Source organism: Nelumbo nucifera, chromosome 8, assembly GCF_055504915.1.
Source record: "Nelumbo nucifera cultivar China Antique chromosome 8, China Antique-T2T, whole genome shotgun sequence".
Classification (NCBI taxonomy): Eukaryota; Viridiplantae; Streptophyta; class Magnoliopsida; order Proteales; family Nelumbonaceae; genus Nelumbo; species Nelumbo nucifera.
The window spans coordinates 39,789,234-39,933,412 of NC_142656.1; the positions used below are offsets into that span (position 1 = coordinate 39,789,234).

A 144,179-nucleotide genomic window follows, 5' to 3' on the forward strand; every position below is an offset into this window, starting at 1 on the left:
CACCTAGTGTAGTACCATAATCGGGTCTAGGGGTTAGGTGTAACTTTCCAATTTTTCCCATCAATCTCCAAGGTCCAGGGCAATACTGGAAATCTGGTCCAGTTCAAGGGTTCAAGTAATCCTACACTACGTGTGCCTTGGGTCTCACCCTGACGGCTGAGACAAGCCACCCCAACAGTTGGCAGCACACCAGTGTCAGCCTTTGCAGGATAAATCTCCCCAGACTTATCCAATGGCTGTGAACATTTAAAACCATCACAAGTCTCATTAAGTGTCCAATTTTAGGGTCTTACACAGAAGCATACCACACAACATGAATCAAACATGTATTTTATTTATTTAAATTAAATATCAAAAGTACATCAAAACTGATTGAAGCTAAGGGCATACAAAACTGTCTAACAAGAAGATGTGGAGGTCCCACTTATCCAAGGGAGACCCTTCCTGGCTACTGGGAAAGCGATGATTGATGTCCAACAAGGACAACTCAGCTTTAGGATACAAGATGAGGAGATAATTTTTAAAATGTCTGATGCTATGAAACATGCACCCTCTAGTGATGATTCTTCTTATATGATTGATGCCATTGATATGACAATTGATGAATGCTTCCAGGTAAGTAAGATGGTTGATCCTCTTGAACTCTGCCTCCAGCAGGGAGAACTTGAAAAAGGAGAAAATGAAGAAATAAACCTCATGATAGCATATCTAAATGATAAGCCTCAATTCAAGGGAAAGGGGTTTCTCAAATTAGAGAACTTAGGCAAATTTCCTGGATCATCAGGTAAGCCATCATCCCAATAACCCCCCACCCTTGAACTGAAGCAATTACCTTCCCATTTAGGGTATGCTTTCCTTGAGGAACCATCAACTCTCCCCGTAACAATTTCCACGTCACTGAATCCATTACAAAAAGAAAAATTATTAAGAATGCTGCGGGAACACAAAAATGCTATAGCCTGGAAGGTAGAGGATATCAAAGGCATTAATCCATCAATCTGCACTCACAAAATTTTGATGGAAAAGGACAACAAGCCTTCCGTTCAACCCCAAAGACACCCGAACCCCAACATGAAAGAAGTGGTAAAGGCTGAAATAATTAAGCTATTAGATGTTGGGATCATTTATCCTATTTCTGACAGTTCTTGGGTAAACCCCGTGCAAGTCGTGCCCAAGAAAGGGGGTATGACCATTTTTCCAAATGAGAAAAATGAACTCATCTCGACTAGAATTGTCACCGGATGGTGTGTATGTATTGACTATAGAAAGTTAAATGAAGCCACCCGGAAGGACCATTTCCCTCTCCCATTTATGGACCAAATGTTAGAGAGGCTAGCCGAACATGAGTATTATTGTTTCTTTGATGGAAATTCGGGGTATAACTAGATCCCAATTGCACCAGAAGACCAAGAAAAGACCACTTTTACTTGCCCATATGGTACCTTTGCATACTGAAGGATGCCCTTTGGATTATGCAATGCCCCAACAACCTTTCAGCGATGCATGATGTCCATATTTTCTGATATGGTTGAAAAATTTATTGAGAACTTTATTGATGATTTTTTAGTTTTCATCTCTTCGTTTGATGCATGCTTGAATAATCTGGAACAGGTGCTTACTAGATGCGAAGAAACACATCTTGTGTTGAATTGGGAGAAATGTCATTTTATGGTGCAAGAAGGCATAGTGCTTGGACACAAGATCTCTCACAAAGGTATAGAAGTCGACAAGGCCAAGGTGGAGGCAATTGAAAAATTGCCACCCCCATCATCTATCCGTTCTGTGAGAAGTTTCTTAGGGCATGTCGACTTCTATAGGAGGTTTATTAAGGATTTCTCAAAAATTGCCAAGCCACTATCTACCTTGCTTCAGAAAGAAGTGCCTTTTGAATTTTCAAATGAATGCCTTCATGCTTTCAACACTTTGAAAAACATATTGATCCATGCACCTATCATGGTAGCACCAGATTGGAGCCTCCCATTTGAATTAATGTGTGATGCGAGTGCTTCTGTTGTAGGGGCTGTTTTGGGACAAAGAGTGAACAAACATTTTCAGCCAATTTACTATCCTAGCAGAACCTTGAATGGACCCCAACTCAATTACACCACCACAGAAAAGGAGCTGCTAGCAGTAATCTTTGTACTTGACAAATTTCGTTCATATTTGATAGTGTCCAAAATTTGTTGTATACACAGATCACTTGGCATTACGACACTTGCTTACCAAGAAAAATTCAAAACCAATACTGATCAGGTGGATCCTTCTTCTACAAGAATTTGATATTGAGATTAGAGACATGAAGGATGCTGCAAACCTAGCTGTTGATCATCTCTCCCGGTTAGACAAGGTAAGCTCAGAAGAGGAGATAACCAGCAACATCCGAGAAGAATTTCCAGATGAACAACTGTACTCAGTTCAAGAATATGCATCTCCTTGGTATGCTGATTTTGCAAATTATCTAGCTGCACAAGTCATTCCTCCTAACCTATCATATCAATAAAAGAAGAAATTCCTTTCTGATGTAAAATACTATCTGTGGGAGGAACCCTTTTTATATAAATTATGTGCAGATCAGATCATAAGGAGATGTGTCCCTGAGGAGGAGATGGAGTCGGTACTCCAATTTTGCCATGATAAAGAAGCAGGAGGGCATTTTGGAGCTAGTCGCACCGCAGCCAAGGTTTTGCAATCAGGTTTTTATTGGCCTACATTATTCAAGGATGCCCACAGGTATGTGTCCACATGTGACAAATGTCAAAGGTCAGGAAACATTTCCCGACAGAATGAAATGCCCCTTTCCAATATTTTAATCTGCGAAATCTTTGATGTTTGGGGTATAGACTTAATGGGACCCTTCCCGAATTCTTTTGGGAATAAGTACATCCTCGTTGCTGTTGATTATGTATCTAAATGGGTAGAAGCCATGGCTTTGCCCACAAATGACTCAAGGAGGGTGGTACATTTCCTGAAAAAGCTATTTTCCCGTTTTGGCACTCTGCGAGCTATAATTAGTGATAGGGGAACTCACTTCTGCAATAGCCAATTTGAGCGGTTAATGCAAAAATATGGAATTACACATAAATTGGCTACCAGTTATCACCCTCAAACTAGTGGTCAAGTGGAGTTGGCTAACAGGGAACTCAAAAGAATTCTGAAAAAGACTATAGCATCTGCTAGAAAAGATGATGCATTGTGGGCATACAGAACTGCATATAAGACACCCATTGGCATGTCCCCCTACAAGTTGGTCTTTGGTAAAGCATGCCATTTACTAGTAGAATTAGAGCACAAGGCCTATTGGGCTCTTAAATTCTTGAATTTTGACATTGAGGCCACAGGGGCTAAAAGGAGGTTGCAATTGAATTTGATGGATGAATTCAGACTTGCCGCCTACGAAAATGCCAAAGTCTATAAAGAAAGAATTAAAAGATGGCATGATAAGAACTTGCTGAGGCGGGACTTTTATGTTGGGCAGCAAGTATTGTTATATAATTCCTGTCTCCGCCTGTTCCCAGGCAAGCTGAGATCTAGGTGGTCTGGACCCTTCACCATCACTTAGATTTTACCCCATGGGGCTATAGAAATCACCCACTTGGTTCAGGGCACATTTAAAGTAAATGACCAGCGCCTGAAACCATATTTAGTGGGTGGTACTGTACCCCCTCCATCCACTGTTTATCTTGACAACCAATGATCTTCTTGTTCATGAACAGGTTAAGGCATCTTTTCTTCATTTTTTTAGGATATTAGTTAGTAAAATAAAGATCTCTTTTTCAAAATTTCAATTCATTTTTAGCAGAAGAGGCTTCCCACCAAAGTGCCCATTTTATTATCCAGGGATTCCTCTATTCACCCTTCTCTTTACATGTTATTGCTTTTGTTGATTTCATTGTCATTCCCTATCACTAGGAACATTGCGGACAATGTTCATCTTAAGTGTGGGGGAGTGAGCCTGAGGCTAGGGTGTGGGGGCTGAAACCATGCACCTCATTCACCCCAACACACATATGCAGGCAATGACATAACCAAGAAGACTAGTACCCCTCAAGATTCATTGCTATTTATTTGGTGATTTTTAAGGAGGAATTCAATGAGTTGAGGGAGACCGATGTATTTGTTAAGTTCTTATTCTTGTGAATGACCCTATTTAATATATGCATGAGAAAAGGGGAGCTGAATATGCCTTTCAGCATGACTAGCCCTAGCTATCTTCATGTGTATGGAAGCCCTTGATTTCATGGTTAATGGTAAGAGAGCTAGTGCACATCTAAAGTGTTGATTCATGAGGTTCAATAATTGCAAAGAAGGACAAAAGCCCAAATTGACTCCACTATTTTGAGCTGAATAGTAAAACTAGCAGCTCAGAACATGAGTCTTGTCACCTACCTCAAGCATGTGACCAGTGTGAGATGGAGCATAAAATGCACTCACACCAAAAAAAAAAAGAGAGAGAGAAGAAAAAAAGTGGGTGAGATGGAGCAAAAAATGCACTCACACTAGAAAGAGAAGAAAAGGGTGAGATGGAGCATAAGATGCACTCACCCCTAGAATTAAGTAATTGTGGTGATAGCTAAGGTTCAAAGGGGCACACTAAAGTTGAACTCTCATTAAGATATAGTTACAGATGTGAAACTTAGTGAAATTTGATTATTAACCTTGACAATTAAGGAGTTTATTTATATATGGATTAGGAGTGAAGGCTAGACTTTGATGAAATTCATATTTTCCTTTCCCTGGATCTTATACATGTGTTAAAATGGTAATTTATAAGAATAGGAGTTGAACACTTACAAAAGTTCCCCGACCACTCAATGCATTTCTATCTTAAAAAAAAATCATCAGGTAAATGGTGCGAATAGAAGGGGGGAATGTTTAGTTTATGGCTGATGTCTTTGCATGAGGACAAGAAAAAGCTTAAGTGTGGGGGTATTTGATGAACATACCATTTATCTATAATTTATGAGGTTTTTGCATGGATTATTATGCTAGTTTTATTTAATTTTTCCCTAATTTAGCTTAATGCTAAGAAAAGATTTCAGGGGTAATTAATCCAAGAAAAAGAAGGCAAAAGGTAAGAAAAGAAGGTCCAAAAAGACCAAATTCAGCCCAGCCCGGTTATGGAAGCAAAAGAGCACACTTCGGCCCAAGAAGAGCAAGTTGATTCTTTGAAAAAACCCAAGAAAAGAAAGACTAGCAAAGAGTAAAATTCGGCCCAGTAGAGAAAGCCCATTCTCAGCCCAAAAGAGCAGCCTAGATTGTAGCTATCATGTGCTAAGAGGGAGCCTAAGTGCAGCCCAAAGAGCTAGGGGCAGGAACCCTTAGAAGGCTTTCAAGAGAGAACTCTAGAAAGTTCAAGAAGGGGGTGTAATACACCCCATTCTAGAGGCTTCAAGAAGGGGCAAGAGCCCCCTTGAAAATCTATATAAGGAGGCCTCTAGAAGGGGGGAAAGGTGTTCAATTGCTTGAGAGAAATGCTCTCCCACTCCTAGAGGTTCCAACACCTTGAAGAGAAGAAAGAGAAGAAGGGCTAGGCACAAGGAAGAGAAGAAGAAGGGCTGAAGGAGTTCAAGTGAAGTTAGCAAGAAGAGAAGGTGAGTTCGAAATTGAGGATTTTTGATTCAGAGATTTATTGTAATAATTCCATTCTAGTTTCATTTTCCTTTGATTTGAATTCAGTTTCCTTATTGAAATTTTCTTTTCTTTCTCCTTCTTCCATTCTTTCTTGATGTAATTAAGTTTGTAAAATTTCAGTTCAGAAATCAATTTCTTTTTTATTCATTCGAATGGGTGTGAATTGTTCTTGAAGTTTCTTGATTAGGGGTTAATTGTAGATCAATTCAGCCAATTAAACTTTCAAAACTCAGATCCGAATTCTCATATCTGATATTGCAAGATCTGAATTGCTTGAAAGAGAATTCAGTTCTGCAAATTTTCAGATTGGCCGAATTGATCTAAGCTTGGAATTCTTAGAGTGCTTGAGAAAGACTCTAGAAATTCAGATCTACTATTCAAGAACTGAATTGGATGCAAGGTTAAAGATAGCTTGCACAATTCAATTGGTGATCAATTCAGATTTGAATTGATGCTTTAGAAGTGTTTGAAGAAATGCATGCATTGGATTAGATCCTTGATAGAGATATGGGGATCATCACTAATGCATAGGATGAACATGCACTCGAAAGAGGCTGTTTAATGACCTTAGGGTTTCACCAAACCAAGGCTTAATCACAATCTATTTGAGTGATTGAACTTGATTGATTGCTGAATTCTGAGTTGACATTAACTGCTTACTCTTGTAATCTGAATTGAAGGCAATTGGGCCAATAATTTAGATAGATTTTAGTTTAGAATTTTTAGCTCTTGAATAAAGTTCTAATTTATTGTTGATCAGATAAGAAGTGCCCAATTTAGTATTGGTAATTGTTTCTTAAATTCTCATGGGAACGATACTTTATTCATTACTTTACTACTTGAACAACTAGTGCACTTGCTAGTGTCACAATGAGCCACATCACCCACCACCTTCTATGAAGGATCTTATCCACTCATCTTATGAGTTTTCCCTTTGGCCTCTGTCAGACAAGGTTCATAGCCATTTTAGGTTAAACCTTTCTGTCCAGTAAGTGTTCACCCATCATGTTCATGAACACCAAGGTACCATGAGAGAGTCTTCAATTTTAGGATAGGCCCCTCCCACATCGGTCTATGACACCCCTATCATCTCATGAAGCAATCCAGTCAACTGCATTAGTAGATGAATAGCCCAATTTTATGGTGCATCCCCACCCACTAATACAATCAACCTTCATACTAATGATGGAAGGCCTTTAGAGAATTCATCATATGAATTTCTCTATAACATGCACTTATATTTTCAGGAGGGAATGAATAATTACGCCTTGCTTTAATTTACATCAAACCAAAGTGGTTCCCACTGACTTTCATAAAGCCTGATTTAGATGGACCCTTAACGGCTAGGGTTCCGCACGGTTCCTCTTGGGGAGGAAGCTGGTGTGGGGCCCACCATGTTGGGAGATCATCCAATGATCTTAAGGACACCATGGCAATGATGTGCATTCAGCCATGGTGTGCACAAGAGCCACTATTGAATCAGCATGGGCCAAGTACTTTATGGCCCATGAACGTAGCACATCACCATGGGCTAATGCTTAGTCCATCTCAGGCATAGGCCCAAATCTAAGGCCACACAGCTTCCATCTACATCTGAACGTTAAGCAAAACTCCCCTTGTTCAAGCATGAAGCAGTCTGACCAAGGACCCGTTATTGACTTCGGCCCATGTCTGGAGCCTTCACACATTTTGCAGGATGAGAACACTACCAGTCAAAGAAAACATCATGATCCAACTAGATCACTGTCACCCAATACATCAACACTCTCAATCAAGCAAAATACTAAGTCATGCATGATCCCCTTTTTTTGGTGGTTGTTTCCCATATTTACTATCATCCCTTTATGTGGCCTAGTCAACAACTTTCATATTCAAATTCTTTTTGCATTTCTTCACTATTTTTCCCCATCCCCTATGCACTTAATTTAACCAGGATCCTCCATTAGATATAATGAGTCAACTATTCCTCCAAGTACATTCATCTTCAACCTTAGAGACTCATTTTTGGATTTAAAGTGCACGAATTTCCTCAAGCATCCCTCTTTGGGGTTCTTTATCTTAATCTTTGATCCAGGTGGTTACCATCTTTCGAAAGGGGATAGCTTTTCTTATCATCATCTTTCAAAAACAAAACAAAAAAATCAAATATTTTCTTAAAAACCAAAAAATAAAAAAGTTACATAATACAAAAAATCAAAATCCAAAAAAATAAAAGAAATTCTCAAAAGCAAAAAAATCAAAAACGTCAAAAATCCAAAAGAGTTTTCATTCATCTATTTCCAAAAAAGAAGTTGGGATTTTATCATCTCTAGAATCATGGTTTCAGCAAAGGAATTCATCTGCGTTGAAGCACATTGAGAAGGATTTGACCAATTGACATGCAAACCTAAACTGCTGATAGCTATAAATATATAACCCTAGCAAGTGCACTAGTTATCAAGTAGTATAATAATATCGTTCCCACAGGGATTTAACAAAATAAGTATTAGAACCACAGTCTTCCCTAATTATTTAGACAATCGAAATTCAGATTTAAACAAGAGCTATTGAAAATAAAAACTAGAAAAAGAAAATAAAAACAAGGGTGATCACTAATCAAATATGCAAATGATGAAATCGCTAGGACTTTTGGTCCACCTAACCAATATAATGAATATTGATGGGTGCGATTATCCAAGACTAATTGTCATTCCCATAAGCTGAGATTTTCCCAAATTTATTTAATATTCTCTCTCGAGATATACTAAACCTACGCCTATCAGGTAGCCCTTCGATCTCTCGAGTAGAGCTCTCAAGATAGGAGTGCATTAAGTCCAAGAAAACCATTAAATTCAGATGAATCATGTATATATATCTCTAAATACCATTCAATTCACACTATGATTTATTCAGTCGATTATGTGAATTCCTCTCTCGATTCATTCACATAACTCAAATCAATTAAGAGGTGGCCAAGCTCTTAATTGCATTAAGCACAATAATTCATAGACTATATGAAAATCACAATCTTGAATAAATCATAAAGATAAAAATATATTCATTAACATGATTAGGCTTTCCTCAGCCCTAGCAAGAAACAAATCAGTTCATGATGGAAGAATTAAAGCAAACAAAGGGGAAGAAAGAACTCTTGAATTTGCCCATGGTGCTGAGATCTCCTCTTCTTGCTGCCACCTTCTTCTTGAAGTTTCTTGAATTCTTGAACCTTTCTTGAACCCTTCTTGACTGATTGCTCCTTGCTTATTGATCCAAATTAGAAATTGAGTGATTCAGTGATTGTGTGATGCCCTTAGCTGGTCCGCCCCCTCCTTTATATAGCTTAAAGGGGAGGGGGTGGTCTCCTACTTCCTCTTGAAGTTGATCTTACAAAAATAGAAAGTCCTATCCTAATTCTAATCTTATCTCTTTATCTAATAAACTCAATCCCTTTATCTCTCTAAGATTACATCAAGAATTTAGATCTGGAAGGACTCTTCTCAGTTTCTTGTTCTTGGATTCGTATTAGACCTCCTCTGCGAATTGGGCTGCTGCCAGGCTTTTCTACAAGTTGGGCCTGGATTAAACTTTGATGCAGGCCGAATCAGCGAAAGCCCAAAATACGAAAGTTGTGGCTTTTTCTCTTAGTTTTCCAGTGGGTCTTGAATCAGCCCATTCGGAGTTCGGAGACGCGAGTTAGGCCCAGATCACTGAACGATGTCAAAACTGTGAAAAATCATCCGATTTGTCTTTCTTTGCTCTTGATGCCTTTCTTTCATGCCCTGAATAGAAATATGAGTCCAATTAGGTGCTAATTTAGTATAAAAGATAGAGTAATTGGGGATAAAAATATGATAAATTCTCAAATGGATCCAAGAAATTTTGAAGTCTATGACTCTCTATCATGGAAAGTTAGCCAAGTGTTGGAATCATAGCAAGAACAAAAGTGCAACATCATCGATCATCGTCAACACACTCATCATCAGCACACTCATCAACACTTGGCATATCATCAATCATCAGTCTAGTCCACAACATGTCGAGTCACTAACATGATAGGGCACCATGACTCGCATCATGTCAAGACATCTGATCAAAATGATAGATCAACATCATGAGAACCTTAACATGACAAGTCAACCTATCAACTCTCAATGCAACTCCTTAGCATGGAATTTCAAGATAGTCATATCCGACAAGTGCTAGGTGTGTCATCAATTCAGGTATGATTGGACTTCCAAAGCTCAAAGTGCCTAGAAAAATGAAGAGGAAGAGAAAAAAAGCAAAAAAAATGAAAATGAAAAAGAGCAAAAAAAGAAAAAATGGAAGACGTCCTTTCCATCCCTTCCTGACTCTTCTGAGGCTAGGGGCAAAGTAGTTGATTAAGGTTCGCTAAAAGAGAAGCCACATTTGGCTGATTTTCACCCCACTGAGCCACTTACGTTCACATATTCACCATTTCCAACCCATGATTAGACCTTAGCCCTTCTTTGATGAACCATAAAATTTGACCCCTAAACCCTTTACTAAAGTGAATAGATCACCTTCTTAATCTCTTTAAGCAACATGGAAAAAAAGAAAAAAAATTTAATTGAGACAAGGATTTTTTGAGTTAACCTCTTATATCTTAGGCAAGGGGCAATGAAAGCCCTAAGGGATCCATAAAAGAGGAGGCCATCTTTGGCCCAACACTTACCTTGAGCTACCCATGATCATATCTTAATCCTTTTCAAACCACTTTGGACCTAGCCTTTCCTTTCTAAAACCTCAACTAAAAAACAAAGAAAAGAAAAGGAGAAACCCAAAAATATTTCCCTTTTTACACTCTTTCAGGTTCCCTAAGATCCTTTTGAGGAATATTCGCCACCTTCATCGAAACTTGGGGCAACATGGTCATGAGAACAAAAGTTTAGTTTTGACAAAAATTCCATGAAGAAAGCAAAAATAAAAAAATAATCAAAGAAAGAGAAGAGAAATCCTAAGACAAATTAAGTCAAAGATGTAATCTATCATGTCCCCAACTATCTAGTTGTTAGACAATTTTGTATGCCCTTAGCTTCAATCAGAATGATGTACATTATGAGTTTATTGTAAATGAATAAAAGTACATATTTGATTCATGTTCCCTTGGTATGTTTCTGTGTAATACCCTTAAACTGGACACTTAATGAGACTCGAGTTAGTTTAGAATGTTCATAGCCAGTGGGTCGGTCTAGGGAGACCTATCCTGATAAGGCTGACACTATTGTGCCACCAAGTCGGTTGGAGAGGCCTGTCTCAGCTGCCAGGGTGAGACCCTAGGCACATACAGTGTAGGATTAATTGAATCTTTGAACTGGACCAGATTTCCAATATTGCCCTAGACCTTGGAGACTAATGGGCAAATACTTATGGTTTCTAAAATGTTTGCAAAAGGTTTCAATTCCCGGGATCCATATAAGCAGAGAGTGCAACACTATTCCTTGCAGCCGAGAGAGAGGTCCTCTCTTGTTGGGCAGTGTTTGATCATTATGGGCTGAGAGGTTAAGTGTAAGACCATTGAGGGTAATACCTGATGGGCTAATCTTGAATCTGCCCATAGTCCCTGGGTGTTACAAGGTGGCTTGGCCCAGGGACCACTTAGGGTAAGTGATGGGCCCATAGAGCCCATTTGATGGGTTTAAGGGGGTGCACTATACATAACAGTGTATTTGGCCAGGCCTTGTAACAAAGGTTGGGCCGAACCCATGTGGCTGACGTGTAGATCAATGCTTGGGTCCCATGCCATACAAGGAAGCCCAACTAGGTAGCAGATAGGAAGACTAAGTGAGCACAGAAGCTTAATGCGCCTAAAGCCCATTTCAAACTGGACTAATTTAATAAGTTAAATATGGGCGAATTCTGAGATGGATCAGCAGATAGGATAGGGTCTTAACCTTATCCACTCAGAGAGTCCAGATCTGAATGTGATTCAGATCAGGAAACCTCCTAATGAGATTAGGAGAAGGCTGATCTAATCTGCAGATAAGATAAGGGTTTATCCTTATCACCTAAAAGGATGTCTGATCCAAATATGATTTGGATCAGCAGCCCTTAATTGGATTAGGAGCTGATCTTTTAGGGTTACAAAAGAAGGAGGGGGCGGCAGGCTTTAGAAGACACATGCTCACATTCTCTTCAGAGCTGAAATCCCAGAAGAAAGATTTATGCAATCCCTGTGAAAATCTTTCTTGCCGCCTCCTTCCTGCAGCCGCCAGACATCCAGTTCGATCTCCAACTCTATGGGAGATAGCAAGATTCGATCTTGTCATCAGTTCTTTGTGAAAGAATTGATAGGAAGCTGTGCTCACGTGCCATCCTGTTGTTTCTTACGAAGGATAGAGTTCTAGGAGAAGAACACTGCTGATTCTTCTCCATCCCACACTGCGCCATCTTCAGCGGGAGCAGTCTTTGAATCCTTCCTTGGGCGTGAACACCTTCATTGAGAGATAATATTTCTCTGTATCAGGTATACCTCCCTCCTACTCCTTTTGGTTCAGATCTGGTTCAGTTTATGGTTCAAGATTGATCCTTGAAAATATGATTTTCTAAATAGGGAATTCGATTCCCAGTGGAAAGGGAGAGAATTTTTTTTTGAAATTCGCCCACCTTATTCCGCAAGATTTGGGTGTCCCTTCAGTGGGATCAGATCCAGGTTCAAATCTTGAACCAATTTGTTTTTAGATCTGAACCTGCGCAAATGGGCAGAAGGCGTTCTACCCAATTTGCGCAGATATGGGTTTTGGGAAATTTGTTCCCAAATTTATGGGCGAATAATCTGAAATTATTTTTTATATAAATCTGATTATTGTTTAGAATTGTTCTTTATGATTTTCTTGATTTATGGGCTTGTTCGTACAAGAGGAGATCGAAATCTTGATTTGCGTAGGGAACCTGCAATTTTGCAGATTATGGATTATTTTGTTACATTTGGTCTGTAAAATTTTTTTTTTTATTTTTTAGACTGAATGTATAGGTATTCGATCTGATGTAATTATTAATAGAAATTAGGATTTCTATTTATGTTATTTTGGATCGAAGATGGCGGCGCAGAAAAGGAGATCTCGTAGAGAAGGAAACTGCAACCAGTGATCTAACCTCTGTTTTGCAGGATGGAGTGTGCGAACAGCCCTATGAGACTGATTATTTCTTTTCTTTTATCAGCATTTAATTTCAGATTATTTTCTTGAATTAAAGATTTAATTAAAGTTCAAACCCTAGACCCATTCGAACCAAGATTGGTTCAAATTGTTTGGACCGAATCTAGGGTTCAATCAAGGCTGAAAGTCAGCCCTAATTTTCCCACTAATGGGTCTGAGGATTGGTATTTAATTAAATGGTTAATTCGGCCCAACCTGTAAAGGCCCAGTTTTAAATGGTTAAAACTGCTAAAAGCCCACTCTGCGGATAAAGCTATATGGGCCGAACCCATCAACCCTAATTCGGCCCATATACCTGGATAATATTAATGGTTAATATTATGGATTTAAAATGGGCATCAAATGGGCTTTACAGATAATAAATTGATTGGATCAATTTATCCTTGCATGTGATGTATGGATGTCTGATGTGCTACATACATGGGCCATAAGTGCTTGGCCCATACTCGATCGACAGTGGCTCTTGCGCACACCATGGCTGAATGCACATCATTGCCATGGTGTCCCTTTTGGTCATTGGATGACCTCCCTTAGTGGTGGGCCCCACACCTCATGGAGAGGTTACGTGCGAAACCCTAGCCGAATTAGGCCCACCGAAATCTGGCTTTAAGAAAGTCTGTGGGAGCCACTTTGGTTTGACCTAGATTAAACTAGGGCGTAATTAACTGTTCCCTCCAGCTAATATGAGTGCATGTGATAGGGAGATTCATATGATGAACTCTCTAAAGGCCTTCCATCTTTAGCATGAGGATGGGTCCTTCAGTAATGAGGAAACGCACCAAAAAATGGGCTATCCATTTGCTGTTGGACTTGCTAGAGTGTTCCATAAGATGATAGGGGCATCATAGACCGATGTGGGAGGGGCTTCACCAGAAAATGGGAACTCTCTCACGGCACCTTGGCGTTCACGAATATGATGGGTAAGCACTCACTGGACAGAAAGGTTTACCTGAAAATGGCTCTAAACCTTGTCTGATAGAGGCCAAAGGGAAAACTCATATGATGAGTGGATATGATCATTCACAGACAGGTGGTGGGGTTATGCAGCTGAAACAGTTGGCTCCATGCACCCTATGTGATTTCCCACTTTTCCAGAGACAATTCGTAGTCTCCGTCACTGAGAAAGGAGGAAAATCTCAAAGATGAATAAATGGAAATGAAACATAGATTAAAATCCATATCTATATAATGAACATGAATCAAATTAGGTTGTGAACTAATGTTTGCTCTCTTATCAGAAAATGGCAAACGGACAATTTGCAAAGCTGCTTGATGACAACAAGCTGAAGGGCCCAAACTATGCCGACTGGTACAGGAACCTTATATTGGTCTTAACCTCTGAGAAATTGGATAAGGTAGCCAAGAATCCTGCTCCGGATCGTCCGGGAGATAGGGCTTCCAAGGCCCGGAGAAGAGAATACCAAGAATGGGAGGAGAAAAACTCCCTTGCCCGCTGCTATATCATTTCCTCCTTGGACAACCTAATTCAGAGGCAGTTCGATCAGTTCGAACTTGCTAAGGATGTATTGGACAGTCTCAAGACAATGTATGAAGAGCAGAATCATTTTACTCGGCAGAAGGTCTTGAAACAGTTCATGACCGCGCAGATGTCCAAGGGCTAACAGGTTCACGACCATTGTCTCCGGATGATGGGTTATATCAATGAACTGGAGGCTCTTGGATCTGGGCTGGATCTGGTAACACAGATCGATGCTATTCTCAACTCTCTGCCTCCATCCTTTAATCCATTCATCATGAATTACAACCTGAACAAGCTGAATGTCAGCTTGCAGGAACTCAGCTATATTTTGCAGAGGGCCGAAGAATTGATTAAAATGTATGAGCCCATTGCCATGCTTGTTGAAACTGGAAAATCGGGTAAGAAAAGGAAGGCAAAGAGAAAACCCCAAAAGAAGGCTGCCAAACCCAAGAAGCAGAGGAAGGACAAGGCATCGGTTGCTTGTCACTTCTGCAAGAAGACCGGCAACTGGAAAAAGAACTGTCATGCCTACCTGGAGAATCCAAGAAAGGTAATCTCGAAACTTGTGTTATAGAAACCAACTTATTGGTAGCTTCTGTGTCCTGGTGAATTGATTCCGGGGCTTCAACTCATGCGTGTAACTCACTGCAGGGGTTCAAGGTAAGCAGAAGGCTGAGTGAAGGAGAAGTCACGCTCTACTTGGGATAGTATCACAGTCAGCTCCTCCTGCTACACCACAACTTAACGGTGTTTCAGAGAGGAGGAATAGGACCTTATAGGATATGGTCCAGTCACTTCTCATACACTTAGAGTTACCCTCATCCTTTTGGGGTTACGCATTAGAGATTGTGATTTACGTGCTGAATCGGGTTCCAACCAAATCGGTTCCGAACACTCCATATGAACTTTGGATCGGAAAGAAACCAAGTGTCAGACACTTGAAGATTTGGGGTTGTCCAACACACGTTAAAAGAACGAGTGCAGACAAGTTGGAATATAAAACCAGTCGTTACCTATTTGTAGGCTACCCAAAAGGCTCTGTGGGTTACCTATTCTATGACCCTGGTGAGCAGAAGGTGTTTTGCAGCCGAAATGCACAATTCTTGGAAACCGATTATATCCTGGACACCCATCGTCAGGAAGTAGTTCTTGATGAGGAGAGCTCAGGAGCAGTGGGAGATGTCCCACAAGTTCCAGGTATTGACTAACCTAGAAGATCCACTCAGGTATCCAGGCCACCAGTCCATCATGGTTATGACCAGGATAGTTACCTGGTGGAAACCTTGACTAGTGAGGAGGATCCCGTGACTTACGCGGAAGCTATGTTGGACATAGATTCCCAGAAGTGGGTGAAGGCCATGAGGGCAGAGATGGACTCAATGGAGACCAAAGGAGTCTGGAATCTAGTAGATCCGGCCTCCGGGGTAAAAGCAATCGGTTGCAAATGGATTTACAAGAGGAAGAAGGGCCCCAATGGTAGGGTTGAAACCTTCAAAGCTCGTCTGGTGGCGAAAGGGTACACTCAAAAAGAGGGCATCGATTATGAGGAAACCTTTTCGCCTGTGGCCAGGCTTAAATCCATTAGGATCCTGCTAGCTGTAGCAGCATACCATGATTATGAGATTTGGAAAATGGATGTCAAAACTGCATTCCTAAATGGAGATCTTACTAAAGATATCTATATGCAATAGCCGCAAGGCTTCATTGCTGCGGGTCAGGAAAACATGGTATGTAAACTTAATTGATCCATTTATGGACTTAAGCAAGCTTCTAGAAGTTGGAACATCCGTTTTGACTCTGCTGTCAAATCGTTTGACTTCGAGCAGAATCCAGATGAACGTTTACAGGAAGTACAGTGGAGATAAGGTTACCTTCTTGGTTCTGTATGTAGATGACATTCTACTCATTGGGAATGATGTAGGAATGTTAACTACGGTGAAAGTATGGCTTTCACAGCAATTCTCTATGAAAGATCTTGGAGAAGCCTCCTATATAATGGGTTTTCGACTCTATAGAGATAGATAGAAGTGGATAATAGGATTATCCCAATCTGCTTACATTGACAAAATAGTCAAACGATATAGCATGGAGAACTCCAAGAAAGGAAATGTTCCCTTCAAGCACGGAGTCACTCTCTCCAAGAAGATGTCTCCTAAGACCTCTGAGGAGATTGAGGGCATGAAAGACGTTCCCTATGCCTCTGCTGTAGGGAGCATCTTGTATGCCATGTTGTGCACTCATCCTGACATTGCTCAGGCAGTGAGTGTGGTAAGCAGATTCCAAGCAAACCCAGGGCAGGAGCACTGGACAGCTATGAAAAACGTACTTAAGTACCTTCGAAGGACAAAAGAGTTTTGTCTAGTATTCGACGGTAGCTCACTACAGATCCAAGGGTATACAGATGCCAATTTCCATTCGGATCCAGATGATAGAAAGTCTACATCTGGATATGTTTTCACGATAGGACCGTGTGCTGTTTGCTGGAAAAGCAGCAAACTGGGGTCCACTACAGACTCCACGACCGAGGCCGAGTACATTGCCACAATTGAGGCTGCCAAAGAAGCCGTGTGGATGAAGAAGTTCATTCACGAGTTGGGAGTAGTTCCGTCCAGCACATCACCCATCCCGTTGTTGTGTGACAACAATGGAGCCATTGCTCAGTCTAAGGAGGCACGAGCCCACTCGAAGTCGAAGCACATCGAGAGGAAGTACTACGTACTGCGGGAGATTGTTGGTAGAGGGGACGTCTTGATTCAGAAGGTAACATCAGCGGAAAATGTAGCAGACCCATTGACGAAGCCACTATCACAGAAAGTGTTTGAGAAACACGTGGAAAGCATGGGACTCCGGCTTGTACCTGATTGGACCTAAGTGCAAGTGGGAGCTGTTAGACAGTTTTGTATGCCCTTAGCTTCAATCAGAATGATGTACATTATGAGTTTATTGTAAATGAATAAAAGTACTTTTTTGATTCATGTTCCCTTGGTATGTTTCTGTGTAATACCCTTAAACTGGACACTTAATGAGACTCGTGTTAGTTTAGAATGTTCACAGCCAGTGGGTCGGTCTGGGGAGACCTATCCTGATAAAGCTGACACTGTTGTGCCACCAAGTCGGTTGGGGTGGCCTGTCTCAGCTGCCAAGGTAAGACCCTAGGCACATAAAGTGTTGGATTAATTGAATCTTTGAACTGGACCAGATTTCCAGTATTGCCCTGGACCTTGGAGATTGATAGGCAAAACTGGAAAGTTACACACACCCCTAGACTCGATTATGATATTGCACTAGGTGTCGGATTGGGCTGTCTTTGATTTACCAATTAGAGAGATCTTTAGCGGGGGTCAAAACCTGGGTATGTTGGGACAGTCTGAGAATTCATTTGACTGGGTGATCATAGTGACAAGATCAGCCCCTTTGTCGGACAAAGGTAATGATCGGGGATGCACTCTCACTGATGGAAACCAAGACGGCCGGCAGCCAATTTCAATCGTTGAGATTTGTTTTGCAAAGTATATTCTATATGAGATATAAATGTATATATATTATGGTTTCTAAAATGTTTTCAAGAAGGTTTTAATTCCCGGGATCCATATAATAGAGAGTGCAACACTGTTCCTTGCAGCCGAGGGAGAGGTCCTCTCTTGTCGGCCTGTGTTTGATCATTTTGGGCTGAGAGGTTAAGTGTAAGACCATTGAGGGTAATACCTGATGGGTTAATCTTGCATCTGCCCACAGTCCCTGGGTGTTACAAGGTGTCTTGGCCCAGGGACCACTTAGGGTAAGTGAAGGGCCCATAGAGCCCATTTGATGGGTTTCAGGGGGTGCACTGTACATAACAGTGTATTTGGCCAGGCCTTGTAACAAAGGCTGGGCCGAACCCATGTGGCTAACGTGTAGATCAATGCTTGGGTCCCATGCCATACAAGGAAGCCCAACTAGGCAGCAGATAGGAAGACTAAGTGAGCACATAAGCTTAATGGGCCTAAAGCCCATTTCGAATTGGACTAATTTAATAAGTTAAATATGGGTGAATTCTGAGATGGATCAACAGATAGGATAGGGTCTTAACCTTATCCACACAGAGAGTCCAGATCTGAATGTGATTCAGATCTGAAAACCTCCTAATGAGATTAGTAGAAGGCTGATCTAATCTACAAATAAGATAAGGGTTTATCCTTATCACCTAAAAGGATGTCTGATCCAAATCATATTTGTATCAGCAGCCCCTAATTGGATTAGGAGCTGATCTTTTAGGGTTACTAAAGAAGGAGGGGGCGGCAGCCTTTAGAAGACACATACTCACATTCTCTTCAGAGCTGAAATCACAGAAGAAAGATTTCTGGAATCCCTGTGAAAATCTTTCTTGCCGCCTCCTTCCTGCAACCCCCAGACATCCAGTTCGATCGCCAACTCTATGGGAGAAAGCAAGATTCGATCTTGTCATTAGTTCTTTGAGAAAGAATTGATAGGAAGTTGTCCTCACATGCCATCCTGCTGTTTCTTGTGAAGGACAGAGTTCTTGGTGAAGAACACTGCTGATTTTGGTCCATCCTACACTGCGCCATTTTCAATGGGAGCAGTCTTTGGATTCTTCCTTGGGCGTGAACACCTTCATTGAGAGATAATATTTCTCTGTATCAGGTATACCTCCCTCCTACTCCTTTTGGTTCAGATCTGGTTCAGTTTATGGTTCAAGATTGATCCTTGAAAATATGATTTTCTAAATAGGGAATTCGATTCCCAGTGGAAAGGGTGAGAAATTTTTTTTGAAATTTTCCCACCTTATTCCGCAAGATTTGGGCATCCATACGATGGATCTCTCATCCCTTCCCTAGTTATTCAAGAGAGGTGTTACAGTGCACTCATAACTCCTCAATAGGCCCCTAGGTGCCACTTTCAGTTTAAGCCTTTTATCACTTCTTTTCATCACCCAAGCCCTAACCCACATTTTGTCCTAAGGAAACGTCCTCCTTGGTCCCCTGGGCAATGAAAGCCTCGAGCCAAAGGAGGTGGTACAACTTTGATATACTCCCTTGCTAAAAAAAATTGCCCTACAACTCTCAGCAAGAATGTGACCCTTGAACACTGACACCCCATTGTCCTTTTCACCGGCCTACAAACCATCGAAGCAACCTTATATCCTCCATCTTTGAGCCTTTTTATCACTCCCTTTGCTAACCTAAATGCAAAACCAAATTATGTCCCAAACAAAGTCCTCTTTGAATGTTAAGAAGCTGCCAAGCACCTATTATCATAATTAACTTTCCTAGAACTACGTTGGTTTAATTCCACGTCGGGTACATAAGCTGTCTAGACACTTGTTCTAGCTGCAGCCATTCCAAAGGAAGGACATCTACCTAGCCTGCTGAGTTGAAAACCCAGAAGGGCAACTCAGGAAAAATATAGGGCACAAAATGAAAGGAATGGAAGGATCAATGGTATGGACGCCAAGACTATTGCAGAATGGGTGGGCGAATTTCAAAAAAATTTCCTACCTTCCTTCCAACTGGGAATCGCATTCCCTGATTTTAGAATCAAAATTCAAGGATCCTTCTTGAACCAAACCAGACCAGATTTGAACTACAAGAAAAAGGGAGTAATTATACTAGATCCAGAGTAGTATCTCCCAAACAAGATCCCAAGATTAGCTCCCACTAAAGATGACACAGTGATGATAGAGCCGAACCAGCAGTGTTTGTCCCACAAACCAAGTTCTTGTGAAGAACTCGAAGGAAGACTGTGAGCACCACATGAACAATCAAGAACCTTTTTTGTTCCTCTCTAACTGAGAACTCGAACTGGCATAAAAGGTGGCGGCGGGTGCTGGAGAAGAATGCTAGAGAAGAAGATGGCAAACTGCTATTTTCTTCTCTAGAGTTATCTAAGATTCTATCTCAAGAATGCAGGGTGGTCTGCTGAAAACACCTAGGGTTCGAATTCAAGTATTTCGAATTGGGGTTTTCCTCCTCTTTCTTAATGACTAAGAAAACCTCCTAATCATATCAGGAGTTGCCCTTATCCAAATCTATATTTGGATTAGGACTCCTCTTAATCTTATCTGCAGATTATATCAGCTTTTGGGCTTAACCTAATCTTAGATCCGCCCCTTTAAGTGACTGATCAAATCAGCCCAGATCGAAATGGCCTTTAGGCCCAATATGTATTAAGTGCTCAATAATCTTCCAAACTGCTGCCCAGTTGGGCTTCTTGGTATGGCGTGGGACCCAAGCATTGATCTACACACCAGCCACATGGGTTCGGCCCAGCCTTTGTTACAAGCCCTAGCCGAATTCACTGGAATTCCCAGTGAACCCCTTGAGCCCATCACATGGACCCCATTAGCCCAACACTTACACTAAGTGGTCCCTGGGTCAAGCCATCTTATAAAAACCCAGGGACTATGGGGAGATGCAAGATTAGCCCATCAGGTATTATCCTAAATGGCCTTACACTTAACCTCTCAGCCCATAATGATCAAGCACTGCTCGACAAGAGAGGACCTTTCCCTCGGCTGCAAGGAACAGTGCTGCACTCTCTATTCACATGGATCCCGGGAATTAAGACCATTTGCAAACATTTTGAAACCATATGTAAGTATATATCATATATATAATTTTTGCAAAACAAAATTCCAATGATTGAAATCAACTATCAGCAGTTTGCTTTCCATCAGAGAGAGTGCATCCCCGATCATTACCTTTGTTCGACAAAGGGGCTCATCCCGTCACTATGATCACCCACACAAATGAATTCTCAAACTGTCCCAACATACCCAGGCTTTGACCCCTGCTAAGGATCTCACTAAAATGCATATCAAAGACAGCCTAATCCGACACCTAGTGTAGTACCATAATCGGGTCTAGGGGTTAGGTGTAACTTTCTAGTTTTGCCCATCAATCCCCAAGGTCCAGGGCAATACTGGAAATCTGGTCCGGTTCTAGGGTTCAAGTAATCCTACACTACGAGTGCCTTAGGTCACACCCTGGCGGTTGTTCACGCCCAAAGAAGATCCCAAGATCAGCTCCCACTGAAGATGACATAGTGATAATGGAGCCGAACCAGTAGTGTTCGTTCTACAAACCAGGTTCTTCTGAAGAACTCGATGGAAGACTGTGAGCACCACATCAACAATCAAGAACCTTTTTTGTTCTTCTCTAACTAAGAACTCGAACTGGCATAAAAGGTGACAGCGGGTGCTGGAGGAGAATGCTAGAGAAGAAGATGGCGAACTGCTATTTTCTTCTCTAGAGTTATCTAAGATCCTATCTCAAGAAAGCAAGGTGGTCTGCTGAAAACACCTAGGGTTCAAATTCAAGTAATTCAAATTGGGGTTTTCCTCCTCTTTCTTAATGATTAAGAAGACCTCCTAATCATATCAGGAGTTGCCCTTATCCAAATCTATATTTGGATTAGGACTCCTCTTAATCTTATCTGCAGATTAGATCAGTTTTTGGGCTTAACCTAATCTTAGATCCACCCCTTTAAGTGACTGATCAAATCAGCCCAGATCGAAATGGCCTTTAGGCCCAATATGTATTAAGTGCTCAATAGTCTTCCAAACTGCTACCCAGTTGGGCTTCTTTGTATGGCATGGGACCCAAGCATTGATCTACACACCAGCCACATAGGTTTGGCCCAGCCTCTGTTACAAGGCCTAGCCAAATTCACTAGAAAACCCAATGAACCCCTTGAGCCCATCACATGGACCCCATGAACCCAACGCTTACACTCAGTGGTCCCTGGGCCAAGCCATCTTATAAAAACCCAGGGACTGTGGGCAGATGCAAGATTAGCCCATCAGGTATTATCCTAAATTGCCTTACACTTAAGCTCTTAGCCCATAATGATCAAGCACTGCCCGACAAGAGAGGACCTCTCCCTTGGCTGCAAGTAACAGTGCTGCTCTCTCTACTCACATGGATCCCAGGAATTAAAACCATTTGCAAACATTTTGAAACCATATGTAAGTATATATCATATATATAATTTTTGCAAAACAAAATTCCAACGATTGAAATCAACTACCGGCAGTTTGGTTTGCCTCAGAGAGAGTGCATCCCTGATCATTACCTTTGTCTGACAAAGGGGTTGATCCCGTCACTATGATCACCCACTCAAGTGAATTCTCAGATTGTCCCAACATATCCAGGTTTTGACCCCCGCTAAGGATCTCACTAATTGGCATATCAAAGACAGCCCAATCCGACACCTAGTGTAGTACCATAATCGGGTCTAAAGGTTAGGTGTAACTTTCCAGTTCTGCCCATTAATCTCTTAGGTCCAGGGCAATACTGGAAATCTGGTCCGATTCAAGGGTTCAAGTAATCCTACTATGGCTTGGGTCACACCCTGGTGGTTGAGACAAGCCACCCCAACAGTTGGCAGCACATTAGTGTTAGCCTTGGCAGGAAAAATATCCCCAGACTTATCCAACGACTATGAACATTTAAAACCAACACAAGTCTCATTAAGTGTCCAGTTTTAGGGTCTTACACAGAAGCATACCACTTAACATGAATCAAACATGTACTTTATTTATTTACATTAAATATCAAAAGTACATCAAAACTGATTAAAGCTAAGGGCATACAAAACTGTCTAATAGCTCCCACTTGCACTTAGGTTCAATCTGGTACAAGCCGGAGTCCCATACTTTCCACGTGTTTCTCAAAAACCTTCTGTGTGAGTGGCTTAGTTAATGGGTCTGCCACATTATCCGCTGATGCTACCTTCTGAATCAAGACGTCCCCTCTACCAACGGTCTCCTGCAATACATGGTACTTCCTCTTGGTGTGCTTTGACTTCGAGTGGGCCCAAGGGTCCTTAGCCTGGGCGATCGCTCCATTTTTGTCACTCAACAACGGGATGGGTGATGTGCTGGATGGAACCACTCCTAATTCGTGACCGAACTTCTTCATCCACACAGCTTCCTTGGCAGCTTCACTTGCGGCAATGTACTCCGCTTCGGTTGTGGAGTCTGTCATGGACCCCTGTTTGCTGCTTTTCCAGCAAACAACACATGATCCTATCATTAAAACATAACCAGATGTAGACTTTCTATCATCTGGATCCGACTGGAAATCGGCATTAGTATACCCCAGAATTTGCAGTGAACTACCATCGAATATTAGACAAAACTCTTTTGTCCTTTGAAGGTATTTGAGTATGTTTTTCACAGCAGTCCAATGCTCCTGCCCTGGGTTGGCCTGGAACCTGCTTACGATACTCGCCACCGGAGCAATGTCTGGGCGAGTGCACAGCATGGCATAAATGATGCTCCCTACGGCTGAGGCATAGGGAACGTCTTTCATGCCCTCAATCTCCTTAGAAGTCTTGGGAGACATCTTCTTGGACAGAGTGACTCCATGCCTGAAAGGAACGTTTCCTTTCTTGGAGTTCTCCATGTTGTACCTTTTGACAATTTTGTTAATGTATGCAGCCTGGGATAATCCAATTATCCGCTTCGATCTATCTCTATAGAGTCAAAGACCTAGTATACAGGAAGCCTCTCCAAGATCTTTCATGGAGAATTGCTGCGAAAGCCATACCTTGACCGAAGTCAATATTCCTACATCATTCTCAATGAGAAGGATATCGTCCACATACAACACGAAGATTGCTGGATAGTTTTGTATGCCCTTAGCTTCAATAAGAATCATGTACATTATGAGTTTATTGTAAATGAATAAAAGTACATATTTGATTCATGTTCTCTTGGTATGTTTCAGTGTAATACCCTTAAACTAGACACTTAATGAGACTCGTGTTAGTTTAGAATGTTCACAGCCAGTGGGTCGGTCTGGGGAGACCTATCTTGATAAGGCTGACACTGATATGCCACCAAGTCGGTTGGGGTGGCTTGTCTCGGCTACCAGGGTGAGACCCTAGGCACATGCAGTGTAGGATCAATTGAACCTTTGAACCGGACCAGATTTCCAGTATTGCCCTGCACCTTAGAGATTAATGGGCAAAACTGGAAAGTTACACCCGACCCCTAGACTCAATTATGATACTGCACTAGGTGTCGGATTGGGCTGTCTTTGATGTACCAATCAGTGAGATCATTAACGGGGGTTAGAACCTGGGTATGTTGGGACAGTCTGAGAATTCATCTGAGTGGGTGATCATAGTGATAAGATCATCCCCTTTGTCGGACAAAGGTAAGGATCGGGCATGCACTCTCTCTGATGGAAACCAAGACTGCTGGTAGCCGATTTCAATCATTGAGATTTGTTTTGCAAAATATATTTTATATAAGATATAAAAGTATATATATTATGGTTTCTAAAATGTTTGCAAAAGGTTTTAATTCCCGAGATCCATATAAGTAGAGAGTGCAACACTGTTCCTTGCAGTCGAGGAAGAGGTCCTCTCTTGTCAGGCAGTGTATGATCATTATGGGCTAATCTTGCATCTGTCCACAGTCCCTGGGTGTTACAAGGTGGCTTGGCCCAGGGACCACTTAGGGTATGTGTTGGGCACATTGAGCCCATTTGATGGGTTTCAGGGGGTGCACTGTCCATAACAGTGTATTCGAACAGGCCTTGTAACAAAGGCTGGGCTGAACACATATGGCTGATGTGTAGATCAATGCTTGGGTCCCATGTGGCTGAACACATGTGGCAGCAGTTAGGAAGGCTAAGTGTGCATTGGACCTTAATGGGCCTAAAGCCCATTTCGAACCGGGCTATTTGATTAGTTAAATATGGGGCGAATTCTGAGATGGATTAGCAGATAGGATAGGGACTTAACCCTTTCCACTCAGAGAGTCCAGATCTAAAGGGCTTATCCTTATCACCTAAAGGGATGTCTGATCCAAATATGATTTGGATCAACAACTCCTAATGGGATTAGGAGCTGATCCTTTAGGGTTACAAAAGAAGGAAGGGGTGGCAGCCTTTAAAAGACACATATTCACATCCTCTTTAGTGCTGAAATCACAGTAAAAAGAATTAAGCAACCCTGCAGAATTCTTTCTTGCTGCTTTCTTCTTCCTGCCACCTACCTTGCCAGTTCGATCTGCAGTTCAGTGGGAGAAGTCAAGATTTGATCTTGATATCAGTTCTTTGTGAAAGGACTGATAGGAAGCTATGCTCACGTGCCGTCCTGCTATTTCCTACGAAGGACTAGGTTCTTGGAGAAGAACTCTGTTGATTCTGCTTCATCCTGCACTGCGCCATCTTCAGTGGGAGTAGTCTTTGGATCCTTCATTGGGCATGAACACCTCCATTGGGAGATATTACTTCTTCGTATCAGGTATAATTCTCTCCTACTGCTTTTGTTCAGATCTGGTTCAGTTTATGGTTCAAGATTGATCATTGAAAATATGATTTTCTAAATAGGGAATTCGATTCCCAATTGAAAGGGAGAGAATTTTTTTTTTGAAATTCGCCCACCTTATTCCGCAAGATTTGGGTATCCATACGATGGATCTCTCATCCCTTCAGTGGTATCAGAGCCAGGATGGGAGAATCGCAATCTGTGATTTGCAGTTTATGAAACCGCAAACTGTGATCTAACCTCTGTTTTGCAGGATGGATTGTGCGAACAGCCCTATTTGACGGATTCTTGTTTATCTTTTATCAGTATTTAATTTCATATTATTTTCTTGAATTAAAGATTTAATTAAAGATCAAACCCTAGACCCATTCGAACCAAGATTGGTTCAAATTGTTTGGACCAAATCTAGGGTTCGACCAAGGCTGAACATCAGCCCTAATTTCTTTCCCAAAATGGGCCTGAGGATTGATGATTAATTAAATGCTTAATTCGGCCCAACCTGTAAAGGCCTAGTTTTAAGTTGTTAAAATTGTTAAAAGCCCACTCTGCGGATAAAGCTATATGGGCCAAACCCATCAACCCTAATTCGGCCCATATACCTAGATAATATTAATGGTTAATATTATGGATTGAAAATGGGCTTTACAGATAATTAATTGATTGGATCAATTTATCCTTGCATGTGATGTATGGATGTGTGATGTGCTACGTACATGGGCCATAAGTGCTTGGCCCATGCTGAATCGATAGTGGCTCTTGCGCACACCATGGCTGAATGCACATCATTGCCATGGTGTCCCTTTTGGTCATTGGATGACCTCCCTCAGTGGTGGGCCCCACACCTCATGGAGAGCTTACGTGCGGGACCCTAACCAATTTGGGCCCACCGAAATCTGGCATTATGAAAGTTAGTGGGAGCCACTTTGGTTTGACCTAGATCAAACTAGGGCGTAATTTATTGTTCCCTCCAGCTAATATGAGTGCATGTGATAGGGAGATTCATATGATGAAATCTGTAAAGGCCTTCCATCATTAGCATGAGGATGGGTCCTTTAGTAATGAGGAAACACACCAGAAAAATGGGCTATCCATTTGCTGTTGGGCTTGTCTGAGTGTTTCATAAGATGATAGGGGCATCATAGACCGATGTGGGAGTGGCTTCACCAGAAAATGGGAACTCTCTAACGGTACCTTGGCGTTCACGAATATAATGGGTAAGCACTCACTGGACAGAAAGGTTTACCTGAAAATGGCTCTGAACCTTGTCTGACAGAGGCCAAAGGGAAAATTCATATGATGAGTGGATATGATCATTCACAGAAAGGTGATAGGGTTATGCAGCTGAAACACTTGGCTCCATGCACCCTATTTGATTTCCCACATTTCTAGAGACAACCCGTAGTCTTCGTCACTAAGAAAGGAGGGAAATCTCAGAGATGAATAAATGGAAATGGAATGTAGATTAAAATCCATATCTATGTAATGAACATGAATCAAATTAGGTTGTGGACTGATGTTTGCTCTTTTATCAGAAAATGGCAAACAGACAATTTGCAAAGTTGCTTGATGACAACAAGCTGAAGGGCCCAAACTATGCCGACTGGTACAGGAACCTTATGTTGGTCCTAACCTCTGAAAAATTGGATAAGGTAGCCAAGAATCTTGCCCCGGATCGTCCGGGAGATAGGGCTTCTGAGGCCCGGAGAAGAGAATACCAAGAATGGGAGGAGAAAAACTCCCTTGCCCACTACTATATCATTGCCTCCTTGGACAAACCAATACAGAGGCAGTTCGATTAGATCAAACTTGCCAAGGACGTATTGGATAGTCTCAAGACAATGTATGAAGAGCAGAATCATTCTATTCGGCAGAAGGTCTTGAAACAGTTCATCACCGCACAGATGTCCAAGGCCAACAAGTTCATGACCATTGTCTTCGGATGATGAGTTATATCAATGAACTGGAGGAGGCTCTTGGATCCGGGCTAGATCTGGTAACACAGATCGATGCTATTCTCAACTCTTTGCCTCCATCCTTTAATCCATTCATCATGAATTACAACATGAATAAATTGAACATCAGCTTGCTGGAACTCAACAATATGTTGCAAAGGGCTGAAGAATTGATTAAAAAGGATGAGCCCATTGCCATGCTTGTTGAAGCTGGGAAACCGGGCAAGAAAAGGAAGGCAAAGAGAAAACCTAGAAGAAGGCTGCTAAACCCAAGAAGCAGAAGAAAGACAAAGAATCGGATGCCTGTCACTTCTGCAAGAAGACCAGCCAATGGAAAATGAACTGTCCTGACTACCTGGAATCCAAGGAAGGTAATTTCGAAACTTGTGTTATAGAAACCAATTTAATGGCTTCTGCGTCCTGGTGTATTAACTCTGGGGCTTCAACTCATTCGTGTAACTCACTGCAGGGGTTCAAGGTAAGAGAAGGTTGAGTGAAGGTGAAGGTACGCTCTACTTGGAGACTAGTGCAATTGTTGCAACCCCGGCCATAGGAACCATGGAGTTAATTTTTAGAGAAAGAATTATTGTACTGAAAGATTGTCCCTATGTACAAAATTTAAGGAAAATTTTGATTTCTGTCTTAAAACTGTGTGCAGATGGTTATTCTGTCTTCTTTAGTAATACGATTACTATTAAAAGAAATAACAGATCCATCGCATACGGGGAACTGGAGAACGGTCTCTATGTTCTACATCCTTCTCTAGAAACTAACATAACCGAAACTACGTCCGCTAAAATCCCCAAAAAAAGAGTCCGTGATACAGTTAATCCCACGTGCCTATGACATTACCGACTTGGCCACATTGGTGTTGACCAAATAACAAGGTTGGTAAAGGATGGTCCTTTGGATTTTCTAACGGTAGAAGATCTTCCCACCTGTGAACCTTGCCTACAAGGTAAGATGACCAAACGGCCATTTAACGGTAAGCCTAAAAGATGTACAGGTACACTTGACCTTATACATACTGATTTATGTGGTTCCTTGAGTGTTAGGACACGGAATCAACACGTGTATTTCATCACTTTTACAAATGATTTTTCACGATATGGTTACGTGTACCTATTGAGACACAAATCTGAATCCTTTGAAAAGTTCAAAGAGTTTAGACAGGAGGTCGAGAAATAGATAGGGAGAGAAATTAAAACTCTTCGATGAGAGCGAGGTGGCGAGTATCTCTCTGACGAATTCAGGGACTACTTAAAGGACAACGGGATAGTATCATAATTGGCTCCTCCTGCTACACCACAACTTAACGGTGTTTCAGAGAGGAGGAATAGGACCTTATTAGATATGGTCCAGTCACTTCTCATACACTCAGAGTTACCCACATCCTTTTGGGGCTACGCATTAGAGACTGCGATTTACGTGCTAAATCGGGTTCCAACCAAATTGGTTCCGAACACTTCATATGAACTTTGGACCGTAAAGAAACCAAGTGTCAGACACTTGAAGATTTGGGGTTGTCTAGCACATGTTAAAAGAATGAGTGCAGACAAGTTGGAATCCAAGACCAGCCGTTGCCTATTTGAAGGCTACCCAAAAGGCTCTGTGGGTTACCTATTCTATGGCCCAAGTGAGCAGAAGGTGTTCTGCAACCGAAATGCACAACTCTTGGAAACAGATTACATCCTGGACACCCATCGTTAGGAAGTAGTTCTTGATGAGGAGAGCTCAGGAGCAGTGAGAGATGTTCCACAAGTTCCAGGTAGTGACCAACCTAGAAGATCCACTCGGGTATCCAGGCCACCAGTCCGTTATGGTTATGACAAGGATAGTTACCTGGTGGAAACCTTGACTAGTGAGGAGGATCCCGTGACTTATGCAGAAGCTATGTTGGACATAGATTCCCAGAAGTGGGTGGCGGCCATGAGAGGAAAGGGGGCCCCGATTGTAGAATTGAGACCTTCATAGCTCGTTTGGTGGCGAAAGGGTACACTCAGAAAGAGGGCATCGATTATGAGGAAACCTTTTCGCCTGTGGCCATGCTTAAATCCATTAGGATCCTGCAAACTGTAGCAGCATACCATGATTATGAGATTTGGCAAATGGAAGTGAAAACTTTATTCCTGAATGAAGATCTTACTAAAGATATCTATATGTAGCAGCCACAAGGCTTCATTGCTGCTGGTCAGGAACACATGGTATGTAAACTCAATAGATCCATTTATGGACTTAAGCGAGCTTCTAGAAGTTGGAACATCCATTTTGACTCTCCTATCAAATCGTTTGACTAAAAGCAGAATCCGGATGAACCCTATGTCTGCAGGAAGTGTTAGACAGTTTTGTATGCCCTTAGCTTCAATCAGAATGATGTACTTTATGAGTTTATTGTAAATGAATAAAGATACATATTTGATTCATGTTCCCCTAGTATGTTTCTGTGTAATACCCTTAAACTGGACACTTAATGAGACTCGTGTTAGTTTAGAATGTTCACAGCCAGTGGGTCGGTCTGGGGAGACCTATCCTGACAAGGCTGACACTGTAGTGCCACCAAGTCGGTTGGGGTGACTTGTCTCAGCTGCCCGGGTGAGACCCTAGGCACATACAGTGTAGGATTAATTGAATCTTTGAACTGGACCAGATTTCCAGTATTGCCCTGGACCTTGGAGATTGATGGGCAAAACTGGAAAGTTACACCCGACCCCTAGACTCGATTATGATACTGCACTAGGTGTCGGATTGGGCTATCTTTGATGTACCAATCAGTGAGATCCTTAGCGGGGGTCAAAACCTGGGTATGTTGGGACAATCCGAGAATTCATCTAAGTGGGTGATCATAGTGACAGGATCAGCCCCTTTGTCGAACAAAGGTAATGATCGGGGATGCACTCTCACTGATGGAAACCAAGACTGCCGGCAGCCAATTTCAACCGTTGAGATTTGTTTTGCAAAATATATTTTATATAAGATATAAAAGTATATATATGGTTTCTAAAATGTTTGCAAGAAGGTTTTAATTCCCGGGATCCATATGAGTGGAGAGTGCAACACTGTTCCTTGCAGCCGAGGGAGAGGTCCTCTCTTGTCGGCTGAGAGGTTAAGTGTAAGACCATTGAGGATAATACCTGATGGGCTAATCTTGCATCTGCCCACAGTCCCTGGGTGTTACAAGGTGGCTTGGCCCAGGGACCACTTAGTGTAAGTGTTGGGCCCATTGAGCTCATTTGATGGGTTTCAGGGGGTACACTGTCTTCAGCAGTGCATTCGGCCAGGCCTTGTAACAAAGGCTGGGCTGAACCCATGTGGCTGATGTGTAGATCAATGCTTGGGTCCCACGCCATACATGGAAGCCCAACTGGGCAGCAATTTGGAAGGTTTTTGAGTACATAACCTTAATGGGCCTTAAGCCCATTTCGAACTGGGCTGATTTGATCAATCATCTAAAGGGGGCGAATTCTGAAGTGGGTCAGCTAAAAGGATTGGGCTTAGACCCTATCCACTCAGAGAGTCTAAGATCTAAATAAGATTTAGATATGGAAACCTCCTAATTAGACTAGGAGATAGCTGATCTGATCTACAGATAAGATAAGGATTATCCCTTATCACGAAGGGACTTCTAACCCAATATGATTTGGAATTAGCAACTCCTAATCTGATGAGGAGCTGATCCCTTTAAGATTATAAAAGGGGAAGGGGGCAGCAGCCTTGAACAAAAAAAAAACACAACAACATCAAAAGCATTCTTCTCTTTAAGAAAGAGAGATTAAGAGATTTCCTCCATACTGCGAATTCTCTTCTGCCGCCACCTTCCTGCCATTGCCATTCCTTCAGTTCGATCTCCAGTTCTTGGGAGCAATCAAGATTGGATCTTGATTTCAATCTTTTGGGAAAAGATTGATTGGAGCTGTACTCACAAGCCGTCCAGTTGATTCTTGCGAAGGGTCAAGTTCTTTTGAAGAACATTGCTGATTCTGCTCCATCCTTCACTGCGCCATCTTCAGTGGGAGCAGATTTTGGATCCTTCCTTGGGCGTGAACACCTCCATTGGGAGATAGTATTTCTCCGTATCAGGTATTATCCTCTCCCACTCCTTTTGGTTCAGATCTGGTTCAGTTTATGGTTCAAGATTGATCATTGAAAATATGATTTTCTAAATAGGGAATACGAATCCCAGTTGAAGGGAGAGATAAAATTTTTGAAATTCGCCCCATATTCCGCAATCTTTGGGCATCCATAGGATGGATCTCTCATCCCTTCAGTGGTATCAGAGCCAGGTTCAAATCTTGAACCAGTTTGTTTCAGATCTGAACCTGCGCAAATGGGCAGAAGGTGTTCTACCCGATTTGCGCAGATATGGGTTTTGGGAAATTTTGTTCCCAAAATTAATGGGCGAATAATCTGAAATTAATTTTATATAAATCTGATTATTATTCAGAATCTCAGAGATGAATAAATGGAAATGGATCGTAGATTAAAATCCATATCTATGAAATGAACATGAATCAAATTAGGTTGTGGACTGATGTTTGCTCTTTTATCAGAAAATGGCAAACGGATCATTTTCAAAGCTACTTGATGACAACAAGTTGAAAGGCCCAAACTATGCTGACTGGTACAAGAACCTTATGTTGGTCTTAACCTCTAAGAAATTGGACAAGGTAGCAAAGAATCCTGCCCCGGATCGTCTGGGAGATAGGGCTTCTGAGGCCCGAAGAAGAGAATACCAAGAATGGGAGGAGAAAAACTCCCTTGCCCGCTGCTATATCATTGCCACCTTGGACAATCCAATTCAGAGGCAGTTCGATCAGATCGAACTTGCTAAGGATGTATTGGACAGTCTTAGGACAATGTACGAAGAGCAGAATCGTTCTACTCGGCAGAAGGCCTTGAAACAGTTCATGACCGCGCAGATGTCCAAGGGCCAACAAGTTCACGACCATTGTCTCCGGATGATGGGCTATATCAACGAACTATAGGCTCTTGAATCCGGGCTGGATCTGGTAACACAGATCGATGCTATTCTCAACTCTCTGCCTCCATCCTTTAATCCATTCATCCTGAACTACAACATGAACAAGCTGAACGTCAGCTTGCAGGAACTCAGCAATATGTTGGAGAGGGCCAAAGAATTGATTAAAAAGGATGAGCCCATTGCCATGCTTGTTGAAACTGGCAAATCGGGCAAGAAAAGGAAGGCAAAAAGAAAGCCACAGAAAAAGGCTGCCAAACCCAAGAAACAGAGGAAGGACAAGGCATCAGATGCCTGTCATTTTTGCAAGAAGACCGGCCACTGGAAAAGGAATTGTCCTGCCTACCTGGAATCCAAGAAAGGTAACTTCGAAACTTGTGTTATAGAAACCAATTTGTTGGTAGCTTCTGCGTCCTGGTGTCTTGACTCCGGGGCTTCAACTCATGTGTGTAACTCACTACAGGGGTTCAAGGTAAGCAGAAGGCTGAGTGAAGGAGAAGTCACACTCTACTTGGGGACTACTGCAACTGTTGCAGCCGCGGCCATAGGGACCGTGGAATTATATTTTAGAGAATGAATAATTGTACTGAAAGATTGTCTTTATGTACAAAATTAAGAAGAAATTTGATTTCTGTCTCAAAACTGTGTGCAGATGGTTATTCTGTCTTCGTTAGTAATACGATAACTATTAAAAGAAACAACAGATTCATCGCATACGGGGAACTGGAGAACGGTCTCTATGTTCTACATCCTTCTCTAGAAACTAACATAACCGAAACTACGTCGGCTGAAAACCCCAAGAAAAGAGCCTGTGATACAGTTAATCCCACATGTCTGTGGCATTACCGACTTGGCCTCATCGGTGTTGACCGAATCACAAGATTGGTAAAGGATGGTCCTTTAGATTTTCTAACTGTAGAAGATCTTGCCACTTGTGAGCCTTGCCTACAAGGCAAGATGACGAAACGGCCATTTAACGGTAAGCCTGAAAGATGTACGGGCACACTTGACCTAATACATACTAATGTATGTGGTCCCCTGAGTGTTAGGACACGAAATCAACATGTGTATTTCATCACCTTCACAGATGATTTTTTCACGATATGGTTACGTGTACCTAATGAGACACAAGTCTGAATCCTTTGAAAAGTTCAAGGAGTTTAGACAAGAGCTCGAGAAACAGTTAGGGAGAGAAATTAAAGCCCTTTGATCAGATCGAGGTGGCGAATATCTCTCTGACGAATTCAGGGACAACTTAAAGAACAATGGGATAGTATCACAATTAGCTCCTCCTGCTACACAACAACTAAATGGTGTTTCAGAGAGGAGGAATAGGACCTTATTAGATATGGTCCGGTCACTTCTCATACACTCAGAGTTACCCACATCCTTTTGGGGTTACGCATTACAGACTGCGATATACGTGCTGAATCAGGTTCCAACCAAATCGGTTCCGAATACTCCATATGAACTTTGACCGGAAAGAAACCATGTGTCAGACACTTGAAGATTTGGGGTTGTCCAGCACACGTTAAAAGAACGATTGCAGACAAGTTGGAATCTAAGACCAGCCGTTGCCTATTTGTAGGCTACCCAAAAGGCTCTGTAGTTACCTTTTCTATGACCCAAGTGAGCAGAAAGTGTTCTGCAGTTGAAATGCGCAATTCTTGGAAACCGACGATATCCTGGACACCCATCGTCAGGAAGTTGTTCTTGATGAGGAGAGCTCAGGAGCAGTGGGAGATGTCCCACAAGTTCCAGGTAGTGACCAACCTAGAAGATCCACTCGGGTATCCAGGCCACCAGTCCGTTATGGTTATGCCCAGGATAGTTACCTGGTGGAAACCTTGACTAGTGAGGATGATCCCGTGACTTATGCGGAAGCTATGTTGGACATAGAATCCCAGAAGTGGGTGGAGGCCATGAGAGCAGAGATGAACTCAATGGAGACCAATGGAGTCTGGACTCTAGTAGATCCGCCCTCCGGGGTAAAAGCAATCGATTGCAAATGGATTTACAAGAGGAAGAAGGGCCCCGATGGCAGGATTGAGACCTTCAAGGCTCGTCTTGTCGCGAAAGGGTACACTCAGAAAGAAGGCATCGATTATGAGGAAACCTTTTCGCCTGTGGCCATGCTTAAATCCAATAGGATCCTGCTAGCTGTAGCAGCATACCATGATTATGAGATTTGGCAGATGGATGTCAAAACTGCATTCCTGAATGGAGATCTTACTGAAGATATCTATACGCAGCAGCCGCAAGGCTTCATTGCTGCAGGTCAGGAAAACATGGTATGTAAACTTAATAGATCCATTTATGGACTTAAGCAAGCTTCTAGAAGTTGGAACATCCATTTCGAACTGGGCTGATTTGATCAGTCATTTAAAGGGGGCGAATTCTGAAGTGGGTCAGCTAAAAGGATTGGGCTTAGACCCTATCCACTCAGAGAGTCCAAGATCTAAATGAGATTTAGATCTGGAAACCTCCTAATTATATTAGGAGATAGTTGATCTGATCTGCAGATAAGATAAGGATTATCCCTTATCACTAAGGGACTTCTAACCCAAATATGATTTGGATTAGCAACTCCTAATCTAATTAGGAGCTGATCCCTTTGAGATTATAAAAGGGCAAGGGAGCGGCAGCCTTTTATGATAATAATCAACAACATTCTTCTCTTAAAGAAAGAGAGATTGAGAGATTTCCTGCATACTGCGAATGCTCTCCTGCCGCCACCTTCCTACCATTGCCATTCCTTCAGTTCGATCTCCAATTCTTGGGAGCAATCAAGATTTGATCTTGATCTCAATCTTTTGGGAAAAGATTGGTTGGAGCTGTACTCACAAGCTGTCCAGTTGATTCTTGCGAAGGGTCAAGTTCTTTTGAAGAACGTTGTTGATTCTCCTCCATCCTTCACTGCATCATCTTCAGTGGGAGCAGATTTTGGATCCTTCCTTAAGGGTGAACACCTCCATTGGGAGATAGTATTTCTCCGTATCAGGTATAATCCTCTCCCACTCCTTTTGGTTCAGATCTGGTTCAGTTTATGGTTTAAGATTGATCCTTGAAAATATGATTTTCTAAATAGGGAATACGATTCCCAGTTGAAGGGAGAGATAAATTTTTGAAATTCGCCCCTTATTCCGCAATCTTTGGGCGTCCATAGGATGGATCTCTCATCCCTTCATGAACACCTCCATTGGGAGATACTATTTCTCCGTATCAGGTATAATTCTCTCCTACTCCTTTTGGTTCAGATCTGATTCAGTTTAAGGTTCAAGAATGATCCTTGAAAATATGATTTTCTAAATAGGGAATGTGATTCCCAGTTGAAGGGAGAGAAAAATTTTTGAAATTCGCCTCCTTATTCCGCAATCTTTGGGCATCCATAGAATGGATCTCTCATCCCTTCAGTGGGCGAATAATCTGAAATTAATTTTACATGAATTTGATTATTATTTAGAATTGTTCTTTATGATTTTCTTGATTTATGGGACGTTCGTACAAGAGGAGATCAAATTCTTGGTTTGCGCAGGGAACCTGCGATTTATGGGCCTAAGGATTGGTGTTTAATTAAATGATTAATTCGGCCCAACCTGTAAAGGCCTAGTTTTAAAAGGTTAAAACTACTAAAAGCCCACTTAATATTTAAAGCTATATGGGCTGAACCATTCGGCCCATATACCTAGATAATATTAATGGTTATTATTATGGATTTAAAATGGGCTTCAAATGGGCCTTACAGATGGTTAATTGATAGGATCAATTTATCCCTGCATGTGATGTATGGATGTGTGATGTACTACGTACATGGGCCATAAGTATTTGGCCCATGCTCAATCGACAGTGGCTCTTGCGCACACCATGGCTGAATGCACATCATTGCCATGGTGTCCCTTTTGGTCATTGGATGACCTCCCTCAGTGGTGGGCCCCACACCTCATCAAGAGGTTACGTGTGAAACCCTAGCCGATTTAGGCCCACCAAAATCTAGCTTTATGAAAGTTAGTGGGAGCCACTTTGGTTTGACCTAAAATAAGAACTAGGGTGTAATTAACTATTCCCTCCAGCTAATATGAGTGCATGTGATAGGGAGATTCATATGTTGAACTCTCTAAAGGCCTTCCATCATTAGCATGAGGATGGGTCCTTCAGTAATGAGGAAACGCACCAGAAAATGGGTTATCCATTTGTTGTTGGGCTTGTCTGAATGTTTCATAAGATGATAAGGGCGTCATAGACCGATGTGGGAGGGGCTTCACCAGAAAATGGGAACTCTCTCACGGTACCTTGGCGTTCACGAATATGATGGGTAAGCACTCACTGGACAGAAAGGTTTACCTGAAAACGGCTTTGAACCTTGTCTAACAGAGGCCAAAGGGAAAACTCATATGATGAGTGGATATGATCCTTCATTGACTTTCATAAAGCCAGATTCCGGTGGGCCCAAATCGGCTAGGGTTCCGCACGTATCCTCTCCATGAGGAGTGGGGCCCACCACTAAGGAAGATCATCCAATGACCAAAAGGGACACCATGGCAATGATGTGCATTCAGCCATGGGTGCGCGCAAGAGCCACTATCGAAATTGCATGGACCAAGTTCTTATGGTTCATGCTCGAAGCACATCCATCACATGCAAGGATAAATTGATCCAATCAATTAAATATCTATAAAGACTATTTGAAGCCCATTTTTAATTCATAATATTAACCATTAATATTATCTAGGTATATGGGCTGAATTAGGGTTGATCAGTTTGGCCCATATAGCTTAATCCGCGAAGTGGGCTTTAGTAGTTTTAATAACTTAAAACTGGGCCTTTACAGGTTGGGCCGAATTAAACATTTAATTAATTATCAATCCTCAGGCCCATTAGTAGGAAAAAATAGGGTTGACATTAAGCCTTGATCGAACCCTAGAGTCGGTCCAACCAGTTTGGACCAATTTGGTTCAAATGGGTCTAGGGTTTGATCTTTAATTAAGGATTTAATTCAAGAATTAATCTGAAATTAATTACTGCTAAAAGAATAGGCAAGAATCAGTCAAATAGGGTTGTTCGCACAATCCATCCTGCAAAACAGAGGTTAGATCACAGGTTGCAGTTTCATAAACTGCAAATCGCAGATAGCGATTCTCCCATTTGCGTAATCTCCTTCTCTGCGCCACCATCTTCGATCCAAAATAAAATAAACAGAAAACCTAATTTCTATTTATAATTACATCAGATCGAATGCCTATACATTCAGTCTATAAATAAAAAATAAAATTATTTTACAGACCAAATGTAATAAAATAATCAAGAAACTGCAAAATCGCAGGTTCCCTGCACCAATCAAGATTTCGATCTCCATGTGTACGAACAGCCCATAAATCAAGAAAAATATAAAGAACAGTTCTAAATAATAATCAGATTTATAAAATATATGTTCAGATTAATCGCCCATTAACTGGAAACAAATTTTCTAGAAAACATCATATCTACGCAAATCGGGTAGAACACCTTCTACCCATTTGCGCAGCTTCAGGTTTGATCCAATTTGGTTCAAGACTTGAACCTGGCTCTGATACCACTGAAGGGAGTGATAGATTCATCGTACAGACGCCCAAATCTTGAGGAATAAGGTGGGTGAATTTCAAAAAATTTCTCTCCCCTCAACTGGGAATCGCATTCCCTATTTTAGAAAAATCATATTTTTCAAAGATCAATCTTGAACAACGAATCGAACCAGATCTGAACAAAAATAGTAGGAGAGGATTATACCTGACACGGAGAAATAATATCTCCCAATGATGGTTTTCACGCCCAAGGAAGGATCCAAAAACTGCTCCCACTGAATATGGCACAGTGTAGGATGGAGCAGAATAAGTAGTGTTCTCTCCAAGAACCTAATCCTTCGCAAGAAATAGCAAGATGGCACGTGAGCATAGCTTCCTATCAGTCCCATCACAAGGAACTGATGTCAAGATCGAATCTTGATTTCTCCCACTAAACTGGAGGTTGAACTGGCAGGTGAAGCGGCGGCAGGAAGGAGGCAGCAAGAAAGAATTTCGCTGGGTTGCTTAATTCTTCCTTCTGTGATTTCAGCTCTGAAGAGGATGTGATTGTGTACGTTCTAAAGGCTGCCGCCCCCTCCTCCTTTTATAACTTTCAAGGGATCAGCTCCTAATCCCATTAAGAGTTGCTGATCCAAATCATATTTGGATCAGAATTCCCTTTAAGTGATAAGGGTAAACCCTTATCTTATCTGCAGATTAGATCAGCCTTCTCCTAATCTCATTGGGAGGTTTCCAGATCTGAATCACATTTAGATATGTACTCTCTGAGTGGAAAGGGTTAAGACCCTATCCTATCTGCTAATCCAATCCCAGAATTCGCCCCTTATTTAACTTATCAAATCAGCCCAATTCAAAATGGGCTTTAGGCCCAATAAAGTTATGTGCTCACTTAGCCTTCCTAACTGCTGCCCAGTTGGGTTTCCTTGTATGGCATGGGACACAAACATTGATCTACACATCAGCCACATGGGTTCAGCCAAGCCTTTGTTACAAGGCCTGGCTGAATACAGTCTTATGGGCAGTGCACCCCTGAAACCCATCACATGGCTTCTATGGGCCCAACACTTACCCTAAGTGGTCCCTGGGCCAAGCCACCTTGTAACACCCAGGGACTGTGAGCAGATGCAAGATAAGCCCATCGCGTATCACCCTCAATGGTCTTACACTTAACCTCTCAGCCCATAATGATCAAACACTGCCCGACCAGAGAGGACCTCTCCCTCGGCTGCAAGGAACAGTGTTGCACTCTCTTCTTATATGGATCCTGGGAATTAAAACCTTTTGCAAATATTTTGGAAACCCTAATATATATACTTTTATATCTCATATAAAATATATTTTGCAAAACAAATCTCAACGATTGAAATCGGTTGTCGGCAGTCTTGGTTTCCATCAAAGAGAGTGCACCCTAATCATTACCTTTGTCCGACAAAGGGGCTGATCCTGTCACTATGATCACCCACTCAGATGAATTCTCAGACTGTCCCAACATACCCAGGTTTTGACCCCCGCTAAGGATCCCTCTGATTGGTACATCAAAAACAGCCTAATCCGACACCTAATGCAGTATCATAATCGAGTCTAGGGGTCGGGTGTAACTTTCCAGTTTTGCCCATTAATCTACAAGGTTCAGGGCAACACAGGAAATCTGGTCTAGTTCAAAGATTCAATAAATCCTACACTGCATGTGCCTTGGGTCTCACCCTGGCCGCTGAGATAGGCACCCCAACCGACTTGGTGGCACATCAGTGTCAGCCTTATCAGGATAGGTCTCCCCAGACCGACCCACTGGTTGTGAACATTCTAAATTAACACGAGTCTCATTAAGTGTTCAATTTAAGGGTATTACATAGAAACACACCAAAGGAACATGAATCAAATATGTATTTTATTCATTTACAATGAACTCATAATGTACATCATTCTAATTGAAACGATCAGAACAACTGATTAAAAATGATGTGCCTGTATGTATGCTTGTTGAAACTAGCAAGACAAGAAAGAGAAAGAGGAAGGCAAAGAAGTCTCTAAATAAAGCCACTAAGGGTAGTAGAAGAAAGACAAAGCATCATATGCTTGTCACTTCTGCAACAAGACCGGCCACTGGAAAAAAAACTGTCCTGCCTACCTGGAATCCAAGAAAGGTAATTTCGAATCTTGTGTTATAGAAACCAATTTATTAGTAGCTTCTGCATCCTGGTGTATTGACTCTGGGGCTTCAACTCATGCGTGTAACACACTGCAAGGGTTCAAGGTAAGTAGAAGACTGAGTGAAGGAGAAGTTACGCTCTACTTCGGGACTTCTGTAAGTGTTGCAGTCGCGGCCATAGGAACCGTGGAGTTAATTTTTAGCGAATGAACAATTGTACTGAAGGATTGCCTTTGTGTACAAAATTTAAGAAGAATTTTGATTTATGTCTCAAAACTGTGTGCGGATGGTTATTTTGTCTTCTTTAGTAATACAATTACTCTTAAAAGAAACAACAGATTCATCGCATATGGGGAACTAGAGAACGATATCCATCTTCTACATCCTTCTCTAGAATCTAACATAACTGAAACTACGTCGGCTGAAATCCCCAAGAACAGAGTTCGTGATACAGTTAATCCCACATGCCTGTGGCATTACCGACTTGGCCATATCGGTGTTGACCGAATCACATTGTTGGTAAAGGATGGTCCTTTGGATTTTCTAACTGTAGAAAATCTTCCCACCTGTGAGCCTTGCCTACAAGGCAAGATGACAAAACAGGCATTTAACGGTAAGCCTAAAAGATGTACGGGCACACTTAATCTTATACATACTGATGTATGTGGTCCCCTGAGTGTTAGGACACGCAATCAACACATGTATTTCATCACCTATAGAGATGATTTCTCACGATATGGTTACGCGTACCTAATGAGACAAAAGTCTAAATCCTTTGAAAAGTTCAAAGAGTACAGACAAGAGGTCGAGAAACAGTTAGGGAGAGAAATTAAAGCCCTTCGATCAGATCGAAGTGGCGAGTATCTCTCTGACGTATTCAGGGACTACTTGAAGCAAAATGGGATATTATCACAATTGGCTCCTCCTGCTACACCACAACTTAACGGTGTTTCAGAGATGACGAATAGGACCTTATTGGATATGGTCCGGTCACTTCTCATACAATCAGAGTTACCCACATCCTTTTGTGGTTACGCATTAAAGACTACGATTTACATGTTGAATCTGGTTCCAACCAAATCGGTTCCGAACACTCCTTATAAACTTTGGACCGGAAAGAAACCAAGTGTCAGACACTTGAAGATTTGGGGTTGTCCAACACATGTTAAAAGAACGAGTGCAGACAAGTTGGAATCCAAGACCAATCGTTGCCTATTCGTAGGCTACCCAAAAGGCTCTATGGGTTACCTATTCTATGACCAAAGTGAGCAGAAGGTGTTTTGCATCCGAAATGCATAATTCCTGGAAACCGATTACATCCAAGACACCCATCGTCAGGAAGTAGTTCTTGATGAAGAGAGCCCAGGAGCAGTGGGAGATGTCCCACAAGTTCCAGGTAGTGACCAACCTACAAGATCCACTCGGGTATACAGGCCACCAGTCCATTATGGTTATGACCAGGATACTTACCTGGTGGAAACCTTGATTAGTGAGGAGGATCACGTGACTTATGCGGAAGTTATGTTGGACATAGATTCCCAAAAGTGGGTAAAGGCCATGAGAGCTGAGATTGACTCAATGGAGACCAATGGAGTCTGGACTCTAGTAGATCTGCCCTCCGGGGTAAAAGCAATTGGTTGCATGTGGATTTACAAGAGGAAGAAGGGTCCCGATGGAAGAGTTGAGACCTCCAAAGCTCGTCTGGTGGCAAAAGGGTACAATCAGAAAGAAGGCATCGATTATGAGGAAACCTTTTCGCCTGTGGCCATGCTTAAATCCATTAGGATCCTACTAACTGTAGCAACATACCATGATTATGAGATTTGGCAAATGGATGTCAAAACTATATTCCTGAATGGAGATCTTAGTGAAAATATCTATCTACAGCAAGCGCAAGGCTTCATTGCTGCAGGTTAGGAACACATGGTATATAAACTTAATAGATCTATTTATGGACTCAAACAAATTTCTAGGAGTTGGAACATCCGTTTTGACTCTGCTATCAATTCGTTTAATTTCAAGCAGAATACAGATGAGCCCTGTGTTTACAGGTAAACCAGTGAGGATAAAGTTATTTTCTTGGTTCTGTATGTAGATGACATTCTACTCAATGGGAATGATGTAGGAATGTTAACAATGGTAAAAGTATGGCTTTCATAGCAATTCTCCATGAAAGATCTTGGAGAAGCCTCCTATATACTAGGTCTTCGACTCTATAGAAATAGATCGAAGCGAATAATTGGATTATCCCAATCTGCTTACATTGACAAAATAGTCAACTGATACAGTATGGAGAACTCCAAAAAAAAATTGTTCCTTTCAGGCACGGAGTCACTCTCTCCAAGAAGTTGTCTCCCAAGACCTCTGAGGAGATTGAGGGCATGTAAGACGTTCCCTATGCCTCTGCCGTAGGGAGCATCATGTATGTTATGCTGTGCACTCATCCTGACATTGCTCAGGCAGTGAGGGTGGTAAGTAGATTCCAAGCCAACCCAGGGCAGGAGCACTGGACTATTGTGAAAAACATACTTAAGTACCTTCGAAGGATAAAAGAGTTTTGTCTGGTATTCGATGGTTGCTCACTACAGATCCAGGGGTATACAGATGCCGATTTCTAGTCGGATCCAGAAGATAAAAAAGTCTACATCTGGATATATTTTCACGATAGGATCGTGCACTATTTGCTGGAAAAGCAGCAACAGGGATCCACTACAGACTCCACGACCGAAGCCAAATACATTGCCGCAAACAAGGCTGCCAAAGAAGCCGTGTGGATGAAGAAGTTCATTCACGAGTTGGGAGTAGTTCCATCCAGCACATCACCCATCCCGTTGTTTTGTGACAACAATGGAGCAATTGCTCAAGCTAAGGAGCCACGAGCCCACCCGAAGTTAAAGCACATCGAGAGAAAGTACCACGTACTGCGGGAGAGTGTTGGTAGAGGGGACGTCCTGATTCAGAAGGTAGCGTCAGCGGAAAATGTAGTAGACCCATTGACAAAGCCACTATCACAGAAGGTGTTTGAGAAACTCGTGGAAAGCATGGGACTCCGGCTTGTACCAGATTGAACCTAAGTGCAAGTGTGAGTTGTTAGACAGTTTTTGTATGCCCTTAGCTTCATTCAGAATGATGTACATTATGAGTTTATTGTAAATGAATAAAGTACATATTTGATTCATGTTCTTGAGGTGTGTTTCTGTGTAATACCCTTAAAATGGACACTTAATGAGACTCTTGTTAGTTTAGAATGTTCACAGCCAGTGGGTCGGTCTGGGGAGACCTATCCGGATAAGGCAGACACGGATTTGCCACTAAGTCGGTTGGGGTGGCCTGTCTCAGCCGCTAGGGTGAGAGCCAAGGCACATGTAGTGTAGAATTAATTGAATCTTTGAATCTTTGAACCAGACCAGATTTCCAGTGTAGAATTAATTGAATCTTTGAACCGGACCACAGTAAGATGAATCAAATATGTACTTTATTCATTTACAATAAACTCATAATGTACATCATTCTGATTGAAGCTAAGGGCATACAAAAACTGTCTAACATCAGCCGTGGGGAGCATCATGTATGCCATGCTGTGCACTCGCCCTGATATTGCTCACGCGGTGAGTGTAGTAAGCAGATTTCAGGCCAACCCAGGGCAGGATAATTGGACCGCTGTGAATTGCATACTTAAGTACCTTCGAAGGACAAAAGAGTTTTGTCTAGTATTCGAAGGTACATCACTACAGATCTAAGGGTACACCGATGCCGACTTCCAGTGAGATCCAGATGATAGAAAGTCTACATCTGGTTACGTATTGACGATAGGATCGTGTGCTATTTGCTGGAAACCAGCAAACAGGGATCCACGACGGATTCCACAACTGAAGCCGAATACATTGCCGCAATTAAGGCTACCAAGGAAGCCATGTGGATGAAGAAGTTCGTCCAAGAGTTGGGAGTAGTTCCATCCAACACATCACCCATCACGTTGTTGTGCGACAACAATGGGGCTATTGCTCAGGCTAAGGAGCCACGAGCCCACTCGAAGTCCAAGCATATCGAGAGAAAGTACCACGTACTGCGGGAAACTGTTGGTAGAGAGACGTCCTGGTTTAGAAGGTAGCTTCAGCGGAGAATGTTGCTGACCCATTGACTAAGCCACTTACACAGAAAGAGTTTGAAAAACACATGGAAAGTATGGGACTCTAGCTCATTCCAGATTGGACCTAAGTGCAAGTGGGAGCTATTAGACAGTTTTGTATGCCCTTAGCTCCAATAAGTTTGATGTACTTATGACATTTATTTTAAATGAATAAAGTGCATATTTGATGTGACCAAAAAGAACCCTATTTTTATCCTCTAATATTCACTCTTTTATATTTATTTAGCACTTAAATGGACTCATTACTCTTGTATTTCGATCCAGGGCAATAAAAAAGACAATTGGAAGAAAACAGGGCAAATCGGGTGATTTTGCACAATTTCCACGACAGTTAGTAATCTGGTCCTAACTCTCAATTCCATACACCGAATTGGACAATTCAAGAAGCATTAGAAAGATGAAAGGAAGGCCCACAACTTTTATGTTTTGGGTTTTGACAGATTCGGCCCGCATCGAGTACGAAAACGAGCCCTAAGTTGGAGCATGTTTGTAGCCAGGCCCATTTCACAACTTAAGCCCAACTCGCAGAAGTACCTTGAAGCAGCCCATGTTTTAAAGCAACCCAACTCGAATTCAAGAGTTAAGAGTCCGAATTTCGAATGTAATCTCCAAGGAGAGAGTTTTATCAGATCTAAAGTCTTGAATGTAATCCTAGAGAGATAAGAAGATTGAGATTAGAGCATTAGATAAGAGATAGGATAGGATTAGTTCAAAGAAGATCAAGACTCCCTAAAGATAAGATGATCTCCTAGAATGAGTTGGAAAACAGCCATCTCCTTTGGCTATATAAAGAGGGGGGCGAACCAACTCTAGCATCACTCATTCCAAGATCCAAGAGATCATCAAGAAGACTAAGAAGCTCAAGAAAGCAGTTCGGCTATGGAGAAGGAAGGCATGGAAATTGCGCAGATCATGAGCAGCTAAGCTTCTTTTTCTGGTTCAAGGGGGGAGGTTCGATTGTGTCATTGTGAGGTTCTGTAGTTAATTTATTTTCTGTCTTTTTAATTCAAGTATTCATTGATTCTTGAGTATATTTTTAGTGGATGTTAATGTTAATTAGTTTGACAAACTGAATTAATGTTGATTTTCCTACTGCTATCCATGATTTCGGTGATCCGTAATTGTCACGAATAATGGTACAAGTAGCAATTAGGTTGAAATTTTTTTGGGTCAATTGTTCGTGACAGCCTTTGACCATTGTTTTAACATGGTTCAACCTAAAAGGAATCGATGGAACAAGATTCAGTAATTGCAGCTATCTCAATTATTGTTATTTTGGTTTAACTATTTTCACAAATCTTAATGCTATCCCTGTTTAACATGGAACGCTATCGTACCCAGTTGAGTGGTGATAAGTGTTGATCGAATGCTGGGTTTGATCAACTGAATTAGGAAAACACAAGGTTTATTATGGCTATCCTAATAAATCTAAGGTTAAATGCTTGAATTGCAAGAATGCTGAAATGTACCTAGGATCGATGGCCAATCGATTCAACCCGAACCCTTGAACCAGAATTCGGTAAGACTGATTTTCTCTTGTTTGTTTAAGTTGCTATTTATTTTCTTTTCTTTTAATTTCAGTATTTAAATTCTCTCACTCAATTACATTACCCATTCGGCTAAGAGATTATTGATTTACTCCATGTGGGATTCGACCTAGAACCACTTTTACTACAAATATTTTATTGTGGGCTAGTATTAATTTTGAGGGCTTCGACAAACCCATCCATATTTGATTCATATTATGCGGTGTGTTTCTGTGTAATACCCTTAAAACCGAACACTTATGAGACTTGTGTTGGTTTAGAACGTTCACAACCAGTGGGTCAGTCTGGGGAGACCTAAACTGATAAGGTTGACACTGATGTGCCACCAAGTCGGTTGGGGTGGCCTGTCTCTGCCACTAAGGTGAGACCCAAGGTACATGTAGTGTGGCATCAGCTTGAGCCCTTGAACCGGACCAGAATTCCAGTATTGCCCTGGACATTGGCGATTAGTGGAAAAAACTAGAATGTTACACCTGACCCCTAAACTCGATTATGGTACTGCACTGGGTGGCGGATTGGGCCATCTTTGATATGCCAATTAGTGAGACCCTTAGAGAGGGTCAAAACCTGGGTATGTTGAGATGGTTTATGAACCCATCTGAGTGGGTGATCATAGTGACAGGATCAGCCCCTTTGTCGGACAAAGGTAATGATCGGGGAAATGCACTCTCTCTGATGGAAACCAAAACTGCCGGTAGTTGATTTCAATCGTTGAAATTTTGTTTTGCAAAATATTTTTATATAATATATGTTGTAGGTTTCCAAAATTGTTTGCAAAAGTTTTTAATCCCCGGGGTCTATGTAAGAGGAGAGTGCAGCACTGTACCTTGCAGTCAGGGGAGAGGTCCTCCCTTGTCGAGCAGTGTTTGATCATTATGGGCTGAGAGGTTAAGTGTAAGGCCTTTGAGGGTTAAACCTGATGGGCTAATCTTGCATCTGCCCATAGCCCTTGGGTGTTACAAGGTGGCTTGGCCCAAGGACCACTTAGTGTAAGTGTTGGGCCCATAGAGTCCATATGATGGGCTCAAGGAGTTCACTAGGCTTTCTAGTGAATTCGGGTAAGCCTCGTGACAAAGGCCGGGCCGAACCCTTGTTGCTGATGTGTAGAATAACGTTTGGGTCCCACGCCATACAGAGAAAGCCCAACTGGGCAGCAATTTGGAAGGCTTAAGTGAGCACATACATTTATTGGGCCAAAAGCCCAATACGAGCTGGGCTAACTAGATTGGCTTGAATGGGGCAAATCTGAGATATGGACCAGCCCTAAAGGATAAGGCAAAGTCCCTATCAACTCAGTAAGAGTCCAGATTTGAATATGATTCAAAACTGGAAACTCCTAATCAAATTAGGAGGGTTGATCATGATCTATAGATTAGATAAGGACTTTACCTTATCACTTAAGGGGATCAACATCTCCTAATAGGATTAGGATCTAATCCCTTTAGGATTAAAAAAGGAGGAGGGGGTGGCAGCCTAAAAAGACACTCACTCATCTGAGATACAAATCCAACACAGAAGAGAGAAATCAACATACAATGAGACTGTGCCAATTTGTCCCTACCGCCTCCTTCCTGCTGCCGCCGCCATTAGCAGTTCGTCTCCACTCACGTGGCAGTCATCAAGAAGCGTTCTTGATTTCAGTTCTTTGTGAAAGAATTGAAAAGAAGTTGTGCTCACCTGTCGTCCAGTGGGTTCTTGTGAAGAACGTTGTTGATTCTGCTCCGTCCTACACTGCGCCATCTTTAGTGAGAGCAGTCTTTGGTGACTTTTCTGGGCGTGTACAACTTCGTTAGGGGATACTAATTCTCTGTATTAGGTGTTTCCCTCTCCTATTGTTCTGTTCAGACCTGGTTCGATTCTTGATTCAAGATTGATCCTTAAAAATTAGTTTTCTAAAATAGGGAATGCGATTCCCAGTTGTAGGAAGGAAAGAAATTTTTTAAATTCGCCCATTCTATTCCGCATTATCCGGGCATCCATACGATGGATCTTTCCATTTCTTTACAAAAACCTTATGTTGGTCCTGACTCCAGAAAAATTAGATAAAGTGGCAAAGAATACTGCACCAGATCGTCCGGGAGACAGGGCTTCAGAAGCCCGCAGGAGGGAATACCAAGAATGGGAGGAGAAAAACTCCTTAGCCCGCTGCTATATCATAGCCTCTTTAGATAATCCGATACAAAGGAAGTTTGATCAGATCGAACTCGCCAAGGACATATTGGATAGTCTGAAAACTATGTACGAAGAGCATAACCGTTCTTCTCGACAAAAGGTCCTGAAGTAGTTCATGACCGCGCAGATGACCAAGGGGCAGCAAGTTCAAGACCATTGTCTCCGGATGATGGGTTACATCAACGAACTGGAGGCCCTTGGGTCCGGGCTAGATCTGGTCATACAGATAGATGCCATTCTTAACTCCTTGACTTCGTCCTTCAATCCGTTCATACTGAACTACAATATGAACCAGCTGAGTGTCAGTGTTCAAGAGCTCAGCAACATGTTGCAACGGGCCGAGGAACTGATTAGAAAGGATGATCCGATAGCCATGCTTGTTGAAACTGGCAAATCTGGCAAGAAGAGGAGGGCAAAGAGGAAACCCCAAAAAAAGGCCACTAAGTCTAAGAAACAAAAAAAGACAAGGTATCTGATGCCTGTCACTTCTGCAAACAGGCCGACCACTGGAAAAGGAACTGTCATGCCTACCTAAAATCTAAGAAAGGTACTTTCGAAACTTGTGTCACTGAGACTAATTTGTTAGTCACTTCTGTGTCCTAGTGTGTTGATTCCGGGGCTTCAACTCATGCGTGTAACTCACTGCAGGGGTTCAAAGTAAGTAGAAGGCTGAGTGAAGGGGAAATGACGCTTTTCTTGGGAACGACTGCAAGTGTTGCAGCTGCGGCAATTGGAACCGTAGAACAAATTTTTAGAGAAGGAATTCTTGTACTTAAAGATTGTCTTTATGTGCAGAACTTAAGGAGGAATTTGATTTCTGTTTCTAAACTGTGTGCAGATGGATATACTGTTTATTTTAGTAATACGATTAGTGTTAAACGGAATAATAAATTCATCGCAGGCGGAGAACTGCAGAACGGTCTCTATGTTCTACATCCTTCTCTAGAAGTTAACTTAACCGAAACTACGTCGATCAAAATCCCCAAGAAAAGGACTCGTGATATAGTTAGTCCCACGTGCCTGTGGCATTACCGACTTGGCCATATCGGTATTGACCGAATCACAAGACTGGTAAAGAATGGTCCTCTGGATTTTCTAACCGTAAAAGATGTTCCCACTTGTGAGCCTTGCCTCCGAGGCAAGATGAAAGAATGATCATTTTAACAATAAGCCTGAAAGATGTACAAGCACGCTTGACCTTATACGTAGTGATGTATGTGGTCCCCTGAGTGTTAGGACTCCTAACCAGCACGTGTATTTCATTACATTTACCGATGACTATTCTCGGTATGGCTACATGTACCTAATGAGACATAAGTCTGAATCGTTTGAACAGTTCAAAGAGTTAAGACAAGAGGTCGAGAAACAGTTAGGGAGATAAATTAAGGACCTTTGATCAGATCGAGGAGTTGAATATCTCTCTGACGAATTCAATTACTTGAAAGTCAATGGGATACTATCAAAGTTGGCTCCTCCTGCTACACCACAGTTTAACGGTGTTTCAGAGAAGAGGAATAGAACCTTATTGGATATGGTTCGGTCACTTCTCGTACACTCAGAGTTACCCACATCCTTTTGGGTTACGCATTAGATACTGCGATATACGTGTTGAATCGGTTTCCAACCAAATCGGTTTTGAATACTCCATACGATCTTTGGACTGGAAAAAACCAAGTGTCAGACATTTGAAGGTTTGGGGTTGTCTTGCGCACATTTAAAGAACGAGTGCGGATAAGTTGGAATCCAAGACCAGTCGTTGCTTATTCATAGGCTACCCAAAAGGCTCTGTGGGTTACCTATTCTATGACCCAAGTGAGTAGAAGGTGTTCTACATCCGAAATGCACAGTTCTTGGAGACTGATTATATCCTGGACTCACACCGTCAGGAAATAGTTCTTGATGAGGAGAGCTCAGGGTCAATGGGAGGTGTCCCACAAGTTCCAGGTATTAACCAACCTAGAAGATCTACCTGGGTGTCCAGGCCACCAGTCCGTTTTGGCTATGACCAGGATAGTTACCTGGTGGAAGCATTGACTAGTGAGGAGGATCACGTGACTTATGCGGAAGCTACGTTGGACATAGATTCCCTGAAGTGGGTAGATGTCATGATAACTGCGATGGACTCAATGGAGACCAATGGAGTCTGAACTCTAATAGATCCGCCCCCTGGGGTAAAAGCAATTGGTTGCAAATGGATTTATAAGAGGAAGAAGGGCCCCGATGGTAAGGTTGAGACCTACAAAGCTCGTCTTGTGGCGAAAGGGTAAACTCAGAAAAAGGGCATCGATTATGAGGAAACCTTTTTGTTAGACAGTTTTGTATGCCCTTAACTTCAATCAGTTTTGATGTACTTTTGATATTTAGTATAAATAAAAAAAGTACATGTTTGATTCATGTTGTGTGGTATATTTCTGTGTAAGACCCTTAAACTGAATAATTAATGAGACTCATGTTAGTTTAGAACATTCACAGCCGTTGGATAACTCTGGGGAGATTTATCCTACCAAGGCTAACATTGGTGTGCTGCCAACTATTAGGGTGCAGCCGCCAGGATGAGACCCAAGCCACATGCAGTGAGGGATTACTGGAATCCGTGAACCGGACCCGATTTCCAGTATTGCCCTGAACCATGGAGATTTGTGGGCAAAACTAGAAAGTTACACCTGACCCCTAGACCCGATTATGGTACTGCACTAGGTAGCGGATTGGGCTGTCTTTGATATGCCATTCAGTGAGATCCTTAGCGGGGGTCAAAACCAGGGTATGTTGGGACAGTCTGAGAATTCATCTGAGTGGGTAATCATAGTGACGGGATCAGCCCCTTTGTCGAATAAAGGTAATGATCGGGGATGCACTCTCTCTAATGGAAACCAAACTGCCGGCAGTTGATTTCAATCGTTGGAATTTTGTTTTGCAAAATTTATATATATGATATATACATATATATATATGGTTTCAAAATGTTTGCAAATGATTTTAATTCCCGGGATCCAAGTGAGTAGAGAGTGCAGCACTGTTCCTTGCAGCCGAGGGAGAGGTCATCTCTTGTCGGACAGTGCTTGATCATTATGGGCTGAGAGGTTTAACTGTGAGGCCATTTAGGATAATACCTGATGGACTAATTTTGCATCTACCCACAGTCCTTGGGTTTTTATAAGATGGCTGGCCCAGGGACCACTTAGTGTAAGTGTTGGGCCCATAGGGTCCATGTGATGGGCTCAGAGGGTTCACTAGGCTTTCCAGTGAATTCGGCTATGCCTTGTTAAAGAGGCTGGGCCGAACCCATGTGGCTGATGTGTAGATCAATGCTTGGGTCCCACTCCATACAAAGAAGCCCAACTGGGCAGCAAGTTGAAAGACTATTGAGCATTTAATACATATTGGGCCTAAAGCCCATTTCGATCTGGGCTGATTTGATCAGTCACTTAAAAGGGGCGGATCTGAGATTAGGATAAGCCCAAAAGCTTACCTATTCTGCAGATAGGATTAAGAGGAGTCATAATCCAAATACCGATTTGGATAAGGGCAACTTCTAATATGATTAGGAGGTTTCTTACTCACTAAGATGTTGGACAGTTTTTGTATGCCCTTAGCTTCAATCAGTTTTGATGTACTTTTGATATTTAATGTAAATAAATGAAGTACATGTTTGATTCATGTTGTATGGTATACTTCTGTGTAAGACCCTAAAACTGGACACTTAATGAGACTTGTGTTGGTTTTAAATGTTCACAGTCATTGGATATGTCTGGGGAGATTTATCCTGCCAAGGCTGACACTGGTGTGTTGTCAACTGTTGGGGTGGCTTGTTTAAGCCGCCAGGGTGAAACCTAAGGCACATGCAGTGTAGGATTATTTGAACCCTTGAACCGGACCAGATTTCCAGTGTTGCCCTGGACCTTGGAGATTGATGAGCTAAACTGGAAAGTTACACCTGACCCCTAGACTCGATTATGGTACCGCACTAGTTTTCGGATTGGGCTGTCTTTGATATGCCAATCAGTGATATCCTTAGCGGGGGTCAAAACCTAAGTATGTTGGGACAGTCTAAGAATTCATCTGAGTGGGTGATCATAGTGACGGGATCAGCCCCTTTGTTGGACAAAGGTAATGATCGGGGATGCACTCTCTCTGATGGAAACCAAACTGTCGGCAATTGATTTCAATCGAAATTTTCTTTTGCAAAATTTATATATATATGATATATACTTATATACGATTTCAAAATGTTTGCAAATGGTTTTAATTCCCGGGATTCATGTGAGTAGAGAGTGCAGCATTGTTCCATGCAGCCGAGGGAAAGGTCCTCTCTTGTCGGGTAGTGCTTGATCATTATGGGTTGAGAGGTTAAGTTTAAGGCCATTTAGGATAATACCTGATGGGCGAATCTTGCATCTGCCCACAGTCCTTGTGTTTTTATAAGATGGTGTGGCCCAAGGACCACTTAGTGTAAGTGTTGGGCCCATAGGGTCCATGTGATGGGCTCAGGAGGTTCACTGGGCTCTCTAGTGAATTAGGCCAGGCCTTGTAATAGAGGCTGAGCCGAACCCATGTGGTTGGTGTGTAGATCAATGCTTGGGTCCCACGCCATACTAAGAAGCCCAACTAGGCAGCAGTTTGGAAGACATTTAAGCACATAACCTTATTGGGCCTAAAGCCCATTTCGAACTGGGCAGATTTGATCAGTCACTTTTAATGGGTGGATCTGAGATTAGGATGAGCCCAAAAGCTTATCTAATCTGCAGATAGAATTGACAAGAGTCCTAATCCAAATACTGATTTGGATAAGGGCAACTCCTGATATGGTCAGGAAAAATCTTTTTCTTAATCATTAAGCAACTGGAAGAAACCCTATTGGAATTACGAGAATTCGAACCCTAGGGGATTTGTATAGAACACACCCTGCAGTTTTGTGAGATAGGATCTCAGAAACCCTAGAGAAAAGAAAAGCAGTTCGCCATCTATTTCTCTAGCTCCCTCTAGTTGCAGTCGTCATCCATCTGTCACAGTTCGTTTTTCTCTGTCAAAGGAAGATCAACAAAAGTTCTTGATATCAGTCTTTGTTGAAAGGCTAATTCGGTTTTGGTGCTCATTGTCATCCAAAGGATTCTTGTGAAGGATTCAGTGTGTAGGACGCACCCTGCTGGTTCTGTTCCACAGTTGTTGTGTCATGTTCAGCAGGAGCAGATCTTGGTGCCTTCTTTGAGCGTGAACACCAATTTTGGGAGATATTATTTCTCTGGATCAGGTATAATTACTCCCTTTTCTTTTTGGTTCAGATCTGATTCGGTTCTGGTTCAAATAGGATCCTTGAATCTTGATTCAAAAATTAGGGAATGCGATTCCCAGTTGAAACATCCGGTTTGACTCTACCGTCAAAAAGTTTGACTTTGAGTAGAACCCAGATGAGCCATGTGTTTACAGAAAGTCCAGTGGGGATAGGGTTACATTCATGGTGTTGTATGTAGACGACATTCTACTCATTGGGAATGACGTAAGAATGTTGACTGCGGTGAAAGTATGGCTTTCGTAGCAATTCTCCATGAAAGATCTTAGAGAAGCCTCCTATATACTGGGTCTTCGACTCTATAGAGATAGATCGAAGAGGATAATAGGATTATCCCAATCTGCTTACATTGACAAAATTGTCAAGAGATACAACATGGAGAACTCCAAGAAGGGAAATGTTCCTTTCAGGCACGGAGTCACTCTCTCCAAGAAGAAATCTCCCAAGACTACTGAGGAGATTGAGGGCATGACGGATGTTCCCTATGCCTCAGCCGTAGGGAGCATCATGTATGCCATGTTGTGCCATCGTCCTAACATTGCTCAGGCAATGAGTGTGGTAAGCAAATTTCAGGCCAACCAAGGGCACGAGCACTGGACCGCTGTGAAAAATATATTTAAGTACCTTCGAAGGACAAAAGAGTTTTGTCTGGTATTCGATAGTAGTTCACTACAAATTCTGGGGTATACCGATGCCAATTTCCAGTCGGATCCAGAAAATAGAAAGTCTACATCTGGGTATGTTTTCACAATTTCCAGTCGGCAGACTCCACGACCGAAGCCAAGTACATTGCCGCAAGTGAAGTTGCCAAGGAAGCTGTGTGGATGAAAAAGTTCATTCACGAATTGGGAAGATTTTCATCTAGCACATCACCCATCCTGTTGTTGTGTGACAACAATGGAGCCATCACTCAAGCTAAGGAGCCTCGAGCCCACTCGAAGCTCAAGCACATCGAGAGGAAGTACCACGTACTGTGGGAAATTGTTGGTAGAGGGGACGTCCTGATTCAGAGGGTAGCATCAGCGGAGAATTTAGCAGACCCGTTGACTAAGCCACTCACACAGAAAGTGTTTAAGAAACACGTGGAAAGTATGGGACTCCGGCTTATACCAGATTGGACCTAAGTGCAAGTGGGAGCTGTTAGATAATTGTATGCCCTTAGCTCCAATCAGATTGATGTACTTATGACATTTATTGAAAATGCATAAAGTGCATATTTGATTCATGTTCTTGTGGTGTGTTTCTATGTAATACCCTTAAACTGGACACTTAATGAGACCCGTGTTAGTTTAGAATGTTAACAACCATTGGATGTCTGGGGAGATTTATCCTGTTAATGCTGACACTGATGTGCCGCCAAGTGTTGGGGTGGCCTGTCTCAGCTGCTAGGGTGAGACCCAAAGCACATGCAGTGTAGGTTTACTTGAAACCCTGAACTGGACCATATTTCCAGTATTGGCCTGGACCTTGGAGATTAGTGAAAGAATGGTAGGATCCATCTGATGGACGCCATAAAGGTTGCGGAATGGGTGGGGCGAATTTCAAAAATTTCCTACCTTCTCCCAACTGGGAATCATATTCCCTGAATTTAGAATACAATATTCAAGGATCTACTTGAACCCTAATCAAACCAGATCTGTACCAAAAGTTAAATGGGAGGATTATACCGGATCCGGAGAAGCAGTATCTCCCAAAGTTGGTGTTCACGCCCAAAGAATGCTCCAAGATCTGTCCCTGCTGAAGATGACACAGCTGTGGATGGAACAGAACCAGCAGGGTGTGTCCTACACACTGGATCCTTCACAAGAATCCCCTGGATGTACTAAACACTGAATTCTTTCAGTCTTTCTTGCAAGACTGATGTCAAGAACTGGTTTCTTGACTTTCTTTTCTGCAAAGATCAAATCTTGCAATAATGCAGATGGCGGCGGCAGGAGGAGATCTCCAGAAACGAAAAGGCTGAACTGTTTTTTTTTTGGAGAGAATGAGATCTAATCTCAAATCGCAGGAACCCTTCTTGCTTACCAAAACCCTTTGGATCGAAATCTGATTTCTCTCTCTTGGTTCACTCGAAATCTCCTCCCTTTCTTCTTGATTAAGAAATCTCCTAATTAGGAGTTATCCCAATCCAAATCAGTATTTGGATAGGGGATAATCTTAATCCCTTTCCCAGATAGAGTTAGCTTACTCCTGATCTTATCAGGAGGTTACCAGATTCAAATCTGATTTGAATTTGGTCTCTAAGAGTGGATAAGGCTAAGAGCCCAATCCTTTTTGCTAACTTCAATCTCAAATTCGCCCCATTGATGGGTGATCATATCAGCCCACCTCAAAATGGGCTTTTGGCCCATTAAGTATTCAGTGTTCAATTAGTTTCCAATCTGCTGCCCAGTTGGGCTTCTTTGTATGGCGTGGGACCCAAGCATTGATCTACACACCAGCCACATGGGTTCGGCCCAGCCTTTAATACAAGGCCCAGCCGAATTCACTGAAAAACTCAATGAACCCCTTGAGTCCATCGTATGGACCCTACGGGCCCAACACTTACATTAAGTGGTCCCTGGGCCAAGCCATCTTATAAAAACCCAGGGACTGTGGGCAGGTGCAAGATTAGCCCATCAGGTATTATCCTAAATGGTCTTACACTTAACCTCTCAGCCCTTAATGATCAAGCACTGCCCGACAAGAGAGGACCTCTCCCTCGGCTGCAAGGAACAGTGCCGCACTCTCCTCTCACATGGATCCCGGGAATTAAAACCATTTGCAAACATTTTGAAACCGTACATATATATGTAAATATATTAATTTTGCAAAAACAAAATTCCAACGATTGAAATCAACTGCCGGCAGTTTGGTTTCCATCAGAGAGAGTGCATTCCCGATCATTACCCTTTGTCCGACAAAGTGGCTGATTCTGTCACTATGACCACCCACTCAGATGAATTCTCAAACTGCCCCAACATACCCAGGTTTTGATCCCCACTAAGGACCTCACTGATTGGCATATCAAAGGCAGCCTGATCCAGCACCTAGTGAAGTGTCATAATCGAGTCTAGGGGTCAGGTGTAACTATCCAGTTTTGCCCATCTATCTCCAAGGTCCAGGGCAAGACTAGAAATCTGGTCCGGTTCAAGGATTCAAGTAATCCCATGCTGTATGTGCCTCAGGTCTTACCCTGATGGCTGAGACAGGCCATCCCAACACTTGGTGGCACACCAGTATCAGCCTTGGCAGGATAAATCTCCCCAGACTTATCCAACGACTGTGAACATTTAAAACTAACATGAGTCTCTACAAATGTCCAGTTTTAGGGTTTTACACAGAATTAAACTAAACAACATGAATCAAACATGCACTTTATTTATTTCCACTAAATAACAAAAGTACATCAAAATGATTGAAGCTAAGGGCATACAAAACTGTCTAACAATTAGTGGGCAAAACTAGAAAGTTACACCTGACCCCTACACTCGATTATGATACTGCACTAGGTGTCGGATTGAGCTGTCTTTGATATGTCAATCAGTGAGATCCTCAGAAGGGGTTAAAACCTGGGTATGTTGGGACAGTCCGAGAATTCATCCGAGTGGGTGATCATAGTGACAGGATCAGTCCTCAATCGTTGAGATTTGTTTTGCAAAATATATTTTATAAAAGTATATATATGTTACGGTTTCAAATTGTTTGCAAAAGGTTTTAATTCCCGGGATCCATGTGAGTAGAGAGTGCAGCATTGTTCCTTGCACCCAAGGGAGAGGTCTTCTCTTGTCGGGCAGTGTATGATCATTAAGGGCTGAGAGGTTAAGTGTAAAACCATTGAGGGTAATACCTGATGGGCTAATCTAGCATCTGCTCACAGTCCCTAATTGTTACAAGGTGGTTTGGCCCAGGGACCACTTAGTGTTTGGGCCCATAGAATCCATGTGATGGGCTCAAGGGGTTCACTAGGCTTTCTAGTGAATTCGGCTAGGCCTTGTAACAAAGGCTGGGCCGAATCCTTATGGCTGATGTGTAGATCAATGCTTGGGTCCCACGCCATACTAGGAAGCCCAACTGGGCAGCAATTTGAAAGGCTAAGTGAGCACATTCTCTTATTGGGCCTAAAGCTCATTTCGAACTGGGCTGATTTGATCAATTAAATAAAGGTGTGAATGTGATATTAGATTAGCAGATAGGATAGGGTGACCCTATCCACTCAGAGTCCAAATCTAAATACAGATTCAGATCTGAAAACCTCCTGATAAGATTAGGAGATGGCTGATCTAATCTGCAAATAACATAAAAGCCTATCATTATCTCTTAAAGGGAATTTAAATCCAAATATGATTTGGATCAGCAACTCCTAATGGGATTAGGAGCTGATCCATTTAAGGTTATAAAAGGAGAATGGGGCGGCAGCTTTTAGGAGATCATCACATTCAAAATTCAGAGGGAGAACACAACACCCAATAATACTAAGTTGTTTTCTCCTTGTCACCTCTTTCCTATCGCCATTACTGCCAGTTCGGTTTCCTCCTTCAAGCAGGAACGATCAAGATTGGATCTTGATATCAGTCTTTGGGGAAAGGCTGATCTAATGTTGTGCTCACAACCTCCAACGAATTCTTGTGAAGGATTCAATTCGTTGAACGAACATTACTAATTCTGCTCCATCCTAAACTATGCCATATTCAGTGGGAGTAGATTTTGGTTCCTACCTTGGGCGTGAACACCTCCATTGGGAGATACTGCTTCTCCGTATCAGGTATATCCATCTCTAGTTTCTAATTTCAAATTTGGTTCGGTTTATGGTTTAAGATTGATCTTTGAAAATGCAAATTTTTTAAAATAGGGAATGTGATTGTCAGATGAAATGAGAGAAAATTTTTTAAATTTCGCCTAACCTACCTGCAGGGTTCGGCCATCCATATGATGAATCTATAATCCATTCACAAGCTTGTGATCTCCATACTTTCCTATATTAACCCTGACATGAACACACCCTGTGATGTCCTTATTGCAAAGCTAAGGTACCAAACCTTCTTTATAAGAGTGAAATTGCAACAATCTCAACACATGAATAGGCCCCATCTACACATAAAGAAAAATATAACAAATATTGTTAGGATTCACATGCAAATAATGTATACAATTGGAAAGAAATGAGAGGTAAGGAACTTATATACATGAGTGGCCCATTAACACAATAACTTAGGCTTTTGGGTTTTAAGTAATGTCCGTCTTTGGTACATAAGTCTTACGTGTGTTCATGTACGAGTCCTCCATTTTTGGCAACTACCCTTAATGCACAACAGTGATATCAAAACCAAAGGTTTGGCTGTGCATAAATTCTGACAAATACATGTGATGGCTCCCATGACTTTACGGCTTCCCCATAGTCTAAACAATTGGCATAACTGATTGATCTCCCATGATAACTCCACCCATGAGAATCTAATCTAATGTTGGGTCCCTTATGATCGTGAGCAAAAAGCTCTTAGTGCACATCGAACTTGATAATACAATAACGTTTTTTTTTCAAAGTGGAGTATGAAATTCCGATTATGAAAGAGACTCGTACATAAGAGAGATTGTTAGGATTCATATGCAAGTAATGTATGCAATGAAAAAAAAAATCCTACATTGAAAATGAACGAAAGGTGCATGGGACTAGTATACAAGAGTGGCCCATAACACAATAACTTAACTTTTGGTTTGTAACTAGTGTCATTCTCTTGTAAGTCTTACACTTGTATATGTGTACAAGCCCCCCTGGTTTTGGCTACTTCCCTCAATACACCACCATGCCCCAGCTTGCATTACAGTATTGATAGTATTATACACCCAAACATTCCGTTAGTTTCAAAAGAATAGCATGCTCGAGGAGCCAAAAGAATATGTTTTTACCGAAAGGACTTCCAATGTTTTCAATCTAAATCAACAGACAATGCTGACATGAATGGATTGTCGAATGATGAATGATCAATTTGGGTCTCCCCAAAAGAATCACTGAAATACAAACCCTTCATAGGCTTGTATATAAGAATAGTTGACCTGGAGCTGGACCCCAGTGAACAATCAATGCCACAGCTTCATGCAGAACCCAGTTGGCACTGCTAGAGGCCTCTTGGCAGATATACATTCCGAGAAGGTATCAACCAGCTGCCCCGCAAGACAAGATGGGTCATCGATCATCGTATCAACAAATACCTTTACAATCCTCCTTTCTTGTATTGTAGCTCGCAGACTATACCAAGTTAAGAATTTCTCCCTGAAGTTCTTCTCAATGTGCCCTTCACATTCCAGCCATCGTATAATCTTCACACAGTACTCATATTCCCTCTCCAAAGAGCCATCACTAGCACATCCATCATTATTCCACCTCACCCCACTTCTCTGCTTTGATGAACTTCCAGCCTGTGGCTCTTCCATCTTTCCAGACTGATTACCAACCTCCCCACTGCTGGGTTTTGGTTTACCACTTCTCCCTAGCCCATCTTTACTGATCTCCAGCTTGCAGGGAGTGATAGGTACAACAGCATCGGAGAGATGCCCATAGGGCACCACGTCCAACTCTTTCCCGACAGGGGTGTGCAATCCAGTATCAGTGCTAGTCTCCTCAACCAATCGACCTTCCTCAGGAGAGTGCTTGTTATCAGCTTTAACATCAGACATCTGGTTCTCGGTAGAGTTTGTAGAGCCTCTCTGAGAATCTGTTTGGGTTGTCGAGTTGGGCATAGGCTCCAATGCCGCTATAGCATGTTCTTCATCCAGTGCAGAAGCCACGTCTCCCTGTGTTTCTTCTTCCCCCAACCCAGTACTCATGTTCTGACAGTCACTTGCATCTTTGCTGGCATCATCTGATAATTTTAAAGAATCAGTTTTCTCGATTTTCTTGCAGTAACTGAAATAACCACCTGGGGTATTATCATTCTGTTTACCATATGTGATTATGTTATTAGATTCATCACCCTCTGAAGAAGGATTAGAGACACTGCTACTGTTGGTTGTGGGGCTTTGGCTTCTATTCACTACTGCAGATTTGGAGAGATTACTTCCAGTACTGGTGGTTGTTACCCTTACTTCTGACATCCCTAACTCTGTTTTGTCATGGAAGCAAATGGCCTTGAATACATATTCTGTAGCTGGAGCAAGATCTAATACCGAAAACCTAGTATTTGGCTTGAACAAAGTACAGGTAGGGGTTGTTGGATAGTCCAGAACATCAGCCTTCCTATGCCACAGGACGTACCTTCCAGACTCCAGCGGTGCATCTCTAGATCCCAAGACCACAGTAAGCGATGTTGGAGAAATGTCTTCAAATTTGATAAGGTTTGGAGATATCAACTTGGATTCTGCAACATTGAAACACACCCAACCAACTCATAAGATATTCATATTTTACCACCAATATCCATGTTTTCAGAATACCAAATCATAGAATCTAGGATTAATGCTACCTTGAGTCTTAGAATTGGGAAGATAATGCAAGGTACCAGATGACAGCATTGAATCCAGTGATTCGACAGCATAAGCACAGAACTTCTGGACCTCCGGGCCAGAGGAAAGCCTGTTCACAATACCTCGTCCCATCTTTACAGGTAAACCAGCTAAAGGTCCTACTTCAGCTTCAAGCTTCTTTGCTGCAGTGACCACAATCTCATACAGCTTTTGGTACTTCTCAGTTCCACTAAGAAGCTTTTGGCTGAGAGAGACACGATAACAAAGTATGTCTACTCGTCTGGTGTCCTTTGCAATTATTAGTTGTTTCCTCCAGCATCTACATTAAAACAAGAGCATTCAGTTAGCAATATGGTCTCAGGTTTCCCATCCATTTATGCATTCAAGAAAGTGATACCAAAAACTGACTGTTTGTGGTCAAGAAAACAACCCCTTGTCCTTACCTGTTCTGGATCCATGAAATGAAAAGAAAGAAAAAGAAAAGAATACAGGGCACAGAGGAGCTAGCGATTAACACATGCTGAATTTGTAATATTGTTCTTCTTCGAACCTTGTCTCCATACAACTCTAGCTAATGAAGAAGAATCCTAAACTGATCAAAAAAATAAAAGAATCCTAGGAATGTTCATATAACAACTGATGGTTGGATTTCTTGACTACTGTTAGGGGCAGACACTACAGAAAATATTCAAAGGGAACTTTGGAGCAAGTAAAGTCTCAAATAAACCTGTCACAAGGAGAACCTAAACAATTATTCAAAGGGAACTTTGGAGCAAAGAGGGAAACCAAGGAATTTCCAACTCCAAGAAATTAAAAAAGTATGACAGTGCATCTAAACCATTAATGAAGTTTGACTACAATCTCAATATGATCTTACTTAATTCCTGAAACCAGTACAGAATATGAATTGGCGTTGCTTTCAAAAAGAAAAATAACACAAGCATATTAATATTATCACAAGCATAATCCAAGAGGAATTACATTAACAATTTCAAGAGATGCCATAAGAAGTTATCCAACCAATAAAAGGAACAGAAATAATAAGACAGGAAAAGAAGCTTGTGAGACATGACTCACCTAATCTTGCCATATCATCGAAAGGGTAGCAGCCCTAAAGCATCTCCACAAAATCTTGCCTCAAGGAGGTAGATGGAGCAAAGGGGCCTTTGAAGAGGGACTCAAGATCAATAGTTTACTCAACCTACACCCAAAATAAACCAACCTCAAAATGAAAGTGCAAGTACAAGAATTTAGGTCCTATGGAGAGTGTGCTGAAGACACTCAAGCAAGTGACCACAACGCACTGTCATCGCATCCACACCCAAATTTCCATGCTCAAAGAGCAAAAGAAATGCATTGGAGAACACCGAATCACGACTAACGTAGCCTAAAAATCCCCACAATGCAGTCCCACCCATCTCAAATCTAACCGACTAACAGAAATTCCCGCTTTGGGAAAGGTCTCCTTACTCATTAAGTGACTTCCTATTTGGTTAGGAAGCTCTCTATAAATAGAGGCGGCTTGAAGCTCTCATGCATTCAAAATCATCCTATATGTAAGCTCTGCCCGATAGTGACCCCAACCTCCATTAAAGCCTTCTCGAAGTCATCTGGAACCTTTCCTCCCTTCCTCCTCTCTGAAGCCATCTACCATCTTTCAAGTGGACCTACATGCCTTACCTCCTCGCTCACACTAGAATCTTTGGTGTAAAGATTCCCCCTTCCTCCCCAACCCATATATGATAATATGGGTTTTGAGGTGGATTTGATCAAGGAGCAAGTCATGTGCATTACTCCACTACAGGGCCTAGGTGTGAACCATAATCTACAGCCATATCACACTGCATTCTAGCCCTCTATACAACATATGAAAAGTTGGTATAACGTTCACATACAATACTCAATCAATTCCCCATACAACAAAACAACGTACCTTGTCTAAACGTCAATGAGAAGCCATTTTCTTTTGCCTTCGTCCTTTGGACTATCACAGCTCCAAAAGCATCTTGTTATGCAATGCAAGTGTCATCTCTAATGTCAGATGATCAGCCTCAACACTTCTTTCCTCTTCACTAGAAGATGAAAACACTTCCACAAACCATACCTCAACCCTCTACATGGCCTCATCGCCAATTGGACCCCTTTCTGAAGCAACCTCACTAGTTAAACCTTTAGCAGGAGGCTCATCGCGCATAGCAACCTCAAAAATAAGGACCTTCCTCTTCGACAGACACCCTATATGGGAGGAAGCTGTGGCAGTCTCAAGCACCCTTTTCAACACAAGTTTTTCCTTTGTGGGTGTTTTACCTTTCGGTGCAGCGCCCTTACTTGACTCATCAACTCCACACTGCGTGGACCCTTGCCCTTGCCTTTCCTCTTCTCATGTGCTTGGGGACTCACACCTTTCTCCCCACCCCCCAGGGCTTTCCTTTATGCAAACCCTTTCCCTTTCTTCTCCACTACACTGCCTTCATGAGGAGCAAAAATGTGCTAAGGATGAGGCTCCATCACCAAAAACTCCTTCAGCCCTGTGAATTGTTGCCACAAAGGCAACACTTCCTTTAATCACATGAGCAGTTAACGATCATAGGCAGCAAGGGGAAAATTTTCGCAATCTGTGAATGCAAACTTTCGATTAAAATGGCAAAAGGAATCCTCCACCTCCAAAGTCAAAAACAAGAACCCAACGGGGTCATATCCAAACTGCCCAAGGAACCTATCAAGCCTATAGACAATAAACTTCAAAGCACCTGCATTGTCCAATATGTGCAAATACCCCAGGCCAACAGGTAACGGCAGCATTCTCAGCCTCGGAATCGTCACAGTTAGCCCAAAATTCCAAAATTCTTTCAGTCTCCTCTTCCTCAACAATCCTCCCTATGCACAAATCTTAAGCGTTATCAACCTGATACACATATGGGCAAAAAATTAAGCTTATCCTACTGAAAGCCTTCTCAATGGCTGCCTTGGTAAACTTCTTCAAAGACTTGCAATTCATCTGGTGCTTGTCACGACAAGGTAACACAGTCTTCTTCTTGTCCTTCCCCCCACCCACCCCCTTTTCTCCTTGCAAACACAAAATCGAAAGGCTGCAACTCGCAAGGAATGTTGGCTATGTTCAAACTTTTAGATAGCCACATGAACCAAAAAGGGGTGTACACATACGAATTGACCTTGGTATTGTTATCCAATAATTAACAGATAATGTTGTCCATCTAGTCAAACAAATACCCTAAAAACATGGATAACAATAGCATTGTAGTCAACAGAAGCCAACATCACAAGTGGCAATAGTGTCACTCTCATGCCACCATCTAAACTACCAAGAAAAAGGAACCATGACACGATATACAAGATAAAAAGCAACTAATTGTTTCTGCCATGTTCCCCCCTAATTTCTTACTTTTTATCGCCATTTTTAAACCAAAAATGAAGCCATGGCACAAGTGGCATCTTTCCATGAACCTTAGTCTTCCCTATCACAGTCTTGAACTCTATAGTGTCAAAACACACGAACTCTAGCAGAGGGTTTAGTGACTCCAACAAATAGTTGATGTTCACTAGACTCATCGGGGTAAAATCAACCCTAGGGCTAAGGGCCAGCAAAGAGGTCACATCCTTTGCTGATATACCAAACTCCCCGAAAGCGACTAGGAAAGTATGAATCATGGGGCACCACGTGGCATAATGGGGTTAAACCCATGTTTATAGAAAATGACTTCATAGAGCTTCTGGTTTCTATAAACCATGATTGACACAACGCCATAGTAAAGGCTAATCATGCCATTAACATTAAATACTAGTACATTCTTACACCATTTACTCCTAGACGTGCCAATAAAGACCAAAGGTCACACATCTGGTATTTAACCGTTGCAATGAACAAAAAATACAACGCATATTCCAAACATCGATCATTTCATGCATCACAATTCAAAAGTAGAATACTACAATGCAAGTCCCCCTAGTCGCATATGCTTACTAACAAAAAGACTTCTGTCAATAAGCAAAGGGGCTACTCTAAGTCATGTAACTCGCAAAATGACCAAACCCTTTTTTACTAATCACCACAAAAACAAACTTTGCTTCTAGACAAAAATACTTTTGTCAATAAGCAAGGGGGCTAATGCACGTATATGGACTTAGGTCTTATGCAGAATGCGCAAAAGACACTCAAACAAGTGATCACAACGCTCTCAATGTTAAACGGTATGCCCTTAGCTCCATTAAGATTGATGTACCTTTTGACATTTATTGTAAATGAATAAAGTACATAATCGATTCATGTCATTGTGGTGTGTTTCTATGTAATAGCCTTAATCTGGACACTTATGAGACTCGTATTAGTTCAGAATCTTCACAGCCGTTGGATAAGTCTAGGGAAATTTATCCTACCAAAGCTGACACTGATGTACCGCCAAGTTGGTTGGGGTGGCTTCTCTCAACTGCCAGGGTCAATCCTGAGGTACATGCAGTGTGGGTTTTCTTGAAGCCCTGAACCGAACTGAAATTCCAGTATTGCCCTAGACCTTGGAGATAGATGGGCAAAACGGGAATGTTACACCTGACCCCTAGACTCGATTATGGTACTGCACTATCGGATTGGGTTGTCTTTAATATGTCATTCAGTGAGATCCTTAGAGGGGGTCAAAACCTGGGTATGTTGGTACAGTTCGAGAATTCATCTGAGTGGGTGATCATAGTGACAGGATCATCCCCTTTGTCAGACAAAGTGAATGGTCGGGGATGCACTTTCTCTGATGGAAACCTAAAATTGCCGACAGTTGATTTCAACCGTTGAAATTTGTTTTTGCAAAATATATTTATATAAAGATATAATATATATATATATATTATGGTTTCAAAATGTTTGCAAAAGGTTTTAATTCCCGGGATCCATGTGAGTAGAGAGTGCAGCATTGTACCTTGCAATCGAAGGAGAGGTCCTCTCTTGTCGGGCAGTGTTTGATCATTATCGGCTGAGAGGTTAAGTGTAAGACCATTGAGGGTAATACCTAATGGGCTAATCTTGCATCTGCCCACAGTCCTTGGGTTTTCATAAGGTGGTTGGACCCAATGACCATTTAGTGTAAATGTTGGGCCCATTAAGAGCCCATGGTGATGAACTCAGGGGTTCACCGTCTCCTATAGTGAATTCGGCCAGGCCTTGTAACAAAGGCTGGGCTGAACCCATGTGGCTGATGTGTAGATCAATGTTTGGGTCCCACGCCATACAAAGAGAGCCAACTGGGCAGCAGGTTAGGAGGTTAAGTGAGCACATAAACTTAATGGGCCTAAAGCCCAATTCGAACTAGGTTAATTAGGTTAATTAAATAGGGGCGGATCTGAGTTTGGATCAACAGATAAGGATAAGAGGATAAGTCTTATCCACTTAAAGAGTCCAGATTCAAATAAAGATTTAGATCAGGAAACTCCTAAACAGATTAGGAGGTTGTCTCTTTAAGGCTATAAATAAGAGAGCAGGGCGGACATGCAAAACCACCAGACAAGACACAACAGACTACAGAGTTCTTCCCTGTTCTTGCCGCCCCTACCCACTTCGATCTCCACTTGTGGGAGTGATCAAGAATTGTTCTTGATATTGCTTCTTGGTAGAAGAAGCAATCTAACGTTGTGCTCACCAGCCCTTTGCTCCATTCTTGCTGAAGAGTCATCCTGTTGATCCTGCTTCACCACACACTGTGTCATCCTCAGTGGAAGCGGGTTTTGGTTATATCCTTGGGCGTGAACACCTTCATTGGGCGTTACTGCTACTTCGTATCAGGTATATCCGTCTCCTCCCTTTTGGTTTCAGGTCTGGTCTAGTTTGGTTCAAGATTGATCCTAGAAAATGCAGTTTTCTAAAATAGGGAATGTGATTCCCATATGGAAGAGAGATAATTTTGAAATTTTGCCCAACCTTCCTGTAGGGTTCGGCCATCCATATAATAGATCTCTCATCCCTTCAATGGTGTCAGAGCCAGGTTCAAATCTTAAACCAAATTAAACCAGATCTAAATTTGCGCAAATAGGTAGAAGGCATTCTACCCGATTTGCACAGTTAGCGTTTTTCTGGGAAATCGGTTCCCAGTTTTTGGACGAATGATCTAAAATTAAATCTTTATTAATCCAATTTATATTTAGAATTGTTCTATATATTTTTCTTGGATTTTGGGTTGTTCTTATGGTGGAGATCAAATTCTTTTATTGGCGCAAGAAATCTACGCACCTGCTGATTTGTTCTACTCATTCTTGGTCTGTAATTAATTTTATTTTTTTTAACTTTTAGACAGAATGTATAGAAATTCGAATCCAATGTAATAATAATAGAAAATTAGGTTTTCTATTTTATTTCATTCGAAGTCGAAGCAAAAAGCACAAACAGTTGGTTCCATGCACCCTATGTGGTTTCACACATTTCCAGAGACACAATTGTCTCCGTCACTAAGATTGGAGGGAATCTCAGAAATGCCCAAAATGGAAATGGAACATAGATTAAAAGCCATTTCTATGTGATGACATGAATCAATAAGGTTGTGGACTTACAAATCTGCCTTGCCTTTAACAGAAATGGCAAACGGAAACTTCACCAAATTGTTGGATGATAACAAACTCAAGGGCCCTAATTATGCTGACTGGTTCCGAAACCTTTTGCTGGTTCTGACGTTTGAGAAATTGGACAAAATTGCTAAGAACCCTGCTCCGGATCGTTCGGGTGACAGGGCTTCTAAGGCCCGAAGAAAAGACTATCAATAATGGGAAGAGAAAAACTCTCTTGCGTGGTGTTATATCATAGCCTCTTTAGACAATCCGATATAACGACAATTCGATAAGATCAAAGTGTCCAAGGATATATTGGATAGTCTAAAGACTATATATGAAGAGCAGAACCGTTCTACTCGACAAAAGGTCTTAAAATTGTTTATGACCGCACAGATGACCGAGAACCAACAAGTTCATGACCATTGTCTAAAGATGATGGGTTACATCAATGAACTGGAGACACTCAGGTCAGGGCTAGATCATGACACCAAAATTGATGTTGTCCTCAATTCCATACCTCCGTCCTTCAATCAGTTTATCATGAATTACAACATGAATAAGCTAAACGTTAGCCTTCAGGAACTCAGCAATATGTTGCAGAGGGCTGAAGAACTGATTAAGAAGGATAAGCCAATAGCCATGCTTGTTGAAGGTAACAAATCGGGCAAAAAAAGCGGAAGGCTAGGAAGGCTCAGAAGAAGGGTAGCAAAGCTAAAAAGCAGAAGAAAGATAAGGCATCGAATGCCTGTCACTTCTGCAAACAGACCGGCCACAAGAAGAGGAACTGTCCACAATTTCTAGAGACTAAGAAGCAAGGTAATTTCGAATCTTTTATCATAGAGACCAATTTGTTGGTCACTTCTGCTTCTTGGTGTATTGACTCCGGGGCTTCAACTCATGCGTGTAACTCACTGCAGGGGTTCAAGACAAGCAGAAGACTAAGTCACGGAGAAGTGACGCTTTACTTGGGGACTTCTGCAACAGTTGCAGCTACAGCCATAGGAAATGTAGAACTAGTTTTAAGAGAATGAACAATTGTACTTAAAGATTGTCTTTTCGTACCTAATTTAAGAAGAAATTTTATTTGTCTAAAAATTGTGCATGGGTGGTTATTTTATCTTATTCAGTAATGTGATTATCATTAAACGGAATAACAAATTCCTCACATACGAAGAACTTGAGAACGGTCTCTATGTTCTCCATCCTTCTCTGCAAACAAACATTACCGAAACTATATCGGAAATAATTCCCAAGAAGAGGACTCGTGATACAGTTAGTCTCACGTGCCTATGGCATTACCGACTTGGCCACATTAACATATATTGTATCACTAGGTTGGTAATGATGGTCCTTTGGATTTTCCAACCGTAGAAGATCTTCCAACCTGTGAACCTTGCCTTCGGGGTAAGATGACGAAACGACCATTTACTGAAAAGCCTGAAAGATCTACAGGTACAATTGACCTTATACATACTGATGTATGTGGTCCCCTGAAAGTTAGGGCACATAACTAGCATGTTTATTTTATAACCTTTACCGATGATTACTCACGGAATGGTTACGTGTACCTAATGAGACATTAAGTCTGGATCTTTTGAAAAGTTGAAAGAATTCAAACAATAAGTCGAGAAACACTTAGGGAGAGAAATTAAGACCCTTCGATCAGATCGAGGTGGCGAGTATCTCTCTGACAAATTCAGGGACTACTTAAAGGACAATGGAATGGTATCACAACTAGCTCCTCCTGCTACACCACAATTAAACGGTGTATCAAAAAGGAGAAATCGGACTATGTTAGATATGGTCCGATCACTTCTCGTCCACTGAGAGTTACCCACATCCTTTGGGGGTTTTGCATTAAAGACTACGATTTGGGATTGTCCAGCACATGTTAAAAGAACTAATGCTGACAAATTGGAATCTAAGACTAGCCGCTACCTATTTATAGGCTACCCCAAATGCTCTGTGGGTTACTTATTCTATGATCCAAAAGAGCAAAAAGGTGTTTGGCAGTCGAAATGCCCACTTCTTAGAAGAATATTACATCCTGGATAATCATCATCAGGAAATTATTCTTGATGAGGAGAGCCTAGGGGTAGTGGGAGATGTCCCACCAGCTCCAGAAAATAACCTAAAAGATCTACATGGGTTTCCAGACCTTCAGTTAGTTACGGCTATGACCAAGAAAGTTACCTGATGGAAGCCACGACCAATGAGAAGGATCCCACGACTTATTCGGAAGCTATGTCGGACTTAGATTCCTTGAAGTGGGTAGATGCCATGAGAGCTGAGATGGACTAAATGGAGACCAATGGAGTGTGGACTCTAGTAGATCCGCCCCCTGGGGTAAAGGCAATTGATTGCAAATGGATCTATAAGAGGAAGAACTGCCCCGGTGGTAAAGTTGAGACCTACAAGGCTCGTATTGTGGTGAAAGGGTACACTCAGAAAGAGGGAATCGATTATGATGAAACATTTTCGCCTGTGGCCATGCTTAAATCCATTAGTATCCTGCTACCTATAACAGCTTACCATGACTACGAGATTTGGCAAATAGATGTCAAAACCGCATTTGTAAATGGAGATCTTACTAAAGATATCAATATGCAGCAACCGCAAGGTTTCATAGCTGCAGGTCAGGAACACATGTTATGTAAACTCAACTGATTCATATATGGATTTGAGCAAGCTTCTAGGAGATGGAACATCCGGTTCGACTCTACCGTCAAAAATTTTGACTTTGAGCAAAACCCAGATGAGCCCTGTGTTTATAGAAAGACCAGTGGAGATAAGGTTACGTTCTTAGTTCTGTATGTAGATGGCATTCTACTCATTATGAATGATGTAGAAATGTTAACTGCGGTGAAAGTGTGGCTTTCACAGCAATTCTCCATGAAAGATCTTGGAGAAGCCTCCTACATACTAGGTCTTTGACTCTATAGAGATAGATCAAAGAGTTTAATAGGATTATCCCAGTCTGCTTACATTGACAAAATAGTCAAGAGATACAACATGGAGAACTCCAAAAAATGAAATGTTCATTTCAGGCATGGAGTCACTCTCCAAGGGTATGTCTCCCAAGACTCCCGAAGAGACTGAGGGCATGAAATAGGTTCCCTAGGCCTCAGTCGTGGGGAGCCTCATATATGCCATGTTGTACACTCGTCCTGACATTTCTCAGGCAAGAGTGTGGTAACCAGATACCAATCTAACCCAAGGCAGGAGCATTGGACCGTTGTGAAAAACATACCAAAATACCTTCAAATGACAAAAGAGTTTTGTCTAGTATTCGATGGTAGTTCACTACAGATCCAGGGGTATACTGATGCCGATTTTCAGTCAGATCCAGCAGATAGAAATTCTACATCTGGTTATATCTTCACGATAGGATCGTGTGCTATTAGCTGGAAAAGCATCAAACAGGGGTCCACCGCAGATTCCACAACCGAGGCCAAATACATTACCGCAAGTGAAGCTGCCAAGGAAGCCGTTTGGATGAAAAAGTTCATTCAGAAATTAGGAGTAGCTTCATCCAGTACATCACCCATTCCATTGTTGTGTGACAACACTTTAGCCATTGCTCAGGCTAAGGAGCCACGACCACGAGCCCACTCGAAGTCGAAGCACATCGAGAGGAACTACCATGTACTGGGGGAAATAGTTGGAAGAGGGGACGTCCTGATTCAAAAGGAAGCATTAGCAAAAAATGTAGCAGACCCATTAACTAAGCCACTAACACAAAAAGTGTTTGAGAAACACGTGGAAAGTATGGGACTCCTGCTTGTACCCGATTGAACCTAAGTGCACGTGGGAGCTGTTAGACGGTTATGCCCTTAGCTCCAATCAGATTGATGTACCTTTTGATATTTATTGTAAATGAATAAAGTACATAATTGATTCATGTCATTATGGTGTGCTTATGTGTAATACCTTTAAACAGGACACTTATGAGACTCGTGTTAGTTTAGAATCTTCACAATCGTTGGATAGATTTAGGGAGATTTATCCTGCCAAGGCTGACATTGATGTACCGCCATGTTGGTTGGGGTGGTTTCTCTCAACTGCTAGGGTGAGACCTGAGGTACATGTAGTTGTTAGACAGTTTTGTATGCCCTTAGCTCCAATCAGTTTTGATGTACTTTTGATATTTAGTGTAAATATATAAAGTACATGTTTGATTCATGTTGTGTGGTATGTTTCTGTGTAAGACCCTTAAACTGTACACTTAATGAGGCTCGTGTTAGTTTAGAACATTCACAACCGTTGGATAAGTTTGGGGAGATTTATCCTACCAAGGCCGACACTGGTGTGCTGCCAAGTGTTGGGGTGGCTTGTCTCAGCCGCCAGGGTGAAACCCAAGGCACACGCAGTGTAGGATTACTTGAATCTTTGAACCAGACCAGATTTTTAGTATTGCCCTGGACCTTGGAGATTGATGGGCAAAACTGGAAAGTTACACCTGACCCCTGGACCCGATTATGGTATTACACTAGGTGTCGGATTGGGTTGTCTTTGATATTCCAATCAGTGAGATCCTTAGCGGGGGTCAAAACTTGGGTATGTTGGGGCAGTTTGAGAATTCATTTGAATGGGTGATCATAGTGACGGGATCAACCCCTTTGTCGGACAAAGGTAATGATCGGGGATTCCTCTCTCTGATGGAAACCAAACTGCCGGCAGTTGATTTCAATCGTTGGAATTTGTTTTGCAAATTTATATATATGATATATAATTATATATGCTTTCAAAATGTTTGCAAATGGTTTTAATTCTGGGATCCATGTGAGTAGAGAGTGCAGCACTGTTCCTTGCAGCCGAGGGAGAGGTCCTCTTTTGTTGGGCAGTGCTTGATCATTATGGGCTGAGAGGTTAAGTGTAAGGCCATTTAAGGTATTACCTGATGAGAGCTGATCTTGGGATCTTCTTTGGGCATGAACACCAACGTTGGGAGATACTGCTTCTCCGGATCAGGTATAATCCCACTCTTCTCTTTTGGTTCAGATCTAGTCTGGTTTGGTTCAAGTAGGATCCTTGAGTTTTGATTCTAAAATTAGGGAATATGATTCCAGTTGGAAGAAAGGTAGGAAATTTTTGAAATTCGCCCACCCATTCCGCAACCTTTTTGGCGTCCATTCGATGGATCCTACCATTCTTTCAGCAGTGGGTTTTCTTGAAGCCCTGAACCTTGGAGATAGATGGGCAAAACTGGAATGTTACACCTAACCCCTAAACTCGATTATGGTACTGCACCAGGTATCGGATTGGGCTGTCTTTGATATGCCAATCAGTGAGATCCTTAGAGGGGGTCAAAACCTGGATATGTTGGGATAGTCCGAGAATTCATCTGAGTGGGTGATCATAGTGACAGGATCATCCCCTTTGTCAGACAAAGTGAATGGTCGGGGATGCACTCTCTCTAATGGAAACCTAAAATTGTCGATAGTTGATTTCAACCGTAGAAATTTGTTTTTACAAAATATATTTATATAAAGATATAATATATATATATTATGGTTTCAAAATGTTTGCAAAAGGTTTTAATTCCCGGGATCCATGTGAGTAGAGAGTGCAGCAATGTACCTTGCAGTTGAGGGAGAGGTCCTCTCTTGTCGGGCAATGTTTGATCTTTATGGGCTGAGAGGTTAAGTGTAAGACCATTGAGGGTAATACCTGATAGGCTAATCTTGCATCTGCCCACAATCCTTGTAACAAAGGCTAGGCTGAACCCATTTGGCTGATGTATATGTCAATGTTTGGGTCCCACGCCATACAAAGAGAGCCAATTAGGCAGCAGGTTAGGAGGTTAAGTGAACACATAAACTTAATGGGCCTAAATCCCAATTCGAACTAGGTTAATTAGTTTAATTAAATAGGGGGGATCTAGGTTTGGATCAGCAGATAAGGATAAAAGGATAAGTCTTATCCATTTAAAGAGTCCAGATCAAAATAAAGATTTAGATCAGGAAACTCCTAATTTGATTACGATTGAGTTGATCTTGAACTACAGATAATATAAGGGATTATCCTTATCCCTTAAAGAGTCCAGATCCAAATAAAGATTTGGATCAGGAAACTCCTATTCAGATTAAGAGGTTATCTCTTTAAGGCTATAAATAAGAGAGCAACTCGGACATGCAAAAACACCAGACAAGACACAGCAAACTACAGAGTTCTTCCCTGTTCTTGCTGCCCCTACCCACTTCGATCTCCACTTGTGAGAGTGATCAAGAATTGTTCTTGATATTGCTTCTTGATAGAAGAAGCAATCCGAAGTCGTGCTCACCAGCCCTCTACTCCATTCTTGCTTAAGAATTCGGTTCTTGCTGAAGAGTCGTCCTGCTGATCCTGCTGATCCACACACTGTGTCATTTTCAGTGGAAGCAGGTTTTGGTTATCTCCTTGGGCGTGAACACCTTCATTGGGAGTTACTGCTATTTCGTATCAGGTATATCCCTCTCCTCCCTTTTGGTTTCAGATCTGGTCCGGTTTGGTTCAAGATTGATCCTTGAAAATGTCGTTTTCTAAAATAGGGAATGCGATTCCCAGATGGAAGAGAGAAATTTTTGAAATTTTGCCCAACCTTCCTGTAGGGTTTGGCCATCCATATGATGGATCTCTCATCCCTTCACTCAACACATCCGGAAGCCCAAATTTCCACGCTCAATGAGCATAAGAAAAACATTGAAGAACACCAAGTCACAACTAACGTAGCCAGAAAATCCCCATGGCACAGTCCCACCCTAATCTCAAATCACAATGAACAGGAGTACTCGCAATGAATTGTACTTGATTGAGTTCCCTACGTAGAGTGTAATTAGGCTTGACCTAGACATCAATCACCTACAACTTGATACATCGAAATGGTAACCTCCTACACAGTGATACAATATCACCAAAGCGTTCACACAGTAGCATAACGCACCTAAATAAAACTATGACAACGCATCGCCTAAGCGTCACAGTGCAATAATCTAGCACACTAAGAGTACTACAATAATAAACCAGCATATCAACATTTCAACCAAATATCTAGGCATGAGAAGCTTCTAGAGGGGAAGAGGTTGGGAGCCCTGATCCCAAGATCCCCACAGTGATACATGGCAAAACCCTACTTGTGAACCCTTTGTCTCAAATCTAACCAACTAACAAACTTTCCCGCTTTGGGAAAGGTCACCTTTCTCATTATGTGACTTCCCATTCGGTTTTGAAGTTCTCTATAAATAGAGGAGTCTTCAATCTCTCGTGCATAAGCTCTACCCAACAATGCCCCCAACCTCCATTAAAGCATCCTCGAAGACACTACAACCTTTCCCCCCTTCCTCCTCTCTGAAGCCACCTACCGTCTTTCAGCTAGACCTACACTGTTAACTTACCTCCCCGCTCACAAAAAGCATTGTCAGGCCTTGGGGAAAAGGAAGGTCGAAGCCCAATTAGAGAAGATTGGATAATCTCTAGCAAAATATAGGACATATGTCGATGTCGATGGAAATGTCTCTTACCAAAATATAGGACATATGTCGAAAATGTCGGAAATGTCGAGGGGAAATATTGTAAAAATTAGAGACATTGTGGAAATAATATGAAATATGTGGAAATATGCAATGATATTTTGTAAAATGATAAAAAAAAGCATTAATACATATTTCTAGACTATTATCTTATTCCCAACCATTATATAAAGCTAAGAAACTAAGATCAATAGCAAATTAGTAAATGACAATTTACTCATTTATTATGCATTTTGATGTTTTTACAAGGTTATCCGATATTTTCTTTTCTTATTTTTAATTCTGATTTATTATAAATTCTAATATATTTATTTCACACTAGTAAATAGAAATATATTTATTCCGATTTTTTTAATATTAAATCTATAATACATTATGTTTTATTATAAATTTAATAAACTGATTCTCCTTTTTGTAGCATTATGATTATGATAAATTCTGATTTCTTATAAAACTTAATGAATTTATTATGATTTTTAATACTAAATTTATAAAAAATTATGATTTAGTATAAAATTTAATAAATTTATTCGGATCTTTTATATTAAATGTAGAATATGATTTATTATAAAATTTAATAAACATTTTCTGATTTTAATAAATATTTTAAAAATACTAACTAGTTAATATTTTATTACTTCAAAAATATTTTATGTTTTATATCATAAAGTAATTAATTTATTCTTTTGTTTTTATTTTTTGTTAATTCTTTTTTAGAAATATTTTACAAAAATACTAACTAGTTAACATTTTCTGATTTTTATTTTTGTTTTCTAATGAATATTGTAATTTTATCTCAAATATTGATTTTCATATTATTTATTCATTTTAGTGGCTTTTGTAGTGAGGGTCTACATTATTGTTGTAGACCTTCATTTACTGTAATAAGAGTGAAATAAAGATTCTATTTATAAGTTTTCATTTATGAGGTCTATAATATTACAATAGACCCTCTTGCATTGTAACATGTTTATATAAAGGTGTTTTAAAGATTCCATTTTAGGGCTTGCTATTGTGATGGTCTATAGGATTCCATAGACCATCATAGACTATAGCAAGTCTTTAAAGTTTAAATAAACTTAAGGCTGAGGTTTCAATTTCATTCGAATGAACTTCAGCTTCCTCAAATGTCGAAGAGACACAGAGTGTGTCTGCAACCAGTGAGCAGCAAACCAGCACTCAATGAAGCCCTTCAATAAAAAAATAGAAGATGGCAAAGAGCATTCTCCTTCTCGACCTTGAGTTCACACCTCTCTCTCTCTCTCTCTCTCTCTCTCTCTTCATTTTTCCTAGCTTTTTCATGGTTATTCACCGTGAGAGAGAAATAGGGTCATTGCATATCTGAATCAAGATGAAAGAAATTTCTTCAAAGTTTCATAAGCTGAACGTCCTGCTTCCAAGAAAAAGATATTTCAGCGCATGACCACTCTTGTTCTTGGTTAGATCCTGAAGTTGTACTCCAGCTCCAGGTACACAAGCTAAAACGTAAAACCCTCTTCTTTTTTTTTATCAAAAACCCCTCTTCTTTTTCCCCTTTAACGTCTCTTTTTGTTTGATATGAGATGTTTGTAGTTCAAATATATGCTGAGTTGTCGACATATACTTGGAAATATTTCGATATATTATATATTTTTTTGTTTTTGGAACGATATTGTCAACATTTACCGAAATGGTCGAAATATCAACTGACATAATGTATTTTTTTAATTCATGTAAAATTTATGTCTCTGGGTCTCAACACCGACATATGTCGGGCGACATTTCGCGACATTTTAAGCCATGGTTCCTAATAAGTCCCCAAAGATATACCCATCTTCACCCAAGAAATCAACTAAGTCAATATTCTTTTCATTAAAAGTACTTAATAGGAGGCTTTATTTTCAAAAATTCTTTTGTTCACTTCCCAAATGCACCACATTGCCACATGGACTGCTACTTTCCAAAAAATCCTACCTCTTTCACCCAAATGCCTATCTTTCCATTGCAAAATAAAATCACAAACTGAATTAAGGACCTAGAAATAGTTTCTTTCATGAATCAGACCCAGCAAAAAGTGCCATAAACTACGAGCTACCTTACAATTTAACAAGAGATGGCCAATGGATTCCCCATTCTCAAGGCACATAATGCAAACATTGGGAGAGATGCACCACTGCCCACACCTTTTCTTCTACAAAATATCACAAGTGCTTAATTGGCCACAAGATGGCACCCAAAGAAAAAAGAAGACACAGTGGGACCGAGGAAAGCCATAACCTACCAGCCGAGAAATGGGAAGAGACCCACAAACCAAGCTAAGCAAGAAGGATTTAGGGGAAAAAGAACCAATAGGGGTAACAGACTAGGTTAACTTGTCAGGATAAGAAGAGGAAAGACAAACATTAGACAAGAACAAGAGGGAAGAAGACAACTCAGCCGACTGAAAAACATTTAGACCTCTTCGAAAATTAAGGTTGAAGGAGAGACAATGCCTATCATTTGTTATGGTCAAAGAAATCAGTGTGTTTATCACACACCAAGTTAAAAAGTTTAGGAAAGGACTCACTCAAGAGGGAAGATCCCCACCAAAGATCAGTCGAAAGTTTAATTAGATTACCAATCTTGCAAAATATTGTCTTTCTCTTGGTTACATTCTGTTAGACAGATTTGTATGCCCTTAGATCCAATCAGTTTTGATGTATTTTTGATATTTAGTGTAAATAAATAAAGTACATGTTTGATTCATGTTGCGTGGTATGCTTCTATGTAAGACCCTAAAACTAGACACTTAATGAGACTCGTGTTAGTTTTGAATGTTCACAGCCGTTGGATAAGCCTGGGGAGATTTATCCTGCCAAGGCTGACACTGGTGTGTTGCCAACTGTTGGGGTGGCTTGTCTCAGCCGCCAGGGTGAAACCCAAGGCACACGCAGTGTAGGATTATTTGAACCCTTGAACCGTACCAGATTTCCAGTGTTGCCCTGGACCTTGGAGACTGATGGGCAAAACTGAAAAATTACACCTGACCCCTACACCCGATTATGGTACTGCACTAGGTGTCGGATTGCTGTCTTTGATATGCCAATCAGTGAGATCCTTAGCGGGGGTCAAAACCTGAGTATGTTGGGACAGTCTGAAAATTCATCTAAGTGGGTGATCATAGTGATGGGATCAGCCCCTTTGTCGGACAAAGGTAATGATCGGGGATGCACTCTCTCTGATGGAAACCAAACTGCCGGCAGTTGATTTCAATCGTTGGAATTTTCTTTTGCAAAATTTATATATATGATATATACTTATATACGGTTTCAAAATGTTTGCAAATGGTTTTAATTCCCGAGATCCATGTGAGTAGAAAGTGCAACACTGTTCCTTGCAGCCGAGGGAGAGGTCCTCTATTGTCGGGCAGTGCTTGATCATTATAGGCTGAGAGGTTAAGTGTAAGGCCATTTAGGGTAGTGCCTAATGGGCTAATCTTGCATCTGCCCACAGTCCTTGGGTTTTTATAAGATGGCTTGGCCCAGGGACCACTTTGTGTATGTGTTGGGCCCATAGGGTCCATGTGATGGGCTCAAGGGGTTCACTGGGCTTTCTAGTGAATTCGGCTAGGCCTTGTAACAATGGTTGGGCCGAACCCATGTGGTTGATGTGGAGATCAATGCTTGTGTCCCACGCCATACAAAGAAGCTCATCTGGGCAGCAGTTTGGAAACTTATTGAGCACTAATTACTTATTGGGCCTAAAAGCCCATTTCGAATTGGGCTGATATGACCACCACTCAAGGGGGCGAATTTGCAGATAAGATTAAACTCCTGATGAAATCAGGAATGGGCTGATCTAACTTGCAGATAGGATTAAGATTATCCCCTATCCAAATACAGATTTGGATTGGGATAACTCCTAATGGGATTAGGAGGTTTCTTAATCACTAAGATTTGGATTGCTGCCCCTTGGTCATCTGCGCGGTCATGAACTGATTCAGGACCTTCTGGCGAGTAGTTTGGGCCCCTTTAGATTATCCAATATGTCTTTGGCGAGTTTGAACTCCATTGAAGGGAAGATCAACAAATTTGTTCTTGATATCAGTCTTTGCTGAAAGGCTGATTTGGTTCGGTGCTCTAAGCCTCCAATGAGTTCTTGTGAAGAGTTCAGTACGTGAGACGTACACTGTTGGTTCTGCCCCACCATCGCTATGTCATCTTCAGCGGGAGCAGATCTTGGACCTCTCTTTGGGCATGAACACCGACGTTGGAAGATTTTCATTCTCCGTATCAAGTATAATTCTTCCTTTGGTCTTTGGCTCAGATCTGGTCTGGTTTGGTTCATGTAGGATCCTTGAATTTTGATTCTAAAATCAAGGAATGCGATTCCCAATTGGAAGAAAGGTAGGAAATTTTTGAAATTCGCCCACCCATTCCGCAACCCTTTTGGCATCCATACGATGGATCCTATCATTCTTTCACATTCTTGGGTGGATTCTAAGTTGTTTCTGCAATTGTGATTATACTCCATGCAAACATCAAGCTACATATATGTCACTACACATGCCGATGTAGGACCATGTAAATGCAAGTTCATAAGAGATTAAGCAGCATATACTCATACCATAAAGTACAAAATAACGAGATGATGAGAACATAATGATTATATACAGCATGTATGTAATTGTAAATAAATTTGGTGCAACCGCCAAACCGCATACAGCCTACATGTACAAATGTAGGATCAAAAAAAAACACAGTTCAAAATATTAGGTAGATTACTCATACCATGGAATATGAAAGTAGTAGGATAGAGATGGGAATAATGATGGCTGTAACCAAACCTGAGGAAATTACCCAGCTGCCTTGTGTATCTACATGTGTAGAGATGTAGGCCAAGTCCAAAATAGTTCTAAAATATTGAAAAGCTTATGTGCATTACCATGGAATATGAAAATATGAGATATGGATGGATGGCATATACTCCTTTCTAATCTTTATGGCTTGGAGATAATCTTGGAGAAGAAGCCTGCGCATTGAAGGCAAGAGTTTACTTTTCAGAGAAAGCAAAATCAATGGGAAGGATGCTGTGAAAATCAGGGAGAACAGGATGGATGAAGTATTCTTGGTAGGGAATGGTGGTTCAAAAGGTTTGGTAGGGGATGATATTTGGTGGTTCAAAAAGTTTTGTAGATAACATAATTTCTTTCAAAGGGTGGTGGATTATTGCATTAAAGAGTGGAGGTCAGTTAAAGTCTTGAAGAAATCGATGAAAGGAGATATGTGGCAGAAAGGAACAATACAGAAGGAAGATTCATAGCTCTTTGAGAGTTCTTTGGAGAAGAGACAATCAGCTTGCTTCCCTAAAGGAAGTGGGAATGCAGGTTGGAAGGAAATATCCATGCAATTGTACAAGTTCGTTATAAACTCAGCAAATAGTCTCTTAGTTTTTCCAAAGCAAGGCAAGAAGTCATTAGGAATAATAGTTCTAGAGATGTTAAAGAGGAAGAGGAAAAGTTTGCATTGATGAGTAACCGTGTCAAAAGGGAGCTTAACAAGGGGAGAGAACTTTGGGAGAACCAATTGGTAGTTTCGGCAAGGAGAAAGTTGAAGACTAGCATACAATTGGAGAAGCAATTAGTAGTTTTTTGAAGCTAAGAGGTGCGTTAATGTTAACTCTGTTTGATGAAAACAAGGCCCTCCTAGACCTCCTGGAAGAGTAAGTAGATATAGCAGCTTCTTCAGTTCAAACTAAGTTTGGCCAGTTTTAATCTCACATTGGTGCCCAAGCTCCAACTTGAAGATGATGGTATAAAAGTAAGGATTCTGGGGTTTCCTTTTCACTTGTGGCAGCAATCAACATTTAAACAACTGCTAAAGCCTATGGAGGTGGTTTGAGAGGTTTCGTTTTCAAAGACCTTCATTCAATGTCAGTAAGATTGGTAGGAGTGAAACCTGATGCTATACCAAGGAATATTCACATTCTCTAAGACTCTAACAGAATGTTTTGTATCTGGCTTACAACCTCCACCAAAGCCACTTTGTGGAGACACAGGATGGAACATGAACAGATTGAGGAAGATTATCTATGTGGCAGGAAAAGGTTGAACAATTCAAATTTCTTGGATTATTGCATTAAAGAGGGGTTGGAGAATTCAAATAGCAAGAAGTCTGCACTCCAAATTGCTAATAATAGTAGCACTTCAAGATTTGGAGTGCAGCCTGGCAGCAGGTCTCTCACTCTCTTGTGTAGGTGTTAACCATTGGGAGAGAGGAAACGCCACCTGCCTTGAAAAGTAATAGTGTGCAAGGCAAGCTAGGGGAGATAGATCAACAGACTTTAGGGGGCAGATCAAGTAACAATCCAGGTCAATGCAATTTCGACACATTTGGGAACAGTTTTGATTAAAGATGGGCCAAGTGACCAGGCAATCAAAATAAGAAGTTCGAGTCATGAGTTTGGATGAACCAGTTTAAGTGGGTCAGCTCATAACTCTAAAGTAGCATTTGACCATAGAGCACATGCTCTTTTAAATGATCACATGAACTAGTGTCACATATTGGTAGACAAATAGGGACAATGTGTCATTGTCCCCAATTGACCCCCCAAAACAGATTAGATACCAAAAGCAATTTACTCCCGGGCAAACTTCCACAAGCTTCATTCCAATGATCCCTGAGGACCATGAAGTAATTAGTGGTAAAAGTTTGCAAGGCGAATTGATCTTTTACCAACAAGAAGCGCCAAGAAAGTTGTTATGCAAAGAAGTGTAAAGGCAGTACTTAGTCAAACGGCAGGTATGTGGTGAGAGCCTCAAGAACAACAAGGTTTGAGGTTTAAAAAGCACACGGCAAGGAAAAGAACCATAGTTGGGAAAGCAAAGAGTGAAATTTAGTAATGGGTGATTACAAGGTTTGTGAGAGAGGATAGTGTGAAAAGTTCATTTGATAGTGGGATGATTGGTGTCTCAAAGGACGTGGAACCAATAATAAATAAAAATTATGCGGAGGCTTTTGTAGACCTGGTGGTGGAAAAGCATGTAAAAGTTTGCCCTCTGTCAGATGAGGCGATTCAGGATCTAAATGTTGAAAAGTCTTTGATAGATCTTCAAAATCTCATTACTGATTCTACAAGTCTATTAACATAAATGGAGACGGTCGAGGGAAAAGCAAATTTGGAGTTAAGAGAGTATAATCCAAAATGTGGTGAAATGCTTGACAATAACAAGTACAAGAAGATAGGTTTTAAACTATATAAGAGGAAAAGGAAATATAGAACAAAACCAGTAACAGGTTAGGAAGAAAGTGAAAATGAAGTTGGTGCAAGTTAGTCTTCTGGGGAAGGTGTTATCATTGATGAAACACATAAAAAACACATAAAATTAGGTGATCTATTAACTTGGAGAGTGGTGAACAAAGAAGTGGAGGTAAGTAATATTTTGGGTCTATCATCTATTGGAGGATGAGAATTTGCAAGAAAAAACCTTTAGGGAATTGGAAGAAAAACTTTGCATGCCTTCAAAGAGTAGGGAGGAAATCACTGGATGCTGATGTGACAAGTTGTCCTGCAAGGAGTGTTGATATCCAAGATAGACTGAGATCCTCTAAGGATGCAGGGGATGGTGTTGATGTGGACAGTGAATTGAAGGCAGAATAGATTTTTTCACAAAACATGGTCTTGAAATTAGAAAGGATTATTGCTAACAAAATAATTTGTAAGATTCTAAGAGAAGACCTAATGCAATTAGACAGTTCAGAAGTCGGAAAATTCAGAGAACAGTACAGGTGTCAAAAGTTTTCACTATGCTGAAGGGGGGTCTATTTGGGGTTGGTCCTATTAAGAAAGTGAAAAAATCAAAGAAGATTTTTTTTTTTTTTTGATGATTGATTAGGCAATTTTATTAAAGAGAAAAAAAAGGGAAGTACAAGCAGCCTCTGAGGAGGCACGAGATGCTAACTCCCCAAAGGAATTAGTACAGACCCAAACACTATAAGATTACAAATTATCCCAATACAAAGATGCCTGAGAAACCCCTTGCTTAGCCAAAGAGTCTGACGAAGCATTAGCTGATCTGCTGGCGCATTGGAATCCATCTTACTTTCCTCAGGAGATCTCTGTAGTCCCAAGTGACAGTGTCCAAATTCTGCAGCCAGCTATTATTACCTTGGAATCTCCTTCAACTACCAGATTTTCCACTCCAAGTTGGCTTGCTATCTGTAAACCTTGTACAGCTGCTAGTAATTCAGCTCTTGTTGAGTCACCCACTCTTACTGGGCCTGAGAACAAGGATACAATGTTGCTGTTATTATCCCTTAAAATTCCACCAATTCCTGAAGGCCCTGGGTTACCTTGACTACTGCCATCAAAATCCAGTTTAATTACCCTTTCTAGAGGAGGAGTCCACCTTGCTTGTGATCTGGATTTCTTTGAAGTTATTGAAGCCATTAACCAGCTCCTCCGAATATCATCTTCGGAAAAGTCCACAAACAGTTCTGAAGTTTTCAACCAAAGAATGGTTCTTGTAACTATGCATTCCTTAACTTCCTTGGGACTACTTTCTTTTTCTTGGAAAATCCTCGTGTTTCATTTCTCCCAAATGGTCCATATGTGGCTTCTTTTATGCATTTTCACATCCCTCTCCTCATTAGCTAACCAAGCAATGACAGATCAAAGAGCAAATTTACATTAGAAGTCAGAATCCACCTGCAACCAAATAAAGAAAACACCCAATTCCACACATCTGCAGAAAAGGAACAAATATTAGCATGTAGTAACAGTCCTCATTCTGTACTTTACACATTGTGCACCAGTTTGGGTTCAAGCATAATAGAGGTCTCTTCTTCTGCAGACTATCCACAGGATTTTTTTTACAAGTAAAGAATCATATTCCATTAATTCAAAGATCAATTACATGAGAATCCCCTTAGAGAGGCGTGAGATGTTATCTCTCCATTCAGAAAACACAAAAACTACATCAAAAAGTGCATGACTGTTAAAAAACACAAATTACAGTTGTGCCCAGAACAATGTTTCCCTGTTTGTCCCTTGTTTTGCCAAGACATCGGCAAATGCATTAGCTGATCTCCCAACCCACTGTACTGTTACAGACATATTCCTTGTGAGCCATTTGAATTTCTTTATCTCATTCTTGTATTCCCACGTGACATCCTCCGGATTATTTAACCAGTTGACCACTGTCTTAGAGTCCCCTTCAACCAAAAGCTGCTCCACACCCATTTCTTTTGCAAGAATTATTCCTTGTATTTCAGCTAACAGCTCTGCCCAAATAGAGTTCCCAACACCTAAAGGGCTAGAGTAAGACAGCCTCTCCAGCCTCATTCTTCAGTATACCTCCCAACCTAGAGGGACCCAGGTTGCCCTAGCTTCTCCCATCAAAATGCAGCTTCAATGAACCATGAGGAGGGGGGACCCAACTTGTCATTACCTGTACATTAGAGGAGAAACAACTTGCAACTGATAACCAATCCCTCCAACAATCAGTAAAGGAGAAAAGATCAAACAAATCCAAAGTCTTTAACCAAAGTATGCCCTATACATAATGCAGTCCTTCAAAGCCTGACTGCTCCTCCCCTTTTCTTGGAAGATCCTGGCATTCCTCTCATCCCAAACTGTCCATCACAAGGCTGCTCGCGCACACCTCCACATTTTCCTTCCTCTTTTATGGGGCCAATAGGACATAGAAGGTTTAAAGATTGTACTACTGTTGGCAAATCCCATCTACACCCAAACAATGATAAAAGCCAAACTCAGAGCTCTGCAGTGACATTACAAGATAAAAATAAGTGATAACAGTCCTCACCATGAGATCTACAAAGAGTGCACCAGTTTGGAGAGATACATAGGAAGGGTTTTCTCTTTTGTAGATTATCCGTTGTGCTTACTTTACCATGCCACTTCCCAAGACAAAGCCATAACCTTGGGGGGAACCGGCCTACGCCAAACTTCTTTGGAAGGAAAACTCTGTTGAGAAAAGGTTTGGCATAAGAATTTAAAAAAGGAACCAGAAGAAAAAGACCCATTGGGGTGAATGGTCCAAATCCTCTTATAAGGCTTCAAAGGATCCAACCAAACCTTATCAAGGAAACCAAGAAGAGCAAACAAACAATCAACTTCATCCTCCCTTAACCATCTACGGAAACCAAAATTCCAAGACAATGAAGAAAAATTTTAAATTGAAGGAAGGAATTTCAAATCACCTCTTTTTTATACAATGAAACAGAGTACAATGATGGAAAAAGTTCTTTTAGAGGAAGATCTCCAACCCAAATGTCCTCCCAAAACCGATAGAATTACCAGAACAAGCATCATACCTGACAGAACTGAGAAACTACGGAAGAATTTCATGAATTGCTTTCCATGGTGTTGCCAGGTTAGCCCTCCTTGAAGCACCAGCATCCCATCCACTCTCTAAGCATCCATGAATGCTCTTCACCACTTCATGCCACAGCCTATCTTGCTCCATAGGCCACCTCCACAACCACTTCCCTAACAAAGCTGAATTCTTTTTAAGCACATTCCCAAGCCCCAATCCTCCTTCCTCTTTTCTAATTAAGTGGTCTTTTCTACCTTCTCCCAATTCCCAAAGAAAATCTCTCTTCAATTTTTCCAGTTTCTTCGCTTCCCTAGACTCCTAGATGGTATCCTAAAGACAAAGAGGTAGTAAGTAGGTAGGTTTGTGAGGGTAGCTCTTATCAAGGCGATCCTCCCACCCAAAGAGATGTAATTTTTCTTCCACACAGCTAATCTCTTTTCAAACTTCTCTATAACCGGGGTCCAAAACCTACTCTCCCTAAGGTTTGCCCTTAATGACAGCCCTAAATAGGACAAAGGACAGGTAGAAATGAAGCACTGAAGACATCTACAATAGCCTCAACCTCCTCAAAGTCCAAATTGACTCCAGCAATGCAACTCTTTTCTAAATTGACTTTCACATTGGACACTCCTTTAAAGGCTTTGTTCATTTCTTTTAGGTTTCACACCTTCTCACCAAAACCTCCACCATAGATGTTAAAGTTGGCCGCACAATTGTCAAGGCGACGGCTAGGCAACAAGGCACCCTTGGAGGCTCGCCTCACCCAGTCACCAAGCAGTTTTGTATATTGTCTTATAAAACACTTTTATATTGTTACTTTTTTGAGATTATAATTATAAAATATACATTATTAAACAAAAATATTCATTTTTTGTGTTTATAAACTAATTTCTTTTTATTATTTTCTTATTTGTTATGTTTAATCAACACAAACATTGCTAACTACTGTATTCAACCCTCAAAAGACTTCAGAATCTGAACCAATAAGGGAAAAACTAAAAGTTTTGTCTAATCAACACATTTCTTTCCTCCACTTCTACCACCTTTTCTTTTCTTCTTTTTTTTCTTTTTTTGATGAATGTTCTTTTCTTCTTTTCCTATAAAAAAATAGGGGTTCAGTCCCCATATCTTTTGAATTTTCTTTTCTTTCTTCTTTTTCTTCTGACAAATATGTTGATTTTCTAGACTTAAACATGAAGTTTATAAGAAAATTATGGATAGTTATCTAGGAAAGATGGTTATGGAACCTAGGGAACTACCTAGGCGACGCCTGGGCAACAAGGCGCCCCCTATCGCCAAGCCTCGCCTTGGCACCTTGAAAACTATGGTTGGCCGCATGGTTTAAAATGTTGCAAAATGTCAGAAATGTCACCCAACATACGTCGGTGTCAAGACCCAACGACATAAATTTTACATGAATTAAAAAATACAATATGTCGGTCGATATTTCGACCATTTCGATAAATGTCGACCATACCGTTCCCAAAAACAAAAAAAATATATATAATATATCGAAATATTTCCAAGTATATGTCAACAAGGGGAAAAATATGTCGACAAGGGGAAAAAGAAGAAGGTTTTTTGATAAAAAAAAAAAGGGTTTTAGTTTTAGCTTGTGTACCTGGAGCTGGAGTACAACTTCAAGATCTAACCAAGCACAAGAGTGGTCATCCGCTGAAATATCTTTTTCTTGGAAACAGGACATTCAGCTTATGAAACCTTTAAGAAATTTCTCTCATCTTGATTCAGATATGCAATTGTTAGACAGTGTATGCCCTTAGTTCCAATCAGCATGATCTACATTATGACATTTATCATAAATGAATAAAGTACATATTTGATTCATGTTATTGTGGTGTGTTTCTGTGTAATACCCTTAAACTAAACACATATGAGACTCGTGTTAGTAAAGAATCTTCACAGTCGTTGGATAGATCTGGGGAGATTTATCCTGCCAAGGCTAACACTGATGTGCCGCTAAGCTAGTTGGGGTGGCTTGTCTCAGCTGCCAGGGTGAGACCTGAGGTACATGCAGTGTGGGTTTTCTTGAAACCCTGAACCGGACCAAATTCCAGTATTGCCCTAGACCTTGGAGACAGATGGGCAAAACTGGAATGTTACACCTGACCCCTAGACTCGATTATGATACTGCACTAGGTGTCGGATTAGGCCATCTTTGATATGCCAATCATTGAGATCCTTAGAGGGGGTCCAAACCTGGGTATGTTGGGATAGTCCGAGAATTCATCTGAGTGGGTGATCATATGGTCAAAACTGAAATGTTACACCTGACCCCTAGACTCGATTATGATACTGCACTAGGTGTCGGATTGGGCTGTCTTTGATATGCCAATCATTGAGATCCTTAGAGGGGGTCCAAACTTGGGTATGTTGGGACAGTCCAAGAATTCATCTGAGTGGGTGATCATAATGACAAGATCAGCCCCTTTGTCGGACAAAGTGAATGATCGAGGAAATGCACGATGGAAACCTAAACTGCCAGTAGTTGATTTCAAATGTGTTTGAAATTTGGTTTTGCAAAATATATTTACATATAGAGATATACTCATATATTATGGTTTCAAATTGTTTGCAAAAGGTTTTAAATCCCAGGATCCATGTGAGTAGAGAGTGCAGCACTGTAGCTTGCAGCCGAGAGGTTAGTGTAAGACCATTGAGGGTTATACCTGATGGGCTAATTTTGCATCTACCCACAGTCATTGGGCCTTCATAAGATGGTTGGACTCAATGACCATTTAGTGTAAATGTTGGGCCCATTAAGAGCCTATGGTGTTGGACTAAGGGGTTCACTGTATTCAGTAGTGAATTCAGCCAGGCCTTGTAGCAGAGGCTAGGCTGAACCCATGTGGCTGATGTGTAGATCGGTGATAGGGTCCCACGCCATACATAGAGAGCCAAGCTAGCCAGCATTAAAAGGAAGTGAGCATGAAAGCTTAATGGGCCTAAAGCCCATTTTGAACTGGGTTAATTGGATTAATTAAATAGGGGTGAATCTGGGTATGGATCAGCAGATAAGGATAGGAGGATAACTCTTATCCAAGAGTCCAGATCCAAATAGAGATTTGGATCACGGAACTCCTAATTTGATTAAGAATAGTTGATCTTGATCTGCAGATAAGATAAGGGATTATCCTTATCACTAAAAGAGCTGAGATCCAAATAAAGTTTGGATCAAGAGAAATTAGGAGATCATCTCTTTAAGGCTATAAACAGAGAGCAGGGCAGATCTGAAAAATACACAACACAGAAGACAACTCAGTTTAACTGATTTTGCCTTCAGTTCTCTCTCCCTGCTCTTGCCGCCCTACCCTGTTCGATCTCCATTTTCTTGGAACTGATCAAGATTAGATCTTGATACTGTTTTTTATTAAAAGAAACAATTCTAAAGCTGTGTTCACTACCCCATTCGATTCTTGTTAAAGAATCCGAGGTTCTTGTGAAGAACTACCTGCTAATCTTGCCTCATCCTAAGCTGTGTCATCTTCAGTGGAGGGAGGATTTGGTACACTCTTGGGCGTGAACACCTGCGTTGGGAGTTACTACTATTTCGTATCAAGTATATTCCTCACCTCCTATTAGTTTCAGATCTGGTCTAGTTTTGGATTCAAGAACGAACCTTGAAAATGCAGTTTTCTAAATTAGGGAATACAATTCTTAGATGGGAGTGAAAGAAATTTTTGAAATTTCGCCCAGCCTTCCTACAAGTTTCAGCCATCCATACGATGGATCTCCCATCCCTTCAGTGGTATCAGAGCAAGGTTCAAGTCTTGAACCTTGAACCAAATTAGATCAGATCTGGATCTACGCAAATGGGCAGAAGGCGTTCAACCCGATTTGCGCAGTTAGCATTTTTTCTAGGAATTGGTTCCCAGATTATGGGCGAATGATCTGTAAAATAAATCTTTATTATTCTGTTATATTTATAGAATTGTTCTATGAATGTTTCTTGAATTCTTGGACTGCATGTGTGATGGAGATTGAATCCTTTTGGTGCCAAGATTGGCGCACCCTGCTATTTATTTCAAGAACGAACCTTGAAATGCAATTTTCTAAATTAGGGAATACGATTCCCAGATGGGAGTGGAAGAAATTTTTTAAATTTTGCCCAACCTTCCTGCAGGGTTCGGCCTTCCATATGATGGATTTCCCATCCCTGCAACAATAACCCTATTTCTCTCACACTGAATAACCATGAAAAATCTAGGAAAAAAGGATTGAGAGAGAGAGAGGGCAGCGGAAGGTGTGAACTCAAGGTCGAGAAGGAGGAGAATGCTCTTCATCATCTTCTATTTTTATCTTGAAGGGCTTCATTGAGTGTTGGTTTGCTGCTCACTGGTTGCAGACACACTCTACGTCTCTTTGAGAGTTAAGGAGGCTGAAGTTCATTTGAACGAAATTGAAACCTCAGCCTTAAGTTTATTTAAACTTTAAAGACTTGCTATAGTCCATGATGGTCTATGGAAGCCTATAAACCATCACAATAGCAAGCCCTAAAATGGAATCTTTAAAACACCTTTATATAAACATGTTACAATGCAAGAAGGTCTATTGTAATATTATAGACCTCATAAATGAAAACTTTCAAATAGAATCTTTATTTCACTCTTATTACAATACGTGAAGGTCTACAACAATAATGTAGACCCCCACTACAAAAGCCACTAAAATGAATAAATAATAAAAAAAATTAATATTTGAGATAAAATTACAATATTCACTAGAAAACAAAAATAAAAAACAGAAAATGTTAACTAGTTAGTATTTTTATAAAATATTTATAAAAAAGAATTAACAAAAAATAAAAACAAATGAATAAATTAATTACTTTATAATATAAAACATAAAATATTTTTCAAGTAATTAAATATAAACTAGTTAGTATTTTTAAAATATTTATTAAAATCATAAATGTTTATTAAATTTTATAATAAATCATATTCTACATTTAATATAAAAGATTAGAATAAATTTACTAAATTTCATACCAAATCATAATTTATTATAAATTTAGTATTAAAAATCATAATAAATTCATTAAATTTTATAAGAAATCAGAATTTATCATAATCTTAATGCTAAAAAAGGAGAATCAGTTTATTAAATTTATAATAAAACATAATGTATTATAACTTTAATATTTAAAAAATCAGAATAAATGTATTTCTATTTACTAGTGTGAAATAAAATGCATAATAAATCAGTAAACCATCATTTACTAATAAATCGGAATTAAAAATAAGAAAAGAAAATATTGGATAACCTTGTAAAAACATCAAAATGCATAATAAATCAGTAAACCATCATTTACTAATTCGTTATTGATCTTAGTTTCTTAGCTTTATATAATAGTTGGGAATAAGATAATAGTCTAGAAATATGTATTAATGCTTTTTTTTATCATTTTACAAAATATCATTGCGTATTTCCCAAATGTCTCCAAATTTTACAATACTTTTTTTATAATTGAAATAATTTTATTAATCAGCAATAGACAATAGTACAAAGTCCCCAAGGAAAGGCACGAGTTGCAACCTCTCCGAGCTAGTTAAGTACAGATTTCCAAATTAATAACAACTTACATAGAAGCACAAAAAAGATCTTCCCTATAAACCCCCTGTTTGGCTAAAGCATCAACCAAAGAATTAGCAGACCTACTAACCCATTTTACCTCAACTCTCATATTGTTGGTCAACCACTTTACTTTTTTTATGAGATCTTTGTAGCCCCAAATGGTGGTATCCAAGTTTAGGAGCCACCTTGTTACCACCTGAGAGTCCCCTTCAACTAGGAGATGCTCCACCCCAAGCTGATTGGCGATCTGAATTCCTTATACTGCAGCAAGGATTTCTGCCCTTGTGGAATCCCCCACTCCCACCAGTCCTGAGAATAGGGAAATTATGTTGTTGTCCTTATTTCTCAGGATACCCCCTATACCTGAAGGCTCGGGGTTGCCTTGGCTGCTTCCATCAAAGTTCAGGTTGATGACACCTTCCAAAGGCGGAATCCATTCTAACAGAATTCTATCCTTCATTGTTGAAGTGTTAGCTATTACTAGCCAATTCCTCCACAAGTCATCAAAGGAGAAGTCATCAAAGATATCCACAGTTTGCAGCCAATGGATTGCTCTTGTTAGGATACAATCCTTCATTTCATCTAATCCTCTTTCCTTCTCTAAGAAAATTCTTGCATTCCTTTCCTCCCAAAGAATCCACAGGGTGGCGGCTGCCCTGATACATTTCCACATGACCTTACCTCTTCTAGTGTGCCAAACAAAGACAGATGGGTTGAATAACAAGCTTAAATCATAAGGCATAGACCACCTATCTCCAAATAAACAAAGGCTCCACCTCCATATAGTTGTAGCAACAGGAGATCAACAAATGGAAATAGTCCTCATTCTCAGCCTTACACAAGGAACACCAATTCGGGGAAAGACAAAGCGAGGGTCTCTTTTTCTATAAGTTTTCCAAAGTATTGATTTTCCCATAGAAGACTTCCTAGCAGAATACAACAATTTTTGGAGGAATAGGTCGCGCCCAGACTTATTTGACAGGGAATCCTTGGGAAATGGGGTTAGAATTGAGGTATTTTAGAAAAGAAAAGCTAGTAAAAGTACTTTTTGGAAGAGGAGTCCAAACCCTTTGATCAGAAGAGGTGGGGTCCAAGCAAATGGATTCTAGTAAATGAATTAACTCAATAACACAACTCGACTCACCATCCCTTAACCCTCTACGAAACCCAAAGTCCCAGTTTAAAGATAAGGGGTTTAACGGGCCCGAGAGAAAAGTTGCAATTGGCTCATGTTTGTGAAGGGAAATGGAATAGAGCGAGGGGAAACACTCTTTGAGGGGTTGAGTACCCACCCAAATATCCTCCCAGAACAGAATAGCATTACCAGAACAAGCATCATACCTGATGAATCTGAGGAAGCGAGGGAGAATACCATGTATAGCCTTCCAAGGTGTAGTAAGGGTAGCTCGGTGAGATATCCCGGAATCCTAACCATTTCCTGCACAACCATGAATGCTTGCCACCACCTCATGCCATAATCTCTCTCTCCCTCAGGGCCATCTCCATAGCCACTTCCCTAGAAGGGCTACATTCTTCAACACTATGTTCCCTATCCCTAAACCCCCTTCTTCCTTTGGTTTGCTAACTATCTCCCATATGATCAAGTGATCCTTTTTCACCTCTCCTGGTTCCCATAGAAAGTCCCTCATTCTCTTCTCTAGTTTCTTAGCCTCCCTTGGAGGAATCCTGAACACTGAAAGGAAGTAGGTTGGAAGGTTGGCAAGTGTAGCCTTAATTAAAGTCAGCCTACCCCCTATTGAAATGTAATTCTTTTTCCAAGCCGCCAAACACTTATCAAATTTCTCCACAATAGGGGCCCAAAAACTACTTTCTTTAGGGTTGGCTCCTAAGGGTAGCCCTAAGTATGTCAAAGGCCAACAAAAAATATTGCAACCTAAGCATTCTGCAATGGATTCAATCTCCCTATTCTCCAAGTTTACTCCAGCCACACAACTTTTATCAAAATTTACCTTCAAATTGGAGACCCTCTCAAAAGTACTTATTAAAATCTTAAGGTTCTCCACTTTGCTCAACTCATTCCCTTCACAGAAAATAACAATATCATCAACAAACTGAAGGTGAGTTACTGGAATGCCTCCGCTCCCTATTCTCCATCCCTTTATTTGGCCCTCCTCATCTGCTTTGGAGATCATCCTACTAAAGACATCAGCAACAAGTGTAAAGAGGAAAGGGGAGAGTGGATCCCCTTGTCTTAAGCCTCTATTGGCTGGAAAAAAGTCCTTAACCACCCCATTCACCAACACTGAATAACGACAAGAGTTTATGCATCCTCTTATCCAATTACACCATTTATCCCCAAATCCACGTCTTCTTGACATCTCCAGCAAGAAATTCCAATCCACTAAGTCATAGGCTTTCTCCAAGTCCAGTTTGCAAACAAATCCTTTCCTGCCCGATCTCCTTCTCTCTTCCACACTCTCGTTTGCAATAAGGATCTGATATGTAATTTGTCTATCTTGTATAAAGGCTCATTGTGCTTGGCTAACGAGAGAGGGGAGAACTGCTTTGATCCTCCTAGAGAGCACTTTTGTCAGAATCTTATAGATGTTTGTCACCATGCTAATTGGCCGAAAATCTTTGGGGTGTCTGGCATCATTCTTTTTGGGAATTAAGGCTATAAAGGTGGCATTGATTCCAGGACTCACAAAATGTTTATCCTCAAATTCTCTAAATACTCCAATTAAGTCTTCTTTGACTATGTCCCAACAGTCCTGATAAAATGCCATTGTAAATCCGTCAAGACCCGATGCCTTAGCCCTATCCATAGAAAAAACAGCTTGTTTAATTTCCTCTTCCTCAATCATTCTTTCCAGCCATCCCTTATCTGTTTGGTTCAAAAGTTCGCCAATTCTCCTCCCCTATTATTAACCGATTCTCTAAGGGTCTTTGAAAGATGGATTTGAAGTGATCCACAATCCTAGTGGCAAACTCCTCTTGAGAGGTTATCTCCACACCATCAACCTCAATCTTTAGTATCAAATTTTTCCTCCTTCTCCCATTAGCCAAAGCATGAAAGAATTTAGTATTCCCATCCCCTTCCTTGATCCACTTATGTCTGGATTTTTGTCTCCAAGAGATCTCCTCCCTCAACAAAGTCTCCTCTAACTCCTTTTTCAGTTTCCACCCCATTTCTCTATCTTGCTCATCCATCATCCCTTGGGATTCTTTTGCATCTAACTCCTCAATCTGAACCAATAATCTAACTTTTACCTCCTCCACTCTTCCAAATTGAACCTTATTCCATTCTTTTATTTTGCCTCTCAACCTTTTTAATTTTTTGTGGAATCTAACTCCATCCCATTTCACTTCTCTCATCTCTTCACTCCACCATTCCTTAACCTTAGGCAAGAAGTCCAGGTGTGTTAGCCACATATTTTCAAACCTGAATGGTCTAGGTCCATTACCAAGAGGTTCTTGTCCTACTTCTATAGGGTAGTGATCAGAGGTTATCCTAGGTAGGGCCTCCTTAGCCACCAAACCTCTCCAGTGGCTTTCCCAACCCTCATTAAATAGGAATTTGTCAAGCTTTGAGCAGGTTGGGTTTTCTTGGAAGTTGGACCAAGTGTAGGTAGCCTGTAGTAAAAGAAGCTCCTGTAACTCCCAAGAATTTATGAAGTCATTGAACTTCCTCATACTAGTTGTAATGGCCTGCCTAGGATTATTTGACTCATTTGTGAATCTTATTGCATTAAAATCACCCCCCAAACACCAAGGACCTTCCCACAAACCTTGAATTCCATGAAGCTCCTCCCATAACTCATTCCTCTCTCAGTGATTATTTGGACCATACACATTTGTTAGCACCCAAATAACCATCTTCCACCGTTCTGAATTTTAGGGATACAATGAAGTTTCCTATTAGCTCCTCTACTGGTTCTCCGAAGTCCTCCCTCCACAAAGTTACTATTCCCCCCGAGGCTACCCACGACGGAGTTGAGCACCATCTTACCCCTCTTATCTTCTAGATCTCTCTGAAGCTAATTTTGTCTCCTGCAACATCACAACATCAGGTCTTTCTCTCCTAAGTAGCTCCTTAATCAATCTCCTTTTTCTGGCACTACCCAAACCCCTTACATTCCAGCTAGTAGAAAACCTTATGTGCTGATTTCGGCCAAGCTTCTTGTGAAAGGAAGAGTAGAAAGTTGGGGATTTCAGCAAGAGACAAAGGAAAGGGAAGAAAAGAGAAGAAGGTCGACTAGGATAGATTTTCTTAACCCTAGCCGCCAGCCCCTCATTCTATTTATAATTAACTTAAGTATGAGATATTACAAAGATGCCCTAAGTAGGGCGGCAACTCAACCTAAGTAATTACAACTCTTTAACAAATAAAGACTAATGGGCCCAAGGCCCAACAACATCTTAATTTAAAAGGAAATAAACTAAACACAAGTCGGCCCACTCAACACTCCCCCTCAAGTTGGGAGTAGATGTCATACATCCCCAACTTGCGTAGATCATGCTCCAGCTTATTCTTTGCAATGCCTTTTGTGAGGACATCAGCAAGCTGCAAATCAGAAGAAATGTATGGAAGACAAACTTCTCCAGAAGTTACCCTTTCTCTGATAAAATGTCTATCTACTTCAATGTGCTTAGTTCGGTCATGCTGGATTGGATTATGAGCAATATTAATTGTTGCCTGGTTATCGCAGTATAGCATCATAAGTTCTTCTGCCTGAACACCGATTTCTTCCAATAGAGAACGGATCCAGAGAAGTTCTGAAACTCCATGTGCCATGGCCCTATATTTGGCTTCTGCACTTGATCTTGCCATAACTGTTTGTTTTTTACTCTTCCATGAGACTAGGTTGCCCCCAACTAGGGTGCACACTCCTGAAGTTGATCTTCTGTCATCGAGGCATCTTGCCCAGTCCGCATCTGTATAGGTCTCTAGCTTGAGCTATCCATGATCAGTAAACAATATGCCTCTGCCTGGATGTCCCTTCAGATAAGCAAGGATCCTGTCAACTGCCTTCCAGTGCTGGTCTCGTGGAGCATGCATGTATTGGCTCACTACACTTACTGCATAGGAGATGTCCGGTCTTGTCGTGCACAAGTATAGTAGCCGACCCACAAGTCTTTGGTACCTCCCAAGGTCCTTTACTAGTTCACCTTCTTATGCACTAATTCTGTGGTTCTGATCAATGGGGGTGCTAGTTGCCTTTGTTCCAAGTTTCCCTGTTTTTTGGAGAAGGTCCAAAACATACTTCCTTTGAGAGATAAAAATTCCATGTTTCGATCTTGCAACTTCAATGCCTAAGAAGTATCTCAGTTCTCCAAGGTCCTTAATCTCAAATTCCTTATGCAGGTTCCTCTTCAGACTATCAATCTCACTCAGATCATTCCCAGTGACAACAATATCATCCACATAAACAATTAGGATTGACACCAAGGATCCCCTGCGCTTCACAAACAAAGTGTGATCAAATTGAGTTTGAGTGTAGCCAAAAACAATCAGGGCCTTTCTGAATCTGTCGAACCATGCTCTAGGGGATTGTTTCAAGCCATATAGTGACTTCTTCAGCTTGCATACCTTTCCCTCTTTAGCATTATCATAAAAACCAGCTGGAAGATCCATATACACCTCTTCTTGCAAATCCCCATTTAGGAAAAGATTCTTCACATCCAATTGAAACAAGGGCCAAGAGTATGAGGCAGCAAGAGAAAGGAGTATCCGAACAGAGGTCATCTTTGCAACTGGTGCAAAAGTCTCTAAATTATCAATGCCATAGGTCTGTGTATCCTTTTGCAACAAGTCTTGCCTTGTACCTCTCTATGCTTCCATCTGCCTTATACTTTACTGTGTAAACCCATCTGCATCCAACTGTCTCCTTGCCTTCTGGTAGGTCCACAATCTCCCATGTCTGATTCTTAATCAAAGCCTCCATCTCTTCTTGCATAGCTGCCTTCCACTCAGGTTTGGAGAGAGCCTCACTAACACACTTGGGTATAGACACGAAATCAAGAGAAGAGAGAAAAGCACGGTAGGAAGGAGAAAGTCCACTGTAGGATAAGTATTGTGATATGCAATGAGCAGTGCACTTCCTCTTCCCTTTTCTAAGAGCAATAGGGAGATCAAGGTTATCTGTAACAGTGTTAGTGGGACCAATGGGAACTGAAATAGTAGAGGGATCAAGAGGAATACCTGGATCTGTATCAGCCGAATCTGGAGTCTCCAAGGGATCGACAGGAAGTGGTGTGAGTTCTGCTGTAGTGGAATCAACCTCCTTATGAAGTCTCTGTCGTGAGTAATACTGTGAGACGGAACACAAAAGGGGGGGCAAGGTAGGTGACATCGAATGGTTGTCAAGCACAGTAGTAGGCACAGGAACTGGAACTGGGAGAGGGATAGACTGCTGACTTACTTCCCCAAAACACTCCCCCTGAGAAGGATTCCTTGAGAAAAAGTATGTAGATTCGAAAAAAGTGATGTCCATAGTAACAAACTGGTTCCCAGAAACTGGATCATAGCAGCGGTACCCTTTCTGATTCTCTGCATATCCAAGGAAGACACATTTCTTTGCCTTGGGATCAAGCTTCGAATGGTAAGGACCAAGAATATGCGCAAAGCAGACACACCCAAACACCCTTAGAGGAATATGAAACATCTCCCCCTGAGGAAAAAGAAGGCTGAATGGAGTGCTGAATCCAAGTATTCGAGAAGGCATCCTGTTAATCAGATATACTGTCGTGAGAACAACATCACCCCAAAAACGAACCGGAACTGTCGCTCTGATCATCATGCTTCTTGCCGTCTCAACAATGTGTCTGTTCTTTCTCTCTGCAACACCATTCTGCTGTGGACTGTAGGAACAACTACTCTGATGGACAACACCATACTCCAACAGATACGAGGCAAGATGTCTCTCAAAATATTCCCTAACATTGTCAGATCTGAACATCTTGATTCTAGTTCCAAACTATGTTGATACCATCTGATGGAATTGTCTCACCAAGGATGGTACCTCATCACGTGATTTCATCAAGTAAATCCAGGAATATCGAGAGAAATCATCCACAAACAAGAGAAAATAGCGATAGCCGCCCATAGAGGGAACATGATAAGGGCCCCACACATCCGAATGAATAACATCAAAAAGAGAAGAACATCTTTTATTACTCGGTTTAAAAGAGTGTCTACAATGCCTTTCCAAGTTCACAACCTTCACACTTCAACCTTGACAGACTCACAGACTCAAACAGTTTTGGAAACAAAGAACTTAAAGAAGAAAAAGACAAATGGCCCAGACGATTATGCCAAAGTGATCCACAAGTTTTGACTCACTGCCCTTGCAAACATGATGACTTTGGTGAATTGGAAGAGTATCCAGGAGGTAGATTCCATTCACTTCACGACCACTCCCAATCGTCCTCTTTGAATCCAGATCCTGTAAAATACAATGTCCAGGAGAAAAAATTACCGAGCAGTTCAGATTCTTAATCAAACTACTAACAGATAACAAGTTGGTGCTCAATCTAGGAACATGGAGGACAGTGGTAAACAAATGGAATCATTAATCTTGACAGATCCCTTCCCAACAATAGGAACATGGAATCCATCAGCTGTAGAGACCCTATCTCTGCTAGAACTGAGCTGGTAAGAGGAGAAAATGGTGGAGCAATGGGTCATGTGCTCTGAGGCTCCAGAGTCTATAATCCAAGGAGATCTCTCCTTACCTGAAACAGAAACATACTTTGCAGTGACATGTGGACTACCTGTGTGGGCAAGGGAGGTAGAGTGAGTTCCACCTGTGCTACCTATACCTTGTTGTCCGGTTGCGGCTGAATTGGAACTAGCCATATCCCTCTGATTCAGAAGTAACCCAAACCTCTCAAGCTCGGCCCTTACTGCAGCAGCTGCAACAGACTCCAAGGCAGCTGTAGTAGGAGGGGCCGGAGTGTCACCAGTAACTGCCATATGTGCATTTCCTTTCTTATTCTTCAATCTGGTTGGCACAAGATGTGGGTGAAGCTTCCAGCAAGTATCTCTTGTATGCTTCGGTTTCTTACAGTAGTCACAGACTAAGTCCCTTTTGTCTTCCTTCTTGTTCTCATTGCCATTCTGTTTAGGTTTCACAGCACTTACCATAGCAGACTGATCAGTCATGAGATTCTTCATCATTACATCCCTCCTGCACTCCTCCCCTGACACGAATGCATATGCTTGGGAGAGAGTGACACTGTCCCTGGAAAGAAGATGCCGTCGTGCAATGTCATACTCAGGGTTAAGGCCAACAAGGAATTCGAACACCCTATACTTCTCTAAGTGTCTTTGATAGGTAGCTGCATCCTTGGTGGTTTCCCAAGCAAAGGTCTCTAGATGATCAATCTCCTGCCACAGGGTCTTAAGGACTGAAAAATAAGCTGCAACAGATCTATCTCCCTGCCTAGTAGCAATAATCTGATTTCTTAGTTGATAAGCCCTAGCAACATTCTCCTTCTGTGAATAGGTCTCTGCCACCCCATCCCATATCTCCTTAGCAATGTTTGCCCATAAAAAGTTTTTACTTATATGTAGCAATATAGAATTACACAACCATGTCATTACCATATAATTTTCTTGCACCCACCGGGAGTTGCCAGTTTCGGGTTTTACCTCTTCACCAGTAATATACCCCAATTTTCCACGAGCCCCAATGGCCATCTTTGCAGATTGGGACCATTCCAAGTAATTTGTACCATCCAACCTAACTGTAGTAATGGTTCCGGCTCCGAAGGGGTCTCCAGCACCTCCTCCCACTGGTCTCATTTCATTCCCGGGCTTATATTCAACTTTGTGTCCCTCCATGTGTCTCAAAGAGGTACAGAAAACAGCTAAAAAATGCAACAAGAATAAACAGAATACCTTCTGGAACCAACGACACTCCTTTGGTGTCCTAGACTTTCTTCCCACGAAAGATTCATTTTCGGTGGGATGGGAAGAAGAGAGAGAAGAAGCAACCGCCCTCTCTAGAGGCCTCCAAACCACATGGAACTTGAATCGCCCCTTACAAAAAACCCAGAGGAACCCTAAAAAAAATAGGGCGCCACTACCTAGGTCAAAATTGAAGAGTCCAACAAAATCAAGACTCTTCCCCTTTCTCCAGTTTTTCCTAATTCTGATGAGAAACCCTAGACCAGCTATAGGGCATACAGATCCACCAAGAAAATCCAAAAACTGGGCTTACCTGAAAGCTTCGATCAGCCTCTTAAATCTCCATGCAGTCGGCCGATCTAGGGCTGCAGGAACGAATCTCTTCAAGAACCTTCAACCCGCTCTGATACCAAGTAGAAAAACTTATGTGCTGATTTCGGCCAAGCTTCTTGTGAAAGGAAGAGTAGAAAGTTGGGGATTTCAGCAAGAGACAAAGGAAAGGGAAGAAAAGAGAAGAAGGTCAACTAGGATAGATTTTCTTAACCCTAGCTGCCAGCCCCTCATTCTATTTATAATTAACCTAAGTATGAGATATTACAAAGATGCCCTAAGTAGGGCGGCAACTCAACCTAAGTAATTACAACTCTTTAACAAATAAAGACTAATGGGCCCAAGGCCCAACAACATCTTAATTTAAAAGGAAATAAACTAAACACAAGTCAGCCCACTCAACACAGCTTATTATCTTCATTACCTCTCAAGAATTTAGCCCTCCCATATAGTGTTCCTTCATTTAGAACCCTTCTTTCTTTCCCCTCTGCCACTAAACTCGATATCCCCTTCAATGTCCATTATTAGTCTCTCTACTTCAGACTTTTTCTTCTTTTTCCTACCCTTATTTCCCACTGTCTTCCTATTCTGACCTTTATTTCCTAATTCCTGCCCCAATCTATCGGTTCTTGCCTCTAATTCGGGGTTTTTTGGAGCCACCTCTATCATTTCCTCCTTCTGTTTATATTCCTCCAGCAGGGCACAAATCTGCTCCCAAATCCATTCTAACTCCTCTTGTTTCCTTTCTAACAACCCAACTCCCTTCTCTGATCGGACTCCATCATTATCAATCGCCACTTCCCTACTACCAGTTGGTTGGTCTGGTTGGGATTCCAGGACATCTGTTACAGGCAGAGAACCCAAGTTAGTATCTAAAACCAAATGGACAGGCTTACCTGGAATTAGCATAGATGGTTGCATGTGGACCAGCTGCTGGGTATCAATTCTTGGAGTCAGGACTAGGCCCTTCCCCCTTTCCGGACTCAGCAGTGGAAGCGGACTAGGTACAACCAATACTTCCTCACCCTCTACAGTCATAGAAAGTTCACTTCTCTTCCCCTCTGCGTGAATCCCTAGGTAAGGCTCCAAGTTTGATTCCTGTCTCTCTGGCCTGATGTCCTGACTAGGCTGCACATATGGAATGGACTCGTTTATTGGTCAGGATGCACTCTGCCTTACCTCTTTCAGTGTTCCCAACTCCACCTGTCTTTTGTATAGCATACCCAATTTGGGAAAGATATGTTCTCCGCTGCTAAGGCTCACTCTTCTTTGCGTTTTGATATTACCAGAATCTTGTGAATCCGTCTCCTCCTCTAGGAATAACAGTTCAGTGTTTAGGCTACCCTCTTCCAGTATATCTCTTGGGTTTTGGAGGTCGATACTTCCCAAGCTAATGGTTTCTTCCAAATCTGAATCGGAATCAGAAAGTTCTTCATCGTCTGTCAATCTTTTCGCTGCTAAGGCTCACTCTTCTTTGCGTTTTGATATTACCAGAATCTTGCGAATCCGTCTCCTCCTCTAGGAATAACATTTCAGTGTTTAGGCTACCCTCTTCCAGTATATCTCTTGGGTTTTGGAGGTCGATACTTCCCAAGCTAATGGTTTCTTCCAAATCTGAATCGGAATCAGAAAGTTCTTCATCGCCTGTCAATCTTTTCGAATCAAAGCCGAAAACCTCACTGCTCTTCACACTCCTGGGGTTACGGCGTTCCTGTTCCTTATGTGGCATCTTCTTCGAGGGTCTCCACTGTAACGAGCGGGAGACCTTCGTTGAACTGTTCGAACGAGAGAAAGGGCTTGAGGAAGACAATGGTATACGGATTTTACTGTCTACCTGAGGAGACAACCTTGTCACGTGCTCCTTTAAGTTGTCACGCGCCCCCCTCACTCTTGGGTCTTTTAAGCATAGCCCACATAACTTTTCGGGCCTACTGGGCCCAAAATTACAATTTAGAGATGGGCCTGCTGGTTGGATTCCCGTGCATATTCCTGAGGCTACCAATACCTCTGCCCTTCCTTCATTTGAATCATTCAATATATTTTGTTTGGTGCCACAAGCAGTTACCTGAGCAAAGGTTCTATTGATTGTCAAACCTTTACTTTGTGTCACACGTCTCCTAATAGTCTCCTGACCCAAATCTTTTGGACTGCCTAAAGGTAGAGTTTCCATTTCAGTGAAACTTCCTTGTCTCTTTTTTCCAACCAACTTCAAGCTGCCACGTAACTCCATTTCCTCCACCTTTTCGTCTTCCTCCTACCTTGCCTCCCTCCAAAGATTAGCTTCAATGGAGGACACTAACCAAACTAGTAAGAACAGTTCATCCACAATTACAGTCACCTTCCTCGGTACATCTTCTGGTTTTACTCCACCCAGTAGAATGGCTGCACTTCGCAGATCTCCCCAGAAGACTCCATCAAGGCGAGCTCCACACAGCAAAGCAATTGAGTTTGCAGTTTTTTTATTCCAGAGATGGAATGGCAGCCCAACCACTCGAACAGTGACATTATCTTCCATTAAGAACACTTTCGAATTTGAAGAAAAAGACCATTTATAGACTGAAAAGGTCCCCAGAACATCTTGGATACAACATGATCTAACATTTACCTGGTTTTCGAGAGGGTCCAATACTGCCTTAGCAGAATCAAACGGAGTTAAGATGAAGGTGCTTCTTAGCTCCAGTTTGAGCTTCAATAGTTCTGCAACTTTCCACCAATCCTCCAGCTTCAACCACTAGTGTTCTTTCCCATTTTCCTGCTGTTCCATTTGCTATCCAGGAAGGATCCCTCCTACTGTTTGCCATGGTTAAAAATTTCTTTTCTAGTACCTCTTCCTTATACATGATCTGTCTTCTAGTTTCTGGTCTTAGTTCCCTTTCATCAATTTCCAATAGTTCTTTTTTTTCCAATTCCCTTCTATTTAGGAATTTTGTTAGTATCCCAGCTATCTTTATCCATCCTTTGCCATTCTTCCCTTGAGGGAAGCAAACCATCTGCTTCCTTCCTTTAGAAAAATATTCAGTGAGAGATATGAATGCACCCTTTGCATTCCCCTTGTTCTCTCTATTACATACCTCCTACCTGACTCTGAGGACTTTTCCTTCCATTTTGTCTGTTTCCCTTTAGTTGCCGCATCAAAGACATATTCCTTCACCAAGACAATCATGTCTGAGCCTTCCACAAGAACCGTAGCCCTCTTTTGTTCTCTTATTTTCAGTCCCATTCTTCCTTTGATCTGTATTTCTTCAACGAGAATCTTTGGCCTTTACCCTCAAAGCTGACCTCCATTTTGCTTTCTCCACAAAGCTTCCTTCCACTAAGCCTCTATCCATTGCTGAAAAACCTTAACTGCTCGATCTTCAATCTCTGTTGTTGTGGCTTAAGCTTGTTGATGGACAAACAGAACAGCCCAAACCCAGTAGTCGGCAAGCCCAAAACGGTGCATTTTACAATATTTCCCCTCGACATTTCTGACATATGTCCTATATTTTGGTAAGCGACATTTCCATCAACATCGGCATTTTAAACCTTGGTTGGCCGAGTAGGGGTAACTTAGTCATTTGAATTTTACTTTAAGTGGGGACTTGGCAATACTGTTTTTGTTTTAAATTTATTGTCCCATACTTAAGTAGGGGCATATTTGACTTTGTACCTTTAATATATATAATAAAAGGCTATGGTCGACTAGGAGGGTTGAAACTCTCTAGTTCAACAGATTTCTCCTCTTTCTATCTCTGAACAGAACTTGTTTGAACCATCAAAACATGGTATCAAAACATAGTTGTCAAGGCAACGCCTAGGTGACAAGGCGCCCTTTAAGGCTAGCCTCACCTAATCTCCAAGCAGTTTTTTACTTCCTACTATAAATACTTTTTTGTTCATTCTTTTTTGAGATTATAATTATAAAATAGACATTAATAAACTAAAATAATCATTTTGTGTGTTTATATACTGATTTCTTTTTATTGTTTTCTTATTTATTAGGGCTTAATCAACACAAACATTGCTAAATGCTGTATTAAACCATCAAAGACTTCAAAACCTGAACCAATAAGGAAGAACTTAAAATTTTATCTAGTCAGCTTCCATATATTCTTCTTCCCTATAACAAAAATAAAGGTTCATCCCCTATAACTTTTGAATTTTATTTTCCTTCTTTTTCTTCTCATGAATATGTTGATTTTCTATACTTTAATATGAACTTTATACTTTTCTTATGAAAATTATGAATAATTATTAAGGAAATATGGTTATGGTACATAAGGAACTACCCTAGGATCTATGTTTTCAACATAAAAAAATCCATCGCCTAGGCGACAAGGCGCCCCCTATCACCTAGCCTCGCCTTAGCGCCTTGAAAACTATGGTATCAGAGTGATAAGTATGAAAAAGGTTGTGATCAAAAATTTTCTGGACATGTGATCTCTCCTCTTCTTATTTTCTCCTTTTTTCTGGGCTACGATCTGGGTTACACCAAGTATAATGCTGTGGAAACCTTTTCGGTGATTCTAGGAAGGAGTTTTAAAAGTGCAAGGGCCAATTTATGAAAATTATGAATAATTATTAAGGAAATATGGTTATGGTACATAGGAAACTACCCTAGGATCTATGTTTTCAACATAAAAAAATCCATTGCCTAGGCAACAAGGCGCCCCCCTATCACCTAGCCTCGCCTTAACGCCTTGAAAACTATGGTATCAAAGTGACAAATATGAAAAAGGAAGGTTGTGATCGAAAAGTTTCTAGACATGTGATCTCTCCTCTTCTTATTTTCTCCTTTTTTCTGGGCTACGATCTGGGTTATACCAAGTATAAGGTTGTGGGAACCTTTTTGGTGATTCCAGGACAGTGTTTTAAAAGTGCAAGGCGCAAGGGCCAATTTGCGCCTAAGGCACAAGGCAAGTCGCGTGCCTTTTTAAGAAAGGCGAAAATTACAAAAATAAAATAAAATAAAAGCTAAAAATAAAAAAAGTTAGAAAATTCATAAAAAAGCCAACAATTTTTAAAAAATGCAAAAAGTTCAAAAAATATTAAACATAATGTTAATAAAAAATATAAACTTAAATTTTAAAATAAATGTTTTAAAAAACCTATTATCTAAAATTAAAATACATAAACATAACATGTAAAACATATTCAAATGAAAATTTAAAAATAAAAACAAACATATAAAGCATTTTCAAGCATGTAAAACCCACAATCTCTTTTTTTCCTTAATTTCATTGCTTCAAATAGCTAATATGATATAAAACATGTTGCATTCTTGATTCTATGAGTCGCCTATGGAGCTCCGAGAACCCCCTATTGTTGTTCATACATTCATTGCAATAAAATATCTTCTTAAAAGGCAATAAAAGTTATAAAATGATTATTTTTTATGTGAGAAATAAGAATTTCAGACCCTAACATAGACCTGTTTGGGCTTGCCTCGAGGGCCGTGGCCGAGACTCAAAAAACTACAAAAATCGCAAAATTTTAAAAAGGCACATCCTAGGACCTGGGCGAGGCGCATACTCCAAAATGTGCCTCGCTTGTGCGTGCCTTTTAAAACACTATTCCAAGACTGCCACAATCTCCATCGCAGGTGTTAGGAAGGTGTGGCAGCCCTAGGTTGGTGATTCTAAGATTGCTGTCACCATGAGTGATAGCCCTAGTGTTTTGTGCAGTTGTGTGTATGGTGGTTCAGACCCTCTACTAAGCAGTTTCAAGAGGGTTTTCTTCCTTGTTTGTTGCATATATGGTGGTTGGCTATCAATAGTGGTGTGAGGATTTTTTTTTTTTTTGGAGATGGCCGAATGGGTTTGAATGTCTGAACGGTGGTAGTTTTTTTTTATGGTGGGTGGTTGAAAGAGTGCAGTGAGATGATGTGTAGACTGCAGCAGCGTTGAAATAACAGAAGAAATATTTTTCTTTGGTTGGTTGATAATTCAGAAGTAGGAAGAGCAATTGATAGTTACCCGTATTGAGAACACCATGGCAGCAATCAAAGATGGTGGTAGTGATCAAAAATGATCTTCTCGAACTACTTAGGTGTGCAAATGACATCAATTAAACTTAATGGTGAAAATTATGTGCCATGGGCCAAATCGGTGGAGGTTTTTCTCATGGCGAAGAGGAAGGTGAAACATGTGAAGGAGGATAAACCATTAGTTGAATCTCTAGGGTTTGATGACTGGGAATAAGTGGATGCCCAAATCATGACATGATTATGGAACAGTATGGAACCCAAGATAAGTGCAAACTTTATGTTCTTAGATACAGCCAAGGAAATATGGGAACATGCAAAGAAACTTTGTTCTGGATAGGACAATACTACAAGAGTATATCAATTCTACCAAGAGTACTTTAATTTACAACAAGAAAATCAAACCCTTGAAGAGTATTATGCCAGTATAAGGAACCTCAGGAATGAACTTAATGTCTATCACCCCCTCACTTCAGATGTCAAAATTCAGCAACAATGGGAGCAACTTGATGTAACCAGGTTTTTAGTAGGGTTGAAATCAGAAATATGAACTAATTAGAGCACAAATATTGGGAGGTTCTGCTCTTCCTACACTTGAGGAAGTATTTGCTCGGCTCCGTAGGATTTCCCTGAGACCCACAGAGAGTACCACAACTTCTGACAAATCAGTGTTTGTTGTAGCGAAAGGAGGTGGACATGGAAATAGAGGGGGAGTACATGCATTTCGAGGAGGCCATGGTAGTGGAAGTGGTGGAGGTCGTGACTCAGGAAGAGGCTGTGGTAGAAGAAGAGGGCACACAACTAGGAAGTGTACACATTGTGGTAGGGAAGGACATTCAATTAATTTATGTTATGATCTACATGGCCCACCTTCCACATGGGCTAGCCATGCAGTTGCTGGTAGTGGTGATGTGAGTGATAATCAACAAATAGATCAAATGCATTCTACATCTACACCTACTTCCGAGAAGGAGATGATTAGTGTACCATGAGATGAGTATGAGAGGTTCCTTCAGGCCACTTACAGATCACTGCTACCCTTGCTCATTCAGGTATGGCTTGTCTGGCATCCAAACCTTCTCATTGGATCATTAATTCTGGAGCCTCTAATCACATACCGGGACTCCAAGTGTGTTCTCTTCCCTCTCTGAATCTTCCACATCTCAAACTGTTACCCTAGCCAATGGTTCTTCTCCCATTTGTGGTGTTGGTAATGCTAATATTGCATCTCTTTCTTTATCCTTTGTTCTATATGTGCCCAAATTTCAATTCAACCTTATGTTTGTTAGTAAATTAACTATGGCCATTCATTGTTCTATCACTTTTTACCCTTCATCTTGTGTTTTTCAGGATTTCAAGACGGGGAAGAAGATTGGTGGTGGGCATGAAGCCGATGGATTGTAGTATCTTGACGGTAGTCGATCTTCAGTTGCACTTCAAACTTCCCTGACTCCTCTCCAATGGCACTGTCGACTAGAACATCCATCTCTCAAAGCTCTCAAGCTACTAGTTCCTTCTTTGAATCATTTGTCTTCTTTGCAATGTGAGTCGTGTCAATATGGTAAACACCATCGAGTTTCATTAGTCCAAGGGTCGATAGTCGTATGTTGTGTCCTATGCTTTAGTTCATTCAGATGTTTGGGGTAGGTCCAATCAAAATTGAATCCTATAATGGTTACAAGTATTTTGTCATTTTCATTAATGATTGTTCAAGGATAACATGGATTTATTTAATGAAAGAAAGAAGTGAATTATTTTTTATTTTTCAAAAATTCCATGCTGAAATACGTACGCAATTTGGTGTTCCAATAAAAATTCTTTGTTCAAATAATGGCAGAGAATACTTTCTTACTTCCTTTCAACAATATTTGGAACAACATGGCATCATTCATCAGACTTCGTGTGCATCCACGCCTCAACAAAATGGGGTGGCTAAACGAAAGAACCGTCATCTTCTTGAGACTACTCGATATATCCTTCATCATATGAATGTTCCTAAGCGTTTTTTGAGTGATGCAGTGCTCACAGCTTGTTTCCTCATTAATCAGATGCCCTCATCCATCCTTCATGGTTAGTCTCCCTTCTCTATTTTGTTCCCACTTTATCTCCGTTTCCATTTAACTCCCCGAGTCTTTGGGTGTGTGTGTTTTGTTCGCAATCTAGGTACTGGTTTAGACAAGTTGGACGCACATTCTATTAAGTGTATCTTTCTTGGCTATTCTTGGACCCATAAAGGATATAAGTGTTACAATCCTATAACTCGGAAGTCATTTGTCTATCCTGATGTCACTTTTTTGGAATCCGTGTTGTTCTTCTTGGGTCCTGATGTCCCGACCTCTTCACCATTGATCCCTCTTCCTCTTCTCGTTAGTGATCCCATTCCAGTTGTTCCTATTATGCCTAAGCCTTCACCTCCTCCAGTGCAAATTCCTATTGAATGACCACCGATCCGGCATGTGTATACTCATCGACAAACACTGGCACCTCCTCCAACTTCTACCTCATCTACGGATCCTATAGTTGCTCTTACCCCAAAGCTGCCTACCTCTTTTGACTTAGATCTTCCCATTGCATTGCGAAAAGGTAAACGTAAGTGTACCTTACATCCCATATCCAATTATGTTTTTGTTTCTCATCTTTCCACTTCACATCGCCAGTTTGTTTCTTTTCTTTTTTTTTTGATAATTCAGTTTGTTTCTTTGTTGTCCTCTATATCTATACTCAAGGATGTCCAAGAGGCTCTTACTTCAACGGGATGGCATCAAGCAATGGAGGAACTCTCTATTCTTCAGCTAGGGTTGTTCACGGGTCGGGTTGGGTCGGTTTACTGTGGTTTTTCCAACCGACCCGACCCGACCCGGTCGGGTTACCTGACATAGAAACCGAAACCGACCCAGTGTAAAGCAAAACCGACCTGGTCGGTTTGAGTCGGTTTGAGTCGGTTTGGGTCGGTTTCGGTTCTAAGTTCATCCCTGTGATAAAATCTTGCTAATTTTAAAAACAGTCATAAATTGAATATCATTTAAGCCATCTCCTATGATAAAATTTAAATGAAAAGTTAATCACAAAAGTTGTTCATTAATCACTATTCACTAATCCAAAGTTTCTTGCAACCATTCAAAAACTAGGTGGCCTAATAGACTTTGGAACTTCATGTTTGAACTAGGAACTGAGTCAGTTCGGGTCGGGTGTGAAAACCGAAACCGACCCGAATCATCGGTTTAGGAATTTGCACAACTCGAAACCGACCCGTGCTGATGAAAACCCAACCGACTCGGATTGGGTCGGTTTGGTCGGGTTGGGCCTTCTTATGAACAGCCCTATCTTCACCACAGTCACACGTGGGAGCTCACCACTCTTCCTCTAAGTAAGCATGTTATAGGTAACGGGTGTATACTGTTAAATATTTAACAGATGGTAGTGTGGATCGGTTGAAAGACCGACTAGTTGCTAAGGGTTACTCTCAATTGTATGGGGTGGATTATATGGAGACCTTCTCTTCTGTTGTTAAGATTGGTTCAGTTCGTATCTTGATTTCCTTGGCAGTTATGTATGATTGGCCTTTATTTCAACTTGACATTAAAAATGCCTTCCTCCACGATGATTTTTTGGAGGTCTACATTGGACCAACCACCAGGGTTTGTTGGTCAAGGGGAGGATGGTAAAGTGTGTAGACTCAAAAAGGCAATTTATGGGTTGAAACAGTCTCCTCTTGCTTGGTTTGGGAAGTTCAGTGAAGTGGTGAAAAATTTTAGAATGAAATAATGTCACGTCGATCACTCAGTATTCAGCCATGATTCTGAAGCCGAAAAGATTTTATTAGTTGTTTATGTGGACGATATAGTCATGACTAGTATTGACAGCCTAGGGATTGACAAGCTAAAGGCCTTCCTACAAGACCATTTCCAAACAAAAGATCTTAGGAAGTTGAAGTATTTCTTGTGTATGAAGTTGCCAAGTCGAAACAAGGTATAAATTTGTGCCAAAGAAAATATGTTCTTGATCTGTTGGAAGAAACAGGGTTGTTAGGTGCTAAACCAGCTGAAACACCCACGGAACCAAATGCTAAGTTGAGCAGTGATGCAGGCGAAATGTTTGATGATCCTGAAAGATATAGGCAGTTAGTGGGGAAGCTGAACTACCTAACCATTACTAGCCTAGACATCTACTTTGCCGTCAGTGTGGTGAGCCAATTTATGCAAAATCCCCAAATACCTCACTGAGATGTAGTTCTTAGAATTGTACGATACTTGAAGGGAGCTCCAAGTTGCGAGTTGTTGTACAAGCCATGAGGAAGTGTTGAGATAGTCAGGTATACAGATACAGATTGGGCAGGCTCGGTGTCTAATAGGAGATTCACTACAGGGTATTGCACGTTTCTTGGAGGAAATCTGGTGATATGGAAAAGTAAGAAGCAAATTGTTGTGGCAAGGAGTACTGCTAAAGCTAAATATAGGGCCATGGCACATACCACATGTGAACTAGTATGATTGAAAAACCTTCTACAAGAAGTTGGATTCTCACTGAGCAAACCTATGAGATTGTGTTGTGATAACCAAACTGCAATCCACATCTCATATAATCCAGTTTTTCATGACAGGACGAAACATATAGAGGTTGATTGCCATTTTGTAAGGGAGAAAGTCCTTCTAGAGAGATAAGCACAGAGCACGTTAGTTTGGGTGATCAATGGGCAAACTTGTTCACAAAAGGTTTTGAGTTCAAGGAGAGTGAACTATATATGTAACAACTTGGGATTATATGACATATATTCTCCAGCTTGAGGGGGAGTATTAGAGTTGGCCAAGTAGGGGTAACTTAGTCTTTTTCATTTTATTTTAAGTGGTAACTTGGCAATGCTGTTTTATTTTAAATTTCTTGTCACATACTTAAGTAGGGGCATATTTGACTTTTGTACCCTTAATGAATATAATAAAAGGTTATCTATAAGAACCTAGGAGTAGCTCCAATAGGTGATAAAATGAGAGAGAGTATACTAAGATGGTTAGGGCACGTGCATAGAAGACCACCAATTGTGCCTGTTACAAGAAGTGATTTGTTACACATTGAAGGAGCTAAAAGAGCTTGAGATAAACCAAAAAGGACATGGGTAGAAGTAGCAAGAAATTATTTCCACACTAATAATTTAACAGTGCATATGGCGTTAAATAGAATGGATTGGTGAAACAGGATTCGTGTAGTAGACCCCATATAGTTAGGATAAGACATTGATATTATAAATGTGTACTATATTATAAATACTACAAATATATACAATATATAATTCATTATAAATAGATAATTATAAATATAATAAATACTTATATTTTAGTAATATATAATGCATATAAATTTATATATAATATATAAATATATATTGGCCGCTTTGGTTACCCATTGGGTTTTTCTTTTAGATTAACCAGGAAAAAAACTGTTACCACCAATTTTTGAAAAACACCAAACTGATCAGTTCAGTTAACTGGATTTTCGGTTCAGTTTTTATATTTTTGTTGAGCACCCCTAGTCCCACTAATAATGACTACATGACATGTATGAATGTCATACATGGAAGTGACTCACAAAACCATAGCTGTTGAGGTTGCCAAGTCGATGCTAGTTTACAGAGGAGCACCTTGCTGCCTATGCAACTAGGTGATCTCAAAAGTGTTGCCTCTACAATTGTTTTTAATAGATATTAAAAAAATGGTTGCTTCCAGCTTGTTTCCCTATTCACCAATTATTTGATTCATTGGTTTAGCAACCAGAAAACATCATAAGCTAACATGAAATAACCAAGCAATAAGAATAGAATTAAAACAGTTGATAGCCTATAAAAAACAAGGGGATGGGTGATGGGTCTCCATTCTGTTAATACAAAAAAGGAGATGCAAGACAATGTGTATGAGTGTTTTAAGTCAATGAATAGGAAAAGTCAAGCACACAAAGGGATCAAGACCCTTTTAGTTTGAACATGAGAAAGATGTAGAAGAAAGAATATGCAAGTTTGGTAACTGCAGAGAGAACAGGAGACAAAAAACATACAATGGTAGAGCCTTGTAATATTGAACATGTCAGAGATTTAGAGGAGTGTATGGAAGTATGTTAATTGTAAAGAAAAATAAAAGATAAAGTGGTAGACACCTATGCTAACCATAAAAAAGAATAAAGAGGAGTTATTACAAAGAATTTTAAAATAAAAATAACAATGGAAGAGGCAGATCCCATTTTATGACTCTCTGAAGTTGAAAAATGGTCTTCAACAATACACTTTGCCTTATAAGATATGGTTTAGCTGCACTAGGAAGTCGAGCCAAATATATGGATGCTCTATCTGGAAGGTAATAGAAAGGACCTACAACAAGTTCACTAAGGCCTGAGGTTTGATATGGGAAATTATCAAAAAGTGAAGCTCTGGAAGGATGTATGATGTGACAGCAGACCTTTAATGGAATCATTTCCTTCCCTTTATGATTTAGTTGTGGATATGGAGGTGAATGTGGCTGATTGAATGCAAGTACAGAATGGTATGTTGTATGGACTCCTCAATTTCGCATAAGCCTAAATGATTAGGAAGTAGGACCCATGATGGAATTGTTGCAACGGTTATATTGCTTACATGTCAACTGTAATAGAGCTGACAGAAGGGTGTCAATATGGGAGAAATTAGGCCAGTCCTCTGTCAGATCATTTTACAACTATTTGGCAAGGTTAGATGAACAAGAACTCCCTGCCAGAAAAGTATTGTGCAAGAACATCTCATCTAAGGTGGCTTTTTTTTTCTGTTTGGAGTGCATGTTTGAATAGAATCCTCACCAGAGACAACATGGCAAGGAGAGGTTTGACTGTGGCAAGTACAGATTGTGTCCTCTGTGATCGTTGTATGGAATCAGTAGACCATCGGCTGCTTAGTTACAGCTTTTCATATTCTATTTGGATCAGAATATTTGGCTTGTTTGCTACTAAAGGGTGCTGACCAGCCACTGTGGTGGAATTTTTAAAGAGTTTGAGATTGAAATGCCTGAGCAAAAGGGGAAGAATTGTGTGGAGCATTGCTCCTGCATCTGTGTTTTGGGTGTTAAGGGTCTTCAAGAACAAGAACAGTAAAGCAGATTTTTTTTTCAGAAGATAATAGGAAAACTATGCTCTTGGTTGGCTATTCACTAGATGTTAAAAGTGAGGAGTCATGATTCCTTTTTTGTATACAACAATCTTTTCGTAAACAGTCAAGGAATTTCTTTATAGGGCTGCAAAAGTATAATTATAATTAAATGAAATACCTTAATTTACCTTATCTCGAAAAGATGATATGGTTTAGCTGCACTAGACATGAAGTTATTGCACCTCCCATATAGAAATATGAATACAAGGCACAAGGCAATACCAAGAAAGGGCCATATCAAATATCAACTAAGCATCATTTGACAGCAATATGCTACTCCCTACACCCTACCTACCATCTTGTAGGGGATGCAAAGGTCTGGGTATGTGCTCAAACCATGGAACCTTATATTGGAGTGGGGAAGGGGGTCACAGGAGGGTCACAACATGTGCTGGTACAACATAATATCAATCATGCTGGGATGACCATGCAACCTAATATAGGGCCATGTGATGGCATGGTATCTAGCCACAGGACCTGGATAACCACATGACCTAATGCGGAGGTCACATTGTGATATACTACATTAAAGGGTATCCCTTATGTGTGAGATGAATGCTTTGGGATTCGCACTAGGGCATTTTTAAAAACACTTCAATCTGCTAAGTAGTTAAGAAAAATGTTTCGAAACATTTAACATACAAGATATATACCTCGGTAACAAGGAGTTAATTATGTCATACCACATTCAACATATAACCAAAGTTTCATGGGTTTAGGTGTGGGTATCAAGTGCAGGTATATATTGACAAGTCAGATCCATCTAACATGGAAATTATTGGGATATAGGGATTTGGCTAAGATTGACTTGCTAAGCCATACTAATATATGGAAAACACTTTACAGTAGGTAATTTTCTATCATGCAAACATGCAATTTTTAATATGAATGCCACCCAGATCCAGATATGGTAAGGACACAGCTGGACATGATATTGGTTACAAATTGAAGTATGCAACATGATATGTCACCCTTGTACAGGTTTCCAGCTATCATAGTTATTTTAAATGTACACACTTATTGATATCCATAAAAGGAAACACTAACAAATAAAGAATGCAATAAATAACATGAGGAATTAAGGATCACTTTATCATACTAAAGAACAGTTATTGTTTTTGGTATTGTAAAACACTGTGCATAATTGCATATGTTCAAAGTTGCACATTTTGGGCTCCCAATGTCACAACATTATAGATCCTGTTTACAACATCCATAGTTATATTATGATTGCAATACAGATTAAAATCATCCTTTGGCACTAACAAAAAAAAAATGCAATAAAAAGTATTCAAAAGGATGAAAATATAATAATGATTGGAATTTCACATTGCATGAGGTTAAAGGGATAAGAATCCGTGGAAACAGAATTAGAAAAATTATTTCTTTATGAGGAATTAGAATTTGGGGCAGACTTCTGGAGCTCTTTGAATAATTAGCTTTCTGGGTTTCTGATGTAATTTGTTTTAAGTCTATTTTGTTTTTTTTTTCTGACTGTTTTTTGGGGTGACCTCTTGTCACCTTATGAGTTGTAATCCCTTTCCAGTAATAAAATTTTTTTCTTTATTTGTCTTCAAAAAAAAGGGATGATTATAGTTGATCTTACAATTACCTCAAAAAAGGAAAGACCTAGTTTGTCTTTGCATATATTCAACTTTCAATTTTTATTTGTATTTTTACTTTAACTGTGAGATAATAAATTATGCCAGATGCATGCCCAAGTAGAAAGAGTTGAAATAGAAGGGGACGATTATTTGGACAGAATGGATAGCACAAAATATGAAAAAGGAATTACATAGAAGCATTTACCCAAGCAAGTCATTCACTTTTCCGCAAGATATGCAATAAAAGCTGCCATCAAGTCTTGCATGGTGTCCATCTTTGGCAATGCCAGCTCTTTTATGCATAAGAGCACAGTCAAGATGGCATGACATGCCACATGAATCACCTTGATATGGAGGTTCTGAACTGCAAACCAACCAGAGGCTGGGATCCTTGTTGTCATCGTATTTACAACAGATGCAACATGAGCACCTTTTGCAAAATGGATCCTGTCGGTGCATGGCAGCTCTGCATGCTGAATTTTGGCAGTAGATGGCATCATCTGGATCTCCATCTCCATTGCTGGAGATATTGTTTGTTGCAATGGGGAGTCGAGAAGGATGATCAGTCTTTCTCTGCCTCTTTGCAGTACTTTGGTCATTTATGGGAGAAGGCTTTGTTTCAGGCTCTTCACGTTTCCTGGACTTCTTCTCTGAAACAATTTTAAGAAGATGCTCAATCATTTTCAACTTTGTCAAGCCAGTATATTTCCTTTCTTTTCCCATCTCTGCACACAGGATCTGCAAAAGTTCCCGACGGCTCCATGACTGTAACATTTCAGGGGCACCATGTGACCACTTCGATATTTCATAAACAAGTTCCCTTTTCTCCTCCATGCTCAACTTGCTGCATTTTGACGGATCAAACACAAATCCTGGAAAAAAGGGAAATGGTTTAGATTAAACAGATCAAAATAGAAAAATTTAATTAGCATATCTATAGAAGTTAAAGAAAAAGAAAAGAAGATAAACTTATGTCCACATCAAAATTACTCTGACAAGGCAAGGAACAATGTAAATTCAACTAAGCACAAACAGCATGACAGCATGTGAATACTAAAACATGCTCCCCTACAGTAAAGATAAATTTTGAGATTCTCTTCTTTTATATAAAATTCATCACTAATCAACAAAAATAAATTTCATTAAAATAATTAATTTGCCTAGAAGTTTCGTATACCTTACAAACTCTTAGCTGATCAAATAAATTAAAACAACTAACCGTATAAAAAGACATTAAACAAAAGGTTGACCTTCATAATAAAAGACACTTCCAGCTACATCAATAATGTAAGCTTACTTCTACAGAATAATAAGAACTAACCCACGCCACTAATAAAAAAAGGAAGATAACTTTATGTAGGCATCAAAATTACTTAAGCGGACAACCACTTATACGATATCAAATGCGATTAACCAACTCAGTATTCACGATGATAAAAGAAAATTATCCAGCAAGCGCATTTATTAATAAAAATGACAATACTGCAGATATCCATCAATCGGAAGGCCCCAGAAACCAAATCTATCTACAAAACGAAGCAGAGCAGTCTGGAAAGAAAGCAATAAGAGGAAAGAAGAGAAAATCACAACTGATAGGCGGAAAAACACGACTCAACAGAGGATTCCCACAATTTGATAGATGACCCAGATCAAAAAAACCTTCAGAAAGTGGCAAATTACACAAATCCCAACAGATCAACAACGCAAACGTTAAATTAAGTTTTTGCTCTGCTATGAAAGATAACAGATCAAAGTCTCTAGCGACCATGCTAACCAACTGAAAACCCAGATACATTCGTCACAGAAACCAAGAAAAAAAATAACACAAGACACAGAAGAAATCGAAATCGAAACAAGAAAAAAAATCTTACCCTCGTAAGAAGAATCCATGATTAAATATCCGCCTTCTCTTCCCACCACATTACAACCGAAAGCATAACTCCTCTCCTGCAATCAATAGAGACTCGGAAAAAGGAAACAAAAATAGAAAAATAAAAGAAATAGAAACAGAAACAAAGAAATCACGGTATATAGACGGATAAAGAAGAGAAACAAATACCAAGAAGCGACGCTCGAATTTCTGCCACAGCGAACGAATCCATCACTGACTGGGTCCTCTTCCGGACCAGAGGTGCGTGAGGAGATTCGGGCCCTTTTTGAGATGTTCTATGAGAGAGAGGGAGAGGGAGAGGAATAGGGAGGGAAGGAAAGAAAATAAAAATAAAAAAGAACCAAATAAATATGGCTCAGATATCACATCAGCGCCGTACAGAACGCGCCCCACCCTATTTATCATTAAGAGATGTTTTTAATAGACGGTTAGGATGCGCTGTGGGGCGCCGATATGAATTCCTCGAGTAGGGACAAAAGCGGCTGCATGTCATCTTTTCTCGCGTCAAAACGTCGTTTTCTCGAGAGAGAGAGAGAGAGAGCGAGATGGAAATAGGAAAGACTTTTCTTCTCAAGTACGGTCCATGTTAATTGGTAAAACTCTGTCCAATTATCCTTCTGTTAGGGCTTCAGTTTTGAGCTGCTTTTCATTGAGTCACTTAGAAGAGTTTACTTGAACAGTTAAACCTGCTTCATTGAAAAGGCAATTCCTTGATGCCCGTTTGCGAGAGCTTCACGCAGCTGGTTTCTGGCGTTTCACGAGCTGAAAACCCGAACGCTATGAAACCAATCTAATATATTAAAGTAATGAAATCAGGCTAAATCTTCTTCATGAGACATGTGACTCTCCTCTATTCAGATACGTGTATTCAAATCGTTAAATAAATTAAATAAATGTTTTCTTTTTATTAGTTGTCTTTCATAACAGAACCCATCAACATGTATAACAAATTCACAATGTACTGCCGTGTCAAGTGGAAATCTTCCACCCTCAATTTTGTTTAAAATTTGAAAAATAACTTCAGAAAATAACTAACTCATGAAATAACAAACAAACTGTAAATTATAACAATTGAAAACACCCAAGTTAAGTTTCTGCATAGAGTTCTGTAACTGAAAAGATATCTAAAATTCAAACACATTCAGTAAACCTTCATTCCATTAATGCAATAATCTTCAGTAAATCCAATAATCCAAGAACCCAAGTGAAGTTCGTATCTTTCTTCACATTCAGATTATTCTTCATCTTCAGAGAACTTACAACCAAACAATGTCTGCTACTCATACAAGACATGTCTACAACTCATTCAAGCCTGGAATCTCAGAGAAATTGATTGTATTAGATTAGTTAAATTATTATCATTGGTATTTTATTAATGTTAGAGGAATTAATTGCCATTTTTTTTTGTTTTCTGTGTTTACTTTTTGTTGATGAATTAGGCTTTAATCGGTTCTTTTTTAGATTTATAGTTTGATGTTAGTTAGATGTTCATATTCTTTAGAATGCACAGGTGACCACCGGCATGTACTGCTTTCTCTTCCAGCAGTAAAAGCCTTCATGCTTATAAATTTTTCTTTCTGGTGTACTATAATCTCCACCAGTAATACTTGCACATTACTGATAAAATAAATTTCTTTCAAATTTTGTTGTTCCATTTATTTTATTTTGTGTTTTTTTTAGATGTTTTTTGGTTCAAACGGATGATAAACCACCACTTTTTGCGTTGTCCAAAGAATGCATGTTCGTCCTTTGTATTCGTCGCTCTAACGAGCGAACGAATTGGTTTTGGGTAAAGAAGGAGATTGTAACAGGTTTTCAGGTCGGGCCATTAAATAATGGTCCTGTTTTGTGACTTAAACACTGTTGAGGACCGGCCCACGATTTATAATTACTGTTAATTACTGTTGTGCGTCTCGCTATTTAATTACTATTAATAAATTACTGTTGTGGGTCGGGCTATTTAATTACTGTTAATTACTATTGTGGGTCGGCTATTTAATAACTGTTAATTACTATTGTGGGTCGGGCTATTTAATTACTGTTAATTACTAAAGTAATAGTAATTAATGATTTATAATTAATTAATTATATCTATTAATTATTAATAATAATTAATAACACAAATAATAATTATTATTTTAAAGTAATAATATTATTAATTACTGATAATCAATGATGTAATCCTATTGTTAATTACTGATAATTACGTAATTAAGGTTATTTATTAATTTTTAATTGTTTTGTGTAATGTTATTATTAATTACGTAATATTAGTATTAATTACTGATAATTACCGGTAATTGCATAATGTTATTCATTATCATTTTATATATTATTATCATTAAATTTAACAATATAATAACATAATAATCCAATTATCAATTAAATTGTTTCATTATCAGCTTGGTATTAATTAAATTGTTTAATTATTACTTCATTAATTAATTAAAAACAATAATAATAATAATAATAATAATATAAGGAAATAAATTATTAACTACTATTTTTAAGACACTCATACAGTCTACGGGTCCATATAAATTGACCCTTATATGTCAAACCCATAAAATTATACGGGTCAATAAATTCAACTTGAACCATTTATTACTTTAATTTACTATTCTTATTCTTATTATTAATTTATTTTAGTATTTAATTTAAACTTTTTGTTATTGGGTAATAATATTAACTAGATTTTTAATTATTTAAATATTTACTTAAAACATTTTTCCAACCAAGTATAATTATTATTTATTATTTACTAATTATTTTACATAATTTTATTATTAATCATGTATATCATTAAATTTAACAATATAATAACATAATAATACAGTTATCAATTAAATTGTTTAATTATTATTTTCATTAAATAATAATAATAATAATAATAATATAAGGAAATAAATTATAAACTACCCTTATATGTCAAACCCATAAAATTATACGGGTCATTAAACTCAACTTGAATCGTTTATTACATTAACTTAACCATTCTTATTATTACTATTACTATTATTTTATTTTAGTATTTAATTTAATTTTTTATTGGATGATAATATTAACTAAATTTGAAATTATTTAAATATTTACTTAAAATATTTTTTCCAACCAAGTATAATTATTACATAATAGATTTGTTAATTCATATTTTGCATTTGCGAATAAACATTAATGATTTGGCCTAACAATTTTAATTACTGTTAATAAATATTAATTATCATTTAAGGTTTAATTACTGTATTCAGTAATTATTATGGGGCCCACTTTGAATAAACATTAATGATAACTGATGATTCTTATTTTGTTTTAATATATATATTATGTTAGTGTTAATTAATTACTGTTAAATGTAACTTTTGGTAATTAAATGTAATTTTATGCTATTTATAGCTTAAATTATATTTACTGTTAAAAATCATTTAGTTACAGTTTTAAAAATATATTATTTAAAAAAATACTATATTAATTAAAAAATAATTACTGTTAATTGTTGTATGATGCACTTTTATTTATTTTAAATTAAATGCACTTTTCTGGTAATTATTATTAATTGTTTTATGATGCACTATTAAATACAGCTATTTAATTAATAAATATTTTATAATGTATGATGCACTGTTAAATAATACTGTTTTTTAATAATAATTGTTAATTATTTAAAAATACTATAATTATTAAAAACACTGTTAATTACATTTTAAAATACTGCGATTATAATTACTGCTAATTACAATTTAAAATTTATTTATTTACAATTTAATTACTGATAATTAAGAACAAAAATAAAAATAATTGTTTTAATGTAATAATATTATTAATTACTCATAATTATTTCGGTAATTGTATTATTAATTACGTAATTTTATTATTAATCATGTAATGTTATTATTAATTACTGATAATTATGTAATGTTAATGATTATCATTATATATATATTATCATTAAATTTAACAATATAATAACATAATAATACAATTATAAATTATATTGTATAATTTTCAACTTGGCATTAATTAAATTGTTTAATTATTACTTCATTAATTAAATAAAAAATATTTAATAACAAAAAAATAATTACTTAGTATTAATTATAAAATATTAAATTACTATTACTACTATTATTGTTATCTTATAATTATTTCTGATTTTACAATTAGTATAATATTAATAATAATTTAATAATACTAATTATTTCTCATTAGTATTATAATTATTATTATTATTTACAAAAGTCCAAATAATTTTTCATTTTCAATACTAACTATTTTTTCTCTTATTTAGTTTTCCAAAAGATAAAAATAAAATAATGATATCTAATATATTAAATGAACGCTTTCAGGTGAAAGCCCTCATCTATCAGACACTTGACCTTCTCAAATGCCTTCTCATTCAGAGACGTGGCCATACAAAATTGGAGCAAGCCAAAGCCCCCCAAGTCAGACACTTGCAACAATTCACATGTTGGAAAAAATGGGTCATTATAACTTTGGAGGATAAGCTCTGAGGCGCATTTGAAGACATTGTCTTTATAGCGTTATTTGCCCCCACTCAATTTCACTGAGTTTGCTGTTGGGTTATAGGCAAATTCGTTTTCAGGATACAACAGAGCCTTGGGCGAGAATCTGCAATCAGCAAAGTTGAAGAGTCTCCAAAGAAACTTTCTGTGAGATTGTAGCAGATCGGACTAAGAGAGAGAGAGAGTGAGTGAATTTCGAAATTGTGTATTTTGGAGTCTGATTCATGCTCCTTAAATAATTTGTGAAGAGGTATAAAGAAAATGTAGGTGCTGGTTTAGAGAAGGCACCTTGAACAGTCACAATTTCAAACATTGTGACTGTTTAAAAATAGTTAACAGTTAATGACTATTAACTTTGAATTGTGCCTCTTGATCACACCTGATCGAATCGTGACTGTTGATCTCATCAACGGTCAGCAACGCACCAAAACCAAAGCCGCCCATCGCGAGCCACGCGAGTGCGAGCAAAGTGTGCCTCTAAAGCGCCTCATTGCGCTGCACACACGCGTGCACGCGCAGTATCGAATCCCCAAACTCTCATCTACTAATTATAAGGAGTGTAAATCAGCTCTCATTGAAATACTGAAAAACAAAACTTGTAATTTTCCAATGTGGGATAAGTTCAAAACTGAGTTTTATAAAAGAAAAACTGATTTTTCAATCAAGTGTGCAGGTTAAATTTCTCATGTAATTGACCAATCAAACCCAATGGATTTAATCTCTTATAAGATTAAAATCCAACATCACGTATCTGAATTTCAGGAATGCAAAACCCCTCACGTAGTCAGTTAGCAGGCCACGAAACGAAATTATAGGAAGATGAGACGTTATTGGGTTAGTAGGAAGAGGAAAGGTAAGGAATGCAAAACCCCATTCAGAGTTTCTGATTGCATCCACCATTCAGTGTTTTAAAACTTTAAACCTCTGGTTTTAAACTCCAGTAAAGGAAAAGTTTCAGCAATCTCACCACCACCCACTGCCATTGACAATGCAGATCTAAATCGGTTAGTGTTCGGAAAGTGATTCAATGCGATTAGTGTTCAGAAACTTCAATTTCTGTATATTTTTTTAGAATAGTTTCCAGTTAATTTCAGAGAAACTGACTGCATAAATAAGGAGAGTAGTTTCGTTTTTTAATTTCTGTTAAATACGAAGGAAACTGTTTGCCTATTTAAGTTTAAGTTTCGTGTTCATTCTTTGTTTAGTTTCTGGTTAGATGTTTCTTTGTTTTAGGGTGGTAAAGCACCCATTTTTGGCCAGTCAAAGGCTACTCTAACGAGTGAATGAAAATTTTCAATATCTATTAAAATTAGTTTTCTTTTATTTTTTATTTTTCTATTTAAATTTTCTGAGGTTATTTTACATTTTTTACATCTTATTTTGTTGAAATGGGTGGTAAAGCACCCATTTTTGGCATATCGAAGGCCATTTTGCCGCTCTAACGAGCATATTTTGATCCATATTTGGGTAAAGCATATGATAGAATTGGGTCATTTGGGTCGGGTCAAATTTTGATCCATATTCGGACTTTTTCACATAATGAATTGGTCTGGTTCATGAGTTTAGTAGTCAGAGCCGGTTTGATGCTATTAAAATAAAACTGGTTTATTACTTAACGATAATTATTTATTTATCATTAATTAATAATTACTAATATATTTATTAAAGAAAACCACGACGCATTGGAAATGGTATTAACTACTAAACTCTTAATAAATTAGAGATAATTATTAATGCAATTGGAAAGCAATGCAGTGCCACATCATCATCTGGCAATTTTGACCATTATGCTCAAGCCCCAAGATAAATTCGGTTCATTCCAAAAATGTAAAAGGATAAATTCGGATAAAATAATCGAACGTGTCAGCTCCATTATTCTTTATTTGAAAATAAGCCTTAATCCTTGGCGATGCAATGGTATTAATTGTTTTTTAATAAATATTGTCTATTATTTAAAATACTATTAATTAATAAATACATTACTATTAATATATGCTGTTAAATGTAATTTATTATAGTTTAAAAATAATTATTGTTAATTATATTACTGTTAATTAATAAATACAATAATTTTAATGTATTTGTAGTAATTTATTAAAATACTATAATTATCATAAATATTAACTGTAATTTTCATAATACTGTTAATTACATTTTAAAATACTATAATTATAACTACTGCTAATTATAATTTAAAAATAATTTAGTTACAATTTAATTACTGTTAATTGTTGTTAATTAATACTATCTTAAAATTTAATTAGTGTTAAATTTAAAAATAATTACTGTTAATGCTGTTAATTACAGATAACGGGTTTTTGGGTTGGACTTCTAATTAATCCGATTTCATTTCTTACTGTTAAATAGAATAATTATTTACTGTTAATTATTGTTAAATAATTCCGTTTCTTAATAAATATTGTTAACTATTTAGAAATACTGTAATTATTAAATATACTATGAATTAATAAATACATTACTGTTATTAAATGCCATTAAATGTAATTTATTACAGTTTAAAAATATTTAATGTTAATTAATAAATACATTATTTTTATTGTATTTATAATAATTTATTAAAATACTGTAATTATAATTACTGTTAATTACAATTTAAAAATAATTTATTTACAATTTAATTATTGTTATGTGTTGTTAATTATTATCTTAAAATTTAATTATTGTGAAATTTAAAAACATATTATTATTAGTAGTATTATAATAATAATACTACTAATAATAATAACAATAATAATAATAATAATAATATTATTATTATTAGTAGTAGTAGTAGTAATTATAATAATAATAATATAATGAAATGAATTATAAACTGCCTTTTTAAGAAACTCATATACTCTACTGGTCGACATAAATTGACCCTTATAAGTCAAACCTGTAAAATTATACATGTCATTAAATTCAATTTGAACCGTTTATTACTTTAATTTAACCATTCTTATTTTAGTATTTAATTTTATTTTTTTTTATTGGGTAATAATATTAACTAAATTTGTAATTATTAAAATATTTACTTAAAATATTATTTTCTAGCCAAGTAAATTATTATATACTAATTACTGCTATTTAATTATTGATAATCACTGATAATTAATATGTATATATATATATAAGTGTTAAATAATTGTTGTTAATTATTGTAGCACTTTTAATTATTTTTAATTAAATGAAAATTTCTGGTAATTAAAAAATAATTATTATTAAATTATGTATGATGCACTGTTAATTACTATTATTTGATTAACAAATATATTATACTCTATGATACACTGTAAATAATACTGTTTTTTAATAAATATTGTAAACTAATTAAAAATACTGTAATTGATGTAACCGTTTCTGGTCACGTACCAATTTTTTTTTATTTTTTGGCTAAGTACCTCGTCATTTGACCTGCTCCCAGGAGAGGATGGTGGAGCTCCCTGGTGGTGAACTGCCTGGGGGAGAGCTATGCCGAGCTGGGGAGAGCTACCTGGTGATGAGCTCCCTAGCGGTGAGAGTTACCTGGTGACGAGCTCCCTGGCGGTGAGCTACTTGGTGACGAGCTCCCTAGGGGTGAGCTACATGGTGACGAGCTCCCTGGGGGTGAGCTACCTAATGACGAGCTCCCTAGCGGTGAGCTACCTGGTGACGAGCTCCCTGGGGGTGAGCTACCTGATGACGAGCTCCCTAGCGGTGAGCTACCTGGTGACGAGCTCCCTGGGGGTGAGCTACCTGATGACGAGCTCCCTGGTGGTAAGCTACCTGGTGACGAGCTCCTTGGTGGTGAGCTACCTGGTGTCGAGCTCCCTGGTGGTGAACTACCTAGTGACGAGCTCCTTGGTGGTGAGATACCTGGTGTCGAGCTCCCTGGTGGTGAGATACCTGGTGTCGAGCTCCCTGGTGGTGAACTACTTGGTGACGAGCTCCCTGGTGGTGAGCTACCTGGGTGGACTCGTCATTTGACCTGCTCCTAGGCGGCCTGTAACTCAGGGGATGGTGGAGCTCCCTGGTGTAGCGCAATCCGACTGCCCTCTGCATGAGGTGATCTCCTCTCCTTTGTAGGCGGCGGGAGCTGAGGGACCTGCGAGAACTGAATCAGAGGACCCAGGGATATTTTCCCGGCGGGGACTCTCCGATGCCTAAGTTAGCATTCTGATTGTAGGGAGCTTGGAAAGAAATGAGAGAGCTAGAGAGCAGGGATTACCTCCATTTTTTCACTCTCTCCCCCTTGTCTTTGGGGATCGAAGTCCTTATATAGTGGTGTCCTGTCAAATCAGGCGTAACAACCTCTGTCAAGTCAGGCGTAACCGCCTCTGTCTCTCTGCCGCGACCATTACTGCCAGAGCTGAGGTGGCGGGTGCAGGCGGTTGCTGCAGAGTACAACTCTACCAGTCAAGGGACAACTCTCAGGACTGGCAGGCACGGCGCCGCCTAGCGAGAGACGTGGGCGTGGGCGCAAGTCTCCGGATCTGTCAGGTACGGTTGTCAGGCGAAGATCTTCCTACGATACGCCGAGCTGCCCCTAAGTGCCGAGCTACCTGTAAGTGGCAAGCTCTTCGTAAGACGCTAGGCTGCTTGCGGAGTGGCCAGCTACCTATGGCGAGCTGCCTATGCCGAGCTACCTGTAAGTGCCGAGCTGTCTATAAGTGGCAAGCTGTGGCAAGCTCTGCCGAGCTGCCCAGTTGTCAAGAGGCTGCACTTGGTTTGCATGAGGTGCCAGGTGTCACAATTTCACTAGAGGGCCAAATCCGCCCTCATCATTTGCCCCCCACTCCCGAGCTGAGAGTAACTCAGCGAAGGGAGTAGATTTCTTCTTTTGGCCAGTAAGTCGACGAGTTAGTAAGTGCTGATCCAATTCCTTAGGCTTTGGGAGCTGCCTGTATGTGGCGAGCTGCCTGTAAGGTGAGGAGGTCTCCGCCAATTCAGTAGTGTAGCCCTTAGGCTCTGGGGGCAACTTATAGTTCACTTTTGCTGATTTCGCTCATGTAGAGGAAGCGACTGGGTATTTAGCAATAGTGTGGCCCGTAGGCTTTGGGAGTGACTTGTAGTCCACTCTCCTTGACTTTGCCCATGCCAAAGAGGCAACTGGGTCTTAAGAAGTAATGTGGCCCGTAGGCTTTGGGAGCGACACGTAGTCCACTCTTCTTTGACTTTGCCTGTGCCGAAGAGGCGACTGGGTCTTAAGTAGTAATGTGGCCCGTAGGCTTTGCTTGTGAGGTGCTGAACTGACCAGGTGTCGAGCTACCTGTGAGGTGTCGGGCTGACCAGGTGCCGAGCTACCAGTGAGGTGCCGAGCTGACCAGGTTCCGAGCTACCTGTAAGGTGCCAATCTGAGGTGCCGAGCTGACCAAGTTCCGAGCTACCAATGAGGTGCCGAGCTGACCAGGTGCCGAGCTACCTGTAAGGTGCCGATCTGACCAGGTGGGTGCCTTAGAGCTATGATTGTGCTGCATCAGCTTCGTAATGCCGGTCACCCACTCCTACAAGAAGCTACTAGGAGCTCGACCTTCGGGGGCAGCACTACTAACTTTAGGTCACCAGCTCACACGGGAGCCTTGGAAGGCTCGACCAGTAAGGGCGCCTATGTAGTCTGTTGGCCGCCAACTCCCGCGGAAGCCACGAAGAACTCATCTTTGTAGGGGGGACCTTGCGAAGAGGACTGATGAGGCTTTATCCGAATTGAAAGTAAAGTTACTTAGTCTGTTAGCTCCCTACATAGTCTTTGAGTTCATAAAAAATGTAAATTATAAAGCGAAAGCTTCAATTTCTAAATAGTGAGGACTTAGCTTTCTGGGAGAAGAGGACTTAGCTTTTGTAAGATGAGAATTTAGCTTTTGTAGGATGAGAACTTAGCTTTTTGTAGCATGTTCCCACAGACGACGCCAATTGATGTAACCGTTTCTGGTCACGTACCAATTTTTTTTTTATTTTTTGGCTAAGTACCTCGTCATTTGACCTGCTCCCAGGAGAGGATGGTGGAGCTCCCTGGTGGTGAACTGCCTGGGAGAGAGCTATGTCGAGCTGGGGAGAGCTACTTTGTGACGAGCTCCCTGGTGGTGAGCTACCTGGTGATGAGCTCCCTGGTGGTGAGCTACCTGGTGACGAGCCCCCTGGTGGTGAGCTACCTGGGTGGACTCATCATTTGACCTGCTCCTAGGCGGCCTGTAACTCAGGGGATGGTGGAGCTCCCTGGTGTAGCGCAACCCGACTGCCCTCTACATGAGGTGATCTCCTCTCCTTTGTAGGCGGCGGGAGCTGAGGGACCTGCGAGAACTGAATTAGAGGACTCGGGGGTATTTTCCCGGCGGGGACTCTCCGATGCCTAAGTTAGCATTTTGATTGTAGGGAGCTTGGAGAGAAATGAGAGAGCTAGAGAGCAGGGATTACCTCCATTTGGGGGTCGGTGTCCTTATATAGTGGTGTCCTGTCAAATCAGGCGTAACAGCCTCTGTCAAGTCAGGCGTAACCGCCTCTATCTCTCTGCCGCAGCAGTTACTGCCAGAGTTGAGGTGGCGGGTGCAAGCGGCTGCTGCAGAGTACGGCTCTGCTAGTCAAGGGACAGCTCTCAGGACTGGCAGGCACGGCGCCGCCTAGCGAGAGACGTGGGCGCAGGTCTCCGGATCTGTCAAGTATGGTTGTCAGGCGGAGATCTTCCTACGGTACGCCGAGTTGCCCCTAAGTGCCGAGCTACCTATGCTGAGCTACCTGTAAGTGCCGAGCTGCCCCTAAGTAGCGAGCTCTTCGTAAGACGCCAGGCTGCTTGCAGAGTGGCCAGCTGCTTGTGGCGAGCTGCCTATGCCGAGCTACCTGTAAGTGCCAAGCTGTCTGTAAGTGGCAAGCTTTGGCAAGCTCTATCGAGCGGCCCGAGCTTCCCGAGCTGCCCAGTTGTCAAGAGGCTGCTGCACTTGGTTTGCATAAGGTGCCAGGTGTCACAATTTCACTAGAGGGCCACATTCGCCCTCATTAGTAATTATTAAAAATATTGATAATTAATAAATACATTATTGTTAATAAATGTTGTTAATTAATAAATATCACTGCTAATTACAATTTAAAAATAATTTATGTACAATTTAATTATTGTTATTTGTTGTCAATTACTATCTTAAAATTTAATTATTGTGAAATTATGTAAAATTTAATAATTTATGTACAATTTAAAAATGTGGCATTGGTGCCACATTGAAGGTCTCCGGTTCAACTAACTTTCAATCGGTTAGTGTATTACCATGCTAGCTTTATAATTAGTCTTTGAATAGTTATTTAATGCTCAATCTATTTTCTCTGTTTGTTCAATAGTTTTTAGTTAGTAAATTCTCTGTTTTATAGTTATTTCAACCCCTGTTAATAATTGTTCCAATTACTTTATAATAGTTCTCTATTATTTCAATCCGTGTTTTAATGATCGTCGACCATTGGCAATTTGTATCATATTCTAGTAATTATTGATAAGCTATTTTTTGAAACAAATATTTCTTAAAATTATAATAATTATTTAAAATATTAAAATATAATTTTAACATTATTGATTTCATAATGTAAATTTAATATTATTGATTCCCTGTACTTAGTACGGGGTCATTCACTAGTGTTTTAAAAAACGATCCGGAATTAGAACTGTTTTGGCCATTGGTTTCCGAGTTGACAGTTAGATCGTCTGGTTTGAATGAACGGCCCGCTTTAACAAAAAATTAAAAAAATAGCCAAAATCGTTGAATAGGTTGAATGGGTCGATGGTTCCACCGCCGAAGTCGAGTCATTGACTAATTCAACAGTTTTTTACTAGGGACTGGGTTTGGGGTAAAATGGAACCTGTTACCTGGATGGTTCCCAGACTGAATGGTCCGACCGTCTGGCTCAATGACGGTTCGAAAATATTGCATGAAATTGCATTTGTTGAAAATCTTGAAAGCCGAAATGAAACCTATAGAAGCCCTAACGTCTACTTTCTAATGAAGATAGCTTCTCCTGGGTGCAACTCAACCAATGCACAAGTCCTCCCAAATGAGCCCTCGATCAAATGAAAGTGTATTTGCTCCAATAAAAAAAAATGAAAGCCTATTTGGGCTTTTTGGTTTTCATCAATAACTAGTCAGGACCTGTGCGATGCACATGCTTTATTTATCAGCAAAATTGAAGATGGAGCTCTATGACATTTCCAATTAAATGGTGTCCATCTAAGTTAAATTCAAGTATTATTTTTTGGGGTTTATGTCTAGTTTATCCGATCACAATCTAAGTTGTGCTTTAGTGAGAGTGGCCAATTTCCTATTCTCTATATAAATTTGTGTTTTTTTGCATCTTAATGTTAAATTTTATTAATTTTTTGAAAAAGCTTTTTTATTGGTTTATTATTATCTTTATATTATTTTTAGGTACAATTATAAAAAAAAAATATCCTCTTATAACAATTCTATAAACCACCTTTGTGTTTTTGACCTAACAAAGGCCTCCCTTATAGTTTTGAGAAAAGAAAGTGCAAACACCTCCTTTCCCTTGGCTCTTCGGTAACAAAGACATTGAAGTTACAATAATACCTATTAGTGTCGATTGTATAGGGGTAGTTTGGTCTTTTCATTTATTTTTATCGTGAGGTGTAATGTTTAAGTTGAGTGAGGTGTCCAAGTAGGGGCATAATAGTCATTTATTTATTATAGAAACTATAAATATAAATCTAGCCGACTAGAGAGAGTGATTTTCTCTCTAGTTCGAACTGGCCTTTTCTCCTTCTCTTTTCTTCTCTTCTCTTCTTCCCTTTTCTCTCTTCTATCTTTCTTCACTACTATTAACAAACTAATTCTGGTTCAGATCCGAGTTTTATCATGGTATTAGAGTCACTGTGACAAATTCAAAGCTGCCTAGAATTCTTTTCCATCGCCATTCAGCCAAGGGTTTTCTAGATTTCTTCATCATTTGTTGGAGATAGGGGTGAATTCGAGCCAAGCCAAACACTTGGCTATTTGAGCTTGGCTCGAAGGAATAGTATCAAGCTCGAGCTCGAGCTTGAGCTCGATTCAAGCTAGAGACTTGAGCTCGAGCTTGAACTTGACTATAAGCTAATTTATTTTTGAAAAATAGAAATTATATGTACAAAATTATTATTTTTTAATTTTTAGACAAAAAATTAAGAATTATAAGTATTATTTAATATTATATATATAAAATAATTATAAAATTTATTTTTATTTTACATAGAATAAAATAAGAATTATAAAAATGATTTACTATTATACATGAAAAGTAAAAATATTATTATATATATGTACAATATGTATGTATATATAATAAAAATTATTTATTTAATACTAGTCTTGCAAGCCTCACAAGCTAAGCTTCACTGGGCTCAAGCTCGGCTCGATTAGCAAATGAGCCTATATATCGGGCTTGAATTCAGCTCGAAGCTCGGTTTAAACCGAGCCAAGCTGAGCTCGAATAGCTCATGAAAGGCTTGGCTTGTGGCCACCCCTAGTTGAAGATAAGAAAAATGGTTGAAAAGGAGTGGTCGCCCTTCTCTTTTGGAGGTTTTCATGCCTTTGGTTTATGGTTTAGTGGTTGTTTGTGGTGGTTTGTAGGAAGCTCTCTAATCAATGGTTCGAAGAGGGTTATTTCAGGTGGTGCAGTGGACAATCGAAGACAAGTTGGTTTTTTGTTGATCAAATAGGTGGGTTGTACGGGTGCTTCAGTGTGAATCGAGTGGTTGGTGAGTTTCTATGTTTATAGTGTGTATTCAGGTAGTTTTGTGGTGCTGAGAGTGAAGAATACCAGTGACTGTTATTGCTGAAAACTGTGATAGTAGGTGCCTTCAGCAATAACTTGCCACTAGAGTATAGTGTTTGAAAAGTAAGTTGGGTGGTGTGGCATACTAGTGAGTGAAAAAGGAAAATAACTGTTACTAGTGTGCAGTGTGGTGAGAAGTGAATTAGGCATGTGGCATACAAGTGAGTGAAGAAAAAAAATTCAAATATGGGAGACAATAGTGAACACAAGTCTAGTGTTATGGTTCCCCCCGATTACCGGAATGTTCAGATGACTTCTATCAAATTGATTTGTGAGAATTATGTGCCTTGGGCAAAATTTGTAGAAGTCTTTCTTAGGGCTAAGAAGAAGGTGAAGCATTTAAGAGAAGAAAAACCTCCCACTGATTCTTAGAAATATAGTGATTGGGAACAAAAAAATGCACACATTATGACCTGGTTATGAAATAGTATGGAACCCAAGATTAGTGTGAATTTTATGTTCTTAGATACAACCAAGGAGAATTGGGACCATGCCAAGAAGCTGTACTTTAGACATGAGGAATACTATGCTTTATCAGGACAATTTTAATCTATAACAGGGTAATCAAAGTCTTGAGGGATACTATGCTAGCATGAGGAATCTTTGTAATGAGTTGAATGTGTACCATTCCCTCACTTTTGATGTTAATATTCAACAACAACAGATAGAGCAACTCGGTGTAACCAGATTTTTAGTAGAGTTGAAACCTAAATATGAATTGGTGAGAGCACAGATACTAGGAGGGTTAGCTCTTCCCTTTCTAGAAGGGGTGTTTGCCCATCTTTGGAGGATTTCTCTTGGACCTATAGAGAACTCTAATATCTCTAATAGGTCTACCTTTGCAGTGACAAGAGGGGGAGGTCGTGGAGTTAGAGGTGGAGCTCGGGGAGTTCAACCCGATTGTAGTGGTGGGGGTGGACCGTATTGGAGGCCAAAATTCAGGGGAGCTCATTGTAGAGGACGTAGTAATGGTCCAAGGAGGTGTACACATTGTGGTATGGAAGGGCACACTATCAATTTTTGTTATGATTTACATGGCCCACCTTCAACTTGGGCTAATCATGCAGTGGCCAGTGGTGCTAGTTCAAGATAGGACATTCAGCAAAAGGATCAAATGCCTTCTACATCTACGAATGCCTCTAGGAAGGAAATGATGAGTGTTCCATGTGATGACTATGAGCGGTTTATTTAAGCCACGTCTCAATAGAATACAACTACTCTCGCACATTCAGGTATGGCTTGTTTAGCATCCAAACCATCCCATTGGATTATTGACTCTAGAGCTTCTGATCATATGGCTGGGACTCTAAATGTGTTTTCCTCTCTTTCTTGTTCTCCACATCACACTCTGTTACCCTTGATAATGGCTACACATCTTCCATATGTGGTGTTGGTAATGTTAATATAGATCCTTTATCCCTGTTCTCAATTTTGTATATTTCCAAATTTCCTTTTAATCTTATGTTTGTTAGTAACCTGACCAAGTCTCTTAATTTCTCTATCATTTTTTACCCTTCTTTTTGTGTTTTTTAGGATCTCAAGACAGGGATGAAGATTGGTGGAGGGCATTAAACTAGTGGTTCATCAATAGCTCTTCAAGCATCTCTTTCTCCTATTCATTGGCATTGCAAACTTGGTCATCTATTGCTTAAAACACTTAAGTTACTTGTTTCGTCCTTGAGTTGTCTTTCTGTTTTACATTGTGAGTCATGTCAGTTAGAGAAACAATATCTCCCAATGGAGGTGTTCATGCCCAAGGAAGGATCCAAAATCTGCTCCCACTGAAAATGGCGCAGTGCAGAATGGAGCAGAATCAGCAATTTTCTTCCAAAAGAACTTGACCATTCGCAAGAATCAACTGGATGGCTTGTGAGTACAACTCCAAAAAGATTGGTATCAAGATCAGATCTTGATTTCTCCCAAGAACTGGAGATGGAACTGAAGGCAATAGCGGCGACAGTAAGGAGGCGACAAGAGAGTATTTGCAGGATGCAGAATTCTCTCTTCCTGTGATTTCAACACTCAAGAGGATCTGAATCTGTATATGTTAAAAGCTGCCGCCCCCTTCTTTTTTTGTTAACCTAAAAAGTTCAACTCCTAATCCAATTAAGAGTTGCTTATCCAAATCATATTTGGATGAGCCTTCTCTTTAGGTGATAAGGATAAACCTCATCCTATCTGAAGATTAGATCGGCTTTCTCCTAATCTCATTAAGAGGTTTCTAGATTTGAATCACATTCAGATCTGGACTCTCTGAGTGGATAGGGTCAAGACCTTATCCTATCTGCTAATCCATCTCAGAATTCGCCCCATAAATGACTAATTAAATAGCCCAGTTCGAAATGGGCTTTAAGCCCATTAAGCTTATGTGCTCACTTAACCTTTCGAACTGCTGCCCAATTGGGCTTCCTTGTATGGCGTGGGACCTAAGCATTGATCTACACATCAGCCACATGGGTTCGGCCCAGCCTTTGTTACAAGGCTTGGCCGAATACACTGTTATGGACAGTGCACCCCCTGAAACCCATCAAATGGGCTTTATGGGCCCAACACTTACCCTAAGTGGTCCCTGGGCTAAGCCACCTTGTAACACCCAGGGACTGGGGGCAGATGCAAGATTAGCCCATTAGGCATTATCCTCAATGGTGTTACACTTAACCTCTCAGCCCATAATGATCATACACTGCCAGACAAGAGAGGAGCTCTCCCTCGGTTGCAAGGAACAGTGTTGCACTCTCTACTTATATGGATCCCGGGAATTAAAACCTTCTTGCAAACATTTTAGAAACCATAATATATATACTTTTATATCTCATATAAAATATATTTTGCAAAAGAAATCTCAACGGTTGAAATCGACTGCCGACAGTCTTGGTTTCCATCAGTGAGAGTGCATCCCCGATCATTACAAAGGGGCTGATCCTGTCACTATGATCACTCGCTCAGATTAATTCTCAGATTATCCCAACATACCTAGGTTTTGACCCCCGCTAAGGATCTCACTGATTGGTACATCAAAGAGAGCCCAATCTGACACCCAGCTTTTACCCCAGAGGGAGGATGTACTAGAGTCCAGACTCCATTGGTCTCCATTGAGTCAATCTCTGCTCTCATGGCCTCACCCATTTCTGGGAATCTATGTCCAACATAGCTTCCGCGTAAGTCATGGGCTAATTTTGCATCTGCCCACAGTCCCTGGGTGTTACAAGGTGGCTTGGCCCAAGGACCACTTAGGTTAAGTGTTGAGCCCATAGAGCCCATATGATGGGTTTCAGGGGGTGCACTGTCCATAACAGTGTATTCGGCCAGGCCTTGTAACAAAGGCTGGGCTGAACTCATGTGGCTGATGTGTAGATCAATGCTTGAGTCCCACACCATAGAAGGAAGCCCAACTGGGCAGCAGTTAGTAAAGCTAGGTTAGCACATAACATTAATGGGCCTAAAGCCCATTTCGAACAAGGCTGATTTAATTAGTTAAATATGGGGCAGATTCTGGGAATGAATTAGCAGATAGGATATGGTCTTAACCCTATCCACTCAGGGAGTCTAGATCTGAATGTGATTCAGATTTGGAAACTTCCTAATGAGATTAGGAGAAGGCTGATCTAATCTGCAGATAAGATAAGGGTTTATCTTTATCACCTAAAGGGATGTCTGATCCAAATCATATTTGGATCAGCAACTCCTAATGGGATTAGGATGATCCTTTTAAGGTTATACGTGATACAGAGAGGGAAATACCTGATACGGAGAATTAGTATCCCCCAACGAACGTGTTCACGCCTAGAAAAGTCACCGAAGACTGCTCCCACTGAAGATGGTGTAGTGTAGGACGGAGCAGAATCAGCAACGTTCTTCGCAAGAATTGAAATCAAGAACGCTTGTTGATGACTCACACGTGAGTGGAGACGAACTGCTAATGGCGGCGATGGCAGGAAGGAGGCGACAGGGAGAAATTGGCACAGTCTCACTATATGCTAATTTCTCTTTTCTGTGTTGTATCTGTATCTCAGATGAGTGTATTTTGAGGCTGCTGCCCCCTCTTCCTTTTATAACCCTAAAGGGATTAGATCCTAATCCTATTAGGAGATGTTGATCCTCTTAAGTGATAAGGTAGAGTCCTTATCTATTCTGCAGATCATGATCAGCCCTCCTAATTTGATTAGGAGTTTTCCTTATCCTTCCAAGCTAATCTGGACTCTTACTGAGTGGATAGGGACTTTCCCTTATCATTTAGGGCTGGTCCATATCTCAGATTCACCCTATTCAAGCTAATCTTATTAGCCCAGCTCGTATTGGGCTTTTGGCCCATTAAGTGTATGTGCTCATTAAGCCTTCGAAATTGCTACCCAGTTGGGCTTTCTCTGTATGGTGTGGGACCCAAACGTTGATCTACACATCAGCCACAAGGGTTTGGCCCAGCCTTTGTTACAAGGCCTAGCCGAAATCACTGGAAAGCCCAGTGAACCCCTTGAGCCCATCATATGGACTCTATGGGCCCAACACTTACACTAAGTGGTCATTGGGCCAAGCCACCATGTAACATCCAAGGATTGTGGGCAGATGCAAGATTAGCCCTTCTGGTTTATGAAGGGATGAGATATCCATCGTATGGACGCCCGAATCTTGTGGAATAGAATGGGCGAATTTCAAAAAATTTTTTCTCCATCCTACTGGAAATCGTATACCCTATTTTAGAAAAATCATATTTTTCAAGGATCAATCTTGAACCAAGAACCGAACCAGATCTGAACAGAAGCAGTAGGAGAGGCATATACTTGATACAGAGCATAGTTCTAAGATGGCGCAGTGCAGGATGGTGTAGAATCAGCAGTGTTCTTCACAAGAACCAAATCCTTCGCAAGAATCAGCTGGATGGCATGTGAGCACTAGTTCTAATCAGCCCTTTCTCAAAGGACTGATATGAAGATCTAATCTTGATCACTCTTATTGACAAGAGGAGATCGAACTAGAAGATGTGGCGGCGGCAAGAAGGAGGTGGCAAGAAATAATTTGCGCAAAGGTGCTGAATTCTTTCTTCTATGATTTCAGCTCTGAAGAGGATGTGAATATGTGTGTCTTCTAAAGGCTGCCGCCCCCTCCTCCTTTTATAAGCTTAAAGGGATCAACTCCTAATCCCATTAGGAGTTGCTGATCCAAATTATATTTGGATCAGAATTCCCCTTAGGTGATAAAGGTAAATCCTTATCTTATCTGCAGATTAGATCAGCCATCTCCTAATCCTATTAGGAGGTTTCTAGATCTGAAGCACATTCAGATCTGGACTCTCTGAGTGGATAGGGTTAAGACCAAATCCTAATTGCTAACTATCTGTTGGACAGTTTTGTATGCCCTTACCTTTCACCAAGTAACTATATGTTGGACAGTTTTGTATGCCCTTAGCTTCAATCAGAATGATGTATTTTATGAGTTTATTCTAAATGAATAAAAGTGCATATTTGATTCATGTTCCCTTGGTATGTTTATGTGTAATACCCTTAAACTGGACACTTAATGAGACTCGTGTTAGTTTAGAATGTTCACAGCCAGTGTATCGGTCTGGGGAGACCTATCCTGATAAGGTTGACACTGTTGTGCCACCAAGTCGGTTGGGGTGGCCTGTCTCAGTTGCCAGGGTGAGACCCTAGGCACCTATAGTGTAGGATTAATTGAATCTTTGAACTAGACCAGATTTCCAGTATTGCCCTGGACCTTGGAGATTAATGTGCAAAATTGGAATGTTACACCCGATCCTTAGACTCGATTATGATACTGCACTAGGTGTCGGATTGGGCTGTCTTTGATGTACCAATCAATGAGATCCTTAGCGGGGGTCAAAACCTGGGTATGTTGGGACAGTCTGAGAATTCATCTGAGTGGGTGATCATAGTGACAGGATCAGCCCCTTTGTCGGACAAAGGTAATGATCGGGGATGCACTCTCTCTGATGGAAACCAAGACTGCCGGCAGCCGATTTCAATCGTTGAGATATGTTTTTGACGTCCCTATCATCATATGAAACAATCCAACAGATCCAGCAGCAAATCGGTTGGCCCATTTTTTGGTGCTTCCCCTCATCACTTGAAGGACCCATCTTCATGCTAATGACGGAAGGCCTTTAGAGATTTCATCATATGGATCTCCCTATCACATGCACTCATATTTTAGGAGGGAACAAGTTACGCTCTAGTTTTAGGTCAAACTTGAGTGGCTCCCACTAGTTTTCATAAAACCAGATTTCTGGTGGCCCAATTCGGCTAGAATTTTCGTACGTGTCCTTTTCAGGGGTGTGGGGCCCACCATGAAGGGAAGGTCATCCAATGACCATAAGTATACCATGGCAATGAAGTGCATTCAGTCATGGTGTGCGCAAGAGTCACTATCGTATCTGCATGGGCTAAGTGCTTATGGTCCATGAACGCAACACATCACACATCCTTACATCGCATGCAGGAAGAATTGGTCCAATCAATTAAAATCCATAATATTAACATTTAATATCATCTAGGTATATGGGCTCAATATCAGTTAGCAGTTTGGCCCATATAGCTTTCATGCAAATGGTGGGCTTTTGCAGTTTTAACAATTTAAAACTGGGACTTACAGGTTGGGTCGAATTAATACTTGCAATTAAACATCAATCCGTGACCCAAAAATGGGAGAAATCAGGACTAAAATCAGCCCCCATCGAACCCTAGATTTGGTCCAACTGATAAAGAAAAACACAAATCAGTCAAGTAGGGCTGTTCGCACACTCCATCCTGCAAAACAGAGGTTAGTTCACAGTTTGCAGTTTCACAAACTGCAAATCGCAGATAACGATTTTCATGTCTTCGAAATCTCCTTCCAGCGCCGCCAACTTCGATCCAAAAATAATACAAAAATAGAAAAACCTAATTTTTTATTAATTATTACATCAGATCGAATCCTATACATCCAGTCTAAAAAAAAAAATAGTTATAGACCAAATGTAAAGAACAAACAAGAATCTGCAAATCACAGATATCCACGTGCCAAGAATCTCGATCTCCATTGTATGAACAACCCATAAATCAAGAAAATTATAGAGAACCATTCCATATAAAATTCAGATTTATATAAAATTTAATTCCAGATCATTCACCCATTTTATGGGAACAATTTCCCAAAAAAAAAATCTGTGCAAATAGGGTAGAACGCCTTCTACCCATTTGTGCAGGTTCAGATCTGAACAATTTTGGTTCAAGATTTGAACCATGGCTCTAATACCACTAAAGGAATGGAAAGATCCTTCGTATGGACGCCTGGATAATGCGGAATATAATGGGCGAATTTCAAAAATTTTTTCTTTCCTACACTGGGAATCACATTCCATATTTTAGAAAACTAATTTTCAAGGATCAATCTTGAATCAAGAACCGAACCAGATCTGAGCAAAACAATAAGAGAGGGAAATACCTGATACGGAGAATTACTATCCCCCAACGAAGGTGTTCATGCCCAGAAAATTCACCAAAGACTACTCTAACTGAAGATGGCGCAGTGTAGGACGGAGTAGAATCAACAACGTTTTTCACAATAATTGGATCCTTCGCAAGAACCCACTGGACGTTAGGTGAGCACAACTTCTTTTCAATTCTTTCACAAAGAACTGAAATCAAGAACGCTTCTTGATGACTCCCACGTGAGTGGAGATGAACTGCTAATGGCAGCGGCGGCAGGGAGAAATTGGCACAGTCTCACTGTATGCTGATTTGTCTCTTCTGTGTTGTATTTGTATCTCAGATGATTGTATTTTGAGGCTGCCGCCCCCTCCTTTTATAACCCTAAAGGGATCAGATCCTAATCTTATTAGGAGAAGTTGATCCCCTTAAGTGATAAGGTAGAGTCCTTATTTAATCTGCAGATCTTGATCAACCCTCCTAATTTGATTAGGAGTTTCCAGTTTTGAATCATATTCAAATCTGGACTCTTACTTAGTGGATAGGGACTTTCCCTTATCCTTTAGGGCTGGTCCATATCTCAGATTCGCCCTATTCAAGCTAATTTAATTAGCCCAGCTCGTATTGGGCTTTTGGCTGATTAAGTGTATGTGCTCATTTAAGCCTTCCAAATTGCTGCCCAGTTGGGCTTTCTCTGTATGGCGTGGGACCCAAACGTTGATCTACACATAAGCCACAAGGGTTCGGCCCAACCTTTGTCACAAGGCCTAGCCGAATTCACTGGAAAGCCCAGTGAACCCCTTGAGCCCATCATATGGACTCTATGGGCCCAACACTTACACTAAGTGGTCCTTGGGCCAAGTCACCTTGTAACACCCAATGACTATGAGCAGATGCAAGATTAGCCCATCAGGTTTAACCCTCAAAGGCCTTACACTTAACTTCTCAGCCCATAATGATCAAACACTGCCCGACAAGGGAGGATCTCTCTCCTGACTGCAAGGTACAGTGCTGCACTCTCCTCTTACATGGACCCCGGGGATTAAAACCTTTTGCAAACAATTTTGGAAACCTATAATATATATTATATAAATATATTTTGCAAAACAAAATTTCCACGATTGAAATCAACTGCCGTCAGTTTTGATTTCCATCAAAGAGAGTGCATTTCCCCGACCATTTCCTTTGTCCGACAAAGGGGCTGATCCTGTCACTATGATCATGAACCACCCAGTGCGGGTCTCACTGATTGGCATATCAAAGATAGCTCAATCCGCCACCCAGTGCGGTACCATAATCAAGTCTAGGGGTCAGGTGTAACATTCCAGTTTTGCCCACTAATCGCCATGGTCCAGGGCAATACAAGAATTCTGGTCCGGTTGAAGGTCTCAAGTTGATCCTACACTGCATGTACCTCGGGTCTCACCCTAGTGGCAGAGATAGGCCACCCCAACCGACTTGGCGGTACATCAGTGTCAGCCTTATCAGGATAGGTCTCCCCAGACCGACCCACTGGCTGTGAACGTTTTAAACCAACACAAGTTTCATAAGTGTTTGATTTTAAGGGTATTATACAAAAACACACCACATAACATGAATCAAATATGCACTTTATTCATTTACAATAAATGTCATAAGTACATCAAACTGATTGGAGCTAAGGGTATACAAAATTGTCTAACATTTATGTACAAAACTTAAGTAGAAATTTGATTTATGTTTCTAAACTGTGTGCTGATGGATATACTGTCGATTTTAGTAATATGATTACTATTAAAAGGAACAATAAATTCATCGAATGCGGGGAACTGGAGAACGGTCTCTATGTTCTACATCCTTCTCTAGAAACTAACTTAACCGAAACTACGTTGGTCGAAATCCCCAAGAAAAGGACTCGTGATATAGTTAGTCCCATGTGCCTGTGGCATTACCGACTTGGCCATATCGGTATTGACCGAATCACAAGGCTGGTAAAGGATGGTCCTTTAGATTTTCTAACTGTAGAAGATCTTCCCACTTGTGAGCCTTGCCTCCGAGGTAAGATGACAAAACGACCATTTAACGGTAAGCCTGAAAGATGTATTGGCACGCTTAACCTTATACATACTGATGTATATGGTCCCCTGAGTGTTAGGTGAAGGGAAAAGAGATCCATTGTATGGATACCCGAATCTTGCGGAATAGAATGGGCGAATTTCAAAAAAATTTCTCTCCTACCAACTGGGAATCTTATTCCCTATTTTAGAAAAATCATATTTTTCAAGGATCAATCTTGAACCAAGAACCGAACCAGATCTGAACAAAAATAGTAGGAGAGGGATATACATGATACAGAGAAATAATATCTCATAATTAAGGTATTCATGCCCAAGGAAAGAACCAAAGACTGCTCCCACTGTAAATGGCACAGTGTAGGATGGAGCAGAATTAGCAGAGTTCTTCAAAAGTACCAGATCCATCGCAAGAATCAACTGGACGACACATGAACACTGCTTCCAATCAGCCCTTTCACAATGGACGGTTATCAAGATCCAATCTTGATCAGTCCCACAGAGAATAGGAGATCGAACTGGCAGATATGGCGGCGGCAGGAAGGAGGCGACAAGAAAGAATTTTCGCATAGGTGCTGAATTCTTTCTTCTATGACTTCAATTCTGAAGACAATGTGAATATGGATATCTTCTAAAGGCTGCCACCCCCTCCTCCTTTTATAAGCTTAAAGGGATAAGATCCTAATCCCATTAGGAGTTGTTGATCCCAATCATATTTGGATCAGAATTCCCTTTAAGTGATAAGGGTAAACCCTTATCTTATCTGCAGATTAGATCGACCTTCTCCTAATCTCATTGGGAGGTTTCCAGATCTGAATAACATTTAGATCTGTACTCTCTGAGTGGAAAGGGTTAAGACCCTATCCTATCTGCTAATCCAATCCCAGAATTCGCCCCTTATTTAACTTATCAAATCAGCCCAGTTCAAAATGGGCTTTAGGCCCAATAAAGTTATGTGCTCACTTAGCCTTCCTAACTGCTGCCCAGTTGGGTTTCCTTGTATGTCCTGGGACACAAACATTGATCTACACATCAGCCACATGGGTTCAGCCAAGCCTTTGTTACAAGGCCTGGCCGAATACAGTCTTATGGGCAGTGCACCCCTGAAACCCATCACATGGCTTCTATGGGCCCAACACTTACCCTAAGTGGTCCCTGGGCCAAGCCACCTTGTAACACCCAGGGACTGTGGGCAGATGCAAGATAAGCCCATCGCGTATCACCCTCAATGGTCTTACACTTAACCTCTCAGCCCATAATGATCAAACACTGCCCGACCAGAGAGGACCTCTCCCTCGGTTACAAGGAACAGTGTTGCACTCTCTTCTTATATGGATCCCGGGAATTAAAACCTTTTGCAAATATTTTGGAAACCATAATATATATACTTTTATATCTCATATAAAATATATTTTGCAAAACAAATCTCAACGATTGAAATATTTGAGCCCCAAAGCTTATCTAATCTGCAGATAAGATTGAGAAGAGTTCTAATCCAAATACAGATTTGGATAAGGGCAACTCCTGATATGATTAGGAGGTTTTCTTAGTCTTTAAGCAACTGGAGGAAACCCTATTCGAATTACAAGAATTCGAACCCTAGGGATTTGACAGAACACTCTGTAGTTTTGAGATAGGATCTCAGAAACCCTAGAGAAGAAAAAGCAGTTTGCCATGTTCTTCTCTAGCCTTCTCCTTCAGTAGCCACCACCATCTACTGCAGTTCGATTTCTCTATGAGAGAAAAGATCAAGAAAGAGTTCTTGATATCAGTCTTTGCTGAAAGGCTGATTCATTTCGGTGCTCGTTGTTTCCAAAGGATTCTTGTGAAGGACTCAGTGTGTAGGACGCACTTTGCTGGTTCTTCTTTGGGCGTGAACACCAACTTTGGGAGATATTATTTCTCTGGATTAGGTATAATCACTCCCTTCTCTTTTGGTTCACATCTGGTTCGGTTCTGGTTCAAGTAGGATCATCGAATCTTGATTCTAAAATTAGGGAATGTGATTCCCATTTAGAAGGTAGGTAGGAAATTTTTGAAATTCGCCCACCCATTCCGCAATAGTTTTGGCATCCATACGATGGATTCTACCATCCCTTTCAGTGGTATCACAGCCACAGGTTCGAATATTGAACCAGGAAATTAGATCTGAACCTGCGCAATTCAGTAGAGGTTGTTCTATCCGGATATTGCGCAGTTTGTTGTTTTATTTCAAGAAACTGTTTCTTGTTGAGGGCGATTGATCTAAAATTAATTTTGTTTAAATCTGAAATTTATTTAGAATTGTTCCTTTATTTATTTTTGATTTAATGAATTGTTCATACCTGGAGATCGAAGTGCAGATTTGGCACAGATTGTCTGCGCATTCTCTTTTTGTAATTTCTATTTAATTCAGTCTGTAAAATAATTTTTTTTTTATTTTTATTTTTCTAGACTGAATGTATAGGATTCAATCAAGGATGTAATTAATGAATAGAAATAGGATTTCTGTTTTATTTTATTTTCTTGATTGAAGAAGACGGCGGCGCTGGATATTTGCAGATGGAGGGATCGCATTATGCGTTTTGCAGTTTATGAAACTTTAACCCTAGTGACTAACCTCTGCTTTGCAGGTGGTGCGAACAGTCCATGTCTAATTTATGATTGTCTAAATTCAGAAATATTAATTTTAGATCTTTCCTGAATTAATTCTTGAATTGAAAATCAGTTTCGGACCATCTCGGACCAGATTGGACCGAATCTAGGGTTCGAAATGGTACTGTTTTCAGTCCAGTTTTCTCACACTTTCAGGCCCAAATCTGATGTTCAATTGCAGGGATAAATTCGACCCAACCTGTAAAGTGTAGTTTTAAAGAGTAAAAACTGCAAAAGCCCAGTTTTGTGAGAAAAGTTATATGGGCCGAAATGCTAACTGCTATTCAGCCCATATACCTAGATGATATTAATTGTTAATATTGTGTTTTTGTTGTTAAGCAATTTTGTATGCCCTTAGCTCCAATCAGTTTGATGTACTTATGACATTTATTGTAAATGAATAAAGTACATATTTTATTCATGTTCCTGTGGTGTGTTTTTGTGTAAAACCCTTAAACTGGACACTTATGAGACTCGTGTTAGTTTAGAACGTTCACAGCCAGTGGGTCGGTCTGGGGAGACCTATCCTGACAAGGCTGACACATCAATGTGAGTAGAGAGTGCAGCATTGTTCCTTGCAGCCGAGGGAGAGGTCCTCTCTTGTCGGGCAGTGCTTGATCATTATGGGCTGAGAGGTTAAGTGTAAGGTCATTTGGGATGATACCTGATGGGCTAATCTTGCACCTGCCCATAGTCCCTGGGTTTTTATAAGATGGTTTGGCCCAGGGACCACTTAGTGTAAGTGTTGGGCCCATAGGGTCCATGTGATGGGCTCAAGGGGTTCAATAGGTCCTCCAGTGAATTCGGCCAGGCCTTGTAACAGAGGTTGGGCCGAATCCATGTGGCTGGTGTGTAGATCAATGCTTGGGTCCCACGCTATACAAAGAAGCCCAACTGGGTAGTAGTTTGGAAGACATTTGAGCACTTGATTCTTGTTGGGCCTAAAGCTCATTTCGAACAGGGCTGATTTGATCAGTCATTATTAGGGGGCGGATCTGAGATTAGGATGAGCCCAAAAGCTTATCTAATCTACAGATAAGATTAAGAAGAGTTCTAATCCAAATACAGATTTGGATAAGGGCAACTCCTCATATGAAGTTTTTCTTAATCATTAGGCAATTGGAGGAAACCCTTTTCGATTTTACAAGAATTCGAACCCAATGGAACACATAACACACCTTGCAGTTTTGAGATAGGATCTCAGAAACCCTAGAGAAAAAAAGTAGTTCGCCACCTTCTTCTC

General features: G+C 40.3%; 2 protein-coding genes across 3 annotated transcripts; both read right to left on the reverse strand.

Moving 5' to 3' along the window:
• Positions 1-58,933: 58,933 nt before the first annotated feature.
• Positions 58,934-116,856, reverse strand: LOC104590430 (VIN3-like protein 2). Of its 2 annotated transcripts, XM_010249101.3 has the most exons (6): positions 116,699-116,856; positions 116,511-116,586; positions 114,845-115,511; positions 60,775-61,094; positions 60,256-60,669; positions 58,934-60,174 (listed from the first exon to the last, which is right to left on the reverse strand). In XM_010249101.3, the coding sequence occupies exons 2-6, from the start codon at positions 116,527-116,529 to the stop codon at positions 59,393-59,395; spliced, it is 2,202 nt and encodes a 733-aa protein (XP_010247403.1). In that variant the 5' UTR covers positions 116,530-116,586; positions 116,699-116,856; the 3' UTR covers positions 58,934-59,392. The 2 variants fall into 2 exon arrangements, with proteins under 2 accessions (XP_010247403.1, XP_010247402.1); XM_010249100.3 differs by having other exon boundaries at positions 58,934-60,669.
• On the reverse strand, positions 75,548-114,837 carry LOC104603113 (uncharacterized). The gene is made up of 3 exons (XM_088892766.1): positions 85,119-114,837; positions 84,608-84,768; positions 75,548-84,525 (listed from the first exon to the last, which is right to left on the reverse strand). The coding sequence occupies exon 1, from the start codon at positions 99,516-99,518 to the stop codon at positions 98,202-98,204; it is 1,317 nt and encodes a 438-aa protein (XP_088748892.1). The 5' UTR covers positions 99,519-114,837; the 3' UTR covers positions 75,548-84,525; positions 84,608-84,768; positions 85,119-98,201.
• Positions 116,857-144,179: the final 27,323 nt, after the last annotated feature.

Coding starts and splice junctions, on each gene's coding strand:
- LOC104590430 (XM_010249100.3), bottom strand. Junction 61,095..114,844: donor AAAGTGAATGACTTGCTTGG/GTAAATGCTTCT, acceptor GTTTTAATGTAG/ATGCTGGAGGAAACAACTAA. Junction 60,670..60,774: donor TCCCAATTCTAAGACTCAAG/GTAGCATTAATC, acceptor TCAATGTTGCAG/AATCCAAGTTGATATCTCCA.
- LOC104603113 (XM_088892766.1), bottom strand. CDS start 99,518: ATGGAGGGACACAAAGTTGAATATAAGCCCGGGAATGAAATGAGACCA.